The sequence below is a fragment of the Peromyscus maniculatus genome, chromosome 12 (assembly GCF_049852395.1).
Source record: "Peromyscus maniculatus bairdii isolate BWxNUB_F1_BW_parent chromosome 12, HU_Pman_BW_mat_3.1, whole genome shotgun sequence".
Lineage (NCBI taxonomy): Eukaryota > Metazoa > Chordata > Mammalia > Rodentia > Cricetidae > Peromyscus > Peromyscus maniculatus.
In genome coordinates, this window is record NC_134863.1 from 3,578,059 (window position 1) to 3,682,500 (window position 104,442).

The 104,442-nt window shown below is 45.4% G+C and overlaps 2 protein-coding genes, 1 non-coding gene and 1 pseudogene across 11 annotated transcripts in view; 3 read left to right on the forward strand and 1 right to left on the reverse strand.

The window, feature by feature from the left end:
* Nucleotides 1-283: 283 nt before the first annotated feature.
* Nucleotides 284-69,733, forward strand: Mapk1 (mitogen-activated protein kinase 1). 3 transcript variants are annotated; one of them, XM_006993033.4, is made up of 9 exons: nt 284-599; nt 36,478-36,660; nt 38,068-38,257; nt 44,179-44,295; nt 46,512-46,626; nt 47,063-47,194; nt 57,961-58,070; nt 59,400-59,525; nt 64,132-65,678. In XM_006993033.4, exons 1-8 carry the CDS (start codon nt 490-492, stop codon nt 59,514-59,516), a joined length of 1,074 nt encoding a protein of 357 aa, XP_006993095.1. In that variant the 5' UTR covers nt 284-489; the 3' UTR covers nt 59,517-59,525; nt 64,132-65,678. The 3 variants fall into 3 exon arrangements, with proteins under 3 accessions (XP_006993095.1, XP_006993096.1, XP_076404512.1); XM_006993034.4 differs by having other exon boundaries at nt 287-599; nt 59,400-59,520; XM_076548397.1 differs by lacking the exon at nt 64,132-65,678 and adding an exon at nt 69,555-69,733 and having other exon boundaries at nt 360-599.
* On the reverse strand, nt 21,866-21,967 carry LOC121821860 (U6 spliceosomal RNA). Its single transcript, XR_006062735.1, has one exon. It is a non-coding gene; the product is annotated as a U6 spliceosomal RNA (small nuclear RNA).
* LOC121821647 (high mobility group protein B1 pseudogene) lies at nt 49,249-50,112 on the forward strand (annotated as a pseudogene).
* A 15,847-nt stretch (nt 69,734-85,580) lies between the features above and the next one.
* Nucleotides 85,581-104,442, forward strand: part of Ypel1 (yippee like 1) — a 26,294-nt gene continuing 7,432 nt past the window's right edge. For 2 of the 7 annotated variants that reach the window (XR_013043628.1, XM_076548399.1), the window contains exons 1-2: nt 85,581-85,755; nt 103,331-103,528. Coding sequence is in view for 4 of the 7 variants with exons in the window: in XM_076548399.1 (XP_076404514.1) it covers nt 85,717-85,755; nt 103,331-103,528 (237 nt within the window). In the remaining 3 variants the exon portion in view is untranslated. Of the gene's footprint in view, nt 85,756-91,747; nt 91,927-98,820; nt 101,947-102,875; nt 103,529-104,442 lie in introns of those variants that run through there. The other 5 variants (XR_013043629.1, XM_076548400.1, XM_076548402.1 and 2 more) reach the window with 4 other exon arrangements.

Below are 104,442 nucleotides of genomic sequence, written 5' to 3' on the forward strand. Positions count from 1 at the left end.
AGTCCTGGTCCCACGCGAGTTCGTTCGTTCTGCTCAAGGGTCGGATACCCTGCGGGGTCGTTACGCCTAGGTTTCAAGCCGGCGGCCTTCAAGAGCCACCTAGCGCCGGTCCCTGCAAACGCAGCAGACGGCCCTCCCCCGCAGCCGCAGTGCTCCGGCCTGAGCTCGCTGCTTCCGCCGGCTCGCGAGACCCCGCCCCAGAGCCGCGAGGAGCCAATCAGCGCGCACGCCCTTGACTCCGCCCCAGCGCCCCTCGACGCCAGCCCCTCCCTCCCTCCTCCCGCTCGCTGCCCGCCCGTCAGGCAAGAAGGCAGGCAGTGGTTCGACTGGCGGTCACTTCTCTCTGTGTCGTCCTCATCCCTCGTCCCCGGTCGCCGGCGGCGGCGGCTGCACCGGTAGCGGCGCGGCCCCTGCGGGAGGCGCTGCACGAGCCGAGCGTCGGCCGCGAAGCGTCAAGCCCAGCGCGGCGGCGGCGGCTAGGCAGCCAACATGGCGGCGGCGGCGGCGGGCCCGGAGATGGTCCGCGGGCAGGTGTTCGACGTGGGGCCGCGCTACACCAACCTCTCGTACATCGGAGAGGGCGCCTACGGCATGGTCTGGTGAGTGTCTGCGCTGGCTTGCAAGCCCGGCCTCACCCGGTCACCCCACGCCTCTGCCCGTGGCTGCTCTGGACGCGCCCGCGGCCCTTCCCGCGCCTCGGCCTCGCGTTCTGCGGCGACCTGGACCCCTGACTTCTCTTTGGCCCACACTCATGGAGCCCGTCGAGGCTCAGGTGTTGCCGGGGTGCCTCCTGGGCTGACCCTCGTTTGCCGTTGGAAGGGCAGCCCGCACTGAGACCGGGACCGGAGGACTGGGTCTCAAGCTCGTACTTTCGAGTCTTCTCCCTCGGGACGGGAACGGAAGTGCACCGTGTCCCCTAATTTATAGCATTATAGCCGCCTTCTTTTGACATTAGATTGTAAAACCAGGAATTCCATCACATACTTGTCCGTGGTGGTGGAGGAGGCGGCCGTGGTTTTGCAAGCCAGAATCCTCAGCTTGTGTGCCGAACACCACGATAATTTTCTTCCCTTCCTTCAGTATACGTGAACAGCTTTCACAAAATACCTTCAGTGGAGCTAATGATGCGTTCTACTCAGCTTTCTAAAAAGCATTAATGGCACCAGCCTTGGTTGTGCGGATATTTAAGTCTTGAAGTTTCAAAATGGATTTAAATATCGAATAGGTTGCGTTTCAGGAAGGATAGCCAGCATCACTCTTAGAGTTACTAAGCTGTATTGGGAATTGGGCCTAATTTGACTTTAAATTTCTCCTTCGTTACCATCAAGAGCGCTTTCCTAACACTGTAAATGTATCCAGACGTTTTAGCCCAATTTACTGCGGCCATTTCTCCTTCACATTTTAGTGTTCAGTATATATACAGCCCTAATAGTTCTTGTATGGTCACTTGCAGGATTTCTCACCTGATTGCGGAACGATAGGTGCATTGTTTTTATTAGAACAAGCTAGTTGTGTTTTGTACGTTGAAAACTTGGAGGGTTGGGGATTTAGCTCAGTTCGGTTCTCAGCTCCGGGGGGAAAAAGAAAACGTGGGGAAGTAAATTTTCTTATCCCTAAATTTGTGTCTTTTGTGCCAAATAAAGTAAACAAATTTATTGAAGATCTCTGAGACACTCTGCATAGTATAATTTTACCTGGCTAGCCATCTTGAGGGAAAAAAGATCCTCTTTCAGATAAGGTATTGAAAGAAAGTCCGTTTCCAAGGGCGCAAAACTAGAATCAGGCTTTGATTATAGACAGGTCCTGTTTCAAATGCTGCAGCTTTTCAGTCATTACACACGCCTTTCCTTGATGTTATTAATAATCTCGGTACTTTGGCATATTTTCCTGGTGAGCAAGTCTGTTTCAGAAATGCATTCAAATTCGAATGGTCATAATTTTAGAAATGCCAGGAAAGATGTATTTTTCACCAAGTGTCTTCACTAGATAGAATAATTAACGTTCTTTTTAAAAAGACTCATGAATAGTTACATTTTTCCATGAACAAAATATTTCATAATGTACAACTGTGAAGATAAAGGTGAACTGGTCTTGGGAGTCAAAAGAGAAATTAAATTAGGTCACAATTAAAGACCTTATAAAGGAATGGAGAACAAATACTTCCCACATCACATCTGTCTTGCATCTGTATTACTGCTCTTGCACCTGCTGGTAAACATGCCAGTAACTCTTATTATAGATACTCAGAGATGGCCTGTCATAGTCTCATTTACTTTAAAAATGAGCTGATTTTAAATAGGGACAAGAAATGTCTGTCAGTTGGACGGCTCCTCCCACCTCTGTCTGATAAGATGGATCATTTAGATCCTCGTGCTGTTGTGCTGTGGAGTTGCTTGACCTTAAGTTTCCAGCTGCTGTGCAAAGCTCTCTTTAAAATTCAAATTTTAGGGGCTGCAGGGATGACTCAGCAGTTGAGAGAGCACTTGCTGCTCTGGGTTTGATTCCCAGCACCCACTTGGCAGCTTACAACTGTAACTCCAGTTTCAGAGGATCAGATGTTCTCTTAGACATAGATTTGAGCAAAACACCTATATGCATGAAATAAATTTAAAAATACAAATTTTAGCCGGGCGGTGGTGGCGCACGCCTTTAATCCCAGCACTCGGGAGGCAGAGGCAGGCGGATCTTTGTGAGTTCGAGGCCAGCCTGGGCTACCAAGTGAGTTCCAGGAAAGGCGCAAAGCTACACAGAGAAACCCTGTCTTGAAAAACCAAAAAAAAAAAAAAAAAATACAAATTTTAATTTTAAGAAAAATTCAGATGTAATTGGAATTTGAATCCTGGGTCCATCCTTTTATCTCCAGGTTGATAACATAACTTAGTATTTATAGACTATTCTTAATTATAGAGGGTATCTTGGCTTAAATGTCTGCTTGAATAGTTGTCTTCTTTAAAAAGCTGGAGAGATGGCTTAGTGGTTAAGAGAACCTTCAGATCCTAGCATCTGCACACATGTGCATAGAAAACTCAATGGGTGCCGGGCAGTGGTGGTGTATGCCTTTAATCCCAGCACTTGGGAGGCAGAGCCAGGTGGCTCTCTGAGTTTGAGGCCAGCCTGGTCTACAGAGCAAGATCCAGGACAGACACCAAAACAACACAGAGAAACCCTGTCACATACATACATACATACATAGTAAAAAATAATTTTTAAAGTCATTAAAAATAAGGGATTTTCAGCTATTTTTTAGCAGGATTTTCCCTAAAGCGGTTCATTGGAAATTGTGACTATTTTGTTTAGGTTGCCCTTCCTAATTATCGTGTAGAAGACAGATAAAGTGTGGTGGGTGCTCAGCACTTGAGAGTTCCTGCTAGAATTCAGTTCCTAACCACCAGTAACTCCAGCTCCAAGTAATTTGATGCCTCTGACCTCTTGTTGGGTACCTGTGTGCATGCACATATATGCGTGCATATGAATATACATAATTAAAAATGATTTCAAAAGAATATAAGACTGGATTTTGAGTTGGGCGTTTAAGAGTGGGTGTGATTTTGATTGTCAGATAATAGGGACAAGTAACAGCCTGAGCTGTTGAATCTAATCTTAGAAAAGTACTTAGGTGGAAACTGTAGAGGACTCCATAATGGCAAAAGTAAGTGATTTTATTTGTTGAATGGGAAAGAAAGCACTGATGTCTTTGAGAGTCAGTCATGATCAAATTTAAATTTTGGTGGTGATACAGAAATCAGGCCATTGTGGTCATCTCAAGGTGTAGCATTCAGTGTCAGTGGAGGTGAGGAATCTTAAGCAGACAGAATTAGTCAGAGGAGCTCTTGTGGAAGTGATAAGAGACTTAACAAAGGGAAGGGCAGAAGCAAAGCAGTGGGAGTTGAAAGATAAGAATCGAAGAAAGATGGACATGAGTTTGAAGATTGCTGAGCTAATGTGAGACAAGGCTTAGTATTGGGGCCCTAATCCAAGAGGGCGTACGGTAAGCACAGTGGCTTTACCAAGGAGAATAGTGATTTCTGTGTCGGCTTATTGAGTTTGTAGACCACTAATGGCAATACAGAAAGCATCTTGAAGTTTGTAACAAGGGAGCAGGAACTAATGATGCAGGTTTGCATACAGAGGCTGGAAGAGTATTTGTTCTTCTTACAGAGGGCTTGGGTTCAATTCCCAGAACCCACATGGTAGCCCTTAACTCCAGTTCTAAGGGATCTGACCTCTTCTGGCTACACAGATACCAGGCATGCACATGATGCGCAAACATAGAGGCAGACAAAACACAGAAAACATAAATCTTTAAAAAAGAGAACTTTGTATACAGTGAGTAATAGTTAAAATCATGAATGGAGGAGCACAGATTACTATTTGAGGCATCGGTTTCTTAACATTGTCAGCACGCATGTTCAACATCTTTTAGTATAATATCCAGTAGATTTTCAGAGGGGTTCATGGTCCCCAGTATGAGTAAGAACCACTGAGGTAGAGCAGGAGGGATAAAAGTGTCACTGCAGAGCAGAGAAACCTGAGAATTGGTGAACTTGTAGAGAAGAATGGCAGAGACGAGAAGGAAGAATTGGAAGCTGTGTACTTGGTTGTCTACCAAAATGACTAAGTTCAATTAAGATTTTATTTATTTATTATGTACACAGAGGAGGGTGCCAGATCTCATTAAAGATGGTTGTTAGCTACCATGTGGGTACTGGGAATTGAACTCAAGAACTCTGGAAGAGCAGTCAGTGTTCTTAACCTCTGAGCCATCTCTCCAGCCCGGCTAAGTTCAATTTAAAAAAAATATATATATATTTCAATTTATATGGGGGTGTGTGTGGGGGGGTGGGTGTGTGTGTGTGTGTGTGTGTCTCCTTGGAGGCCGAAAGAGGGAGTGAAGAGGCTCTGTGAGCCACTTGATGTGGGTACTGGAAACTGAACTGGGGTTCTTGGTAGGGAGCCAGCACCCCTAAGCCCTGAGCTACCTCTCCAGCCCTGGGTAAGTTTTAATTTTGGAATACTGTTTCTGTATGTGACAGAGGGCTTGGGGGATTCTTAATTTAAGGTCAGGCTATTGAAAGTGATGAGAAAACACCTGAGAACTGAGACAGGGAGATAATCTGCCTCGAGGTGTCAATCAAAGGCCAGCCACAGAGAGGACAGGAACTGTGGTGAAAGGGACCAGGAAACCAAAGACATGCTGTCACAGGAACCCGAGGACATGGTGGTCATTAAAGGGTTGCTACAGGGAGTGAGAAAAGAATGCAGCTGAAGACAAGTTACCATATTTTCCACTGTAAAATAAAAAGGTGGTTCCTGTCAAAATGCTATTGTGTTCCTTTTCCTGATAGTACAGTAGTTTGTTCTTTTAAGATTTGGTGATTAAAGTATTCACTTACATGTCACTTATTCTGCACTTTGTTTTGGTGTGTGTGTGTGTTTTAAGAAGTATGTATCAAATCTAACCCTCAAGCAATTGCAAAAGTGATTAGGTTTTCTTTTCTGTGAGATGATTTGGGAGTATTAGGTGACTTGCTCTAGGACATAGCTAGGAGTATGTCTCTGACTTGATGGAGGCTGGGAGTGTATCTCAGTGGTAAAAGGCCTGGTACATGGGACACAACCCATTCTGTCTCGTTCAGAAGATTACAGAGTTAGGGTAGGGCACTGGGAGTCAGTGGTGGCGCTGGCTTAGCATTCCCTGGGGTTCGTCTCCAGTGTCGAAAACAAAGAGGGAGCGAGGGAGGATGAAGTTGGGGAAATAAATGGCTTCAGTAACAGAAATATTATTTACTTTTTCTTGCATCTCATTTTAGCCTTCCTTAAAACTGTTCGTATATATAAAACCATGTGCTCAGGAAGAGCTTATCAAACACAGGATTCACTTGGTTCCTGCATGGTGGTAATTTTGTCTGAATAGGATGTACTGGGCAGTAACACAGACTGCCAGTGCTGTACAGGAGGGATGCATGGAGTGCTGGTAATGGAAGGCCTTTCAGATGTTGGACTTAGTGTTAATGTATGAGTAGTTTACCTTTAAAAATGCTTTCTAGGCAGAGAAATAATACATGCAAAGGCACAGCAGGATGAAAATAGCCTATGTGGTCGGGAAAACCACAGAGTGCCACAGCTAGAGTAAAGGACACCTCGGGGAGAAAGGTGTGGTTATGTGAAAGCTGGGAGTTTGAACTTGGGGTTGTAGAAGACTGGAACTCATCAAAGGATGATGGCCTTTTCTGCCGTTCCTCATGAAGTTTGTGTCTTCTGCCTGTTCTGTTGACTCCTGCTCTTATCTCTGGTTTGTGTGTGTTCTGAGAAAGGTCTAGTGGCTCCAGCCGTAACTGGCTCAGTCTGTGACTGGGGGTGATCTTGGACTCGTGGTCTCTGGCACAGTGCTAGGTTTGTAGAGTGTGCCGCCACACCCAGCTTGGGATTCAGAAACTCAGATTTAGTTGCTAAACTAATAAGTCTTAGAGCATATTTAGAGCCTAGAAAACGTCACACAAACATCAGAAATACAGTGTTTCGGGGCTGGAGAGATGGCTCAGAGGTTAAGAGCACCGGCTGTTCTTCCAGAGGTCATGAGTTCAATTCCCAGCAACCACATGGTGGCTCACAGCCATCTGTAATGAGATCTGGCTCCCTCTTCTGGCCTGAAGGGATACATGCAGAACACTGTATACATAATAAATAAATAAATCTTAAAAAAAAAAATTAGTGTTTCTCAACAGTCCAGGTTATGAACTTTTGGATATAGTCCCTAAGGTATTCCTGGTAGTTGTTAACTGTTATGTGAATTTACTTGGATTGTTTTCAGTTCTTAGGTATTATATAGGTTCTAATGAAAAGCATCCAAGTTTCCCCAGCAACTGTATCGACTTATTAATTAAAAAACAAACAAACAAACAAAAAAAGTTGAAGCTGGGCATGGTAGCCCACACCTTTAATTCAGCACTGGGAAGCAGAGGCAAGCAACTCTTGAGTTCAAAGCCAACCTTGTCTACATAGTGAGACTTTGTCTCAATAAAAAAAAATTGAGAAAAGAAAAATAGGGGGAGGGGGAGGGGACAGTTGAAGGGTAGGAAGAGGTCTCAGTGGGTAAAGTTTTTTGCAAGCCTGATGACCTCAATTTGGATCTTTGGAACCCATGTAAAAGCCAAACATGGTGACATAAGTTTGTAATTAGAGCACCCTGAACATGAGATGGGCAGTGGAGACAAAAGATGACCTCAGAAGCTCATGGACCAGCTAACCTAGAGCATGCAGCACAGTGGCAGATAAAAGACCCTGCTTCAAAGAGGACCGGCCCTTGGGGTCCGCTCACCTCCACCCGTGTGTCCTCTCGCACAAATACACAAAATAAGTCTTTGAAAGCATGTTCTCGAGTGTGTTTGCTGAGTCCTCTTCTTGACTCCCCTCTCACTTTGGGGTCCCACTGAGAGATGCCTAAAAACATGTCCAGTAGCAATGCTTCTGTCTCACTGGGGAAGACGGACTGCCTGAGCTTTGAAATGGCCCGCTCTGCAAGGAGAGAGGTGCCAGGAGGATTGTGCCTCCAGGCTTTATGAACTGTGAGCAGAACCACTAAAAGAGGAAGCTATGAACAACAAAGTTAGAGGGTCCTGTTCATTGACGGGGGAGAGAAAGGATGTGTTCTGTCTGGTGTTTTCAAACTGCCGCCTTTCCAAGGGCCTTCAGAGCCTTACCTCATGGAAAATCTCAGATTCAACATTTTCCTCCTTGTTGAGCAACACCACTTTCTGTAGCTGGAGGGCTTCTCTCCAGGTCCCACCAAGCCCCACAGTCCCACAGCCCACGTATAAAATAATCATTCAGATGCTAATATTACTTACAAACTGTATGGCTGTGATAGGCTTCTTGTTATCTGGTTCTTCTATCTAAATTAACCCATTTCTATTAATCTATAAGTTACCACGTGGCTCATGGCTTACCCAGTACCTTACATCTTGCTTGTCATGGCGGTGGCTGGCAGGTCTCTCCCTCTGCCTTCCTGTTCCCTCAATTCTCCTCTCTGTTAGTCCCGCCTATACTTCCTGCCCGGCTACTGGCCAATCAGTGTTTTATTAATTAACCAATCAGAGCAACACATTTGCCATACAGATCATCCCACAGCGACTTTCCTTCTCTCTTCTCCCTTTCCTTCTCCTCCCCCACTTTTTTGTTTTCCTTTCATTCATCTGTTAACTTCCACATGTGATTATTAAGACCAGCAGCATAAGGCAAGGATTCAGTTACTTGAAAAGCATTAGAGAGTCCACAGGATGACCTAGGCACTCTGCATATGTGTTACAGTTGTGCAACTTGGTCCTCCTACAGCGGGAACAGGGACTGTCTCCAACTCTTACAGGCCTTTGGGACCTTACTCCTCATACCTAGTCACCTTGCCCAGCCTTACACATGGGAGGTACTCGGTCTTACTGCAACTTGATATGCCATATTTTGTGGATACTCATGGGAGGCCTGCCCTTTTCTAAACAGAAATGGAGACGTGGATTGTGGGGTGGGAACAAAGGAAATATGGAAGCGGTGGACTAGGAAGAAAGGAGGGAGGGGAAACTGTGGCCAGGGTGTAAAATAAATAAGTTTATGGGGGCAGGGAGGTCAGTGGAATGGATTATTCTCCAAGGTCCCTGTGGTGGTTTGAGAGAAAGTGTTCTCCACAGGCTTGTGTATTCGAACACTTGGTTTCCAGTTGGTGGCATTGTTTGGGAAGGTTTAGAAGGTGTGGCCTTGTTGGGAGAAGTATGTCTCTGGAGGTGGGCCTTCAGGACTTAGAGCATGGTGCCATTCCCAAGGTGCCCTCTGTCTCCTGCTTGTGGTCACGATGTGAACTCTGAGCTTGCTGTTCTGGCCGTCGTGCCTGCCGCCTGCCGCCGTGCCGTCTCTGCCGTCGGGAACTCTTCCTTGAGCTGTCTTGGTCACAGTGTTTTATCACAACGACAGAGAAGTCTCAGGGCAGGCTCTGAGTCAGGAACCTACAGTAGGAACTGAAAAGTGGTGTGTCACAGAATCTGCCACAGCCATAGACGAGTTGTAAACCTGTCTTAATTCGCCTAGTTTCACATTCACTTGCTTCTCTGCCTCCCGGGTGCTGGGATTAAAGGCGTGCACCACCGCCTAGCACCACCACCACCACCACCACCACCACCGCCGCCTAGCACATTTTTGAACATTTTGGCATTCCCACCTTTGACTGTTTTTAATTGCAGCTATAGAAATGAACAATGCATTATTTTACAGTGCTGGTTTAAGTTTGCTAGTAAATAATAGTGCATGTACATGTGTGTGTTACATTACAGCCAGGGCCTTGTACCTGTTAGGCAAGTTTTCTTCTACTGAGCAGCATTGCCATCTAGTTACTGTTTTTCTCGTTTGTTTACAGAGAGCAGGAGACATGTTCCTTCTCTTATTCTCCTATTTATGTAAAGTTAGAATGGATTGATTTCTTAAAAGATTGATAGAATTTGCTTATAAAACAGGTTGGACTTGGGTGGTTTTTGTTTTTCCAGGTAGTTTGATTTTTGTATGAAACTACTTATATTCAAAATTATTTCTGGATGGTTATATGAATGTTTTCACTTTATTTCTTTTTTAAGTTTTTTTAAAATTTACTTATTTTTATGTGTTGGTATGAGGGTGTTGGATTCTTGAATTACAAACAGTTGGGAGCTGCTATGTGGGTGCTGGGAATTAATCCTGGGTGCTATGTGTGTCCATCCGTCCATCCGTCCGTCCACGCACACGCATGCCCAGTAAGTACCCTTTGAGGTCAGAAGGCATCAGATTTCAAACTGGAGTTGTGAGGCACCATATGGGTGCTGGGAACCAAACCTGAGCCCTGTAAGAGCTTCAAGTGCTTTTAACCACTGAGTCTCTCTGTAGCCCCTTTCTGATTCTTTTTACTACATTGTTTTTCCAGAAATTTATTTATGCCTGTATTTATTGAAGTTATTTTAATTTGAACTTTTACTCAAATGTATCCATTGTTTAAAGAATAAATTAAATACATGTTTTATGAAATGGGTGCTTTAGGGGTTGAAGAGATTGCTCAGCCTGAGACTGTCTTCTGGCCTCCGTGTGCATAGACACACTTGACCAGTCCCCTTCTGAAGTTGGTATAGTCTTGTCTCTTATTGGGGATTATAGCTTGAGAGACTTAGAAGCCTGATGACCTGAGTGTGACCCCTAACCATGTAAAGGTGAAGAAGAGGTCTGACCGCCCAGAGTTCTCATGTGACCTCCACATGTGTCACGGCACAGGTGCAGTGAGTGCAGAGGCCGTAGAGCTCTGGTTAGAGGCAGTTGTGAGTCACCTGATGAGGGCTGCTGGGAACCAAAATTGTCCTCTGCCAGAGAGAGCAGCCAGTTGTCTTAATCACTGCGGCGTCTCTTCAGCTCCTACAATACCTGCTGTTTCAAAGATTGCAGCTCGAGGGGCTGGAGAGGAGGCTCACTGGCTGCTCTTTAGAGGACTCAGTTCAATTCCCAGCACCCTTTTAACAGTCTGGAACTCTGGCCCCAGGGGATCTGCTGATACACCCTTTTTTGACCTCAGCAGGCACGCTGTATCACAGATGTGATGCATAGATATACATCAGCAAACACTCACACACATAAAATAAAAATAAGTAAAATCTCAAAAAAAAAAAAATGATTGCAGTGTGGTATATTTTTCACCCACTGAACATACCCATTATAACTTCCAAATCAAGTTTGAACCCCAGCACCAAAGAAGTCCTTCTTAATTTCCTTTCAGTCATTACTCTCTTAAGAGAACCTCTATACTGGCATCTAACAGCAGATTTATTTGGTTTTGTACTTCATACAAATAGAATCAGGTAACATGTCCTCTTTTATGTTTTATGTCTTTTTTTTTTTTTCCTGATTAACATCATGGTGCTCCTGTTTGAGGATTCATCTTCACTACAGTGTTAATAGTATATGGCAAACTCATTTTTTCATTCTGAGAATAGGCCTTTGGTCTGTTGCCAGTTTTTAGCTCCATTTATTTTCTTATTAATGTATTGAGACAAGGTTTTATGTAACCTAGCTTGGTCTCAGACTCTGTGTAGCCAAGAACGAGTTTGCTCTTTGGATCATCCTGCCTCTACCTTCTAAATGTTATGATAAAAGACAGTTGTCATCATTCCAGATTGTGCAGTGCTGAGGATTAATTTAGGGTTTCTTGAATGCTAGGCAAGCACCACACTAAGTTACATTCCCAATCCTTATTCTCTGTTTCACTTTTTGTTTGTTTGTTTGGGTTTTTGTTGTTGTTGTTGTTGTTGTTGTTCCAAACAGGGTCTCACTACGTAGCTCTGGCTGTCCTGGAATTCACTGTGTAGACCAGACTAGCCCCAAACTCAGAGGTCTGCCTGCCTCTGCTTTCCATGGCCTGAGATTAAAGGCACGGGCCACCACACTCCGCCTATTCTCACCGGTCATTTAAATGTGTTTAGTGAATGTGTACACATTTCTCATCTACGCGAGAGTGTGAGTATGTGTGTGACCGTAAGAACAGAGCCGCTGTGTGACTAGCAGTGCATAGGTTTCAGAGGTTCCAGAGAGGGTGATTCTACTAGACCCCCACCAGAGGACTGCAGTTCTATCAGCCACACTTGGTTTTGCCACTTCTTGCTGTGAAGTTGTTTGTTTGTGGTGTGTGTGTGTGTGTGTGTGTGTGTGTGTGTGTGTGTGTGTGTGTGTGTTGCACACATGTTGGACTCCAGTCCAGAGGTCAACCTTGGGTGAAATTCCTCAGGAGCTGCCCACCTTCATTTCTTTGAGGCAGGGTTATACTGTCACTGATATCTGGGGCTCACTGATTGGCTAGGCTAGCTGGCCAGTGAGCACCTCAGATGCTCCTGCTTCTGCCACTGTGCCTTGCTTTTCCATGGCTTCTGCAGATCAAACTAAGGTCCTTCTGCTTGTGCAGCAGTCGCTCGACCGAGTTCCCACCCTCCACCACATCACTGTGTGCGTAGTGCAAGTATTGTCTCCATTCTGATTCCCTTTGCTTTGTTCTCCTTTCTTTTGCTTAAGGGGTATCGTGCTTTAAATAATGAATTTTCATATTTATAATTGTACCTTTGTTTAGAAAATATTTTGTGTTAGGCCAGTAAGATACTCGGCAGTTAAGGCACTTGCCACTGAGCCTACTGGCCTGAGTTCAATCCCTCAGACCCACATAGTGGAAGAAAAGACTTTGTTCTTGCAAATTGACCCCTGACCTCCATGTGTGCCCCTCCCCCAAATAAATAAAATGTTTTCTTGTTTTGAGGTTGTTTGTTTTTATTTTGCTTTTTTTTTTTTTTTTTTTTTTTTTTTGAGACAGGGTCTTACTGTATAGTCCTGGCTGGCCTGAAACTCAGAGTGCTGAGATTAAAGGTGTGTGTCAACACGTCACCCAATAAATGTAACTTAAACAGTTGTACTATAGTACAACACAGTTCTACATGCAGCCATCAGTTGCGAAAAACACAAAATGACTTGTGATCCTGTGGTAGTATGAATGTAATTGGCCCCTATAATCTCATAGGGAGTGGCACTATTAGAAGATGTAGCCTTGTTGGAGTAGGTGTGGTCTTGTTGGAGGAAGTGTGTCACTGTGGGGGTGGGCTTTGAGGTCTCTTTTGCTCCAGCTTTGCTCAGTGTGACACTTAAGTTGACTTCCTGTTGCCTGCAAGATGTAGGACTCAGCTACTTCAGCACCGTGTCTGCCTGCATGCAGTTGTGCTGCCCGCCATGAGGATAATGGACTGAACTCCTGAGACTGGAGGCCACCACCTCAACTAAATGTTTTCCTTTTTAAGAGTTGCTGTGGTCATGGTGTCTCTTCACCACAGTAGAAACCTTAACTAACACAGATCCTAACAGAATCTTTATGAAATACTTTCTAGAAGGTTAAGCTGTATGTTTACAGTATTGAAACATCAGAACACTTCAGTATTAAGAAAATTTTTTTTCCGTTTTCTGTTGTAGATAAAATTTTTAATCCTTCTATTGTAGATAAAATTTTTAATCCTATTGTAAATAAAATTTTTAATCCTTCTATTAGAACTTAAATCTTTTGAACCCTGACTTCCAGTGTCTTCCTGAACTTCAGCTTCTGTTCCTGGATCTTAAGAAAATCAGTCTGTGCACAAATGACTGCAATCACCCTTCTTACCTCAGACTTCTCTTTCTCAAAGTTAAACCACACAGCACAGCATTTCTCCAGTAACTTCATCTGTGTCACCATCTACATCTGTGAAGTATTCCTCAGCTAAACTAGACGACAACTCTCTGATTGTGTTTTTTGTCTGTGTAACCAGCAGACTGTACAGATTGTATCCTGCAGCCCGCAACTCATAAGAACTCTTGAGTTTGAGTCTGTAGTGGTCCCATAGCCACACAAAGTAGCTGACCTCCCTTGTGGACTGAGCCTGCTTGCTAGAAGAGACAGCGGTTAAGTTATCCCTGTGAGCAGAGCATGGTTAAGCAATAGGGCAAGTGGAGGAGAGCAAATTAGATTGAGTTACTTTTCCTTACTCTTAATAGAATCCTTTTTGTTATAGTTACAGATTTCAGTTCTCAGGTGGAATTGATCATTTTTGTCTATTAAGCATATCAGTCACAGCTATTTAAAAGTTCACCTGTAATGAACCCTCTGTAGATGTTTCTACTGTCCTTCTTGCCTTGTTTCTTTGTGTGATTGATAATTAGGTGAATGCTAGATAACTGTGTATGAAATTTATGGAGGCCCTGGATGACATTCTCTTCCTCCAGAGGTTTACTTGAGCCTCTGACAGGCAGATAGAGTGAGAAATACCTTCCCTTAGTCCAGTCGGAGATTGAACTGATTTAAAGCTTGGTTGCAGTTTTCATACAGCTTTGTCTACTTGCAATTTTTACCATTGCTCCTAAGGGTACAGCCTTCTATACATCTGCAAGTCAGAGGTATTTATTAAGGTTCTTAGGCTCAGATGTACTACGGTGACTGTTTCTGTCACCTTAGCACTAGGACCAGAAGAAATAATCTCTTTTTTAAAAATTAGCTCTGTGTGTAGGGGTCAGAGGACAATCCTTGGGAGTGAATTCTTTCTTTCCAATAGAGTTGAGTGAGCAAACTGGGGTTGTTAGCTTGTGCAGCAAGTATTTTCACCTGCTGAGCCCTTTCACCTGCCCAGAAAAGAAAGTTGATTACATTGAGAAACACCTAGGAAATGAGTAAAGCACACTTCAGGAGCTCTAGAAAAAAGTCTGTGTCTGAGTGTTTCCGCCTCTGCGCTAATAGATTTCTTGAAAACCCAAGTTTATCTGGCTTCTTTGATTGCTGTGGCCTTTACTTCTAGAGTGACCCCAGATGCCCTAGTTGCCCTGAAGAATACCAGTTTTCCAGGTGAGCATTCAATAGGGAAAATAAAAAGAGTGTGTCTTTTGTGTTCCGTAGCGAGTGCTAAACTTGATACTGCTTATATGCACAAAACAAGACCTGAGTGTGTACTTGGAGATAATAAAAGATATCATATGAAAGTATAGTGATATGAAATGTCTTATGATTTTGTACTTTTTGTATCTTCTTCATTGCTCTTACCTCAACCCTCTTCATGAGTAGGGAAGACGATTATCTCTGTTACACAGTTGTAGAGGATGAAATGCAAACAGGGAATGTGCGTGCATGCAGGCTTCACAGTCAGCATTTGTGATGATTATCTTCTTTGTTTTTGTTTGCTTGCTTGTCTGTAATGGTTAATCCTTATTGTCATCACCTTGATTGAATTGAGAAACACCTAGGAAATGAGTAAAACACACCCCTAGGTGTTTTTGTGAGGTTTTGAATGCCTGCCATTTCAAGGAGAGTTAGGGAAGAGGTAGATCCACACCTGCATGTGTACAGCACCATCCAAGGGTTGGTGACTTGGATGGAGTAGGGGATCTACAAGGGGGCTGCAACCCCTGCTGTCACGGTCACTTGTTTGCTCCCTCCCCCACCTGCCGATGAATGCTGTTCTACCCCCCCTCAGTCTCAGGGACCTGGAGCAGAACTTCTGATCTGGACTGGAATTCAAACTGAGCTAATGTAAGTCTCTCCTTCGTGTTTCTCTTGGGTATTTGTCATAGTGATTAAAAAACTTAACGGCCTTTGAGCTGTAATTAAGACTAAAGTAAAGGAACTTTCATTTGAGTAGTTCATCAGTGAGAGATGAAACATTTATAAGAGCTGTTTGTACCAAATGAAGAAATCTCTTTCATTTTGTGTTGGCTACCTTGACAGTATTAGAGGAAGGGTAACTGGGCAGCAGGAACCAGGCCTCTGTCCTATACTGAGCCTCCATGGTTTGATGGACATCTGTACACTACAAGATTACTGGTGGGAAGAACAGATGAGCTCTTTCCCCCTTAGGTACAGAAAAGAAAGTTCTGTGGGGGAAGATACACTACTGCTGTGGACACAGAACACTCACCTCACAGGAAGTAACAGTTTATTCTTGGGTTAAATATGAATGTCCTTGACCCAGGAACACAGATGCAGGTTACTGTTCCAATGTGGAAACATTTCATGGTTTTTATAGTTACAGAACAAAAGGAAATCATAACTCAGTGCACTTTAAATTTTAGGTGTGTACATGTGTGGGTGCATGCATACAGTGGTATGTGTAGAGAGGTCAGAAGACAGTTTGTGGGAGTTGGTTCTTTCCTTTTACCATGTGGGCTCTGGGGTGCAGACTCAGGTCATTGGGTTAGGGAGCAAATGTATTTACTAGCACAGCCACCTCCCGGGCCCACATCACGGTGTTTTCCACATACACGAGTGTGAACATCAGCTAGACGGGTTTCAGCAAAGTGGGAAAATCTCTGTCTTGGGTTTTAGATGCTCTCTAGTGAATTCTTAGCTGTGGAATTTGTGTGTGCCTGTGTATGTGCCTGTGGAGGCCAGAAGTCAACATTGTGTGTCCTTCTCTATGGCTCTCCATCTTAGTTTTGAGACAGGGTCTCTCACTAAACCTGTAGCTAACTAATCCAGCTAGACTGGCTAGCCAGTAAGCCTCAGGGATCCTGTGTCTCTGTTGCTTGGATAGCAGGTGTTCACTGCTACCCCTGCCCTTTTTACATGGAGTGGGTCCTCAGGCTTGCATAGCAAACACTTTACCAACATGTTTGAGCCATGCCCAAACAACCCTAGGATCACAAAGTTCTAAACAGCCTGGTAATGTTTAAACATGGGTGTGGGTCTTTTGCCTGGGGCTTCAGTTTACACTAAAATCTGGTCAAACTGAGTGTATGTAAGAGAAATTCAGTTGAGTGTTGGTCACAATTGCATGAGGGATTGGGGTGAAGAAGCTGTGATATGCTTGCAAGTCAGCTGGAGATGAACCACGTATCTTCTTTGTAAGTTCTTTACCTGTTTGTTCTTGTTTCATCTCCAACAGCTAGTGCATGCATGATATACAATACTCAAGGAAGTATGACAGTGTTAGTGATCGTGCCTTGAGGTGTCCTGATTCTTCTGTTCACTTTGCAACCTTCTTCAAGCAGGAAATATGTCTTATGTATTGTTTTTATGACACCACTTTTGGAATCACAGTTCTGGTCTTCAACACTGGGTAACTTAGAGACTGTTTGAGACAGTCTTTCTTACACAGTAGCCCAAGATGACCTGGATCTCTCCTGAATGATGGGATTGCAAGCATTTACTGCTGTAACCTTAGCCTCTTTTCTCCTGGGTGAGATATATTTATACCTTTTAAGTATGGAAATGATTGCATCAGCTAAATTACTATGTCTTGAGATTAGGGCTAGACATGAAAGCAAATGACTGGTGTGTAGTCTAATTAATGTTTATGAACATAGGTAACTTCATGAAGGCTTTTAAAAAACTGTTGTAAAAGACATTGAAATTTCACTAGTTTGGCTGGGCAGTGGTAGCACATACCTTTAGTCCCAGCACTTGGGAGGCAGAGACACGCAATCTCTGAATTTGAAGCCAGCCTGAGTTCCAGGAGAGCCATGGCTACACAGAGGTACCCTGTCTTGGGAGTGGGCGGGAACCATCATCTTTTTCCTACTCTTTTGAAATAAGGTCTGACTTTGTAGCCCAAGCTGACCTTGAACTCACATCTGGCAGGGCTGGAGAGATGGCTCAGCTCTTAAATAGCACTGACTACTCTTCCAAAGGACCTGGATTCAGTTCCTAGCACCTACATGGTGGTTCACAACCATCTGTAATTCCAATTTTAGGGGATCTGGTGCCCCCTTCTTGTAGTGGGTAGCTGTTACAGCTTTGACCTGGAAGTACTAACCCCATTGAGGCTTCGGTAACTGTCACACCTACAAGGCGAGGCTGAGACAGGAACCCTTAAGACCCAAGATCCGGATGTGCTGCCTTTCTTGGTTCCTGGAAGTTGGAAGTAGACAGAGCAGAGTTTTCCAGAGAACACTGCTGGACTGCACTACACCTTTCCCAGACCCTGTAACCTATCCCTTTACTTGTAAGTTACCTCCACAAAATAAACCTCCCTTTTAACTACGTGGAGTTGCCTTAATACTACAACCGATACCTTCTGGCATATGGTGCACAGATACACATAAAATAATACATCTTTAAAAAAAAACTGATGTCTTGGCATCTTAACTATTAAGTATATTGTTTGGTAATTTGAGTATATTTATAAAATCAATCTCCAGAATGTCCTTCCTTTTGCAAAGCTGAAACCATATCCCCATTAAAACACTACTCTCCATTCCTCCCTTTCTTTAGTCCCTGGCAATTGTCATTCTGCTTTATATGAATTTGGCTTTTTATGACTGACTGACTTCATTTTTCTTTGTCTTAATCTCCTCATTTATTTATCCATGCTGTAGCCTGTGTCAGAATTCCCTTTTAAATGCAACTGGAGATAATCATTAAGCAAATTAAGCCATTCCCAAATGAGGGTTTGTTTTTTTTTTTAATCATTTGTGGTTCTTAATTTTCTGCAGACCATCCAGTCATGCATTGTATATTGACATGAAAGTAGAAGCAAAGCAGAAATGTCTGGAGAAGGAAACGTGACCAGTGGGAAGGGGAAGGAAGGAGGAGGCAGAGGGTAGGGTGTGGAGTTTACTTAACATCATAAAACATACCCTTGTATGAAAGTGACCTTTCAGTACACATTACCTGTATAGTAAAATAGTTTCCTAATTTTTTCATTTGACTTTTATGTTAATGGGTGTTTTACCTGCATATATGTCTGTGTACCACATATGTGCAGTACCTTTGGAGGTGATACAGTGTCAGATCCCCTGAGACTGGAGTTACAGATAGTTATGAGGCACCATGTGAGTGCTGGGAGTCCAGCTGGGGTCCTCTGGAAGAACATTCAGTGAGTGCTCTTAAACACTGAACCATCCTTCCAGCCTGTTGATCTAGTCTTGAACTTTCCCAGATCATCCTACCTTTTGTCATCTCTCCGGGATGATCTGTACTGTTCCACCTGAACTTGCTTCTTGCTGTAACCACAAGTCTCCACCAACACCACCCATTCTCAGTTGAACCATGCACACTCCCTATATGTACAGTCTGTCTCCATTTTGATCTTTTTGAGTGGGTATTTTTTCTTAACTCCTTTTTCCTCTATCTAAGGCAAATATCTCTCTTTTTTCTTTTTTTCCTGGAACATTTCATGATAAAAGCAATTTCCTTTATAAAAAGTTGCCTCCACATCTTTCCGTGAGATACCTCTGTTCTCTTCAAAGTCTGTGAGTGACCCTTTATGGTAGTTTTGGTTGGTTGGAGGGGTAGGTGAGGGTTATGTTGAGACAGGGCATCATATATAGCTCAGGCTAGCTTAGGTTGCAGTCTACTTTGTAGCTGAGGATGACCTTGAACTACTTCCACTGCCAAGAGTGTTGGGATTATAGGAATGGGCCACCATTGTATGACAAAACTTTTCCCGAGGAGATGAAAGATACACATTACTCACCTCAAAAATCGAACTGGGTGAACCACTGAGTTCTATTGGGGCTACTTACAGGAATATGGGTGAGGGGTTACTTACAGGAGCAGAGATAACTCAAAGACAGCTGCACCACCAAAGTCCATTCCAATACAGATGACAGTTCACAAACCTAGGAACCTGGAGCACACTGTACAGCCTGCAGGCAGCTCAATCAGGTTGGAGACCAGGTGCCTCAGCTGGTGTAAATGTCTTCCAGGTAGCTGGCAAGTTTCTGTGTCTTCCAGGCAGCTGATCTTGTCTCAGAGATTTCTTTGGAGCTCTGTTCACTAGCCTCACAAGGACTCTTATTTTTTATTTTTCCCCAGAGCTGAGGACCGAAGGGCCTTGAGCTTACAAGGCAAGCGCTCTACCACTGAGCTAAATCCCCAACCCGGACCCTCACCTTTATATCTTACTCTGGTGAGGAGGGGCCTGGAGAATCTGGTCAGTTTCAGTGACTTCTTAAAGTTCCCTTGAGCTGTTTACCTTCCTGTCCAAGGAGCTTCCCTGCAGGATGCAGTGTTACAATCTCAAGGAAACTGCTATGCAACAGCCATTAACCTGGCAATTGTTGTGCTTTCTTTTTTTGTTTTTTAAGGCATGGTCTCACTATTATAGCCTTGTCTGGCCTTGCAGTTCACCATGTAGGCCAGACTGGCCTTGAACTCAGTAGAGAACCACCTGTCTACCTCCTAGAGGGACAGGATTAAATGCCTGGGCCACCATACCCAGCTTCATTCTTAGTTCTTGGGTGCCACTGTGTCGCACACAGCGCTGTCCTGTTGCGCACAGTGCTGATAGCACTGCAGTCTAAGGCAGTTCTTGCTTCAGCTCGTCTCCTTTAGGTCCCTGTGTGTTGTTTTCCCTGCTCACTTCTGGCTGAAGTAACTGACCTCAGTATGGTTAGGCTGGTGGTGTTAAGTTTCTTTGTTTACTTGTTTTTACTTTATTTTACTTAGTCCATTTAGTTTTTAATTTACTAATTGTTGGTGTTGATTTTCTTTATTTACTCACCATGTGGGGTGGAAAGTGAAGGTAGAGCTTGGGATCCTCTTCTCTCCTTCTACCATGTGGGTCCCTGGGATTGAACTCAGGTCTTCAGGGTTGGTTTGCCAGCGAGCACCTTTGTCCGCTGAGCCGTATTAACTAGCCCCTTGGTTGGTTGGTTGGTATTTTATTTTTGTTGTTGTTTTTAACCCTGTGTACTGCTTACACTATATGATTGTGTGCTACTAACTTTCATATATCTATGAGTTACCTATGACGTGTACCCACAACCTACAGTTAAATTTTATTTAAAATAAACTGACTGCCCCTCATTTGTTTGACTTTCTGTTGCTCCACTAGTTTTTGTTGTTTTAGTTTTTCTGAGACAGGGTTTCTCTGCAAATCCCTGGCTGTCCTAGAACTCGCTCTGTAGACCAGACCGGCCTCCAACTCAGAGATCCTCCTGCCTCTGCCTCCCAGTGCTAGGATTAAAGGCATCAGATGTTATACCCGACTGCTTGGATACTTTTAAATGATGCAGTTTTAAACGTTTCTTAGTACAACAGCTCTCCCTGAGTCTACTCTGAAATGGAATGTCCAGGTCAAATAAAAAGTAGTGTTTATAGTGTGTGACTAGATTGCCCTACATACAGAAACGGGGTTTGCATTTATGATGCTTAAGCCTTTTAGCAATATCTTTGTGCTTCCTTATTCCCCCTTGATATGTTTTCTTTTACTTTTAAATAAATGTCTGAGGTCAGAGCTGGGTTGGTAGAGTGTTTACCCTGAATGTACAAAGCACCAGGTTCAATCTTTTCACATTGTATAAACTGGACACCATGCTACACACCTGAAATTCCTACACTCAGGATGTCAAGGCAGGAGGATTAGAAGTTCAAGTCATCCTTGGCTATGTAGAAGCTGAGGCGAGCCTAGGAGATTGTATGTGTGTATATGAGCCCCCCCCCTTTTTTTTTAAGAGTTTGATAGGATCAGGTAGTTAGGATTGCCTTATTGGGGGTTATTTATTTGTAAAGCTAAATCTTTTACTAAGTTTTATGTTTTTATCTAGTATTTGAACTATATTCAAATAATTAGACCATTATCTATTAGAAACAGGGTATTAAGCCAGGCAGTGGTGGCGCATGCCTTTAATCCCAGCACTCGAGAGGCAGAGCCTGGCGGATCTCTGTGAGTTCGAGGCCAGCCTGGTCTACAGAGTGAGTTCCAGGAAAAGGTGCAAAGAGAAACCCTGTCTCAAAAAACCAAGGGAAAAAAAAAAGAAGAAAGAAATAGGGTATTGAGAGGAAGAAGAAGAAAGAAATAGGGTATTAACCTCTATTTAGTTATTATGAGAAGATACAAAGTAGAAACAAGCTTCATTAAGTCTTCCTCATTCATTTGCCAGCTGCGGGATACGCCACACGTGAATTCACTGTAATGTATTCAGCTTCTGTCCAGTACATGGGCATTTAGGTGGTGTATTAGTTAGGGTTCTCTAGAGAAAGAGAACTGGTTGAATGAAAATCAATCTCTCTCTCTCTCTATCTATCTATCTATCTATCTATCTATCTATCTATCTATCTCACTCACTCACTCACTCGCTCACTCTCACGCACACGGGATTTATTAGAATGGCTTACAGGTTGTGACCCAGCTGTCCCAACATGGCTGGCTCCCAGTGGAAAGTCCCAGAATCCAGTAGGTGTACCCATCCTCCCGGGGCTGGAGGCCCTAATGCAGTGAAAGGATGGACTGCCAGTGAAAAGGAGAACAAGCTTCCTTCTTCCGTGTCCTTATGTATGCTGCCAGCAGAAGGTGTGACCCAGATCAAAGGTGGGAATTCATCCCTCCCAGGTGTGTCCAGCCACATGGATGTTAGTTCCAGATGTGGTCAGGTTGACAAGAATAGCTGTCACAGATTGGCTTGTATGTCATCTTTGTGCAGGTACCATGCTGATCTTCCCTGTATTGTTCCAGTTTTAGTGTGTGGGCAGGGTTTTCTTATTTTGTAGCTTAGCAGTATCTAGGTCAGGACTAAAACTCAGATCTTTTGATAGGAATGCTGTGCTTTCTTCTGACAAATTAGTTCTTTTTTAAATTACGACATTGGAAAATGTAATAAATAGCAAGATTTTGGGGGCTTAGTGTTAAGAGCACTGGCTGTTCTCGAGGAGGGGACCCAGCATCAGTTCCCATCACCCATATGGTGACTCAAAATTGTCTGTGATTCTTATTCTAGGAAATCCAGTTTCTACTTCAGGCCTCTGTGAGTTCCTTCATGCTTGTTGTGCACATTAGCTCATGAAGATACACACTGCACATACAAGTAATAAGTAATTAAATAAATCTTTCTGTTTGGTTCTTGACAAGTGTGGGGGTGTTTTTGTTTGAGACACAGTTTTAGTGTGCAGTCCTAGCTTTCCTGGAACTCACTATATAGACTGGGCTGACCTCAGACTCACAGAGATACACCTGCCTCTGTCTCCCAAGTGTAGGAGAGGTGTGCATCACCATGCCTGGTGCATAAATCTTTAAAAAAAAAAAAAAAAAAAAAAAGTAAAAGATTTTTAAAGCCAAAAGACCTTGGAAAATGCACCTGTAGTCATCAACATTTGTGTGTGTGCTCTGGGCTCTAGAGCACCTTTCTCTAGAGGCTACACAGGGCGTCAGATTTTACAGTGCCTGTCAGGTATTGGAGCACACATACTAATCTTTTGAGTAGACCCAAAGCACTTATTACTGTTGGTTTCAGAGCCAAAATGGCTTTAGGCTAGCTTTTATTCTTTCATTTCTTCATTTGATGGTTGGAGTTCGCTTTAAAGAGAAAAGAAAAGGACAAAAACGCAGTTGCTGTGGCTTAGTGCACCATGAGAGAGAGAGCCAAGTGAAGTAAGGATAGTTGTAAAGCAGTCATTATCATCTACCTGCTTATTTTTGGAACAGTAATTTGGATCAGTCTAACTTGTTTAGCATCTGAAGACAAGTTAATTTTTATCTGTGAGATGAAGTACTGTAGTTTTGTGTTCAGATAATTAAAGTTCACCAAAATGGGAGGCTTAGAGAACAGCTTAATGGCTTCCTCTAAAAATAATCCATTCACAGTTGATAGGTAGCATTTTGGTTGCTTAGCGTTGTGTACAGTATGTGGTACTTTTACATAACCACTTTATTTAGACAAATATTATTGAGTCTTTGCCATGAGATATGACTGCATGACAGATAGCTAGAGAGGATAGAGAAAAAAAGCTAAACATAATCAGGAATTCTATACCAAAACACAGGGAGATTGTGGAGGCAGGGCATTCGATCTAAAGATAATGTCATTAATCAAAACCTGTTCGGAATATTTCCCTTGGAGTTGCCTTCATTATCAGACACAAACTGTGAAGGAAACCAGCCCCTTAATTTTATATCACAGCTCAATGTGTGTAGGGGTGCATGTTCTTGTTGGTTGGTTTTTGGTTTGTTTGTTTGTTTGTTTGTTTTGTTTTGGTTTTTGATTTTTTGAGACAAGGTTTCTCTGTGTAGCTTTGGTACCTGTACTTGATCTTGCTCTTGTGTGGCCATGGCTGTCCTGGAACTCACTCTGTAGACCAGGCTGGTCTTGAACTCAGAGATCTGCCTGCCTCTGCCTCCCAAGTGCTAGGATTAAAGGTGCGTACCACCACCACTCAAAAAAAGATTTGTTTTTTATGTGTGTCTGAATTAGTTAATGCCACAGGTATATGGCTGCACATGGAAGTCAAAAGTTGGGTATTTGGTCCCCTGGATGTTTAATAAAGGTGTTTATGAGCCACCTAGTATGGATGCTCAGGTGCTCTAAAAGAGCAGCAAACATTCTCAGCTGTAGAACCATCTCTCCAGCCCCCTACTTTTTTTTTTTTTTCTTTTTTGAAACAGGATTTCTTCCTGAAACCTGGGACTCGACTGTTGGATTAGAATGACTAGCCTGCCATTCCCAGGAGTCTGCCTGTCTCCACCTTCCCAGGACTGAGATAATTAGCACACACCACCGTACCTGGTTTTTCGTGTGTGCGCTGAGGATCTGAACTCAGGTTCCCATGCCTGTGTAGCATGTACTTTACCAGCTTGTCTTAATTAGGGTTTCTGTTACTGTGAAGAACACCATGATTTCGGCAGCTCTTAGAAGGGAAACATTTAATTGAGGTCATAGCTTATAGTTTCAAAGGTTCAGTCCACTATCATCATTTTGGTGTGCAGGTAGACATGGTGCTGGCCACATCTTGATCAGAAGGCAACAGGAAATGGACTGTGACAGTGGGCGGTATCTTGAGCATAGGAAACCTCAGAGCCTGCCCCACGGTAACACACTGTCTCCATATCTAACTCCCAACAAAGCCACACCTAATAATGCCACTCCCTATGAGTTTATGAGGGCCAGTTACAAACTGCCACACTACCACACCTACTGGGCTCCTTTTCTCCATTTTCCTCAGTCTTTTAAACATCCTCTCTGCAGTATAATTTTTATGCAATAAATTGCATCTTTTGGGACAGGGTGGGAAGAGAGAAGTATAGCTTAGGGTATGGCTTGTGCTTAAGAATATATGAGGTCCTGAATTTAAGTCTCAGCACCAAGAAAGGGGGGAGGGGGATAAAATGATTTTTTTAACTTAAGGCAGGATCTATGGAGCTCTGGCTATCCTGTAACTCACTGTAAACCAGACTGGCCTCAAGCTCACAGTGATCATCCTGTCTCTGCCTTCCAAGTGCAAGGATTACAGGGGTGTGCCACCACACCCAGCTGAAACGCTTCTTTATATAGTTAAATCTTAGAACCTGTGTAACATATGCTTGTGGAACCACCACCACAGTGAAGTCCCCGAACATTCATATCACCACAGAAGATCTCTTCCTCCTTTACAGTGTATACCTCAAGCAACCAGAGACCAGTTTTCGTCAGAGGTTACCAACAGCTTTCCTAGAAGCTCATATAGATTATTCCATTTCATATGGAAAAGAAAATAAGTACTGTCTGGTTTTCCTCAGATTCATTGTGTTACCTCACGTCTCAATCTGTTCCATGGATGGATATACCTCATATTATTATTTTCACTCTTCTCCACTTCCCTTTTTCTTTCCTGTTTGTTTATTTACTTAAGTGGCAGTGGTGGCGCACGCCTTTAATCCCAGTACTCCGGAGTTCAGAACAGCCAGAACTACACAGAGAAATCCTGTCTCAGAGAGAGAGACAGAGAGAGAGAGAGAGAGAGAGAGAGAGAGAGAGAGAGAGAGAGAGAGAGAGAGAGAGAGAGAGAGAGACTGAGAGACTGAGAGACTGAGAGACTGAGAGACTGACTCTGTGTAGCCCTGGCTTTCTTGGAACTCACTGTGTAGACCAGCTGACCCCAAACTCAATCCTCCTGCCTCCATCCCTCCCAACTCCCACCCACAACTTGTTTGATTGGTTGGGTTGGAAGGTTTTGGTTTTTGAGGCTATATAGCTCAGGCTTTCCATGAACCTGTGATCCCCTCAAGTGCTGGTATTACAGGTGTGTGCCTTTGCACCATTGAGTGATTGTTTTAGTTTTTTTAAAATAATGTTTCATGTAACATTCTGATCATGGTTTCCCTTCCCTCATCTCTTCCCAGATCTTCCCCACCTCTCCATCCATCCAACTCTGACTTCTTCTCTCTTAGAAAACAAACAGGCTGTATGCATGTAGTTTTGTTTTGTTTGTAATGGGCACCATGGCTGTTTGGAGGCTAGAGGTGTCAGATCCCCTGGAGGTCGAGACACAACCCGAAGTAGGTGCTGGGAACCGAACTGAACTCAGATCTTCTGCAAGAGCAATGAAACTTCCAAACCATGTCTCCAGCTCCCACATCCTTTACCTTTGATGGACATTTGAGTTGTTCCCGGTTTGGGGCTTTACATATAAAACTCCCCTGTAAACATTTTTACACACATCTTGTGGAAATAGATTAATTTCAACTTGCTGAAGCTGCTAGTTTGGTTTGTTAAGTGCATTTTGGTTTTTCAGAAACTGCCAGCTATTTTCCATAGTGGTTGCAGCATTTGTAACTCCACTTGTAGTGTGTAAGAAGGCCGCCACTGTGTGTCCTTGTCACCACTTCCTGCAGCCAGTCTTATTTCTGCCACTCTAGGGAATGTGTGGTTTTAATGCACATTTGCCTTTTCACTCTTCATCGTATTTTCCTGTTTGTTACAAAATATTCTATTGTCTATTTTAATAATCGGGTTATTGTCTTACTTTGAAGTTACATTTGGGGGGCGGGGGTATGGAGCCAGAAAAGGGTGTGGATCCCCTGGAGCTGGAGTTGCATGCCGGTGGTTGTGAAGCAACCCAACAACATAGGTGCTGGGAATCGTGTGTGCTTTCAGCTTGCAAGCCCTCTCCCCAGCCCAAGTTCTTTATTCTGTTTGTTCTGTTTGTTTTTACTTTTTGAGACAGGGTCTCTGTGTAGCTCTGGCTGTCATGGAACTCACTGTGTTGACCAGGCTGGCTTGCCTCTGCACAGTGATTAAGAGCACTTGTTCTTGCAGAGAACCTGGGTTTGATTCCCAGCACCTACTTGGTGGTCCACAACTGTCAGCTTCAATCCCAGGGAATCCAACACCTTCTTCCGACCTTTACAGGCACCAGGCACACATGTGGGTGCATGTACGTATATGCAAGCAAACACTCATTCACATAAAATATAAATCTAATTTTTAAATACATAAATGTGACACTTTTATTCTCCACTTAAAATGGAAGCATGTTTAACATAAATACTTAATTTTTGACATAATTGCCAGGTTTCTTTAGCATAGCTATGAGCCATGCTCTGTGCTCAGTGTACTGTTTGTCTGTTTTTACAATTGTGTTTTTTTGTTTTTGTTTTTGTTTTCAGAGCTGAGGACTGAACCCAGGGCCTTGCGCTTGCTAGGCAAACGCTCTACCACTGAGCTAAATCCCCAACCCCTCAGGTCTCTGTTTGAAGGCCTCTCTCACTTTGCCAAAAAGATAGAACCTTCTGTGAATTCCCAATTTAAACCAAGTTATCTAGTCATTTTATTTAAATATTTATTTATTTATTTATTATGTATACAGCTTGTATGACTGCAAGCCAGAAGAGGGCACCAGATCTCATTACAGATGGTTGTGATCCACCATGTGGTTGCTGGGAATTGAACTCAGGACCTCTGGAAGAGCAGTCAATGCTCTTAACCTCTGAGCCATCTCTCCAGCCCTCTAGTCATTTTAATAGCACTAATTATTTATATTTTTCTCCATATTCATGGTAATTTGTTCATAATATAATCATATATTAATATCTATGTCTTTATTTCTCCCCTGTGTAGTTACGAGGTCATAAAGCTGTGTTTTCACCAATCTATCCATAGTGCTTAACACAGTTGGAGATGATCAATAATTTCAGGGCAGGCAGGGTGTTTCTTCTTACCCATTATTCAGGAAGCTGCTGCAGGAGCATTATCGCAGGTTCAAGTCCAGCCTGAGTATGGACTGAGTGAGACAAAAAGTATTTGAGGAAGTTTTGCTGTGTAATTCCTTCAAAATTGATATTCCTGTCTCTACCTCCACTGAGCCTATAAATTGCCCTTGTAACAAGAGTTCTTTTTTTAGTCTTTTTTGTTCCATGGGTCCTTTAGGCCGGTGGTTCTCAACCTTCCTAATGCTGTGATCCTTTAGTACAGTTCTTCAACAGACCCTCAACCATAAAGTTATTTTCGTTGCTACTTTGTAACCGTAATTTTGCTACTGTTATCATAATGTAAATGTTTTTGGAGGTAGAAGTTTGCCAAAGAGGTCACGGCCCAAAGGTTGAGAACCATTGCATTAGGTTGTTAATAAAACTTGTGAGCCCTCAAATCAGTACTTTTGAATAAATATAAAATTATAAAAGAAATTGGAAACATTGGAGTATTATTTTTGTGATGTTAGGATTAAACAGAATACCATTTTACTATTAAGAAAAATTAATTTTATCTGGACATTGTGGTGCACATTGTACTTGGAAGGTGGAGGCAGGAGCTGCAAGTTTGAGGCCAGCCTGGGCTACACAGTGAGTTTTAGACAAGCCTGAACTGTACAGAGAGCCTGGCTCAAAGGAAGAAAAGACCCCTTCACCATATGTACTTCTTCATCGTGAAGAGCAAGTGGCAAGTCTTAGCAGCTGCTCTGACTTTGGAGTGGGGACGCGTGGCAGTCCTTTGAGAACTGTAGCGTGGTCTTCTTGTGGGCGCTCCTAGTTCTGCTTTAACCTCCTGTTGGCGGTCGGCGTGGTGCCTGTGTTTCTGACCGAGCTGCCCCTCCCTGCTCGTCATTCAAGTGTCACCCTTTGCTCTACCCCAGGACATGGGAACTCAAGCCACGTTGTCCTGTGCAGCCCTGTACTCAGCCCTCTGAGTACCCATCATTGAAATACCACCTTCTACACACAGCATAGAGCAGTGACTAGCATTTAAGAAGCACTTGGCAAATTGTAGCTGTTACTAAGTAAGAATTGTTCATAAAAGTTACTTTCGGGGGCTGGAGAGATGGCTCAGAGGTTAAGAGCACTTCCAGAGGTCTTGAGTTCAATTCCCAGCAACCACATGGGGCCTCACAACTATCTGCATTGAGATATGGCGCCCTCTTCTGGCCTGCAAACACATATGCAGACAGAACATTGTATACATAATAAATAAATAAATAAATAAATAAATAAATAAATAAATAAATAAATCTTTTTTTTTTAAAAAAAAAGTTACTTTCAGGCCAGGTGGTGGTAGTGCACGCCTTTAATACCAGCACCAGGAAGCAGAGGCAGGTAGATCTCTGAATTCAAGGCCAGCCTGGTCTACATAGTTCCAGGACAGCTGGGGCTACATAGAAAAACCCTGTCTCTAAAAACAAAACAAAAAATTTTAGTTAATTTTATATTTGTTTAGCTTTTTTGAGGAGACATCTGTTCACCCCAGATAGGGCATTAAACCAAAGAAACAATTTTACCCAACTTTAGCTTAATGAATCAATGAGTTTAGGTGGTTACTTTCAAGTGTGTGTGACTCAAAAACAGCTACATCATTGAAAAACCCTCCTCAGCATGAGACCATGTGGGAAAGCTGTATCCCTGGAGTTCTCTGCACAACTATATGGAAAATCTCTTTCAGCAATTGTTTACTACTTTCATAGCTTTTGGAGAGGGGCTGTTTCCCTTTCCCTCCATCAGAGAGTTAGGGGCCCAGCCTGCCCCAAGAAATAGAATTTTGGAAGACACTTGGAAATAAATATGCTAGAGATTAGGATAAGGAAGACATCATACACACATTTACTTCTAATAAGCTTAAACTAGCACCATACATTTAGGCAATATAATATATGTTACAAAAAGGAACACCATACAGAGCTCCACTGGCGCTTGTGTGTTTCTGATACTCCTCTCTCTGCCCAACGATTCTGACAGATTGGCCTCTACAAACCACCAATTCTGTTTTCAGCTCACGGGAACTTCCAAGATCCATTTAGGTTGTTTTTTTTGTTTTTTGTTTTTTTCCTTACAGCTTCAAAATTGTACAGGCAGCAAACTAGATCAGTCCTAGGTTTCAGACATCTTGTTGATACATATGTGCAGCCCGTTCAGTGTTAGAAAACTTGTTAGACCAATGAGGTGACCAGTGGGTAAAGCAGAAAGGTGGAGGAGAACACTACTTTACAGGTTGTCCTCCATCCTCCACATGGGCTTAGTGTTTGTTTAGTGTTTTGATCTTTGTTTTCAACTACCAAACTTCGGGTTAGTTTATTTTACTATTTATTTATTTGGGGGACAGGGTCTCTCTACATAGTCGTGGCTGTCCTGGAACTAGCTCTGTAGACAAGACTGGCCTTGAACTCAGAGAGATCCTCTGCCTCTGCCTCTGGAGTGCTGGGATTAAGGGCATGCTCCACCACCACTTGGCAAGAGCTTATATTTTATCCAAAAGTTAGAGGCAGAGAGCCTGGGCCTTGCATTGGCTTTTGAAACATCGAAGCCCACCTTCCAGTGACACACCTTCTGATCCTTCCTAAATAATTCCAACTGGTGACACACCTTCTGATCCTTCCTAAATAGTTCCAGCTGGGAACCAAGCATTCAGATATGTGAGCCTTTGGGGACCATTCTCATTCAAACCACCACATTCCACTCCCTGGCCCCCAGAGGCTCATGGCCATATAATGCAGAGTATTTAGTCCAACTTCGAAAGTCCCCATAGTCTTTCACAGTCTCAACACTGTTTCAAAGTCCAACGTCTTTTCTGAGTCTCAAGACAATCTTTTAACTATAATACCCTGTAAAAGCAAAAGGCAAATTGCATACTTCCAACACAGTGGCATAGAATTGCCTTTTCAGAGGGATGAAAGAGAGATTATTGAGGAAATACTGAACCAAAGCAAGACCTGAAACCCAGCAAGTCAAACTCCAAATACTGTATCTCTATGTCTGATATCAAAAAAGCTTAAATAGATCTCTGGCTTTGTAAACTGCAGCACACCTCTCTTTGGGACTGGTTCCATTCTCTGTCAGCAGCTTTTCTCAGACATTCCATGGCACTGTCACCTCCAACGAAATTCAGCTTAACTTGGACAGCGTCATGAAGTGGCCGCTGCAGGCCTCCATGCAGGGACACCTCTGGCTTTAACAACATTCCTCAATAGCTGTGGAAGATTCTGTCCTTGACTCTAATGTAGAACCACTGCCTTCTTCTTGTAAGGGATGAAACTGGCCTTCTCCTTTAATTATATCTGCATAAGCTTTGCTTTATAGTTGCTCTTTAGGCTGAGGAGATCGTCAGGTCCCACCCTGAGGGTCCCACACTCTTTGTTCCATTTTTAGTTTTTCTTGTTTTTGTTTGGGATTGTACACTCATGGGGGAAAAAAATCTTACACAAGAATAGAGAAATGGAGCCTGTATTCTGTCATTGGAAGGTACATGTTTCCTTGGGACCACTTGGTAGAGTCTAGTATCTGCTCAGTTTCTCCTGTATAAAGTAACTTCATTCATTTTGTCCTCAAGCTTTGGGACAGTTCCAAGACTACATCTGAAATAACCTTGGGCCATCTCAGTGATGATGGTGCACCCCTTTAATCTCGACATTCAGGCAGCGAAGGCTGGTGGATCTCTGAGTTCAAGGCCAGCCTGATCTACAAAGCAAGTTCCAGGACAGCCAAGACTCCACAAAGAAACCTTGTCTCAAATAACTTGAAAAAGAGCTGAGCTGTGGTGGTGCACGCCTTTGATCCCAGCACTCGGGAGGCAGAGCCAGGTGGATCTCTGAGTTTGAGGCCAGCCTGGTCTACAGAACGAGATCCAGGACAGGCACCAAAACTACACGGAGAAACCCTGTGGGGCATGGGGGACCACTTGAGAAAAGAAATAACATTGGGCCTTGGAAAGGGCTTGACCTCATCTCGTTATTTTGGGCATCTTGGATGGGTGGATGGTGACATAAGCCAAGTTGTGAAGATGGTGTGTCCAGGTACTCTAGTGCCTTTGTCTCTTTGCATGTGTTTCTCCTGACACTGATTTCCTCGTTCCCGTCCCCCAGTTTTGCCATGGGGTACTTTCTCTTCCACCTACTAGTCTCCAACCTTCATTTGCCTACTTTCTTTATAATACCTTTCCAGTTGTCTACCTGCATTTTCTAGTATTCTTCCCCTGCCCTGTTACCATTTCTTAAAAGGTCCCTGGTTTTTTTGCATTCACATCTGCCTTCTTTTCATTTTCATACAGGACCAAGGGCACCTCACTTCATCTCACTGTAGACTGAGTTAACTGTTCTCCAGTTCTGTAGCCTTCTCCACCTCAGTTTGAAGTTCCTTCTCTGACTTCTGAAATACCACTGTCTTCCCTCCTAGTCTGTCTGTTTGAGTAAACACACTGACTTTCAAGTTGGACAAGAGGTTCTTGGTCTGTTACTGTTGATTTGTTTCTTACCACCCTTAACTGGTTTATCATCTTTACTGACAGTGATATCTGCTGCGGCTTCTATTGCTCTTCCTTACACTGCCGAGAACCATTGTCTCCATCCAACACCCCCCCCACAGGCACCTTTAGATCTCTTAAGTCAGGTAGGCCAGGGATATAACTTGGTGTAGAATACTTGCCTACAGTACCCAGGGTTCCATCCCCCTCACCACATCCATTCAATTCATTCATTCATTCATAAATATACACATATATTATACATACATAAATCATTCTTGGCTCCTATCCTAAAGGGATATGCCTTGCTCCCAGAGCTACCTCTGATATTTGCAAGGTCTGGAGTGTAACTATAGAGTCCCACATGCTATAAAAATCAAGTGAAGAAATACTAAATGGAATATATGTTCTTTCTTCCTACAATGATGAGTATTATATCAATGACCTTGAAGGTCAGACTCAACTAGAAAATTCTTAGGCTTTTTAGAGTTCTGTGCCAGCTGTTTCAGGAGGCCACACCCATACCATAGCCCTCTTCTTTCCTCAACCACAGTGTTCCCCTCACTTTGAGCTTCAGAACAAGAGTGATCTGCTAGGCATGGGTTTGCATAGTTTCTGAGACAGAACTTGCGAGCTGTTGGTGAGCATGGTTCTTTGGGAAGGGACAGTGCTGGGTGAAGTCAGTGGTCCCATAATCATACTGGTACTTCTCCCTTTCCATGTGTTACATTTCTACTTGACTTTAACCCTGCTTTTTTGTAAACAGTCTACTCCTGTAGAATATGGTTTCTGTAGGGCCTGCTTGCTTGCCTGCCTGCCTTTTAGACAGGGTCGAATTATGGCTGGCCTTGCACTATTTATCTAGACCCATTTGGCCTCTGACAGAGATCTGCCTGTTACTGCCTCTTCCTCCTGGATGCTGGAATTGAAGATGTACACCACCATTCCTAGAGCTTAGACCCAATTTTTCATCCTTCTTCTGATATCCTTATTTGGAATTAATCTACCCGGATTCTCTTTTCACTTAGGAAGCAAATTTCTGTGAAGGTAATGTTGTGTATTGCTGTCTCCATTCCTCACTAAATTCAGAGTTTTTTCCATCACAGTTACCATAAAGTCTCTCAAATGGGAAGTACATTTCAAGTAGTTTGAGTTCTCCAGAAGCTGTGACCAGCACTCTTGTTGCTGTGGTAACCCCATCAAAACAGGAAATGAAGTTGGTTTGCCATCACTATTCATAATTGACTCACGTTGATTCCCTTTGCTTCTCTAAGTGTTCACGAAGCATCTGTTAAATAATATCCAGAATTTTATGGCTTTGAGTTCATATTTGCAGATCAGTTTCTTTTGGAGTCTATTCCGACTCAGCCCTGGAATAAACCAGACATCCAAAGTCCTGCACCCCTCATTTAAATTCTTTGATTCATTCTTGATAATTTGTGCATATATGCAATGTATCTGGGTGCTGTCTAGCCCGTAATCTCCCCTCCCACTTCCCCTGAGGCCTCCAACATTTCTCCCTCCCATGTTCCTATCTTATTTTTCTTGTAACCTTTGGGTCCAGTTAGTGTGTCTACATGGGATGTGGGACCATCTACCAGAAGGTGGGCAACCCATCAGTCAGCAGCTGTACCCCAAAGAAAAATTACTTCTTCTCCCCCAGCAGCCATCACTTGCCAGTTATTCCTCCACTCTTATTGGATGTCATGAAGCCTTCTCTCATTCATACTGATGTGCTGATTGGCTTGATCATATGCAGCATTTCACAACATTCCTCCTCATCCTCCATCTCTTACATTCTTTCCCCCATCTTCCATGAAATTTCCTGAACCTCGGGAGCGGGTGGGACATGATACAGATCCCAGTTTAGGGCTGAGCATTCAATAGTCACTTGTTCCCAGCACTTTGACTGCATTGACTGCTGCCCACTGCAGAAAGAAGTTTCTCTGACCAACCTTGAGAAAGCATGGAAACTTATGGGTATACATATATTTAGGAGGCAATTTGACAGCATATCCAGTTAGCAAAACAACATTAGTAGATTCACCTCTGGGACCCATGGCTTCCCTGGCCATGAACTTTTGACTAGATTTTTGGTACCAGACACAGCTCTCCTGTAGAGCTGGCCTCAAATTCAATCCAGAAGTTGTGCTGTGACCTGAACTTCAGCCTTCTGGAAGAACAGAATAAACTCTTAACCACTGACCCATGCCTCTTAGCCCCCCTCCCAGATAGGGTCTTTCACAATGTAACCCAGGCTGGCCTGGAACTTACTATATAGACCAGGTTGGCCTTGAACTCAGAGATCTGCTTCCCTCTGCCTCCTTAGTGCTAGGATTAGAGGTGTGTGACATCAAGACAGATACCCTAGCTCCCCTTTCCATTTAAAATTTTATTTTGTGTTGCCCGTATGTATATATCCATGCAGACAGTAGCAAGCCACACCATATGAGCAGGATCATGGCTTCCTTTCAGGCGAAGGTGGAAGAGGATGGTATCACACCTTCAAAAAAGAAGTCATCTTGGTTATGTCACCACCAAGTCAGGAGACGTCACAGTAGAAGGCTGCATTGCTTAGCTCCTTCTGACAGCCCCATTAGATAAACCCATTGGGGTGGCCACACCTTTAATCCCAGCAGGAGGCAGAGGAGGCGGTTTTCTGAGTTCGAGGCCAGCCTGATCTACAAAGTGAGATCCAGGACAGGCTCCAAAGTTACGCAGAGAAACCCTGTGGGGGGGGGGGGGGGCGGGGACCTAACTAAATAAATAAATTGTCCTGCCTTATAAATAAATAAGTGAACAAACAAAATAAAAGCCAGTCCTGGTAGATTATAATTCTGTAAAGCAAGCCAGGTTTGACTATTATGTTCAATGAAAAATTAAGAATTTATAATGTTGAGTTTCTGACCAGGATTTTTACTTAATTTTTGCAATGTTTTACAATGCTGAAAGATCAAATTTCAAGGCTTTAAGATGCTACCAGGCAGTTTTCTGGCCCTGAGCTGACAATTCCAAACCCCAAACCTTTGTAACTGTTTTAACTATGTTTTTTCTCTTGTTATGATTACCAAAGAGAGGTTTCTTTCTTTTTTTATTTGTTTATTTTCGAGACAGAGTTTCTCTGTGTAGCCCTGGCTGTCCTGGAACTCACAGAGATCCACCTAAAGGCGTGTACCACCACTAATTGCCCAAGAGTGTTTGTTTCTTTAGTAGATCCCAGTGTAGATACACTTGCCTAAACTGTACATTCTTTTGCCTGCCTCCCTGAAAACCACTGTTTTGGGCCCTAATGTACAAACTAAGGAAAGTAACAGTTAAATAGTCATTCTGTTTAAGAAGTGTATTTCATTTCACAGTATTTGGGGACAGTGCTGCATGTTGATGGCGTTGTGAGGTGATAGCAACCAAGGTTGCTACTCCTAAAGCATCGTCTTCAGATAGACGCAGTCAAGGGTATCAGTAAAAGGAGATCAATACCGTTTTAGAAGTGTGAACTTTCTAATAATAAACTTTTACTGTGTCATGTTTCTAGCACTTTATGAGGAAACAAAATATTTTACTATTTGCCAAAATTTTCATTGCTTTAGTCAGTGACCAGATATTATTTATTAATATAAAATGCCTTTGTAGAAAATATTTAGTTAAATCGCTGCGCTCCCCCCCAAAAAAGAGATACAAAAAAAAATTTTAAACCACCCTGAAATAGAAAGTAAAATATGTATTGCTTCTGTTGAGAATTAGTAGTTGAGTCTTAAGGGTAGCTTGGGAAGGACTGGAGTCCTATCATGGCTGTAAAAGTATTTTTTAGAAGATAACTTTGTAGATTTTGTTATAGAATTACTCCAATATTATGGTTCAGTTTCTTGAAAACAATAACAAAAAATAGTCCTGTGTTTTGCATGTGAGAAAGTTGATAACTGGGCTGGAGAGATCACTTGGTGGTTAAGAGTACTTGGTGCCTTTGCAGAGAGCACCCAGGTTCCATTCCCAACACTCAACGTGCAGCTCACAGCTGTTCATATAACTCCGGTTCCAAAAGATCTAATGCCCTCTTCTAGCCTCCAAGGGCACCGTACACATGTGCACAGTCATACAGGGAGACAAGCATCCATACACAGAAAATAAAAATAAACAAAAGCAAATCTTTTTTTAAAGAGGTTGAGATTGATAAAGGAGATAAGCATCCATATGCACAAAATAAAAATAAGCAAAGCTTTTAAAAAAAAAAAAAAAAAAGCAAGAGGTTGAGGTTGATAAAGACAATTAAGCTTTCCAAATCTGGTTTTTAGTGATAAAGCTATTGGTTGGTTTGTGCTGAGTCAGAGAATTCAATACAACTATCAATAGTTGTTTTGGGGGGTGATTTTGTGTGTGTTGGGGGATTTGATTTTGTTTCCTGTAAACCTATCTCAGGTTTGTGGAAATGAGCATTCATCTTGTGAGCAGGGCCCTGCAGCTCTTAAGTGTCAGATCAGCATCTGCTGTATTCTTTTCTGCCAGAAATTTCTGTGAGCTGTTTTTAATACTGTCTTTTCTCATGTAGCACACCTTTGGTTTTTTTTTTTTTAATTTTATTTTTAGCTCTGCTTATGATAATCTCAACAAAGTTCGAGTTGCTATCAAGAAAATCAGTCCTTTTGAGCACCAGACCTACTGCCAGAGAACCCTAAGAGAAATAAAAATCTTACTGCGCTTCAGACATGAGAATATCATCGGGATCAATGACATCATCCGGGCACCAACCATTGAGCAGATGAAAGATGTGTATCCTTTTCTACGTTAGGGGCTGCCTCGCTGCTCCGTGGTCACTCTGTGGAGTAAATAACTGAAAGTGAAGGAAGTGTGCACAAAGCCTTTTCTAATCATTCCTCCCATACACATAAAGCATGCTAAGGAGATTGTAATTTGCACTTTAATGTTTAAAGCATTTTATTTTTTCTCCATTTTATCAGTTTTTGGTAACTAATTCTAATATGTTTTTGGTAAGTTCAGTGTTTCCTCTGTATAACAGTTTCCTTCTAGTTTTGGAGAGTCTTGGTTATTGTCATTTCCAGCCCCACTATGATAGAGGGAAACAAGCAAGCATTCATTCACATGAGGAAGTGGGTACACCTGGCTGATTAGCACCTTCCAGACAGTCCTAGTGTGTTCCTCTTTCAGCCTCAGGTTCCTGTCTTTAAAATGGAAAAACTGGGCCTCATGATATCTTAAGGCCCGAGCAGCTCTGATAACACATCATTGTAGCCAGCATTAGAGAGCAAGGCTGAGCTGCTCTAGAAGACCCCTTGTAGTCTGCACCCCTCGGGAGTGGCCGGCTCCAGGTCTCCAGGCAGACCTACTTTTAAATGGCTCTGTTAGTAGGTGCTGTGGTATGTTAAGTGAATGCCTCCTGCTGCCACCACCTGTTGGTCTTGTTTTACCTTTTGTCATAAAGCCTCTTGCAGATGACAAGTTTTATTTAGATTTGGTTTTTTGGTTTTTCTGTGTAGCCCTCTTCTGTCCTGGAACTCGCTCTGTAGAACAAGCTGACCTCGAACTCAGAAATTCTCCTGCCTCTGCCTCCCAAGTGCTGGGTGGCACCACTGCCCATCACAATATAATTTTCATAAGAAATAATGTGGTTTAGCTGAAGTTTTAGGTGCTTAAATAGTAGCTATTCGGGAAAGAAAGACAAGCAGAACTCAGCGTCAACCCCTCTTCACACTGCTTCCCTTGGTCTTGTGTGCGTATCAGCAGTAGTCGGGAACAGGGAAGAACACTGAGAGCACTCAGACTGCAGATTGGTGGTGGGAAGCAGAGAAAACAACGTGTCATTACACGTTGTTCTGGGCAGAAAGGTGAATGCTGATGTTGGTGACCTCCGTGCTCTTAGGCTTTGGAGGCAGCTGGCTGGTAGTGGACAATTTTGGAGAACAGGGAAGTTGAGACTTCAAGGTTGGCCAATATTCTGTTTTAAGTCTCAGTCTAGACCCACAAGAAGCCACATAGGGCAGAGATGATATATGTTCTCTTCCGTGAGAGTGTACCCATGTTTTCTTTGGTTTCTCCTTTCCATTGATGGCCTTGCTGTATCAGAAGCTGCATGGGGAAAGGATTAAGAGAAGTTGAATTTGTTTGGTGCTTTGCTAAGTGTGACCAACTGTTGGATGTTTACCTTAACCTGTCAAACAGATATATAGTACAGGACCTCATGGAGACAGATCTTTACAAGCTCTTGAAGACACAACACCTCAGCAATGACCATATCTGCTATTTTCTTTATCAGATCCTGAGAGGATTAAAATACATACATTCAGCTAACGTTCTGCATCGTGACCTCAAGCCTTCTAACCTCCTGCTGAACACCACTTGTGATCTCAAGGTCAGCTAAGGCACTTTTATTTTATAGCAAAAATACAAGTACACAACATGAGTCTTGTTCCTTCTTTAACCCACTCTTCCTTTCCAGAGATAGTAGCCACAGTAGCAAGTTAGTAGCTCTTTTGGGGGGGGGGGGGAGACGTGTTTCGAGACAGGGTTTCTCTATGTGGTTTTGGTGCCTGTCCTGGATCTTACTCTGTAGATCAGGCTGACCTCGAACTCACAGAGATTTGCCCGGCTCAGCCTCCCGAGTGCTGGGATTAAAGGCGTGCACCACCACTCTCCGTCCAAATCAGTAGCTCTTATGTGCATGTGTGTATGTTTTATGTGCATGCTTACATATTCTTTGTATATAGTGTCATGTGCGTTGTTTTTAGTCCTTTGTATCAAGAAAGCAAAACAAGGCTCATGGTGATACAGAGCTTCTCACATAGATAGACATAATCTTAAGTGTTCAATAATGTCAGGTATGGTGGCACATGCCTCAGATCCCAGCACTGGGAGCAGAGGCAAGCAGATCTTTGGGAGTTAAGGCCAACCTGAAGTATGTAGTATGTTTAATATATATATTAAACACTGACAAAGTTTTTTTTTCCAACTTTGTACCTTAGTAAAATGAAAATACATGTTCACACAAAAACTTGTACATAGGTATTCATGGTAGTATAATTCATTGTCACTGAAAAATGTAAACAATCCAAATGTCCAGCTAATTGTGGATAAAATGTGATAGAGCTATACAGTGAGTTTATAGTGGAGAGCATTAGGGGAGACAGTTCTAATTTGTTAGTTTTTTTTTTTCTGTTGTTAATTAAGGTTGCATAACCCTGTGACTGTAATATTAAAAACTATAGCATTATATACTTTATGTGAATTATATCCCAGTAAAGAAACTTTAAAAGTATGTGGAGATGTGTAAGAATAATAATTTCTTGAGTTTTCAGTTAAATGAACATTCCTGTGTGAAGCTTTGTTAGGTATGCCACGCCAAGAAGTATGTGTGCCCCTGAAAGTGGAAAGCTGAGAGATGGAAACCCAGCAGACAATGTGTTACTGATAGCATATGCTGTATCTGGCTACCGAAAATAGTATTCAAATGCAAAAGAGGAAGATAATGTCCGTGTCAGCCCTCCAAGGATGAACAGGCTTTCCTAAGTGAGGGGCTCTGTTGGACACAGGTGTCATAGGCAGGAAGACCAGAGGAATGAAGGTCAGAAGCAAGGGAGGAGTTAAGAAAAGTACTACATCCTTTTCTTTTTTGGGGCAGCATTGGGTATTGGGCAGTTGCTTATAAGCAAGAGAGATTGGCTGGAAATGAAATATGGACAACCTTTATCTAAGCTTTGTTTTTTGTTGTTATTTTGAGACATGGTCTGACTATATAGCTCAGACTTAGTAATAGGTTTGTACCACCACACCCAGCAAGGTATAGTTGGGGCTTATCCCAAACTCCATTTTCCTACTTCACTCTTCAGCTTTTTATTATTGGCATACTCCAGCGTATCGAGCTTCACTCATATTTTTAAGGTATGTGTCTGGAGTATGTCATTCATATGGAGAACATTTCATTCCAAAGATGAGTGTGGTTTTTCACTGAGATTCTTACTTGCCACAGCAAGCCTGTGCGTGCAGAACAGGCTACGGTGGCAGGTAGTGTATGCATACGACACAGGAGCTAACACTGGTGGGGGAGCCACCTCCTCGAGCTCTAGCGCACATCAAGAAGTGCCACCACATTGTGGGGCTTCATGATGACCCTTTATTTCCCAGGCCCACAGACACACTTACGGGGTTTAGACCCTGTTGACAGCTTCTCTTGGCTTATTTTCAGTGGAGCAGAAAATGGGAGGTGTGGTCAGTACTAGTGTGTGCTCGTTGTTTGCCGAAGAGAACTCACCGAGTTATCAGTAAGCACTCCCACAGCCCGTTTGATTGCATTTACACCTGTGAAGAAGGATACAGAATGGAACAGGTTTTAAAGAACATTTGCATAGTCCAAGAGGTGGTCAGATGGGAATGCCGAAGTTTAATGGGGCCCTTTAGGCTTGGACTGCACTAGCTGTCTGGCTTCTTCTGAGTATTACTAGGGCTTTATCTGTAGCTGTGATAGATTTGTTTGGGTAGTGTTGTTGTTGTCTTATTGGCTTTGTTAATTAGGTTAGCCTTCAGCAGTATAATATTAAGGAAATTTTGTGGCCAGGCATGGTATCGAACACCTTTAATCCCAGCACTAAAGAGGCAGAGGCAGGCAGATCTCTGTGAGTTTGGGGCTACACAGAGAAACCCTGTCTCAAAAGAACAGAGGGAGAGAGAGAAGAGAGAAGTTTTCTGGCTGCACTGAGTTGTGTGCTTTGCTTGAAGGTGAATTATAAGACGAAGAGTAAGCTCTTCAAAAGAGAAACACTGAGTCACATGTTGAAAAGTTGAAGTCACTCAGAAATGGAATGGATTGGTCCATAGGTCCATAGTTACCATAGGAAGTGGTGACTGAGAGTGCTTCCTTCAGATGTGGGAAATATCATTTATTCATGTTTTTCCTAGTCTTACTGCCACAGCTCCTGTGCTGGAAATCCTTCATGCTGTTCACTCGAAAGGAATTGGTTGAAAAGACTTTGGTTTTGTTGTTGTTGATTTTGTTTGTTTGTTTGAGATTGGGTCTCACTGTGTTGCTCTGGCTGTCCTGGAACTCACTATGTAAACCAGGCTGATCTTGAATTCAGAGCTTTCTAAGTGCTAGGAATAAAGGCATGTTTTACTAAAGCTTCAAGATCAGTCAAACAGAATTTAGAACTTAATTGTATTCTTCCTCAAAAGTGGTAGCTGGAGGCTGGTGAAATGGCTGAGGTGGGTAGAAGCACTGCCCAAGCCTGACAACCTGAGTTTGATCCCTGTATTGAACAGTGGAAGGAGACAACCAACTCCTAAAAGTCACCTTCTGACCTCTCTGCACACACCATGGCACAGACACACCTGCATTCAAACACATAATAATAAAAAGAACTAAGATACGTAGTCTTACAGCTGGGCTAGAAATGTAAGTAACTGGTAGAGGGCTTTGATAGCGTGTGTGGGGACCAGTGACCACTAGGGTTGTAACCTCCATGGCAAGCAAGCTGTCATTTCAAGGAGGCTCAGGCTCATGGTGGAGTTTTTGTATGCCAAGTGGAGAGGCTGGAGTGGGCAATTCCCTGTGGAGAACCACAGGAGTTCCTCACTCTCTCCATATGGGAAGTGTCCAGCCTGTCAGAGGGTTCTTGGGGGAAGGAGTGAGGAAGTATTAGATAAAAAATATAGACCTAGACGAAGAGAAAGACAAAGATACAGGATAGCTTGGGGGTGGGGGAGCCTGGGTCAATACCCAGCCACCCAGACTTTATTCATGATGGGCCTTTTAAACATCAGCAAGAGGAAGGACAAAAGCCATCCCTCTTCCAAGGTCAAGGTATAAAGTACCAACAAGTGTAGACCCTTCAAAACACCTGGTACCCACACCTTTGGCCAACTATCCCATTATGCAGCCCTGAGGGGCTAAGTAAGCCCAGACTTTCTGCCCTTGAGTAAGGCCTTACGGGGGAGCCTCTGTGGGCTCCCACAGGGGACGTATCCTGCAGGAGAGTTAGGAAAGAAGAGGATGCCCTGTCTGGTTCTTTTGATAACACGGTGACATTCTGTAAAATACATGTGCAGCTTCTTGGATGCTGTGTTGAAGCAAACAAGAGGCTCATTGAGGACAAAGGCTGCTGCCTCTGCTGCCAGCCCACAGAGAGTGAGCCAGAGGAAGGTGCTGGGCATTGGGCAGGGTCTTGGCCTATGTGGAGTATGTTTTAGACTTGTTCTTCCTTTGTTGTCCTACTTTTACGGCCAAAGTTCAAGTCCTTGGTTTTTTTGTGTGTTTGTCTGTTTTTCTCTCTCTTCTCTCATTAAACTTGTTTTATTGGGTCTCAAAATTCTGTCACAGAATTTTGGTCAAATTGTTGCCATTAAAAAGTACGGATTTGGGGCTGGAGAGATGGCTCCACAGTTAGGAGCATGATCTGCTCTTCCAGAGGACCCAGGTTCAATTCCTAGCATCCACATGGCAGCTCACAACTATCTGAAACTCCAGCCCCAAGGGATTTAACATCCTCACAACTCCAGTCCCAAGGGAGCAAACACTGTCACACAGACATACATACAAAACACCAGTGAACATAAAATGAAAATAAATAAATCACAAAAAATTAAAAAAAAGTACCAATTTTGATTGCCAGGTGGTTGTGGCACACGCCTTTAATCTCAGCACTCAGGAGGCGGAGCCAGGCGCATCTCTGTGAGTTTGAGGCCAGCCTGGTCTACAGAGTGAGATCCAGTATAGACACCAAAACTACACAGAGAAACCCTGTCTTAAAAAAAAAAAAAAAAAAAAAAAAGTGCCGATTTTGGCCTTTGGGATTAAAGGCTGTGGTGCACGCCTTTAATCCCAGCACTCGGGAAGCAGAGCCAGCCAGATCTCTGGTCTACAGAGCGAGATCCAGGACAGGCACCAAAGCTACACAGAGAAACCCTGTCTCGAAAAAACCATAAAGGAAAAAGAAAGAAAGAGCACTGGTTTTGAAAATTATTAACTTAAAAATGCCACACACAAAAAATGATCCACAAAACATTCACCTTTTCTTGTGGGGGTTTTACAGTGCATTATCATTAACCAGTCTTTTACTGTTGAACTTAAATGTCAGCCCTTGTTTTTTAGCTGACTTAATACAGTGAAGCCTCCATATTGATCTGTCTTCCAAATGGCCTTCTACTGTACTGGGTCCCATCTGTTAACCTGTCCCTTTCTTGCATTGGTTTCCTGGAGACCAGAAAATTAAAAGTTTTTTATTTATATTGGCCTAAGTAGAATATGTCTACATCTTATTTGTGCTGGAGTCAGTAAGGCAGCCAACTCAAGTAGCATCAGTGTTAAGACAGCTGGATCAGTGAGAGTCCTGGGAGGTGCTCCTGAGAGTCAGGGTGTGAGAAACTGGGTGCTGTACAGAGCAGTGGTGGATGGCAGGATGGCTCAGTGATAAAGCCAGATGACCTGAGTTTAATACCTAGGAGCCACACGATAAGAGAGAATCAACTTCCTAGGAAAGCCATCCTCTGACCCCCCCCCCACACACACACACACAGAATACATCAATGAACATCAGAACCAATGGTTTATCTTAAGTACATAAAAGTTTTAAAACTGTCAGAATTGGCTGTGTGAAAAGTAGGGAAGTGAGAAGAATTTTTAGAAATAAAACAAACAAAAAAATATTTTTAGACTAACTGGAAAACTGGCCAGAAATCGGAGTTTGAGAAACAGGACAGGGCAGACAGCTTAAGGAGCAGATCATCAGTGATTCTGTGAGCTACAATGGCATGGAGAGGAAAGGAGCTCTGGATGGGTTTGGTGATTTTTACCCCTAACACTTGTGTATTTAAGGTTTAATTTTATTTCTGTGTTTGTGTTTATATGTCTGTCCATCATAGTATGTGGCTGCCCAAGGAGGCCAGAGTCTCAGATCCCTTGGAGTGTATAGGCAATTGTGAGTCACTCATTGTGAATGCTGGTGACCACTCAGGTCATTTGCGAGAGCAGTCTGTGCTTTTCACTACTGAAAAGCACCCCTCTCCACCACCACCACCCCTTGATGGTTTTTCTGTGTACTTACAATAGCTGGTGGTGATGAAATCCAAACATGGTTGCCAGATTGTGCCTGTTTCCTCCCCTCCAGCATGTGGTCTCTCATCATCTCAAAATAATGAGTTTGCAGTGTCCAGAAAGATGTCTAACACAGTATTGGTAGCATACTCTTGTTATTCTTGTTACTGCTATTGCCTTTTTTATTTTCATAGTGTTTTGATATTAGCGCCTTGGTATCTCTAAAATGGTACCCCACTTTTTCCCCTTAGATCTGTGACTTTGGCCTTGCCCGTGTTGCAGATCCGGATCATGATCACACAGGGTTCTTGACAGAGTACGTAGCCACACGTTGGTACAGAGCTCCAGAAATCATGTTGAATTCCAAGGTAAGAAAAAGAAACAATAGCTATAACTTTGATCTCCATCCTTCAGTCTGGTGTATCTGGCCAGAGCCAGAGTGCTGCTTGATCCTTCTCAGAATTGAACTTTGGGCCTTAGGGTCTACTGTCTTTAGTCATGGTGACCGTGAAGGTCTGTGTCCTCCCTTGTCTGTAGTACTAAGGCACTGCTTGTGGCAGCTTCCACACCTGCTTTTATGTTGTTACAGTTTCTAGTAATTCGTGTTTCTGTGAATATGTTCCAGAGCTGTTCTACAAACTTTAAATTACCTAATAATGAAGAATTTCTCTTCAGCAAAATTACTAGGTGTGGAAAGAATAGGAACCACTTGAAAATATGGGGTAGATACATTTCAGAATGAAATCCATCCTTCTCTTCACTGATTTGCTGTGAAGAGTAGTAGATCCAGGTCATCCAAACTCTGCTATCAAGATCTGGGTCTTGGGAGCCAGGCAGTGATGGTGCATACCTTTAATCCCAACACTCAGGAGGCAGAGGCAAGGGGGATATCGTTGATTTCAAGGTCAATCTGGTCTCCAAAGCAACTTGCAGGACAGCCAGGGCTATACAGAGAAACCCTGTCTCAAAAAGTAAAACAAAACAAAAACCCAACAATCTGGACTGTGGTAATAAGTGGTGGTGCATACCTTTGATCCTGGCATTCGGGAGGCAGGGGCAGGCAGATCTCTGTGATTCTGCATAGCAAATTCTAGGACAGCACAGGCTACAAGAGAAACCTTCTCTCAAAAGAACAGGAAAGGAGGGAGGGTTGGGGGCGGAGGGGCAAGCAGTCAGGCATAATCCCAGCACTCAGGACAAAGGTATGAGGATTGCCACAAATTTAAGGCCAGCCTGGGCTATTAAGACCTTGTCACAAATAACAAACACACATGACTGGGAAAAAATGAAGTATGTATGCATTCTTTGTGAGAATTATAAGCCAGCAGGCAAAGGTGAGGGCTGTCCAGGACATTGAGCTTCTGTTTGGGTTCCTTTTGTTTCTGGTAGGCCTTTTGGTTTTGTTGTTGTGTGTCTGTATGGGTTTGTGCACATGTGTGGTGCCCAAAGATGCCAGAAGAAGACATTGGCTCCCCAGGAGATGGAATTATAGGCAGTGGTATAAAGTGCCCAATGGGGCTATGAACCACAGTCACGGCATCTTAGCACAGCATATGACCCACTCGGACCCATGCTATTTGTGAGGAGTGTGGCGCTTTCTAAGGACTTGACTTCTGTGCCATGCGTTTAATGTGGATGCACAGAAACAGTGCTAACTTCTGATGTGTCAGAGGCAAAGCTGTCTGTGCTGACGACGGGCACTGCCGTGTGCAGTTTCTGGGTCATTTCTAGAGCACTGGAGTTGATAGCTGGACTATGAAATCTCCTTTCATCAATCTCTCAAATGTTCTCTCACTCTACATTGGCAGTACCATAACTGTCTTTCCTTTGGTGCTTTAGTGCGCTCTATTATTTATTCCCAAGTCAGCTCTTCAATTATAGTGGCTGACTCCTTTTTTTCCTCTTGTTATGTTTCTCTTTTCATTTATTACTATATCTAACATTTTCCTTGTAATTCAGTTTGTTTTCCTTATATGGAAGCATCTTGTACTATTGGTAAAATGAAATAAAATAATTACAGAACTTTTAACAAACTTCTTTTAAAAACTTTTATACCTGAGTAATAGAGAAGATAAGAACATTGGCGCCAACATCGCTGGGGGGGGCGGGGGGGGGTGTTCAGTGTCCATGTAAGTTTATTTGCAAGTTCACAAAAACGGGTTAAATGACATGAACGGCGAGTGCTACTGCTCCCTCCCTACTCTGAATCTTTGGGGAAGGGGGAGACTTTTGTTTGTTTGTTTGTTTGTTTGTTTGTTTGTTTGTTTGTTTGTGCTTTTAGAGACAAGGTCTCTCTATGTAGCCCTGGCTGTCCTGGAACTCCATTTGTAGACCGGACTGGCCTAGAACTGCCTGCCTCTGCCTCATTAGTGCTGGGGACTAAAGGTGTGCGCCAGGACCTCCAGCAGCATCTCTTAAGAAAGCCTAATTACTGTTTTTCATTCTGTGTCCATGTGTTTCAAAATGGGAGTCTCAAAGGAGAAGCTCAGACTCTCATCTACCACATGGCTGTCATAGAAGATCTCATCGTGTTGTTGTGGACACCACATTCTAATACTCTGTCTTTTCTCCCGTCCTGTTGCAGGGTTATACCAAGTCCATTGATATTTGGTCTGTGGGTTGCATCCTGGCAGAGATGCTCTCCAACAGGCCTATCTTCCCAGGGAAGCATTACCTGGACCAGCTGAATCACATCCTGGGTAAGTTCTTGAGCATGGTTATATCAGACTCACTCTAGACATGGGGTTTTTGTTGTTTTTGGTTGTTGTTGTTTGTTTTGTTTAAATTTTCTCTAAATTAAAAATTTTAAAGTTTTTTTGTTTGTTTGTTTGTTTGTTTGTTTTTTGAGACAAGGTTTCTCTGTGTAGTTTTGGTGCCTGTCCTGGAGCTTACTCTGTAGACCAAGCTGGCCTCGAACTCACAGAGATCCGCCTGGCTCTGCCTCCTGAGTGCTGGGATTAAAGGTGTGTGCGCTACCACTGCCCGGCTGACTATCTTTGTATAAAGCTTGTAGTGCAGGGTGATCACCGGGCAGTGGTAAGAGACCATTGAGTGCAGAGCCCCTTCTGTGCTTAGCTGACGTCTGTAGTGATTTGTCCTGTCTGGACCACTAACGGCTAATGTTCTGTCCAATAGGTATTCTTGGATCTCCATCACAGGAAGATCTGAATTGTATAATAAATTTAAAAGCCAGAAACTACTTGCTTTCTCTTCCGCACAAAAATAAGGTGCCGTGGAACAGGCTGTTCCCAAATGCTGACTCCAAAGGTAAATCTTACTTTATTGATAATTTTTTCCTTAAGCTTAGCTTTAGGTTGCTTATTATGTTGACTAAGTTATTAGGTTCCAGCCTGAAAACCCAGCAAATTGTAACTATCGGGTAATTCTTCATTTAAAATGTGCTAGGCTGGAAAGATGGTTCACTGAGTAAGACTGTGGGCTGCTCTTGTAAGAACCTGATAAATCGTTTCCATGTCAGTCTCTTCCCAGGTGGTGTTGACATTGTTAGGACTAACTGCTGAAGTGTGTGCTCGTTCTCTCTCTCTCTCTCTCTCTCTCTCTCTCTCTCTCTCTCTCTCTCTCTCTCTCTCTCTCTCCCTCCCTCCCTCCCTCCCTCCCTCTCCCTCACTCTCACTCTCACTCTCTCACTCACTCACTCACTCACTCTCACGCACACGCATGCACACAATCAATTGGTATAACTGAACAGTGTAGAAAAGAGGATCTGAACAGGCCAAGGAGCAGCTCACAGCTTACCAACACTGCTCATCTTTGTATCTTTATGGCTGAAAATGTACTTACACTTTTTACCTTAAATTTATGCTTTCAAAGTGTAAACCCTTATAAATTCTCGTAATAGGTTTTAAATTGCAGGAGTATTTTTAAAAGGTGAAATTTGCTTCCTAACATTGTTTTCTTAAACATCATTGCTAATAGAATTGTGTCTGATAGTCGTATAAGACAAGAGAACAGCCTCAGATGTCATTTCTCAGGCACCATCCACCTTTTTAGACAGTGACTCTAGCTGGCCATCAAGCCCCAGAATCTGTTTATCCTCCCAGCCTTTAGTGCATTCTCGGGGAGGAAATCAGGTCCTCACGATGTCCAGGCAAACACTCTACCTACTGTGCTATTTCCTCAGCCCAGGAACATGTATGGACCCAACCAAAGGTTCAAATAGTTGTTTATAATTTGCTTTGGTTATAGGAGAAAGTCTTTTCATCTCTGATACAGTGCAGTAGGTTATCATAGATAATGAATAATGAGAGTCTCGAAATAACTTTGGGTGGCATGTTTATGACAGGGTCTTTTTGTATAGCCCAGTAATCCTCTTCCCTCGACTCAGTTTCTGGGTTACATTCATAGGCCTTCCAGCCTAGTTCTCAAATAGCTTTTAGCATTTTGCTGTAGGTATAACAAAATCATACATGTGGAATCATATTGTGATTTAATTTGTTCAATTTTAAAAACTAGAACTTAACCCATATGACACATTACCTTTTTTTTTTTTTAACATTTTTTTATTATTTTTTACATGTGGAGGTCAGATAACATGCAAGAATTGGTACTCTCCTTCCATGTGGGTTCCAGGATCAAACTTAGGTGGTCAGGCTTGGCTAGATGAGCCGTTACCTGCTAAACCTTCTTGCTAGACTCAACACATTACATTTAGATTGCCTTGTATATTTCGTCTAGTGAGCATGTTAACTTGTTTTCAGAGCTGCTCCCTTAGAGAAGTTCATCATAAGAAAATTTTGTGATTTAAGATATAAGTCATCCTGTTCACAGGACCATCAACCTTTGTTCCCTTACTTTTTCTCTAAGTGCTTGGTTTCTATCAGATTACTTGAATCTTTTGGCTTGTTTTCCTTAACTTAAAGTCATACAAGTAATTTCATTTGTAGATCTTTCCATTTCTAATTTATAAATACATTTGGGGTTATAAATTATAAATGTACTGCCTCCTGTCAACATTGTATACTTCTATTTGATGATTTCTGTGTCAAACATTATATGGAAATGTTTCCAAGTATTTTCTGTATTAACTGTGAATGAATAGAACAAAATAAATTGCCTGTGATGGGAAAAAAATAAATAAATAAATTTAAAAAAAAAAAAACATTAAAAGAAGAAATCTGAGAGCCAAAGATTTGCCTTCTGTTAAAGAATTACTTTCACCTAGACCTGAAACTTGGCACTCTCAGAATCTGAATTTTATTATCTGTAAAATGTGTGTCCAAATATGTATATCAGCTCAAATTACTAGGGATTTGGATTTGTGAGGGGAGCCCAAGAATAAAAAATTGACAGCCATTGTGGTACATTGAGCTCCATAGAGATAGTCCCGGGGCAAGGGAGAGCCTAACTGACATCGGGTGACTATGTGCCTTGTGGAGGAAAATCAACTAAACATGGGCAAAGGAGATCCTTAGAAGCCAAGAGGCAAAATGTTATCATATGCATTCTTTGTGCAAACTTGTTGGGGGAAACACAAGAAGAAGCACCCGGATGCTTCTGTCAACTTCTCCGAGTTCTCAAAGAAGTGCTCAGAAAGGTGGAATACCATGTCTGCTAAATAAAAGGGGAAATTTGAAGACATGGCAAAGGCTGACAAGGCTCATTATAAAAGAGAAATGAAAATTTACACCACCCCCTCAAAGGGGAGACCAAATAGAAGTTCAAGTACCCCAATGCACCCAAGAGGCTTCCTTTGGCCTTCTTGTTCTGTTCTGATTATCGCCCCAAAATCAAAGGAGAACGCCCTGGCTTGTCCATTGGTGATGTTGCAAAGAAGCTGGGAGAGATGTGGAACAACACTGCTGCGGACGACAAGCAGCCCTGTAAAGAGAAGGCTGCCACGCTGAAGGAAAAGTACGAAAAGGGTATCGCTGCCTACAGAGCTAAAGGAAAACTGGATGCGGCGAAGAAGGGGTTGGTCAAGGCTGCAAAGAGCAAGAAAAAAAAAGGGAAAGATGAGGAGGAGGATGAAGAGGATGAGGAAGAGAAGGAAGAAGAGGAAGATGAAGATGAAGACGATAGTGATGATGAATAAGTTGGTTCTAGCAGTTTTTTTTCTTGTCTATAAAGCATGTAACCCACATGTACACAACTCACTCTTTTTAAAGAAAAATATTGAAATGTAAAAAAAAAAAAAAAAAGTCATACAAGAATCGATGCCATTAAAACCGAGGAAATTAGCTAGGTGATGGTGGCTCACACCTTTTAATCTCAGCACTCAGGAGGCAGAGGCAGGCAGATCTGTGTGAGGTCAACACCAGCCAGGGCTACACAGAGAAACCCTGTCTCCAAAAATAAAACAACAATTAAAAAAAAACAGGGAATGAAACAACTGTGGTGTAGTATGCAGCTATAATACCAGAACTTGGAAGGCTGAAGCAGGAGGATCAAGTTTAAGACCAATTTGAGCTACATAACAAGTGTGAGGAGGCCCTGGGAAGATGCAGGAGGTTACTCTAGAAGTTCAGCTGTTGGGTGACTCTGAGCATGGAGGGTGGAGAGATGGCTGGAGGCTGCAGCTGAAGCACAGGCTTGTGCAGCCCAGACACGAACCTGAACTACGTAGTGTCGCTAGGCCTGTGTTCTCAGTTATAATAGGAAGGTAATAGTATTTATATCATAGGGTTATATGAAAATTCATAACTCTGGATTCTAAAATCCCAAGACTGAAACTCTTTCATTTATGTATTTTGAAGATCTTGACATATCAGCAGCTTTATAAACGTGTGCATAGTGTTCTCTTGTGGGGATTACCTGTAAGCATCTTATCCAGCCTCATAATGGACATTGAAGCTCACATGAGTTACATTTATTGTTTTTAACTGTTGAACAAGCCACTCCAAAACTTGGGGCTTGGAATAACAACCGGGTATTTGTTCATTTGCTGGTTCAGCTAGGCAGGGAGGTCCCTGGCTCCCCTCCAGTGGAGTGGTCCAGGGCAGCCTCGCCCACCATACCTTGCTGTTGGTGCTCTTTCTTGTACTTGTTTCTCCTCACTGTGGTACTAGACGAGGCTTCTGGTGGCAAGAACATTGCAGAAGAAGACATCAGAAGCTGCAAGATCTTTTTAGAGATGAGGTCTAACCATGGTCTGTCATGCTTAGTGGGTCAAATCAAAGTATACTGTCAGCTAGTGCAGGAGATAGGAAGTGCAACCCTCCCTTTGATAGAAGCAACTGCAAAGAGCTGTGTTACGTTTCATCCCTGAGAAGTTCTGTACCTCCTGGCTGCACAGCCCTGGACGTAAAATCAACAATAAGAACCTCACTGTAGGAAGCTAATAGCCCTGATTTGTTCGAAAATGACATAAGACAATGAAAGAATGATATCAGAGAACTCGAGATTTCAGTTTTCAAGTTGAAATAGTAGAGGTTTCAAGGATAAATAATGATAACTTGTAGCACCGATTGTGATTGGTCTTAATAATAATAGCCCAGAGTCAGATATCAGGGTGAAAGCTGAAAGATCAGAGAAGCAGAGCAGCAGCCACCAGAAACTTCTTACCTCTAGGAATCCTTAAATGAAAGGGGCAAGCTCCTGTCTCCACCCCGCTTTACCACTTCCTCTCTCTGCCTAGCCATATCACTTCCTGTTTCCTCCTCCCAAGTACTGGGATCAAAGGCGTGAGATCCCAAGTGCTGAGATTAAAGGTGTGTGTCACCACTGCCTGGCCTCTGGTGGCTAGCTCCACACTGATCTCCAGGCAAGCTTTATTTGTTAGGGCACAAACAAAGTATCACCACATTAACCTAGTAGAAAAAGGAACTATTGAGTATGAGGGAAAGTACTCATCTTTACAATATATGAACACTGAACAGTCAGTAATTACTCTCCTTTCCCTACCCTTTAAAAAAAAAAAAAAGCTTATCAAAATAGCAGGCATCGAGAGTTTAACTTATTTGGTCAAGGCTGTGGGACATAGAGCAAAACATACATGGGTTGAGTTTCTATGGAAGGAAGTTGGGCAGTTTTGTCTTGGATCTTGTGTTCTAACAATTCTAGGTACTCACCTTTTGGGTCTGCCAACATTGAGGCTGGGTGTAGTATTTAATTCGTTTAAGAATTAAATTGAATGTTGGGGTGGGGGCACTCCTTTAATCCTAGCACTCAGGAGGCAAAGGCAGGCAGATCTCTCACCATCCAGGGCTACACAGAGAACCCTGGGGTGGGGTGAGGGTGGGTAAACTGAGCATTTTTTTACGTGGTTGTTGAAAGTTTTAATGCTGAATCTTTTGAGCCAGTAATGCTGCAGGTTTCTTCTTCAAAGGAATCTTAGTTTAGAATCTTCTCCAAGGTGACTTCAGTGAGGGGGAAGAAATGAGTATTGCAGCAGATGATACTAGGGAGTTGAATCTTTACTTGGAATACATTGGTTTAAATTATTGCTCATACGTGAAAATGAATTCCTAAAGAATCCGTGATCAAATGCAGTTTTAAATGGTGCTGTGAAGCTGGAGAGGTGGCTCAGCAGTTAGAGCACTGAGTATCCAGGGTCAGTTCCCAGCACCCACGTTGCAGCTCACAACCATCCACAACTCCAGTGCCAGGGTATCCAATGCCTCTTCTGACCTCTGAGTACACCAGGCACACATGTGGTGCATATACATGTATACAGGCAAAATATTCATACACATAAAATAACAAATCTTTTTTTTTTTTTTTTTTTGGTTTTTCGAGACAGGGTTTCTCTGTGTAGCTTTGCGCCTTTCCTGGAGCTCACTTGGTAGCCCAGGCTGGCCTCGAACTCACAGCGATCCGCCTGGCTCTGCCTCCTGAGTGCTGGGATTAAAGGCGTGCGCCACCACCGCCCGGCTTAAAATAACAAATCTTAAAAGAATTTTTTAATTCATACTGTTGAGAACAATTTTAGGATATTCCTGTTTTTCTGAATTCTATATTTACTCTCTTCCTAAGCTTTAAACACAAACCAAGAAGGACTGGATGTAGATGACTCCGTGGTTAAGAGCACTGGTCGCTCTTCCCTAGAACCCAGGTTTGATTCCCAGCACCCACATAGAATTGTTACTCCAGTTCAGGGGATCTGACACCTTCTGGCTTCCATGGGCTCCAAGCATGCACTTGGTACTCAGATACGCTTGCAGGCAAAACATCCATACACATAAATGGGTCAATTTTTTTTTTAAAAGATAAGAAAGCAAATATGAAAAAAGTAAATTTGGTCACATAAAGTTTAAAAGAATTTAAAGCCAGCAGTATGGCTTTTCTGTCAAGCCTGACAACCTGAGTTTGATCCTCTGGACCTACATAGTAGAAGGAAAGAAATAACTCATGGACATTGTCGTCCTGACCTCCACATATACCTTGGCATCCTTGCATATGAGCTTGCACACACACTCAGACAAAAATTTTAGGTAATGTTCAAGGTTTAAAACATAACATTAAACTGATCAGATGTGGAGAATATGTCTAAACTGAATAGCATTTAAAGCATTCCAATATTAACTGTAATATGGAAGGGAGCACACCATAATGGTTACTTTTAGAAAGAACCCTATCTCACAAACAGTAAACAAAAATCCAGTGTAGTTCACATCAAATATTTGGGAGTCTTTTGGACTCCGATATTGCATATGTGAGTCATGATTAGAATCCTAAACTAACATGGTGTTAGTGCCACAGAGTTGTATTTATTCTGGAACTTGATCACCTCAGTCTAAAGACTGCTTTGAATGTTGCTTAACCCATGGGCTTTGAAAAATACTTTAAGAAATGGAGAATGGTCCATATGTACAACAAATAAGTGCCTAGTAGTTTACAGACTGGAAAATCTGGGTTGGTTTTCCAGTTAGGAGAGTATTGATGACTATATAAGGGTAATTGAGGGGCTGGAGAGATGGCTCAGCAGGTTAGAGCACTTAGTGCTCCTGCAGAGAACCTGGGTTCAGTTCCCAGCGTCCTCATGGTGGCTCACAACCACCTGTTACACTAGTCCCACAAAATCTCACACCCTCCTCTGACCTCAGCAGGTGCTAAGCCCACTCTTGGTACACAAGCATAAATGCAGGCAAACACACACATAATAAAATTCATAATGGTTTTTTTCTTTAAAAAATAAGCTGGGCAATGGTGGCGCATGCCTTTAATCCCAGCACTTGGAAGGCAGAGGCAGGTGGATCTCTGTGAGTTCGAGGCCAGCCTGGTCTACAGAGCAAGATCCAGGACAGGCACCAAAACTACACAGAGAAACCCTGTCTTAAAAAATTAAAATAATAATAATAATAATAATAATAATAATAATAATAATAATAATTGAGGTCTGGTGAGATCTCTCACTAACGTACTTGATTAAAGTAAAGGACCTTAGTTCAGATTCCTACAGCCATGTAAAACCAGGCACAGTAGCCCAGGAAAACTGTAATCCCCACTTTCCTGTGATGAAATTTGGAGATAACAGGAGACTCTCCAGAAACTGGTTGGTCAGTTAACCTGGTACATACGGAGAAAGGGAGAGCTGACTTTGACCCCAGGGTTGTATACCTATGGAGACATTACCTGTAGATGTGTATACCTGTACTGCACCAAGACTGGGAGGGGCACGATTGAAACAAGGTGGGAGTGAGAAGTTTGGAATGGAAAGTGGCGGCAAAAATGACTGGACCACTGGGGGGCGTGACTTGGGATACAAGCTCAGTGGACAGGGTTGACCGAGTAGGGAGAGGTCCAGGGATATCACTTCTGGGACAGTCAGCAGGAAGGGCATCTACAGTTCAATCCGCAAGGTGAGTAGGCTTTTAGACCAGCAGGACTCTGTGGTTTGATGAGGTAGAAAATCTGGATTTTTTGTGCTATAGCTAACTATTCTGAATAGTGTGTTCCTTAGACCCCAGAGCCTCCCTCACCCCAGGACTCTGAGGGTATCCATGAAGTTAGAACTACAGTCAATACAGAACTATCAGAGTATTATTGCAGGATCCTTTGCATCACCATATACTTCCATGGTACTGAGGCACTGATAACTATGACTACCATCACTAAGACGGCACTAGTGCCATCCCTGGGCTCCTCTATTACCATAACTTCACACTGAAAATGTTGTCAGGTGCAAGGAAGGATACCTTTGACAAAATAGCAAAAGTTCTCACTAAATTAAATCCTAAACTCAATACAAGCTTTGTGCTATTCTGTGTGGCAAAATAAGATAGCTATATAAAGCATTTCTGCTACATTTGGAATGCATCAACTTTCTTGAAGAAGAGTACTCATGTACTTACTGGAGCTATGATCTAAATCAGCTGCTTTTAAAAATAGATCCGAGATCACAATAGAAAAATGTACAGAGACAACCAGCCAAACTAGTGGAACTGCATGAACTGTGGACCAATAGCTGAGGGGCCCCCAGGCAGTGGGATCGGGACCTGTCCCTGGTGCATAAGCTGACTTTTTGGAGCCTAGTGCCTATGGGGGGATGTTTTGCACAGCCTTAGTGCAGGGAGGATGGACCTGGACCTGCCTCAACTGAATGTACCAGGCTCTGCTGACTCCCCATAGGAGACCTTGCCTTGGAGGAGGTGGGGTTGTGGGGGAAGGCTGGGGAGTGGGAGGAGGGAGTTGAGGGGAATCTGGTTGGTATGTAAAATGAATAGAAAATCTCTTAATAATAAAAAGGGGGGAATAGATCTCTGGTGGTGGTTTTGAGGCACTCTTGCTATCTTTGAACTTGACACTTGTGCATCAGCTCTCAAAGTAGCATATCTTCAGTAAGTTGTAATGGTTATTAAAGGGGATCTAAGGTCAGATGGTGTGAAGAACACTGTTACTGTGACAGTTTTTAGAATTAGATTGTTTTCTCTGGCCCTGTTCAGAAACTCAAGTTGAAGTTTCAGTATTGATCCAAGATGAGGATTTAACTAAAGGGCTAAGATAGACCTGCAGAGCTAGCTAGTTGGCCTTCCCAGGATGTGTCTAGGACAAGGATAGGAGAGGCAAAAGAATGGGAATCGGCTGGCTCTGTATGTATAAAGTACTAGAAAATGTGGAATTGTGAGAAGGTATTGGGGATTCTAGTCAGATATGATCTCAGCTTCCAAGGGGCATCCAGTCTTTTGTGGGAAATAAACTGTGGAAGAAAGCAGACACACGGGCAGCCATGATGGACACCGTCTGAGTAGTGACCACAGGTCTCTGGTGTGGGGAGAGGTGCTCTCTGAGTGTGGTGTCAGCACTTGCCAGCCCCTTCCCACTTCTCTTGTCCTTTGATAGCTGTGAATAATGCAGAAATCATGCTTATGGTAAAGGGGTCTGAGATTTAGTTATTTTTAAAATAGGGAAGGTATCATCTTTTGAAAACTATACTTGGTGGTTTAAGGACCTAAACTTTAACTGGAAGAAACTAATGGATGTGTCTTAGAAATGCTTTAGAAAATTATCTGTTTACCTTAAAAGAGCTTCCTTTCAGAAAGCCAACAAGTTTGAACTGACTGGAAGTATCCCACAGGCTTACAAATAATACTGTTAGAATTTGGGTATAATCTCTCAGACTTTCTAGACAATTAGTATCTTAACTAGACAGACGACCTTGTTATAGCAGAAGTTTTTGGCTTTGCCCAATTTTTCACTCACAGTCCTCCTGAGTCTGAGTTTGTAGGCGAGTGCCATCACATCCAACCACATTATTTTCAGTTGCTTCAAGGAAAACCTTAGGGAAGAATTGTGGGCTCTTAGAAGTGAGGAGCAGGAAGTAAGGTGGGTCTTTCCCTGATACAGACAACGGGGATCAACACATATCTCATACATCTTGGGGTTGCCTGAGTTCCTGACCATGCATGCTGTTCTGGGAGGGTGGGGGGACCTGTATGTGCCAATTTGCAGACAGGTGAGGGTGGTGTTGCTCCCTGTAAGTAACTGAGAAATTAACAATAGAGGCTTTAGCCGGGTGGTGGTGGCGCACGTCTTTAATCCCAGCACTTGGGAGGCAGAGGCAGGAGGATCTCTGTGAGTTCAGGGCCAGCCTGGGCTACAGAGTGAGTTCCAGGAAAGGCACCAAAACTACACAGAGAAAACCTGTCTGGGGGGGGGGGGGGGGGGGACGACTAGAGGCTTTATTAACTTTGCACATAGTTGGGGTTTTGCCATGTTTTAGTGTCGCATTCTCTAAAAAGCCGTGTGTGTGTGTGTGTTTGTGTACATATATGTACACATATGCACATATTTTTGTGTGCATTTGTATGGAGGTTGGCATCAGGTGTCTCTGGTTGCTTTCTACCTTATTTGGGTTTATGGGTGTAGTATATGAATGTCTGCACACATGGCTGTGTGGGTGCCTTTCCTTATTTATATGCTTGTGGAAGCCAAAGGTTTTTGTTGCATCTTTCTGAATCGCTTTTCACTTCTCTGGACCTGTAGCTCACCCAGTTCAGCTAGAATGACTGACCAGCAAGCCTCTGGGGTCTTTTTAACTCTGTCTCCTTGCACTAGTAATCCCACTGTTGAGCCTAGCTTTTTCATGTGGATGCTGGAGATCCAAACTCATGTGCTGGGTTGTAGAGCAAGTACTTTACTGAGCCATACCCCCAGCTCTATACTTTTGAGTAATATAGGGAATGTCAGAGTTGAGTAAGCCATCCTGGGTTTGAACCCTAGTCTTCACTTTTCTCCTTCGGCTAGCCATTCTCTTCGGAGCATTGGCATCTGTGATTGCCATGTGCTCAGCACTTATGTTCACATGATTGCAAGAGATTTACAGTAAGGCTGGAGAGATGCCTAAGTAGTTAAGGACATCAGCTGCTCTTCATAGAGGACCCAGGTTCAACTTCCTGTACCCACATGGCAGCTCACAACCATCTGTAACTCCAGCCCCAGGGGGATCCAGCTTCCTATTCTGACCTCTGTGTACGTGGCACTCACATGGTGCACAGCATGCATGTAAGACACTCACACATACAGTTTTTAAAGAGATTTAACAGTGATGTCCACTTAAGAGTCAGCTCAATAGAAGATGGAAAACATTTGCTAATGAGTTCTGCTTCTCACCACTGCAAAATCCTTTCTCTTTGTAGCTCTGGACTTACTGGATAAAATGTTGACATTTAACCCTCACAAGAGGATTGAAGTTGAACAGGCTCTGGCCCACCCTTACCTGGAGCAGTATTATGACCCAAGTGATGAGGTAAGAGCCTGTGCTCCTGGCTGCTGCATCAGAGATGTTCAGTAGTCAGCAGAAGCTCTTGCCATGCCCTTGTCAAGATTTCCCTAAAGAACATAATGGCGTACCCACCTCCTCTCCATGAGAACGAGCACCGTCAATCACAGCAGGTAGAGCAGTGCACGTACAAAGAAGGACAGCTACACCACTGATGAGCATGGAAGGAGGGAGGTGGGACCAAGGCTAAGGTTGTTACTTTTCTGTTGCTGTGATAAAACACCATGCCCAAGGCAGCTTATAAACGAAAGTGTTTCATTTGGGGCTTGTAGTTCCAGAGGTTTTGAGCCTGTGGCCATGATGGCAGCAGGCAGACATGGCACTGGAGCAGGAGGTGAGAGCTCACATCTTGAGACACACCACAGTGCAGAGGGAGGCACCCCAGAATGGTGTTAGTCTTCTGAAACCTCAACGCCCTTTCCTATGACACACCTCCTCCAACAAGGCCACACCTCGTGATCCTTCCCAAGCCAGTCTACCAACTGGGGACCAAGTATTCAAACATGAGCCTGTCCTACCACAACTAGAAATCGGAATGGCCCATGGCAGAAAGAGATAGTGAACTATGTACTGGTTCTGGGGGTGAGGGTGAAGAGATGGGCAACATTATGTTGGGACACCAGTGGCTCACACTGTGACCTCATGACTTAACCACTGTGCCCTCCCTAGAGACAGGACAAAGCGCTTGTGGTAAGAGTTGATGCATCCAGAGGTGGATGTGGTGGCTCCTGAAAGCAGGCTTGCATGTGCTCCATGCCATGTTTTCTCCAGAGCAGGCCCAGTGCCTTGCTTCTCTGGATCCTCTTGCAGGCTCCATTTTAAGCTTTATTCCCTCAAGGATTAAAAAAAAAGATGCAGAGTGAATTAAAATTTTAGGTTTCTCTACTTGGGGACTTCTGTGCATAGAAAATGAAGCCTGTTCATAAAGTAGGAAGAAGCAAGTAGAATGTTCCAATTACGATTGGGGCGGGGGGGGGGGGGGGGACATTCCTGAAAGAATGTGGAAATCAAGAAGTCTTAGGGTTTTATTGCTATGAAGAAACGCCATGACCACAACAACTCTTACAAAGGAAAACATGAAATTGGCGTGGCTTACCATCTCAGAGGTTTAGTCCATTATCTTCATGGTGGGACATGGCACACAGACATGGTACTAGAGGAGATGAGAGTTCTACATCTTCAGCAAGGAGTGACCCGTGTCCCACACTCGAGCATCTGAGTCACGTTGTAAATCAGTAGATCACTGCCTTGGCTGTGACAGTTGGTGACTAGTAAATACTCTGTTTTGTTTTAAAGCCCATTGCTGAAGCACCATTCAAGTTTGACATGGAATTGGATGACTTACCTAAGGAGAAGCTCAAAGAACTCATTTTTGAAGAGACTGCTAGATTCCAGCCAGGATACAGATCTTAAATTGGTCAGGTATCTAGAACTTTAACTATACAGTTAACCCCCTAGCAAGGGAGAGATGGTACAAGTTAAAAACATCTTTAGGAGGAGAAAGGAATTCAGTGTCCCCCTTCGATTGATAGAGCTTTTGTTCTGATTGCTTCATGGTGTGAAATGAAATTAGACTTTATCTTTCACAGATTATGAGGACATGAAATAGAGTGGCAGCTCTTAGACACTGTGACAGTGATGTGTTGTGGGGGTGGGGGTATATGTGAGAAAATAACTTGTGGGAAAGAACAGCTTTGAGGCATTTACTCCCAAAAACCTTATTTTACTTTATATGGCATTTTAAATGTTCAGAAATTCTTTTGTGTAACTTTTGTGGCCTTGGGACTGTGTGGTTGGTTGGTTGGTTGGTTGGTTGGTTGGTTGGTTGGTTGGTTGGTTGGTTAGTTGGCTGGCTGGCTGGCTGGTTGGTTGGTTGGTTGGTTGGTTGGGGTGTTATGGATTGAATCCAAGGCCTCGTGTATGCTAAGCAAGTGCTATATCACTGAGCTACACTCCTAAGACTTGAGAAGAGGAAATTAATGGGAGAGGGAACTGGGGTAAGAAGATAATGGGTGAATATGCTCAAAATACATTATACATGTATGAAAATGTCAGTGAAACCCATTATTATGTATAATTAATATATACTAATAAAAACATTTAAAAAATAAAGATTTGAAAAGATAGAAATTTATTCACTAAACACTATAACTGAAACACAGATACGGAAGCCATTCAGGACAAACCCTGATAGGAGATTTACACCTAGGAATTAAGCAAGCCAGGAAGTGAGTGTGTGAGGGGAGGATCGTGGAGACTGTACAGAAGACAGCCAGGAAAAGGAGGCGAGAAAAGGAGTTCAAGACAGCCCCAAAAGGAAATAGATTGCATGGTGTGGCTTCATATTTTGAAGTATTCCGTTGGGGCTGGGGTGGGGATGCGGACATAGGGATTGTCATGCTGGCGAGGAAGCAGGGGTGCTGGACCCCCTGCATTCCTAAGACGAGGGAACATTAGAGCTCAAGGTTTGTGAAAGTTCACTTCTCTTCAGGATCATGTTCCTCCAGCCCACTCCATCCCACCACCGTCCCAGTACCAGCTTTCATTAGGGATTACTGCCCCTCCGTCTGTGCTCCAGGGGTGAATGGGACTTGGCAACTCTGTTCATCTTGCAGTTCTTGTCCTTCCTGTGCCGACCGATGTTGTGTAGGTTCATGGCACATCAGCACCTGACCCTCTTGAATAAAGCACAGCCACAGATGAAGTAATCCACAGTGTTAGAGTTCTCCATGTCTCTCCCCTGATGAGACAGCGCCAAAAGAAATAGTCCAAGTGCTTGTGTAGAGAATCTCCTGACAGACCTGCTCCACACATGGAGGAGGGTGGGCAAGAGAGGCTGAGAAAGGCTTTCTCAAGAAGGCACAGTCTAGACTGACCCTCAGAAGATTTATATATGCCTCAGCTGAGCTTCATGAACTTAGGTACAAGAACCTAGAGGAGAACATGGTGAAAGAAGAGAAAATAGAATCGTGTTAGAATATAAACAAACAGTGAGGGTAAAGCATTCTTGACAGGGCTAAGTGGTTCTAGGGAAAAGATTTTTACAGACGGAGCATGGAAGGGGCTGGCAATAGCCTTTGGCAAGCAGTCATGTCCGTGGACGCTGCACACAGACAGCCAAGATGGTACTGAGGTGCTGTTGACAGGAAGCTAGTAACATTATTACAGCAGTTTAGTGCAGAGACCCAGTTATTCCGTGTGTGCTTAAAGCTTGGTATTTTCCCAGTGCTCTTTTAATGACAATGTTCAGCTATTCTGAAGAATTAAAAAAACTTGAAGTAGATACTCATATCCCACCCCCAGATGCCATTAACATTTGACTGCACTCACTTTCTCCTACCAGTCCACCTCTTCCCCGTCTACCTACTAACCCATCTCATTTATTTCATGCTTTCAAGGAGAAATTGCCATCTAGACTAACTTACCATTTATTCCTTTAAAATAAAAATGAGAAGCTAGAGGAACGGCTCAGCATTTAAGGGCACAGGCTACTCCTCAGAGGACCTGGGTTTGATTCCCAGCGCCCACATGGTGGTCACAGCCACCAGTAACTCCAGCTCCAGGGGTTTCCCCTCCCTCTCCCAGGGTTCATGGAAACTGCACACACATACAGAACACCCATACACATAAAATAAACAATCTTTTCTTTAAATAAAGTGAAAAGGAATCCGGAAGGCAGCACTGAGGTGTCTGCTGACTGACAGGTCCTCTCAGGCTCCTTTTGCATGTGGTCACACTCCTCAGTCTGTAGATCTGAGAACTTGTTGTTCCTGAGCTCAACCTGTGGAGCTCAGACAAGCTCCAAGCTTAGGGTAGGGAGTGCTAAGAGATCCAGGGACATTAGAGGGAAGTCACACCCTCAAAAAACACCTGCTACCTGGGGCCAGCTTTCAGGTGTCCTGAAAGGTCAGGGTGTTTGATTGCATTTTGCTTGTGGACACTTCCAATGATAATCTAAAGGGATGTGGTCAGCACCTCATCTTCATCCAGACCCATCTCCTGAGTCCCTCCTATGAATGTAGAAGTAGACCTTTCTTCCTCATCTGCCTGTTGATGAGTTTCCTCAGGCAGATGGATTACTAAGAGCATTAGCTTCAGCTCCCTTTGGTTTCCTGGAAGATAGAAATATTTTAGGGCCTCATTAACCTGTCAGCCTATGACCTTGTACTAGTTGGCTTATGGCACTCATCCTTCCCACCCTGACTTTTTTTGGTGGGGGACAGGGTTTCTGTATAGTTCTGGCTGTCCTGGAAGTCACTCTGTAGACCAGACTGGCATCAAACTCAGATCCACCTGCTCCAGCCTCCACCCTGATTCTTTTTTTTTTTTTTTTTTTTTTTTTTTTTGGTTTTTTCGAGACAGGGTTTCTCTGCGTAGTTTTGCGCCTTTCCTGGAGCTCACTTGGTAGCCCAGGCTGGCCTCGAACTCACAGAGATCCGCCTGGCTCTGCCTCCCGAGTGCTGGGATTAAAGGCGTGCGCCACCACCGCCCGGCTTCCACCCTGATTCTTGAGTGGTAGGTGAAAGCCGTATCCCTGAAGGTGCTTTGTGGCCTATTAGAGCAGCACCACTAGATCTTTGTGCTGGCAGCATATCAAATCAGTTAAGTTTCCAAAGTTTCCTAGCAAGCACACTTGGTCACTGTATCAACCCAAGGAGACTTCCTTATCAGAGCCAGACATACCACGAGATTTATGTGGCCGCGCTTCCACAGAGACCATACAAAATGAAGGAGCACTAAAGAGGCGGGCCTGTTGTGTGCAGTGAATGCTGTGGCAGCCCGAGTGTGCTCCACGTGTGCCCCCAGTAGTGTGAACGTCAGTGAGCCCTCCAGGGACTCCTAACACTCAGGGCTTTGGTGGCTCAGACTTGCTGGACTGCAGTCTGGTGAGAGTAGATTTGGTGTGGAGTGCAATCTCTCCCAAGGAGAAACACACCTCAGAAGAGCGAAGAGAGATGTGACTTGTGACCTTCTGTAGTGATACTGCAGGTGGCCGGCCATGTGTAGGCTGCTGGAGAGCATGTTTTGCTGGACACAGACAATGGAGTCTGACCAGAAGATAGATGGCAGGCCCCTTGACCTGGTGGTTCATTACACCATCCAGCACTGGGAACCAGCAACAGCTTCTTACCTTTCAGAGTCCCAGTCTGCTGCCCTCACTACCCATCGGGCTTTAGTTTGTTCTCATGAAGAGAAAACTCGGGCATTAACAACACATTCCCATTGCCAGTGCAGGTGACTGTCCTGCCTGGTCATCCTAAGATAGGAAGGTCTTTTCAGTAGAGATGCAGTAGTTTGAAAAGACCCTTTAAACTCTAGTTTTGGCTTTTGGAGTGGTGGGTACTACATTATTAGTGAAGGGTGTTTGGGGAAGCCAACAAGGCTGTGGATGTAAATGTGGACATGTGTCTTCTGAGGGTTTCTATTGCTGTGAAGGGACACCATGATTGACAGCTCTGATAAAAGAAAACATGAACTGGGGCTGCCTTACAGTTCAGAAGTTCAGTCCATTACCATCATGGTGGGAAGCACGGCAGTGTGCAGGCGGACACGGTGCTGGAGAGGGCGCGAGAGTTCTCCGTCCAGAGTGAATACTGGGCCTGGCTTGAGCTTCCGAAACCCCAGAGCCCGCCCTCAGTCACACACTTCCTCCTCCAAGGCCACACCTCCAGTCACGCCACTTCCATGTGGAGGGGCCTTTTCATTCAACCACACCGTACCAACTCAGCTCTTAAAAGTTGTCTGAGAAAGATGGCTGTGAAGTGCGGGCCGAGCCCCGGCCCTGAGGACCTGCATGTTGTGTGTGTGTATGTGTGCGTGTGCGTGTGCGTGCGTGTGTGTGTGTGTGTGTGTGTGTGTGTGTGTGTGTGTGTGTGTGTGTGCGCGCGTGTGTATGTGCGCGTGCGTGCGTGCACGCAGTGACCTTTACGGGTCTTGACTCCCGTTACATCTGACCTGCCGTTGATGCTGTTGCTGCCTCTGTGGTGACGTACTCGATCCTGACTCCCCAGTTTTGTCTTTTTTACAGGACAAGGGCTCAGAGGACTGGACGTGCTCGGATGTCGGTGTTCCTCCCAGTTCTTGACCCCTGGTCCTGTCTCCAGCCCGTCTCAGCTTACCCACTCTGACCCTTTGAGCCGCTCGGAGGGGCACCTTCTGGTAGTAGTGGCTTTTATACTTTCTCAGAACCCTTCACGCAGAGATGTCTTCTGGCACCAGGCTGCAGCGGTGTGCGCCTTCGGTGCGCGGCTGCGTACTGTTGCTTAGTCACTAACCACTTTCTGGTTTGAAAGATGCAGTGGTTCCTCCCTCTCCTGAATCCCTTCTACTTGTCATCCTGCTGAACCATGCAGCCTCACCAGAGCGAGCGTCTGGCTCCAGTTGCTGGCATCTCGCTTCACAGTAAGGAATGCTGTTACGTAAGGCACTTGAAGTCAGTGACAGCCCAGAGTTTGCACTTCTTCTGTTGACTTGGAACGGTCTACCCAGAGCAGGAGCTTGTGGACATCCCTGGGTGGTGTTGCAAGCTGCAGGGGCAGGTGCTTTGTCATGGGAGTCCTTTGGGGCCATTTTTCTGTGTATCATGTTAGTCCCATATTTAAGGTGTGTGCTGTTTGCCCAGCTTCTAAAAAATTTGATCATTATTCTAGAAAGGAAGCATTGGACCAGCAATGTTACTTTGCAGGTTTCCTATAGTTACTTCTATTGTAATGGAGGTGTAGCACTTGCCAAAATGTTACATGCTGTCCTTAGCCAGAGATTTAAAGGAACAGCTGTGCTTGTCATTTGCTGCAAGATGTACAAGCACTAAGCTGTAGAAGTTTCTGATGAAGTAGAGCAAGCTGACCTAGATGTTCAGGGCGGAGCTCCGTATATACTTGGAGCTGTTTCACACAGAAAGCTGTATTGTAACCACATTCACTGCCTGGGATTTAGCTAAGAGGAACACTGCGTCTCTAAATAAGAAAGTGTATAGTTCTTCTCCTACAGCATGTCAGCATCTCAAGCTCGCTTTTCAGCGGTATAATGACTTGTAATAAAGCCTTCATGAGCTCTCATCATGAAGCTCTGTTCTGTTGCCAAGTATTGAGGTGTTTCTGGTACTGCTGAGTTAATGTCATAAAAGGCTAGCAGTAACCGTGTTCAAGCTCTCCTATCTCCTGATCTCTGTACCCTGTTCCCGCGCTGTGTGCTGTGGAGTTGATGGTGTTATCCCAGTGCAGTGCCTCCTGAGCCCCTCACTGCTCTCTGAGGAGAAGTTTGCCTTGTTCAATACTTACTACTGTGCCCTTGCATGACTGTTAAGGCTTTCTGTGCAGAGATCACTGTCTAAGTTTCATCCTTTGATTGACCAAAACCTCTTGTGACTTCTGAGTTTTTATTCCACAAAGAGACTGCTACCCAGAAGATAATTTAGGAAAGATAATTCTAGTGTTAGCTTTTCATTTCTCAGCTGTCTTTTTTTTTCCTTGTTTTTTTGACAGCAATGGAGAATGGGTTCTATAAAGACTGCCTGCTAGTATGAACAGCAATGCATTTGTAACTCATGGAAATAAATGTACATCTTTATCTTTACACCGATGATACGATTCAGTGTTGATTTCCTCTGGATCGATGTGTCTTAAGTGGACAGTCAATTTATAATTTGTGCTTCAAACAAAAAATGTTCATGGGCCTCACTCCATTCCTCCCTACGCACCCCCTGCACTGGCCCACACATCTGTTTACATAAGATGGCTCAGAAAGGTCCTTTTCAGCCAGGCACCGTGGTGCACACCTTTAATCCAGCACTCAGAAGGCAGAGGCAGGAGGGTCTCTGAATTGGAGGCCAGCCTGGGCTACAGAGTAAGGTTCAGCACAGCCTGGTCTACAGAGCGAGGTTCAAGACAGCTGGGAGTATATAGGCCCCGCCTCAAAAACCAAAAAAGAGAAAGAAAAGTCCTCCCTTTGCCCCTCTGAACAGCAGATGATTCTGACAGCGTCCAAACATACCAGGTTGAAATCTCTGGTTCCCTCTGAAAGGGGCCTTCTTCTGCCTGTGTGTCCTAGAGCTGTGGGAAGGGCTGTCAGCACCCCATGGTATCTGCTACCAGGTTCAAAGTGACACCCACACCTCACCTGGCTAAAGGATGGCTGCCTCATCCTCAGAAGCTAGACCTTGATTCTTGCCCTGAGGACCTGCTTTTCACTTCCACACATGAAGCCCTACCCTGCGTGAAAGGTGGAGAACACACTCTTACTGAGACACGAGTAATAAGTTTTGTTTTTTGCTTTTTTTTTCCCTAAGCATTGACAATTTTCCTACTTGTTTCTTTATATTTCTAAGGGAGGTATTCATATTATATCATGAGTTTAATTTGCAGTCTTCTAAATAAGGAAACCATAGCCTCATCTTGTGGGGACTGAGCTCTCTGAGCTCGCCCTTCCCGGAACTGAGAGTTGAGATTGGTGTGGAACCAGTCCCTGCATCCGTCAGTCACTGCCACAACTAGTGCGGCATAGAGTCGTCATATAGCCAGTGTAACTACGACGACTGGAGGCTGTCGTGTATGGTCACACTCATTACTTTGGTTCTTCTCACGGATACACTGGTGACATTGAGCACCTCCATTATGTATAAACACAGATAAGCTGTCAGTTGGTGTTTTCTTCCATGTCGTAAAATAGAGCAGAACACAGGTGAGAAAATTCTGCTCCTTTCAGTCAGTGTGAAGAAGACACCTGCCCAACAGTCCAAGAGAGATGAGTGAGAATTCTGCCCAGTAAAGAATGGTGTGTGGTGCGTGTGTGCTCCCTACCTCTGAGTAGGGCAGTGCACTGGGGTGGAGGTGACCGTTAGCTCTGAGAAGCTGTGCGCTAACAACAGCTGTCTCCGAGGAGTCACAGAGGTCGACCACCCACACTGCATGCCACAGTGTTCAGTCCACTTAGGATAACACTTACATTAATATTAATGGTTACTTTTGAATTTTTGGTGACTTATGTAGTATGGTGACAGTATGTTAATACACACATTCATATATGCATATGCTTTGGGTCCTTCATAATTCTTTTATATTTGTAAATCAGTGTTTTGGAGTAATCCCAAGTTTAAGGGAAATATTTTTGTAAATGTAGTGGTTTTGAAAATCTGATCAATTCTTTTGCTTACACATTTTTAAAGCATTTGTGCTTTAAAATTGTTGGGCTAGTATTTGAAATATGGTACCCTATAGCCCAGATAAGAAACATGGGAGAGTGAAGTCAATAATGTGACTTCTCATACTATGTCAGCCTGACATGGTTGATGAGCAGCAGAGGGTCCAGTCTCGGGGTTGTCCCTTTTGTGCCATTTATCCCTGCAGAACACTCCAGAAAGTTCTTGCATTGCTTTGTATCTGCTTTGTGCTATTGGTACCTTTTTGGTATTGTATCCCAAACTGCATAGATTTTTTAGGATAATGGCAAGTTTAAAAAATAAATGTTGAAGGAAGATTTTATTAAGAATCTAAATGTTTTTTTTTTTCATTATATTGTTAAACTTGAACATTTATCTGTGGTTTATGTGATTTGGTTAATGTGTACAAAAATTGTAAGAGAAGTTTATATTTCATCTTAATTCTTTTGATGTTGTAACCGTGCTTTTTAAGAAAGATTATTTGAATGTTTATGGCACCTGACTTGTAAAAAGAATTACAAAAAAATGTCCTTAGAGTCATTCGGTTGTGTTACTGTCTTACCAGGTCCCTGCCGTTCAGTCCAGTTCTGCATAGTGTGCCTGCTGACTCCGATCACTGCTGTTAGTAGTAGGGCCACAAGTTGATATCAGCTCTGGGTGACTGTGGGTATTCTGTTCAGACTCTGGTTATGGGGAAGGAGAAGACACCCCCCCCATCCTCCCCATCCCCTGGCCTTCAGTGGCCCCAAGACAGGCCGACGTCAGATACGGTCTCTGTTAACACCAGGATCCATGACTGTTCACAACTCTTGAGCATTTGTTTCTCAGTATTGGAGCAGTGCGGTGGCTTACTTACAAGGAAGAGATATGGGCAAATGTTTTGTTTGTTTGTTTTATGCAGGGGCAGGGGTGGCTTTAGGTCACTATAAAGCCAAGTTGGCCACCTTCCCCTCTGTTCCTAGCTGCAGCTGGCTCTCCCCATGCTCAGTCTCTACAGGAGACTGTCCGCTGTGAAAGGGAATCGGTATCATGTGTGAGGAAGGAATAAAAATATATTTCAAGTAATTATCACCGTACCACACAGCAAGTACTGAATGAATACCAAGTCTTCCTAAATGTTTTTAATGGCATTTCATGTTGTTACAAGGTGTCAGTAAGTCCCTGCTCACTAAAGACCCTGCTTCTGTCCATCTGAGAGGAAATGTGCTCAGGAGATGGAGTTGGTGTCCCCGAACTGAATGGTTCAAGTGGGTGTCTGAACCCCTCGGCATCTCACATTCAGCTCTGCTCCAGGAGAAAGCAATGGAAATGACTGTCTTCCTTGTTCAGTGCTGAAGTCTGGTGGTTATAATTGTCCTACTTTCCCACCCCTTAGCAGCAGTGAGAACTAAGTGTCCCTGGCCTGGGGGTGGGGGTCACAGCAGGTGGAGGCAGATGTAGAAGTCCTCCTCGGTCCAGTACTGAGGTGAGCAGGATAGGGCCTGAGTGTTCGCAGGAGCAGCGGTGTGATGGGTCTTCTGGAGGACAGGCTTCTGTGCATCTCTGAGTCTTAGAGGAAAGAAACAGCAGGGAAGAGAAGGTGGTCCGCGTGAAACAAGGGCATAAGGTGGATGGCAGCGTCTTTGACTCTGCCGTTGAGAATGGCCAGAGACTGGCAGTAATTCTTCAGGCGCGGAGGAGGAAACGGCAGGCTCACGCCTCATAATCCATCTTTTCCTGGTGAAGTCAAGATCGCTGCTGAAGGTGAGGAAGGCCCTCCGTGAGAAGTGGAAATTAAAGGATCGTCCTCTAGGAAACATTACCCTCCAACCTTCAGCGACGTTCACTAGGTTGGACACAGCAGAGTGCCAGGAGGACAGAGTGGAGCGGTGACCGAGAAAACCAGCCAGGGAGCCAGGGGCAGAGGGCTGTGATGCAGATGACGTGCAGTGTGGACACTCATACCGAGGAGATGTGTTGGGAGGGAGGAGGCAGATTCCCCTTGTGTCTGGAGTCTTTAAATAGAGTATCTGCACAGGAGAGCAGAAACGTCAGTAGAGCTGTGTGAAGAGTCTGGAGCCCGTTGCTTTGGGTGGGTGTGCTTCCCTTGCAGATAGTGATCACAGCGAGGAGGGGCAAGGGAAGAGACTGTCCATTGCAGCAAATCATCCCAGGCTCTGGAGGCACAGCCTGGCCTTTCAAGAGGGTGTTCCAGGCCAGCTGAAGCTAGAGAGACCTTGTCTTAAAAAAAACCCAGTAACTGAAACTTGTCTGTGTGTCTTTTCCCCTGATTTACTAATTTCAAATGAATCCAGCAAACACTGAATTCCTGCTGTGGATCTGCAGAGCCAGCAACTGGGTGCATCAAGAACCATCGATATCTTCAGGAAATCACCAGAGTTGCATATCTGCAGAGAAGGGAGAGAACATTTGACCATATAAAATGTAAGACCTGTCTCCAAAAGGAAGAAAAACCACAAACTTGCCTGTTGTAGATTGGGGAGTCTTCCTCTGTGGGGATTCATGAAGTATGCACTTGAAAGCGAAGATCGTGCGGAGGGTGTGGAAAGCGGTCCCTCTTACAATGGCTTTCTTGCACTCTAAGAACATCAGCAGGGCCCACTGGGTGCCCTTCACAGATTCCTTGTGGTTGTGGGAATCACCATAGAACTGTGGGCACATAAAAACTGGGGGGGGGGGGGTCTTTGAAATTCGGGGCATGTTTAGTCACTGGTGTCCAGAGAAATTCCTTTGTTTCCATCTTTCGCTTCATTCTCAATTTCCTGATTTCCTCTTCACGAAGTGGAGAGTTTGAGAGAATGGAGAGGAGGACTGACTTTGGGTTTTGATGTTTACAGTGCTACGGGTGAACTCCAGACCCTGCTTCATGAACAACAGTGGGCACTCGATCACTGGGCATGCAGTCAGCCCAAGGGGTGAGCGGGATGAGACGGCCACTGCATGGAGAACCCGTATGCACAGGGAAAGAGGCGCTTAAGAAGTACAGAACGGAAGGCAGTGGGTTTGTAGATGAAGTGCCTGCGTATTTAAGTCAGGAATGAGCAGCGCCTTCTCCCACCTTGTTAGACCGTGTGCTGGCCACTGCTGAGTTGAGACTAAAACTCGGTCTGGGCCTTTGAGGCAGTGGCAGGATAAGGCACTTGAGACCCACTTGCATTCACACAGACACATGAAGTCATTTCTTTAACTTTTTAAATCCCTACATGTCAGAGCAGCTGCCTCGTCAGAACTAGTTCAGTTGTGAAGGAAATGCAGTACCAGCACAGTGAAGGGAGGAGGCCGTGCTGTTAGTGGTGGCCCTATCCCACCTCAGGGAGAGGGTCAAGGATGCCTGTGGGGTAAGAGGTTTGCACCGGGAACAGGCTGGGGCCGACTGGGCCTACCTGTCAGAGCGAACCACACAGAGAGCACTTTAGTTTGTTTTTTAAAAGCAGGCGGTGTCATGAAGAAGCGGTGTTCTTCTGCTCTGCCCCCTTTGTGTGTCTGGTCAGCGCTGGGGTTTGCAGACAGCCGTCAGCCAGTGCACAGGCCGCAGTTCTGCCCAGACAGGAACTTGGACGACAGGGCTGGCAGCAGCCAGAGATTGACTCTGGAAGCCGTGTAGAACTGGCACACGCACCCTTTCTGGAGGCCTCTTGGGGATGCATGGCTGCTGTTGATGTTTTCACTTGGGAGTGGGCTGTGGTCATAGGATGATGTCCACTAGAGATCAGAAAACAGCCAGGCACACATCTAGGCTACTGCTGGTTGTTGGCATGCCTTAGTTACTCCCCCTGGAACTCAAGGCCCGGGGCCTGTACAGACCTGAGTGGTTTTAAACAAGTCGGTCTCACCATGCCTACCCCAAAGACCTGCTAACACATCCTCTTCCCCCTCCTCTCCTGTATCCTGCCTCTGAGTTTACTTTTTCCTTGGTTGTGCAGGAGGTCATATTAGGTCTCTGGTCCTTGGTGTCAGGAGTGAGCACCAGCCTACCCAGGACATCCCCAGCTCCATCCCACCTTCAGCAGCAACCACACAGCAAGAACCAAGTCATGCCCTAAGAAGTCTGAGGTCACCTGAGCCCACTCACCACAGGGCTGAGCTGGACCCTTTGCCGGCCCCAGTGATGAATTCCCACCAGGTCTGACTCAAGCACCGAACTACACAGCTCCGAAAGGCAGGTCTTATCCCAGAATGGAGATTGAGCTCCCCAACCTGCACCCGGGAGCTCTGCTTCTGGGATAGTCTGATCATGATTGCCCACTACATGACGTACATGATGTCTCCAGTACACCAGTAACTTGCCTGGTACGCTAGGGGATGTGTATGAGGCAGCGTCCTCAAGCATCCCAGCAGATGCCTGAGGTTTGTATTTGCTGAGCACATGCTCCACCACCAAGCTACAACCCAGCCCAGCCAAAGGCTTACTGCTTTGTGTGACCCTGGCAACAAGAAAAAGGGAATTATTAAACCTAGGAAGAAATGTAAGGACACGTCCAAGAGCACGGAGGCTGAGGTGGGGGGGAACACGGGTTCTAGGCCAGCCTGGACTATATGGGGAGACACTGTCTCAAATTTTTCGTTTTACCACCTTCCTTCCATTGGCACAGTGTGTTTACACAGACCTTGGGTCAAGCGTGGTGGTTTAAGCATGTAGTCCCAGCTGGCCTGGGTTTTTTGTTTTTGTTTTTGCTTGTTTGTTTGTTTTGTTTTCAGTTTTGTTTGCTTCAGTTGGGTTGGGGGGGGGTTGGTTTGTTTTGTTTGCTTTTTTTTTTTCTGATTTCACAGACAACAGTGCAAAGAGCTAAGCAAGCTGGAGACAGCATAAGAGGAATCAAAAATGCAAACACCTGCCTTATTTCCAGCTTAACAGCCCAAGAAGAGCATTGTGTGCTTACGTGAGCAAAGCCTGCCCTCGCCTGTCACCACTCACCATTAGGGAGAGAACGACCGAGAAGATGGTGTCTTAGTAAAGAATCCTATTTTGTTGGTGGTTCTGCTTTAGCAAATGGGAATGGTAAAAAACAAATATTGTAATATGTGCCTTGGCACTGTTGATAGTACTAGAGATAAATGCGGTGCATCTGGCCGGCCAGCATACCTGGGCCCGGTGAGAAGTGAGCTTCACCGGTTCCACCACTGGGTAGTCCTTGACAGTAATGAAGGAGAAGACAGGCAGTATGTTTAAAGGTGTTGATACTAGCTAGTGTTTTAGCATGGCAAAAGAAGGTATGTTGTGTAAGTTTCCATCAGGCTGGCAACCTCAGCAAGTAATCAACAGTGTGGCAGTTGGTGAGAACCTTTTTTTTTAGCATAGCATTTCATGTAGCAAGAAACAGCACAGGCACCTACTGCCTTGTCTGTCTCCCTTGGGGGGCGGGGGAGGATAGTTTTTGGGTTTTTGAGACAAGGTTTCTCTGTGTATATTCCTGACTGTCCTAGAACTCTAGACCAGGCTGGCATCAAATTCACAGAGATCCTCCTGCCTCTGCCTCCTGGATGCTGGGACTAAAGGCCACCACCACCCGCCTCCTTTCCTCTTTATAAAGCCCATCACCCCTGCTCCCCTCTATTGGCTTTGTATAATCCTAATCACCTTCCAGAGGCCCAGCCCCACCTAAATACTGGACTAAGCATCTACTCTCCTAATGCCTCACAATGTGAACTGAGCCTCAGCGTGTAAAGTTATGGAGGGCCATGCAGACCATCTCCAAACCAGAGCAAGTATTAGCAGCTGTGTCTTGTCTACTCCAAAATCACATTGCCTGTTCTCCCACCCCACCTACCAGGAAATTACCACCAAAATGTGTGTGCACGTCACAATGCCCGTTACCTTCCTTGGGTTCAGGTACCAAAAACAGTTCTAAATAAAAGCCTGACAAATACTGGGCCCACAGACCAGCACCTGCACCCTCACCACGCCCGGTCACCAGTGCAGGCTGTGGGAGGATAGCTGTTATTTAGGGGGATAGAGTTCAGTCTCGAAGGATGGAAACTGTTGTTAACTGAGCTGGTAACAGCTCGGCAGTAGCACACTTGCCTAGCAGGTGCGTTCCAGCACTGAAAAGGAAGGGGAGTTTTGGGAGGGGTATGTACATAATACACTCAACCCTCCTCTGCACCAGAAATGGGTCATTGCAGTCTGGGCTACATAGCCAGACCCTGCCTGTTTCTAAAACAACCGAGATGTTTGTGGTGGAGCTGAAGACGGAGCTCAGGAGGCAAAATGTTACGTCCAGTATTCATTGAAGGCCTGGGTTCAGTCCTCAGCCAAGAATAAACCAAAGACGGTGTCATTCATCTCTAAGGTTGTCCTTGACACCACGTTTAAGGGATAGATGAGAAAAAAGTCAAAATAGTCTTTTTACATTCTGATTGCCTATTTTTGTATAGGCGGTTTGTCTACGTGTGTGTCTGTGAACTACATGTATGCAGTGTCCACTGAGGCCAGATGGTGTCCCCTGGGACTGGAGTTACAGATGGTTGAGAGCTGCATGTGGGTGCTGGGATTCAAACCCCTCCCCCAGAACAGCCATTGCTCTTATCTGCCCATCTCTGCAGCACTCCCCCACACCGTGTATATTACAGTTATCTTAGGCTCCTCACTTAGCATGTAGTCTGCATTTTTAACAGGATCATCTGGAGACTGAAGTGAGAAGTCCTGTACGTTGGCTGCATAACCACTCTAAAGACATTCCCATCGTTGATTAACTTTCTAATTAAAATGCAGGGTTTATTTTCTCCCTCGCAGTGGGAGGCAGGTCCTTAGCTTCGTGCACTCCTTCGTTTGCAGGAAAAATGGGGAAATCAGGTGGCAGCTGGCAGCTCCAAGGACAGCACAGTGCCATGGCAACTGCTTCCATCAGTAGCTTGCTTTCAGCTCTGCTCAGATTTCCCTCTTCTCGGTCCTAAAGCTGGAAACGTTTTAATTTGGAAAGAATGTAACATAATGTTGGTTGCTATGTCGGCGGCATCTGCACACTTCCTTAATGGGCTTGAAAGGTCATACAGAGAACTGTTAGAGAATCTGCTAAGTTTAGAAATGAGGGAGCTATGCAGACTTTCATCCCTGCTCCTCATGTGGCTGAGGAGCCCACTGGCACCCAGGGATCCGTTCAGTCTTCATGGAAGCTACAGCTGTGTGGATTGCTTCCTCCTGGCTGATTCAAGGCTTTGGAACAGAACGGGGGGGGGGGGGGGGGCGGGCAGGCTGGCAGACCCTTTAGGGGGATGGCTTTAGGTCTCTTTCCCAGGAGCCAGTGCATTTTCTAGAGCTGCCATAACAGCACCGTGCACTGGCAGCTTAAGAAAGAATCGTCACCGGTCTGGGAGCCGATGTACCGTGTCGATGCCTGTTTTTGCCCTGTGGCTTCACATCTGGGAGGTGTCGGAGCAGAGTATCTTGGGCCCTAAGAGGCTTTAGAAGTAGATGGTTCTGCGCATCAGAACCCTTCGGAACAGAGACCGATGCGATAGATAGTGTCCTGGAAACTCACCAACAGAAGAGTGGCTGATGGCAGGATTCTCTTCCTACCCAGTCCCCCAAGGCCCTTGTACCCAAGGGTCACTTTGGCTGAGGAGTGCCCAATCTAGAAGTGGGATGGGTGGAATGGGCTGGTCTTGGGTATGTTCTGAGCTCAGAAGCAAGACCTCCTGTCAGACTGGAGTTAGGGTGCTGAAGAACGACGTAAGGATGACTCCATGACTTGTGGCTTGAGAGGATTTAGATATCCATGAGCAGTAGCGCTCTGGAGAGGAAGGTCAGAAGTGGAGTGTGGAGGCAGGGGAGAAGGGTCATGGTAAAGGTGGCACCTAATGGGGTGAGTGTAACCATGGGGGTGCGCGTGGTGGAAGAAGAGAGCCACTCCCCCGAGTTGTCGTCTCACCCACCCCACCCCCACCTAATAGATACAATGGAAAAGAAAACAAATATCTTAGGCCCACCCTAATGACGTCATCGTAACCTAATTACCTCTGGGGGTGCTGCTTTTGTTTTGGGGGGTTTGGTTTTTTGTTTTTTTTTGTTTGTTTGTTTTTTTTCCAGACAGGGTCTCTGTGTGTAGCCCTGGCTATCATAGAACTCACTCTGTAGACCAGACTGGTCTTGAATGCAGAGATCCGCCTGCCTCTGCCTCCCGAGTGCTGGGATTAAAGGTGTGGGCCACCACACCAGGCTCCTAATTACCTTTTTAAAAGTTTCAGAAAAACAAAAAAACGGGGCTGAAGAGATGATGATAGTTAGGAGCACTGGCTGCTCTTGCAGAAGACTGGGGTTCAATTCCTAGCACTCACATGGTGGCTACAGATGTCTGTAACTCCAGTTCTGGGAATCTGAGAGCCTGTGCTGGCCTCTGCGGGTACCAGGCACACATGAGGTACACAGACATGCAGGCAGGCAAAAACACCCATATATAGAAAAATTTGAAAACTGCTGTCACATTTGGGGTAACAGTTCAGTCCACGACATCTTCCAGCCAGGACCCTCTGTGTTTGAAGGCCCAGCCCCAGCACAGCTGTCAGCCCTTTCTAGGAGTGGGAACATAGATGTGTCGAGATTTGTGCACAAAGTGTGCACACGTGTGAATGTATGTGATGACCAGAGATCATCTGCTGTCCTCAGTCACTAGCCACTGTTTTCTTCCTCCCTTATTATTGTTTGAGAATTCCACACATGTATATAATGTGTTTGACAAAGTCTGCCCCCATTCCTCTCCTATAACTAATTCCTCTCATTCCCACTTTTCCTTCCCATTTTCATATGTACTGTTTTTTAATCCCAGAGTCCACTTAGTGCTATCTCTGTTAAGACAGGGTCTCTGTAACCCTGATTGTCTTGGAGCTTGGTGTGTAGCCCAGACTGGCTTCAGAATCACTGAGAGCTCCCTGCCTCTGCCTCCCGAGTGCTGGGATTAAAAGCATGTACCACCACATCTAGTAAGTGCCATCTCTAAGTGCATGTATTTCCATAGGTTCTCACCCTGTGGGTCGTGACCCCTTTTGGGGATCAAATGGCCCTTTCACAGGGTCACCTAACACCATCAGAAAACACAGATGTTTACATTATGATTCATAACAGCAGCAAAATTGCAGTTACAAAGTAGCAGTGAAGATAATTTTATGGTTGGGGGTCACCACAACATTGAAGAGTGGCAGCATTAGGAAGGCTGAGAATCACACTGGCTTAGGCCATTATGTTGTCCATCCCTGAAAAAAACTGACTCGGGGACCACCTCTTCCCTGTGAGCTCCTCTGTGCAACTGCCCTCTTGTGTTGGGAGATGCTTCTGTAGTTGTCTACGGCCTCTCTGAACCTCATCCCACCCTCCTGCGATGGGCCTGAGCCCTGGGAGGAGGGTGTGTGATACGGTGTCCCGTCAGAACTGAGAACTCTAGTCTCTTACTCTGCACCTTGACCAGGTTTGAGACTTGGTGTTCATCTACTGCAGAAAGAACCTCTGGGATGCAGACTGAGAGATGCACTGAGCCACAGGTATAAGGATAAATCAGTACCTCTGACCCCTCACCACAGGTTCTAATTATGGTGCCAGGTAAGTTTGCATCTCTTGGAGCAGTCCTTAAATGCTTCAGAAGTAGCTGGTTCCTCCCATGCATACACCATTGCAGCAGTGAGCATAGCTCAACAAGCCAGTTGGTAAAGCTTGTGGAGTTCACAGTTGGTTAAGACTGGTCTTTATGCCAAGCGTGGTGGCGCACGCCTTTAATCCCAGCACTCGGGAGGCAGAGGCAGGAGGATCTCTGTGGGTTCAAGGCCAGCCTGGTCTACCGAGTTGGAGGACATTTACTTCACTCTTTACTTCTGCGGTGTGCACAGCACCCCCCAGCGCTGTGTGGGCCAGCCAGGTGGGTGAGTATTAGCGTAATGACTCCGTCAAGTTCCGGAGGATAACCAGTAGCCCTGGCAATAGCTCCAGAAGAGGGGCCCACTCCTGGCAGTAGGCTTTTTGCTTGATAGCCTGTGTCTAGGAGGACACTGTCCGCACACGTTAGGGTAGCTCCATTTGAACTTTTTATATGTGTATATGTATGTATTTAGGAAACGTCTATGACAGTAGGTTTCCACGTGACTTTTTTAAAGATCTTTAGTGTTAGTGATCCCTCCCACCTGTCAACCTCCCACTGAACCTGAACTGCACCAATTATGCCAGACTGGCCACAAGCCCCAGGTATCCTTTTGTCTGTCTGTCTGTCTGTCTGTCTGTCTCCCTCCCTCCCTCCCTCCCTCCCTCCCTTCCTCCCTCTCTCCCCAGAGGCCAGAAAATGTCAGGTGTCTACCTCATCACTCTCCGCCATTCTTTTTTTGAGGCAGGGTCTCTCTGGTTGGCCCCTGAGAGCCTCCTGTCTTGGCATTGGGATTGCAAGCACTCACCACCATGCCAGGCACTAGGGATCCAAACTCGGGCCCTTCATGTTGGTGCGGCAAGCTCGTCACCCACAGCCATCTCCTTCGCTGCCGCCGCCGTTGTTTGATCTTTGTAGTGCTGGAACTGAACTCGGAGCTGGGCACGTGCTCAGCAAGAGCTCTACCACTGACAGTGCTCCCACTGAATGCTGTCTCTTTCCAGGAAGCCCTGCTCTGGGCTCCTTGAGAGGAAACATCTGGAGGACTAACAGTCCTGAGCATTGACTCTGGCTGGCATCTTGGGTTTTAACTGTGTCCTCGAATACCCTGCAGCACACCTCATCAGCACTGAGCAACAGCCAGGAACAAACCAAGTCCCGGCCGTCCCAGGAAAGGGTGAGGGAATGGGGAGACTGGGTGAAGAAAGGGGAGAGGGTGAAGGCACTGTCTCCAGTGTGGTGACAGAGCGGAGGGGCACAGGTGGGCAGAACCCTTAAGGAAAGGAAAGATTGGAGTCCGTGCGGGAGAGTATGCGTGTTCCAGAGCACAGGTGGAAGCCATGCAGGGAGGGCATGCCGCAGAAGGCACTGGCCTCAGCCTCGCCTCTAGTGAGGAGCTCGGAGCCCCTGAATGTTGGCTCCGCAGGAGAGCTCTTTGCTGAGTGACTTGATGTCCAGCTGAACACCACTGAGCTCTAGCTCCCGTCCCTGGACTCACGTTTTGACCATGGCCTGTTACGTGAATTTCCTCTTAGGATATCATGTAGGTGTTCAAGGTGTTTCAGATTTTGGAGCATTTCCAGAGTGTAGGTTTTTAGATGCTTTAGAACCTGCATTGTAGCGATTTTTAAATTATTACTTAATAGTGTTAGGTACATAGTTGTGCAACCAGCCCTCTACTTTCAATTTGTGTGTTCCCCCAAACAGTACTGTAGATACTAAGTGTATGGGTAATGTGGGTCATGGTTAAAAACATTTCAGGCCAATGAAGTTTTCAGAAGAAGTACACATTACTAATTATTTGGAATACCAAATCAAAGCCACGGTGAGGTATCCCCGCACCCCCATTAGGTGCCAGTTACCAACTGAATGGGAATTCCTGGAAATAGCGGTGTGTGCAAAAGCTGCTGAACCATTAGAACCTCAGGGCTGTGGAGAGCCCCAGGGTCTGCTTACAGTTCATCTCCAGAAAGCCAACCTTCGGAATGGCAAACCCTATTTTCCACCAATCAGAGGGCTGCCTGTGGATGCTGTCATGACATCCGGGGCTCTCCCTGCGGATCTCCCTGCTTGGCCACTTTTCAAAGGGCTTTGATTTGTGACTCTGTCTTGTTACATAGCTTATGGAGCTACTTCAAGGTGGGGACATGCTGTCTGGGGTGACCTGAACCTGTCCCCTGGTCATAGCTGGCTCCAGAATAATTCCTTCTCCCTTTGAGATCAGATCTGTGGTTTTGCACCCACAAACAAAACAACAAAGTCAGACAGGGGCTGGGGTGCAGTTCAGCTGGTTGGGTGTTTACCCAGCATGCATGAAACCCTGGTTCAGTCCTCATCATGACCTAAGTGACATGTGGTGGCACATGCCTGTAATCCTAGCACTTGATAGGTTCAGGCAAGAAGATCAGAAAAGCAAGGTCATCTCCAGATATGAGAGTAAGTTGAAGATAAGCCCAGGATCTATGAGACCCACTTTCAAAAAACTGTCATCAAAGATGGAGAAACTGGAACCCTTGTTGACTGCTGATGAGAATATGGAATGGTGCAGCCACTTTAGAATGGATGGTCAGTTTCATTTCAAGGATATAGCTCAAAGAATTAAAAGCAAGGTCTATTCATGAGGGTTCTCTAGAGGAAGAACTGATAGACAAATATACATATATACGTGTGTGTGTGTACACACACACACACACACACACGGGGTTTACTAGTAGAATGGCTCACAGGCTGTGGTCCAGCTAGTCCAACAATGGCTTTTTACGAATGGAAGGTCTCAAATATGATTACCACTGATGTTCTCTTAATTGATGCTACATTACATGATAAATCAAGGAAAGAAGACACAAATATCCGTACAAACACATACTTAACAAAATATGACAGAAATACTCATGTAAGTTTTAATTTGTCTCTGCAAATGGTCACGTGGCCTTAGCTAGTATTTCTAACTACCTTCCTCCACTACCCATTCTGCACTTCCTCCATCCTCAGCAGGTCTTGACTTTTCCTGGAGGAAACCACACCTTCCTTCCTGAAGGGTCTGTGCCCTTTGTCATCCTTCCTGGATCAGGCTGTTGTCGTTTCCCGTTGACTTTAATCACAGGACTTGGTGGCACCAAGAGACCCTAAAGGATCTCCTGCACTGCAGACATCATCTGTCCTCCTCCACTGGGAGAAGCAATCCAATTTCCCCTTGGTAATCTGGATCAGTCACCCCTCTTAATATTGGTGTGTCTTTCCTAGTCTGTTGGCTTAAGGGCATCAGAAGCCCACAGTGGCCAGGGGGAAGTCAGCTTCCCACCCAGTGGAATGTTTGCTGTGTCTCCTGACAGCAGAGCTTCTCCATCTAGAACCTAAACTTCCAGGCCAGCAGAACTTAAGGTTGCAGGAACGGGAAGCAAAAAATGTTTCTAGTTCCTAAGGGTGATAGTGAGTGGAACCATTTCCTCTTCCACCCCTTGATTCCTGGACCTGTGGATCTTGGCTAGGGGAGAAACTGTACCATATATTGGATGCTGATTCAGAGCTGTGCTGGACAGTTTTATGTCAACTTGACACAAGCTAAAGTCATCTGAGAGAAGGGAACCTCAAGAAAATGCCTCCACAAGATTCAGCTGTAACCTAACTTTCTCAATTAGTGATTGAAGGAGGAGGGCCTAGCCCTGTTGTGGATGATGCCATCCCTGGTGGTCCCGGATTCTATAGGAAAGCAGGCTGAGCAAGCCCTGAGGAGCCAGCCAGTAAGCAGCACCCTCCATGGCCTCTGCATCAGCTCCTGCCTCCAGGATCCTGCCCTGTTTGATGATGAATGGTGATATAAAAGTGTATAAACCAAATAATCTCTCCTCACTGTAGCCGTAAGTTTCTCCCACTACGGGGCTGTGTCTTCAAAAGGCCGCTCCGCCCTGCTGTCGGGCCAGCTGCTTCAGGATGGTGGGGGACGTGGTAAAAACCAGTGGATTCCGTGACCACGGGCCACAGTTGCATGTCTCTGGCTGTGAAGTGAGTTCCTTTGTCAGAATCAATACTGTGTGGAATACCATGATGTGGGTAAGTCCACGGATGGTGGTTTTGGCAGAAGCACACATTAAGAAAGACAAATCCAGCCGGGCGGTGGTGGCTCACGCCTTTAATCCCAGCACTTAGGAGGCAGAGGCAGGTGGATCTCTGTGAGTTCGAGGCCAACCTGAGCTACCAAGTGAGTTCCAGGAAAGGCGCAAAGCAACACAGAGAAACCCTGTCTCGAAAAACCAAAAACAAAAACAAAAGAGAGAAAGAAAGAAAGAAAGGAAAGAAGAAAGAAAGAAAGAAAGAAAGAAGGAAGGAAGGAAGGAAGGAAGGAAGGAAGGAAGGAAGGAAGGAAGAAAGAAAGAAAGAAAGAAAGAAAGAAAGAAAGAAAGAAAGAAAGAAAGAAAGAAAGAAAGAAAGAAAGAAAGAAAGAAAGAAAGAAAGAAAGAAAGAAAAAGAAAGAAAAGACAAATCCATAACCAGAGTATTTGTCCAGTAAGGACAAAGTGTTGTCCTTTCCACAGAGAAGTGGCCAGTGTAGTCAGCCTGCCACCAGGTCACTGACTGCTCACCCCAAGGAATGTGACACACCCGGGGCTCAGTGTTGGTCTCTGCTGTTGGCAGATGTGGCACTCAGCAGCAGCTGTGGCCAGGGCGGCCTTGCTGAGTGGACGTCCATGTTGTTGAGTCCATGCATAACCCCATCTCTGCCACCAGGGCCACTTTGTTCACGGGCCCAGTGGTCAGTGACAGTCCATAGATTCGGTCATCCTATCTACCTGATTACTGAACTCCGCCTTAGCTGAAGTCACCTTTTGGTAAGCATTTACATGGGACACAGTATCTTCACATCTTCATTTGGAGAGATCTATCCAAATACTTCTCAGATATCTTCTCACCAATTTTCTAATCCTGCTCTTTCCAAGTCCCTGACCATCCAGCCAATCCATTAGCTACAGCCATGAATCAGTGAACAATCACACACCTAGCCATTTCTCCTTCCAAATAAAATATATGTCACGTGTACCGCCCACTGTGAAGATTTCCCTTTGCTGGTATCTTTCAGGGTTGTCCCAGAAAGGGGTTGTAATGCTGCAGCTGTCCACTTCTGGGTGGTGCCTGCACAAGAGGATTAGGACCACAGGCCTGGGTACCAGGTGTTTGGAAGGGTCTACACTTGGCTGTATCTAGCAAGGGGGAGGTCTTTTGCTTCTCTCCTTGGCATTGTTATAAATGAATAAAGTTCTGGGCCAGTAGATAAGGATCCAGGCCCTCCCGAGGCTATCGTGTGTTTCTGTCTTTCTCTCTCCCCTCTACACTTCTATCTAAATCTCTTATCCCTCACTCCTCAAGAGTACCCAGGTAAAGGTGGGGGCTGGTCCCCAACACCTGCATAGCATGCAGAACCATCAGTAAACCAGGCCCTAGTCTTCTCTTCCTCAGTCAACTACTCATAGGGCACACCCCATGAGGCTACAGGTGCATGCTTGGCAGCAGATGGCATTGTCACAGGAGTAGAAAGCAGAGGCATTTGGGCAACTTCTTCATGTAGCTCCCTTGTCCCTGCAGGACCTGCTGGGGCTGGATCTGGTATATACCACTTGTACTTGATAATGGATTGCTGCAGTGCATGGCCTGCTTTACAGCTTCTGTTGACTAGTACACTGTGCGCCACCACTGCCCGGCTCACAGAGATTCCTGAAGCATCAAATGACACATTCTCTGTCAGTGTAGATTCTAGCTGCTTAAATTTTTTAGATTTGTGTGTTTGTCCTAGAGTGCTTCTAGAGGCCAGGAGCTAAAAAGGGCAAGTGGACTTGGGAGAGGCCTTAAGGAAGGGAGGGTAGTAGTGTGGTATGAATGGGTGTGGGGCTAGAGGAAGGTTAACCAATGTTAAGGAAATATGAAAATGCCATATGTAAACCTACTATTTTGTAAGCTAATTTAAAAAGTTTTTTAAAAAGGGCAGGGGTGGCGCATGCCTTTAATTCCAGCACTCAGGAGGCAGAAGCAGGTGGATCTCTGTGAGTTCGAGGCCAGCCTGGTCTACAGATCCAGAACAGGCACCAAAACTACACAGAGAAACCCTGTCTCGGAAAAAAAAAAAAAAAAAAAAAGTTGAACAGAGGCGCCCTGAATGGATGGTCCACAGCCAATTCTAAAGCCAGCCGTGGTGATACAGGCTTGGTAACACCTTTGATCCCAGCCCTCAGGAGGCAGAGGCAAGTGGATCTCTGAGTTTCAGACCAGCCTGGTCTACAAAGTGAGTCCCAGGACAGTCAGGTCTATGCAGTGAATCCCTGTCTCAAAAACAAAACAAAAACCAACCAACTAACAAAAACGCCCATTCTAAGGAGGCCATCAGCCCTGGGGGAAGCCTGCTGCCCTGCTGAATGGACGTGTAGTCAAACTTACTTTCTACATGTTCATGTTCACACCATGAGTGGATCAGTGCAGCTCTCAGCCTTGGTCAGAGAAGCTTCTGTTTACAGTGGCCAGTGGTTAACAGTCATAACTGGTTAATGTGTTGAAGCGAGACTGTTGAATGCTCAGCCCGAGACAGGACACCTGTATCAGCACTTCTGAGGCTCGGGAACACTGTGAAGACGGCAAAAAGGATGTACCAGCTGCAGGATGGGAAGGAGTCTGTGAGACGGTTTTCTGAACATGATATGTTGCTGTACTCGGGAACTCATAGCACAAGATGGAACCCAGCCATATTCTGTCCCGGTGGGGGAGGGATTCAAGTCCCCACCCTCACTGAGGACCTACTGATAGTTAATAGTTGGCTGGGGACTCCAATCTGTTTCTGTTTTAAAAGATTGATTGTATATTTTTAAATGTATGTGTCTGTGTCTGCATCTTGGCGCCTGTGTGTTTTATGTGCATGTGTGTGTAGATGACCACGGAGGCCAGAAGACTGTATTAGAGCTCCTAGACCTGAGCTGTGATGTGTGCACTGGGAAATGAACTCATTGGGGGCTCTCAACCCTGTGCTCATTGCTCTAACCTTTTAAAATCTTTTTGTTTTTTCCCCTATGGGCACAGAGTCTCACTCTGTAGCCCTGGCTGGAACTCAAAGAGAATCGCAGAGACCTCCTGTCTCTGCTAGGATTAAAGGTGTGCCCACCATGTCTGAAGAGTCCGACTTTAGTGCTGTAGCCACTGGGAAGTTGCCCTTGTTCCAGCAAATAACCACTCCCATGCTCATGCGAGCGGCTTTAAACACAATAGGGCCCTGTCTCTGTCTGTCTGTCTCTCTCTCTGTCTGTCTCTCTCTCTGTCTGTCTCTCTCTCTCTCTCTCTCTCTCTCTCTCTCTCTCTCTCTCTCTCTCTCTCACACACACACACACACACACACACACACACACACACACACACACACACACAAAACATGAAAATAAAAAGGTTTCCAGGAACCCTGTTGAGTGGTTCAAAACCACCTGTAATTCCAGCTCCTGAAGATTTGACGCCCTCTTCTGGCCTCCACAGGCATGCACGTATGTGGGATACATTAATACATTAATACATATGCATACATGTAAATAAAAATAAACCTTAAGAAATTAGAAGATTAAATACTTTAAAAATAAAAGAGCCATGCACATGCCTTAATCCCAACACTCAGGAGGCAGAGGCAGGTGGATTTCTGTGAGTTTGAGGCCAGCCTGGTCTTCAGGGCAAGTTCTAGGATAGCCAGGGCTACACAGAGAAACCCTGTCTCAAGAGAGAGAGAGAGGCCAGCCAGATGGTTCAGTGGATAAAGGACCTTATTGTCAAGCTTGATGACCTGAGAGACTCCAGGACCCACATGGTAGGAGAGAAGCAGAGCTGTCCTCTGTCCTCCACAGCATGCCAGTGTGCACAAGTGCACACTTATGCACACAATTAAGTTTTAAAACTAAAGTTCAAGATCACCCTTGGGCTGCATAGATGAGGCCAGCTTGAGTTACAGCTTGAATATCTTAAAAACCAAAAACCGTGAGATTCCATCTTCTAGCTAGGAAGAATATAGACGAGAGAGTAATCAATCACTTGAGAGGGTCGCTAAGTAAATGGCAGCTCATGGGTAACTGGCAATAAAAGCCGCAATCTAATCAATTAGGGGCATTCTCAATACAATAAATCCTAACACTCTAGAGGGCGCTAGCATGTATTAAAATGTGTACACCCACTCTCAGCAGTGTGCTTTTATTTTAAAAATCGATCTAAAGAGACCAAGAAAAAAATAACAGGCATATGGAGGAGGCGCAAATACGGACATGGAAAGTGGACATGGGCTGCCTGTGTTGTAGGCAGGAATTGTGATCTGGAGGTTCCACAGTTCAAGTCCACGGAGATCTGGAGGCTCTCACGTGGAGACTCGGAGAGTTGAGGAAGGGTGGTCGGGATGGAGAAAGCGCAGAAGCTTGCACTCCAGGGACTCAGCTGCAGAGGTCCTCCTGCGTGCAGCCTGCGGCGACGGCGCGAACCTGTGGCCTTCCCAGGACCTGGACTCCAGGCTCAGGCGGTTCCCCGCCAGGCCCCGCCCCTGGAGACCGCGGCGACCTCAGCCGAGGCGTGCGGCTCAGGCCGAGTCCCCGGGGCGCGGCGGAACGCGCGTGGGCGCCTGGGGCAGGGCGGGGGGCGGGGACGCGGAGGGGGCGGAGACGCGGCGGCGGGGCGGGGCGGGAGGGCGGGGCGCGGGCCCCGATTGGCCAGCGCGGCGTTCCGTGGCCGTTTATGGCGGCGGGGCCGGGCCACCGCTCCAAAACAAAGGGCAGGCGGCCCGCGGGGCGGCGGCGGGAGGATGCCTCGCGCCGGGCCGGGGCGCCAACGGCCAGACCGCGTCCCGGGCCACGCCGGGACCGCCTGAAGGCCGAGCCCGCGCCGCCCGAGCCTGGGCCGGATGGGCGCTGCGGACCGGGCCGCGGACCGCCGAGCGGCCGTGAGTACGGGCGGGCCCCAGGCGGGTGCTCTGCGGCGACCCGGACCGGCGGCTCCGGGAGGGCGGCGGGCAAGCACCTGTTGGGCGCCGGCGGGCGGGCGGGCGGGGCGGGGGCGCGGAGGACGAGTCGACTTTGTTCTGTCTTCCCGGCGTGTTGGTGTCTAGTTCATGACGTTTCGAAAGACAACACAAAACCTCAATGTTTTGATTTTTTTTTTTACTCCCCGCCCCCATTCTCCCTATTGTTTTCTCCCTACCTTAAAAAAAAATGGGAAAGGAAATGAATACAGAAGATACTTCCAATAAAGGAGTGTTAAATAAAGGGTGGCATTTTCAAGTTGCCTGTACAATAACTGAAAGGAATTGTCCTCATTGTTTACCACTTGTGGCTCTAGGCTCTGTGAATGCAAATTGCCAACAGTCGCAACTAAATAAGATACCCTCGCCTCAATACCTGCATAAATGCTCATCTTCGACGTCCAAATCGTGTGCCGAGCTCCAGGATGGAATTCTGTTTTCGATAAATAGACGTTTAGAATACCGTTTTCCATCCCAAAGCTCTTTCTGATTGAGTTGCCCTCTTCTGAGTATCCAAAATGTATTTATCTTAATCTGATGTGTCTTGGCCAAGAACTGTACACACCTGCCCCCTGCTCTGCTAAACTATTCAGGTCCTAAGGCCAGGCTTACCTCCTCTAAGGAACCTTTCCAGGACCTTCTGAGCAACCCACCCTCACCCATCACCTCTGCTGTCTTCTAGTAGATGTGTTAACAGATGTTTGCTGAGTACCTGCCTCCCAGGAGCTGTTCTATGACCACAGGCTGGTCCTGTGGGTGTGGGTGCATGTGCACAGTGGGATATAAATAAATACATAGCATGTGTAAATTTATGAATGTGTAGCCTGCATGTAGGCATGCTCACCTTGTGTGTACCTGGTGCCTACAGAAGCCAGAAGAGGATGTCAGATCCCCTAGAGCTGAAGTTACAGATGGTTGTGAGCCACCATGTGGATGCTGGGACTCCTACCAGGGTGGTACACAAGAGCAACAAGCTCTAAAGTACCGAGCGTTTCTCCAGCCATTGTTTATGGACTCTTAAAAGACAGGGCTGGCATGTTTGTGGATTGCTGCTACCAGGATCTCTAGGGCTTTGTGTTCCTGGCCTGTGCCCTATGTGGTTACCATGATTTCTTAGGGATTAGAGCAAATTCCTGCCTTACTACAGACATGGGTAGTCCAAAGGGCTGGCCCAGATGAAACACACACACACACACACACACACACACACACACACACACACACACCACTAAACCATGTTAGTGACCAATCTTTATCACTCTACCCACAGCTCCAACTTTGTAAATAACTTATTTTAGAATACTTTTATAACTACATAAATGTCACAGAAGAGCTCTGGGTGTGGCTCAGTGGTAGAACACGTGCTGAGCATGTGTGAGGCCCTGGTTCCATTGCTGCTAAACACACAAAAGTTTCCAGCTGTCAGGCAGCGGTGGTGCACGCCTTTAACCCCAGCACTCGGGAGGCAGAGGCAGGTGGATCTCTGTGAGTTCGAGGCCAGCCTGGTCTACAAAGTGAGTTCCAGGACAGCCAGGGCTACTCAGAGAAACCCTGTCTCGTTCCCGGCTCAGCTCTGGCAGCCCCACCCAACCCGCTCACCGCCGTCACTGTGGCACATTTGGTCAAATAGCTGAGGAGGGTCTGTTCTTTACATCTCGGGTTACCTTTGCATTTTAAGAACCAACGTTGGTGAACGTGTGTCAGCATCAGTGTTGCTCTGACGTCTGTCTTCAAGCACCCATGCAGGAGGAAGCAATGGGTAGCCTGCAGGGCTGATAAATGCACTAGAAATTTAAAATATTAAAGAAGCAGCTTGTTCTCAGTACATGAAACCCAGTCTTACACATACTAGGCAAGTGGGATGGAATTTAGCAAAGGACTTAGGTACAGGTGAGAGAAAATCCTGAGTGGGTGGAGAGCTAAGGATTCTGGGGAAGGCGGTGTGAAATAGAATCAGATATAAGATCAATTTTGTCCCCAGGAGATAACCTCCTGTTATAAGTCAATGCCTGGGTCCTGCACACCATCAGCAGGCATGCGTGGAGTGGAAAACCCTTGAATATTTGAGTATGTTATATATAGCATGTAAGTAAATAAAGCTGTTTAGCCAGGCCAGGCATAGTGGCTCAGCCTTCCATCCCAGCCCTCAGGAGGCAGAGGCACGGATCTCTGTGAGTTCTAGGCCAGCCTGATCTACTTAAGTGAGTTCCTGGCCAAATAAGGCTACATAGCAAGACTCTGTCTTTAAAAAAAAAAAAAAAACTAGTTTAGCTAGGCATGGTAGCAGGAGGATGAGGAATTCAAGTTCGTCCTTGGCTACATACGGAGTTTTAGGCCAACCTGAGCTACATGAAACAGTCTAAACACAACAAAACAAAGGGCAGAGAAATGGCCCAGTGGTTAGGAGTGCATACTGCTCTTGCAGAGGACCCGAGTTTGATTCCTAGCACCCACATGAGGCAGCTCACAACCAACTATAACTCCAGCCCCGGAAGTCTGACACCCCTGATTTGCACGCGTGCGCGCACGCACACACACACACACACAAAATTAAAAGGAAAACTGTCGACTTCCCAGCTGTGTTTCCTCTAGCTGTCTTCACAGCCATCGTGCCATTCAGGGAAACCAGGCAGCTTTCTGCTGCCTTGTCTCTCAAGCCAGAACTGTGCAGAGCCTTGCTATTGGCAGCAGGAGGCAGAAATGATGTGCTGTGGCATCTTAGACAAGAAGAGCTGATTGCACACACATCATCAGTAGTCACTGTTGTGCTTAGGCAGAAGGAGGTGGAAGGTGAGGGACTGAGGGAGAGGTGTCTAGAACTTTGGTGTGGAGGGAGTAAGAGGTGGCAGTCCACGGCAGGCACAGGGTGTTTTGTCTTGGGGCTCCTGTGCCTGAAGTGTGGGAGAAAGCTTCTCAGCCCGTGATTCTAGTGGGGAAACAAAGGATATGAGGAAAGAAGTAGGGACCACCAGAGGCCAGCTATAGTGACACTGTGACTATTTGAATCCTTCCAGATCTTTCCAAGCCTGTGAATGTAGGTCCTGTGCGTCTGAATAGTCCATTTGTATGCTTAGCATCAAAATATGCAGGTGAGGGCCAGCAAGATGACTGAGCAGCAAAGACTCCTGCTGCCAGCCCTGACAACCTGAGTTTGGTCCCTGAGACCCACACAGTGGATGGAGAACCACCTCAGAGTTGTCCTCTGACCACACCTGTGGTACACACACACACACACACACACACACACACACACACACACACAAGAAAATCAGGCCTTCCCTCACTGCAGCCTCCAGCCCCATCCTGGCAGTGTCTCTCAGACATGAGGGCATTTGCAGACTCTCAAACTTGAGGTGTTTTCTAATTTTTTGTTAGTACAAGAGAACATTGTGACTGCTTTTATCCAATTGCTTTGCAAATGTAAACTCCTTTGATGGACCATTCCAGTGCAGGAAGATACACCGAGGAATGTTCTAGATGAAATGTCTCCCCGCATTGCCCGCCACCCCCCAAAGGCCTCACTGTGTTAGCCATTCAAATTCTTGGGCTCAGTTGGTCTTCCTAGCTCAGTCTTCCCAGTAGCAAATAAAGTTACACAACGGCCCCAGCCCATCTGCTGGTCAGTGGCGGCATGGAGCCTGTTAAAGCAATGCTGTGGTGAAGGCTGTGTGCAGTCAAAGGCGTGGGGCGGGTGGTGGTGTACACCATTACTCCTGGCCTTTGGAAAGTGGAGGCAGGTAGAGCTCTGTGGGTTCTAGGCCAGCCTTGTCTACATAGCAAGTACCAGGCCAGCCACAGCTCAACGGTGAGATCCTGACAGAGAGGGAGTGGGGAGTTAAGTGGCCGGCTGGAGGGGTACCCTGGCTCCACACTTCATACCACTGGGCATCAAGAGCTGCCAGGCTTCAGTTTGTTCCTCAGGGTCTCTGTCTTCCACAGTGTGGTAAATGCGCCATATGGACATGAGCCTGATCCACAGACTCTTAAAATAATTGTATGTGCTTATTTTAGGTGAGAAACTTCTGGAACCCAGCATACTGGTTTGCTAAGGAGAAGGGGAAAAGGAGGAAAAAACAAAACAAAACAACAGAACCCAGTGTCTTTTGTGGAGGTGGATGCCCAGGACTCAGGACTCAGAGTCCTTCCTGGGCTGGTCATGACTCACCTGGGAGACTGGCTAGCGTTTGCTCCCTAATTGCTTGTTAGATCTTGCAATGTTTTCCCCACTGTGTAGCGTCTGATTTAAAGCCGAGTAAGTTGACACACAGACACCATGTCAGGGATGGCTGCTGTCAGGCCATGGCTGGTCCAAGATTAGAGCCGCTGAGATGACCTGAAGTTTGTATGAGGCAGCTGCCCCTGAAGGGGTAAAAGGCAATCCACTGAACAGACCGAGCCCAGGGGAGCTGTTCTGGGGACTGAGACACATAGGCAGACCGTTAGACCAGGATTGATGGGAGCGGTGTGGAAAGCAGAGAAAGATGGGCACCTGCAGAAGCAGAACTGTTCCTTTAACCGGAACTACTGAAGGGCTGCCGTCTCGCTGTGCAAGTGGAGACTGCGCACAGGTGGTGTGGGAGTCTTGGGGTTTTACAGGATGGAAAAGGGGAACTTTGGGGGTGGAAGAGTCCTTCTGAGGTCAGTCCCCTGCAGTCTGGAAGTGGTAGACACCAGTGGGTTTGGTGTGGGGTCTCCTGACCAGAAGTGTCCACAGGTGTCATCAGTCCAGGCTGCTTCCCTGTGGGGGTCTCAGTCCACTTGAGGCTTGTGCGTCACTAAGCTTTCACAGCCGCTTCAGGTAAAGACACCTTGGGATCAGGGCCACATGGTGAAGGCTTCTGCCATAGTCTGTTTTCGGTTGCTGTGATGAACACTATGACCAAAAGCGATACACCACAGAGAGGGTGTATTTCATCTTACACTTAGGTCATACTCCATCATTGAAGGAAGTCGAGGCAGGAACTATTGGAGAATGCTGCTTACCAGCTTGCTCACTCTCTAGCTAGCTTTTTCTCTAGCTAGCTTTTATTTATTTATTTCTGTTTTATGTGTATCGGTGTTTTGCCTACGTATTTGTTTATGCACCTGTGTGTAGGTTCTGTGGAGCCCAGAAGAGGGTGTCAGATTCCCTGGAGCTGAAGTTACAGACAGTTGTGAGCTGCCATGAGACCAGGTCCTCTGCAAGAGCAGCAGTGATCTTAACTACTGAGGCATCTCCAGGTCTCAACTAGCTCTCCTATACAGCCCAGACCCACCTGCCTAGGGACAGTGCTGCCCACAGTGGGCTGGGCCCTCACACTTCCATCATCAGTCAAGACAGTCTCTCACAGACATGGCCGTGGGCCTGTCTAATCTGGGCAGCAGTTCGGCTGCAGGTCCCGGATGTTTGAACTAAGTTGACAGTGAGAACGAGCCATGGGTCTCCGGAGAAGGTGACAGGCAGTGTGGAGTGGGAACAGCAGAGCTCTTGCTGGGGTTCCAGAGCTTCACCTTGCTCATGGCGGCCTGTGGGGCCGTGTGCACAGCACTCACTAGATCCAAGTCCTCCCTCCTCGGGTGCTGGTGGGATTCAGCCGCTCAAGGATCTGCAGCCTCTTAAAGTTGTGAGTGCATGCTTGTTTGCTTGGAAAATACTTTTTTGACTTTTTATTTATATGTGTGTATGCCTGTCTTTATGTACACTATTATGTGCAGTGCCCACACACACCAGAAGAGGGCATCAGATGCCCTGGAACTGGACTTACAGGCAGTTGTGAGCTGCCTGATGTGGTGCTGGGAACTGAACCCAGTCCTCTGCAGGAGCAGCAAATGTCCTTAATCATTGTACCTTCTCTGCAGCCCTGCACTCGAAACGTTTAATTCATAACATGGGCCCAAACTAAACAGTAAGCTAAGGACACCTTGAATCTAATAGGTGAGACTACTCCCTGGACTCTGCAGAGGCTGACTCAAGCATGGCGCTGGTGAAAGCCTGGCTGGTGCACTGGTGTTTGGAGGACTGTGGCCCTCAACCTGGGGAAGTGTGAATCAGGAAGAGAGGGATCCATGCTATGCCCCGTCACCATCAACCCTGCAGAAGCTGAGTTTTCCTAGGTGAATCTCTTGGGCCACCTTGTCCGTCTGTCTGTCAGTGTGTATGTGCACATGAATGTAGGAGCCCACAGAAGCCGGAGGACTCAGTTCCCCTTGCAGCTGTAGATTCAGGTACTTTTGAGCCACCACACGTAGATGCTGGGAAATGAACCCAGGTCCTCTGAAAAAGTAGTATACACTCTTTAACTGCTGCCCCATCTCTCCAGCCCTGCCATCTTTTATTACCTGTATTAGAGTTGAAGTTTTCTCCAGTTCTGCCCAGACCCACGGACCCCACAGCAGCTTATAAAATAATCACTCAGAAGCTTATATTAACTATAACTGCATGGCCATGACTCAAGCCTTTTGCTAGCTAGCTCTCATATCTTAAATTAGCCCATAACTGTTAATCTATGTATCGCCACATCTTCTGTGGCTTTACCTGTGTCCCATTACAGGCTGCTCCCTGGGCGGCTTGCTGGCGTCACCTGACTCAGCTCTTCCACTTCCCAGAATTCTCCTTGTGTGTTTATCCCGCCTATACTTCTGCCTGGCTACGGACCAATCAGCTTTTTATTTGTCAACCAATCCGAGTAACACATTCACAGGTACAGAACGTCCCACAGCACAGTATAGTGTGTCTTCTTAAATAACTTTTAGTTTTAATTTTCTTTCAGTTATTCACACAATACAGATGTACTGTTAGCAAGGCTCTAGCCTTGGTGTCTCCACTCTTCTTTGTCCTTATTGGACGTGTATCTCTTGTCAACAGTGTCTGTGGATTTTGTTTTCTGATATAATCTGAAACCTTGGACTTTTAGTGCATTTAGGATTCATGTAAACATTGAATAATTTTGTTTTTAATCTTCCTTTGTGATCTCTATTTCTTTTTTTGTTTGTTTGTTTTCTCTCCTTCTTTGAGTGCTTTTAAACAATGTTTTATCATTCCTCTATTTATCTTAGTGGATTCTTATAGAAGTTTTCTCAGGTACCACCAGAATTACCCTTACTTCCTCAGATTCAAAACCTGGTTTATAGTGACATTTTGACTACTACTGGGCCTCGTATATGATGGCTCCTCTAAGTCTAGTGTGCACAAGGACATCTAGCAATGTTTTCACAACAATGAAATTCTCCTCCGACCTCACATTTCTCAGAAAATACATCTGTAACTAAACAATACTGTCTTTGTGGAAACACTCAAGGACTTTGGACGTTTTTCACTTCAGTTTGACTTATTGCTGCCGTTTGTTGCAGCTGGATCTTTTTAGGACTCTACCCATTCTGACTGTCCACATAAGCCATTTTCTTTCCTACTTGTAGTTTTGAGTGTGAAGTTTCGACTGTCTGTGGAGTTGCTTTCCTTTAGTAATATTTAATACAGTGAAAGCTTTAAGTTGTCTGACTGCCACACTTTGCCAATTCTTTTGTTTTTGTTAGAGGCTGGTAAGGAGGACAAAGTTTTGCTGGGTAGCCCAGGCTGGCCCAGAACTCAGAATCCTCCTGCTTCAGCCCTTGAAATGCTGCAACTACAGATGTGAGCCTCTACCTGATTCTTTATAAAAGTGAGCTGGTTCTGTTCTGGGTGATGCTGGGGTTTGAGCCCATCTGAACCCAAGCTGAGAGACTACTGCATAGAAAGCTTAGGATAACAGCTGATGTAAAACCTTTGTTGTCCTTTTGTTTTTTGTTTTTTGTGGTTTGTCTTTTGTTTTTTGGGGTTTTTGTTTTTGTTTTTTGTTTTTGTTTTTGAGACAGTGTTTCTCTGCATAGCCCTGGATGTCCTGGAACTCACTCTGTAGACCAGGCTATCCTTGAACTCAAAGATCTGCCTGCACCTACCTCTGCTTCATGAGCCCTGGGATTAAAGGTGTGCATCACCCATGCCCAGCTGTCTCCAAAGTCTTATTGATACCTTGAGTTCTTGTCTGGGTTTCACTGTTTAGTGTGGAAACAGTTCTGATCAGATAATCCTGCCCGCCCCCCATTTCTAGGCACGTTTATGGCCTTTTTCTGCTTCCTTTGGTGTTCTTCAGTTTTCTTGGTCTACGTCTAGTCATGATTTTATTTTTGTTTTTCCTGCTTGGTATTTAGCCCAGACACTTCTTAAGTCTAGTGTCTCTTCAATTTTGGAAACTCCATCATTAATGTCTCTGACTCATCTTCAGTTTGGATTCTCTCTTCCTCTCTCCCTTCATCTTAGTCCTGTTAATCCCCTTGTATGGTGTTTATTTCTAGTTCCATTTATATTAATTCCTAAATCTGCAAGGTCATTCTCCCTCACTTGTCAATGATGTGTCTGTAAATGGGCAGGAAGTCCTTACCGGTCCGCGTCCATGGAGTCTCTGCTTGTCTCCACCTGGCCCTGGTACTAAGGCTTTGTTTTCCTGAGAGCCTTGGGAGACTAGACAGGTGTTGTACCACACCAAGCCATACCCCAGCACACCTGGTTACCTTGGTTTGTTTCGGTGTTTGTTTGTTTTTACTGTACTCTTTTCTAATTTTTAAAATTACATTTATTATTTGGTTGCTTGGGAATTGGGGTGTGCCACAGTGTACAAGTGGAGGTCAGAGGCTGCTTTCGAGAATTGGTTCCCTCCTACCACCACGAGGATCCCAGTGATCTATCTCAGGTCACCATGCCTGGTGGCAAAAACCTTTTCCCACTGAGCCTTCTGGGAAATTGTTATATTGTTCTTCCTGTGGGGATTTCTCAGGACTGAAATACCTTATACAAACTAGATACATGCTTTCACCTGCCTCTGCCAGATGCCTTAGGGCCTTGGTGTAGCAAAAAAAAAAAACAAAAACCATCTATTGGGAGACCTGACTGGTGGAATTGGGGGCTGTGAATTGACAAGAGAGCTGTGCTGTGGTGATGACTGCCTCTGTGGCGAGGATGTCTGCAGTCGGCCTTCAGCTTGCAGAGAGACTCCCATGGTGCTGGGCTCTGTGAAGTGCTTTCAGGGCGAGAACAACCGCCACCCTCAGGCAAGACTTCTGGGTTCAGCTGTGCACAGTGGTGTCCAGCTGTTCATCGTTATTTTACCATCATGTTGTTGCTTTAAGGAAATGGCCCAAGTTGGATGTAGTGGTACACCAGAAATCCCAGATACTTGCATGGCTGAGACAAGAGAACGGACAGACGGTGTGTTGAAAGCCAACTTGGACTAAATAGAAAGACCATTGTCTCTTATTTAAAAAAAAAAAAAGAAAGAAAGAAAAGAAAAAGCCGGGCAGTGGTAGCGCACGCCTTTAATCCCAGCACTTGGGAGGTAGAGCCAGGCGGATCTCTGTGAGTTCGAGGCCAGCCTGGTCTACAGAGTGAGTTCCAGGACAGGCACCAAAACTACACAGAGAAACCCTGTCTTGAAAAGAAAAACAAAAAACAAAAACAAAACTGGAGAGATGTCTCGGCCATTCAAGGCTGGACTCCACAACCCTCCCTCCCCACAAAAAAAAAAAAAAAAAAAAAAAAAAAAAAAACCAAAGAAACCTTTTAAAAACTATTTTATTTGGTTAGCATTTTTAGTACTTCTCCAAGAGAGGAGGGTTGGTCCAAATAGGTGGGAAGTTGTCTTTTTTTTCTTTCTTTTTTTGTTTTTTTTTTTTTCAAGACAGGGTTTTTCTGTGTAGTCCTGGCTACTCTGGAACTCACTCTGTAGCCCAGGTTGGCCTCGAACTCACAGAGCTCTGCCTGCCTCTGCCTCCCGAGCGCTGGGATTGAAGGCGTGCACCACCATACCTGGCTTTACATTCATTGTTTTGAAACAGAGTCTGCCACTGAACTGTGCCATCATGCCTGGGCGTGTGCATGGGTGCTGGGGATCTGACCTCAAGCCCTCGTGCCTCAGAGCAAAGGGCAAAGGCCTTTCCTGACTGAGCCATCTGCCTAACAGATGTTTTCTTTTGGAGAACTTGAAACTCATTACTGAATGTACACACATCTACACATATGTTCATATGACACACACACACTCATTCATCTGCTATGTAGGTCGGTTTTCTGGAGTTCACAGCTTGTATGCATGGATGAGATGCAGCGTTCAGCATCATACTGAGCAGATGTCCATAATGTACCTGACAGAAACAGGAGACCATGAGAGGACCTGCTCAGGCCTCCAGCTGCTCCAGAACCACTGGGTTTAATTTTAAAGCAACAGTAACATTTGGATGTTGGTTTTCATCTAACAGTCCCGCCAGGTTCACCTGATCACCTGCTGACAGTGCTCTTTGGAAGGTTGTGGGCTCTGCCTGGAGGAGGTGAGTGACTAGGGTAGGCCTTCGAAGGTGATGTCCTCTTCTGTTTTTGGCTTGCTCTCCCTGCTTCTTGGTCCACAGACTCCACCCCCAGAGGCAGGAGTTGTTCTGCCATCACGCCCTTCCCTGTCACAGAGAACTGAAATCCCTCAGAAACTGTGAGTTGAGAGGAAGTACTTCCTTTAAGTTGTTCCTTCCATGGTAACACAGTAGCAACTCTGTGGTTGTCTGTAGTTACAGGCCGTGGTCTTTGCTCTGGCTAACCAGGCAGGGCAAGCCACAGCTTGTCCCCAAGCATCTCTGCCAGGAGGCAATGCACAGTTGTTTGTAGTCTGTTTCAGCTCCCACACTCCGTCATGGACCAGGTACATGGGCAAAGCATCAGCAACTGTGTGGCACGATCCTAACTGTCTTAATAAACCCGAAGCCAGGTATCAGGGTAAATGCTGAAAGATCAGAGACAAAGGAACGAGCCACAGCCACCTCTCACCTCACCAGCTCCTCAGCCGAAAAAGCTGAGCTCCTGTCTCTTCCCGCCTCATATTCCTTTCTCCGCTCAGTCATGTCACTTCCTGTCTCAACCTGCCTAGTACTGGGACTAAAGGTGTGTGTGCCTCCCAAATACCACTGACTGGCCTCTATGGCTAACTAGTGGCTGGCTTTGCCCTCTGATCTTCAGGTGAGCTTTATTTGTTAGAGCACAAACAAAATATCACCACAAACAACTAATAGAAAAAAAGGTGGAAGAAGAAATCAACAGCTTTAAGGCCAAGTTGAAAAAAATGAAGACACGGGGTAAGAATAACTGTTAACCAAAGCCCACTGAGGACAGTAAGGTTTCCTATGAACCCAGCCACTTCCCCAGGCTGCAGTGGGCACCCAGTCTCTGCCAGGTTGTCCAGCTGCCTTGAATGTTATAACAACTCACTTGTAGGAATACAACGTAATGGAGATGAATAACAACACATCATGGAAGGGAAGACTTGGAGAGCAGTGTCCCAGAAGAGGACCTGCGTCTTACACAGAGAATCCCCTGTGGGAGTGGCCAGCGGGAAGCAAATGGAAGCCCCAGTCACATGCTGTCTTACACCTGCCCCATGGGAAGAGACTCAATGTTGCCATATCTGCAGACAGGATGAGAAGTATAGGAGCAGCCTGCTGTCAGGTGACCCACAGTTGTGTACCAGAGACAGCCACCATGGTGGCACTGTGCTCTGACCAGCCTGAGGCTGCTGCATACCCACAAGCTATCCTGAGCACTCAAGCCGGTCACCCCAAGAAACACAGCGGGCACGTTGTCACGGCCCTGGGTCCAGAGCACAACTGGGAGGGCACAGTGGGCACAGTGGGAGGGCCATACACAGTGGTGACATGGCTGTCATGACATAAATACCAAGACCAATTGGGTGGTGACTAGATGGGGGGCTGTGGAAGGGACGGACGGCAGCCTGGGAGAATTAGATGTCCTTCTGCCCCCAGACCCACTGCACCTGTCTGCTTAAATGATTAACCCTTGCAGTACTGGAGGCTGGAAGCAAAGGTGAAGGAGTCTGCAGGGGTGGTTTCTGCTGAGGCCTCATGTCAGCTCCCACACCTGTCTCCCCGGGGCTTCGATTGCCTCCCAGCGTGTGTTCACATGCTTAGATGGATGTCTGCTGTTAGGCCACCCTAGTAACTTTGTTTAGCTCTGTACTCACTGAGCTGTCTTGACAGTTCCTTTTCATCTTTTAAAAGACCCATTTGGAAGCGGGGCATAGTTAGCGCACACCTGAAATCCCAGCTCGTGCTCGGGACCAAGGCAAAAGGCCTAACAGGTTTGAGGCCAACATGAGCTATATAGAAAGACTCAAAGTTTAAAAAAAAAAAAAAAAAAAAAAACAGGGAGTGAGAGGTCTTGGATGCGGGTTCAAGGGGACACAGCGTGAAGAGCATTAGCTGGATTGTTGGAAGTAAGGAGTTCACTAGAAAGGTCATTAGTATGCTATAGATAGAAAACAGAATGGTGGGGACTCAAGGGCATGGGGAGGAGGGCTCTGAGAAGGAAGAGAAGTAGGTCTCTTCTTGGAGCTCTCTGAAGATGGAACCTGCAGCCAGGTGCTCTGAGTCCCAGACAGGGCACAAGGAAGAATGGGGAGCTGCATGGGTGGCTGCATGCATGGCTGCATGCATGGCTGCCAGTGCCTGTGATGTAAACTCACTGCCTCTAAGTCTGGTGACTAAGATTTAGTGGGTGAGTGGTGCCTTTTGGTATTTGTGAGAGGAGGGGCTGTAGGTGTTGGGGCTGCATCCTCACCTTACACTCTTGAATGTGCAGGGCATGTAACACATGCTGTAATCCCAACACCAGAGATAGATCGACTGGCAGATCCCTGTAACCATCCAGCTTAGTCTGACTGCAATCTCCAGGCCATTGAGGGACCCTATTCCAAATAAGGAGGGCTGGTGAGATTGCTCAGCAGTTGAGAGCTCTTGCTGTGCAATCTGCAGATCTAAGTCAGTCTCTTGTGATATATCGTGTACCCTAATAAACTTGCCTGGGGATCGGAGGACAGAGCCAGCCACTAGATTAGACATAGAGGCCAGACAGTGGTGGCATACACCTTTGATCCTACCACTTGGGAGGCAGAGATCCGTCTGGATCTCTATGAGTTCAAGACCACACTGTAAACAGAGCCAGGCATGGTGGCACATGCCTGTAATCCTAATACTAGGAAGCACACATGCCTTTAATCGCAGGAAATGACATGACTGGGCGGAGAAAGGTATATAAGGTGTGAGGAAACAGGAACTAAAGAAATTCAGCTGAGACCCTTTTGGGTGAGGACTCAGGATTTCTGTCAGAGGACTCATGGAGTTGGTGAGGTAATAGGTGGTGGCTGTGGTTTGCTCTGTTTCTCTGATCTTTCAGCCTTTACCCCAATATCTGGCTCTGGGTTTTTTATTATAAGACCATCTTAATATTGAAACAACATCTGGCACCCAACAGTGAACCAGTCTCAGCATTACATTATACGGTTACAGAAAAACAGCCAAAGGCTTTTAGTCAACCTTAATCTATCCAGTAACCTTACAGGAACTGCCAAATGCTCAAGGCTGTGTGCAAGCTGACTGGACTCCTGTGCAAATGTTAGATTTGAGGAGATTTAAAGAAGCCATAGTCTCATATGGTATGCATTCCCCATTTGTGAAGCAGATGTTAAACTCATTTTTCCTCAAGACTGGAAAGATTTGGTTACAGCTGTTCTAGAAGCTGGTCCACAGTTACAATGGAGGACCTGGTGGAAAGATAAGGCTAAGACCAGGGAACGACAAAGTAGGGCTGGAGGCATTGAAATATCCCAAGATCAAATTCTTAGAGAAGGCAATTATGCTAATGTAGAAAGGCAGTCTCTATATGATGACCACACCCTGGCTTAATGCCGAATGGCAGCTTTGAATGCTTGGGACAGAATTGAAGAAGTAGGAAAGAAAATTGAGTCATTTACTAAAGTTATGCAGGACACAAAAGAAACCTTCATGGATTTCTTACAAAGGCTGTCTTCAGCAGTAAATAGAATGATACCAAATTCAGAAGCTAGACAGATAATAATAGAATCTCTGGCTTTTGAAAATGCTAATGCACAATGCAAAAGTAAGATCAGCACCCTTGGAGGAATGGATTGAGATACAATGAATATTGAATCTCATGACCATGATGATGCTTGGATAGGAGAGGTGATTCCCAGAAGTTTGAAGAAAAATAGTAGTGTCAGGTGTTTTGATTGTGGTAAATAATGTCACCAAAAAAGGGATTGTAAACAGGGCGTTCCTAGAAACAGTGTTTTTTCAAGGAACAATGGCAACAGAATGCCCCTCCCTTCTGGATTATGCAGAAGGTGTGGTAAAGACAAACTTGAGACTAATGAATGTAGATCATCAACAAGGGACAGACAAGGTAATCCTTTGCCTTTGCCATTGAGAAATTCCGAGGGGCCTCATGCAGGCCCCAATGACAAATTCCATTCAGTCCTTTCCTGCCATCATGGAAGAAACCCCTTCCCAGAGCAAGTAAAGAACCTAATGCCTGTTGTAAACAAACATCCTGCTCTGGGTTTTTAAGACCATCCAAGACTCAAACCTCAGACTCTGGGACACAGAAAGCCAGACATGTCACACGCTGTTGAACTGCGGCGCTGCTGCGGCGAGGTGATGTGGGGGTGTCAGCTCGTGTAGAATATGCAGAGTGGCTCCACGTGAGCACGATGGAAGGAGAGAAGCAGCTCCTAGACGCTGCCCCCTGACATCATGTGTGTCATGATCTGTGCATGCCTACACTCATACACATACAACACACACAAAACAACACTGAAATAGAAATGGGAGGGGGTGTGCCTGAGCTGGATCCCTAATACCAATATCGGCAGATCACAGCCATCTGTAACTTCAGTTCCAAAGGACCAAACGCCCTCTTCTGGCAGCGCCAACATACATGCACGTAAAATACAAACAAACCTCCTGAGACAAAACAAAAACAGTTGGATGACTCCTGAAGAATGACACCCAAGGTTGACCTCTGCGCTCCACATACACACACAAACACACATGTGCACATCACACACACACCAAAACTACAGAAGGCGGGGGTGAGGGTGGGGGGTTACAGGCCAGCTCAGTGGAGCTCACTGGCCTAGCATGTGCATGCAAGGCCCCAACTCCCGTCCCTGGTGCCATGGAGAAGCAAGACAACCTGTGACTAGTGTGAGGGAGTTATTTTTCTGAACTGGCAAGTAACATGTGGAGGGTTAGTCAGTGTCAGTCTGTCACTTGCAATTGTTGCACTGCTGTGTCAGGACAGTGTAGGGTCTGGGGTGTGTCACCCATGAGCCTTGTTGGCTGATGCTTCATGAGTCCCAGAATCAAACAATGTCTTTGATCAAATGTTTTTTTCTCCATTTTCTTAATTATTTGCATGTGAAATAAGCCTCTTGTGTCTGCTGGGCACCTGCTAGTTGCTATCAAAATGGGTAAGTTCATGAAACCCAGGAAAGGGCGCTGGTCCTGGATGGAAGCTGCTTGGGACACAAAGTCGTTATAGTAACTAAAGGACATTGGTGGCACCTCAGCACCCCACAGCAGGGTCCAGTGGGTACCCCTCAAGGTGACAGACTGAGGGGACGAGGGGACGAGGCCGCGTCAGAGGAGCAGTGCAAACCAGGCAAGAACAGACGGCTCGGGAATCTTCAATTTTAGGTCTATTTTTGTTTCAATCAAAGTCAAAGATAAGAGAAAAAGGAGCTCCCTCGGCACTTGTGACTAAGCATGCGTGGATGACTGGCTGGACAGCGAGAGTGGCTGGGCCTGCTCTAGGCCCCTGTGCTGTGTGCGTCCAGGTCTGCTCAGCAGACTGGACCTTAGTTCCTCCCGGCCCACTGCCGAGTCTGCCTCCGCACTGTGCCTCGGCAGGTGTGTCTGCCAGGTCTGCAGGAGGCGCAAACAGATGAAACACAACAAATCCTCAGTCACACCGAGTGGAACCCGCTTGTGACCATGAAGAAGGAGCCCTGGAGACAGAGGTGTGGCAGGCACACTGACTCCTTTGGTCACTTGGCACACACCTCAAGGACCCCACACCTCCAGCTCCCACCTGTGGTGACTGGCACAGCCTGTAACCCAGACCTGGCTGTGACAGCCTCGTACCTAGACAGATCTACACTCACGGTTATAAGGCTGATCTGGTCCCTAAAGACTTTTTGTTTGTTTGTTTGATTTTCAAAACAGGGTCTCACTAAGTAGCCTTGGCTAGCCCGGACCTCGATCTGTAGACCAGGCTGGCATCAAACTCTCAGAGATCTCCACCTGCCTCCGCCTCCCGAGTGCTGGGACTACAGGTGTGCACCACCACACTGGGCCAGACCTTTCTTTCTGCCTCTGAATTGTGTAATTCAGTCCTGAGCCATTCTGAAACCTGTACATTTACAGAGTTTTAAAACAGTATGGAAATACAATGTGTACTCCGTGAGCTAATGTTAGCAAATAAGATGACAGAGCCGCCAGGAAGATGGCCTGCTGCGCAAGCCTGAGTGCACACAGGGTCAGAACAAGAGGCGCTGGGGAGGTGGCTGGGCTGTGAGAGGCTTGCTGCACAGGCGTGAGGGAATCAGGTAAGAAACTGCATGTGGCAGCAGGCGCCTGTCCTAGAGAAGCAGAGAAAGGATCCCCAGGGCGGCCGGGCCAGTCAACCCAAGTCCCCAAGGTGGGTTGGAAATGAAAGCACCTGCCACACAGTCAGGACAACCTGAGTTGTGGAAGGAGAGGTCTGACCTCGGTACACACATGCACGCACTTACGCACACAGATAGTGATACTTTTTTCAAAAAAAGTTGGAGATGGAGAATGGTTGAGGACGACATCAAATATTGATCCTCAGCACATGTACCTACATACACAAACATATGCACATGCATACACTGCACATACACCAAGATTGGAATAAAAAAATGTTTAATTGGCAATGACCATATTATCAAGTAAAATCAGATTACTTGGCATGTTGCAGCCAACAACCCAGCTTGTGCAAAGGTACAAACATGCTTGCCTTTCTGAAATAGTGTGCTTACAACATTAGATGTACATGTAAAGACTTGGCTCTCAACCGGGTGGTGGTGGCGCACACCTTTAATCCCAGCACTCAGGAGGCAGAGCCAGGCGGATCTCTGTGAGTTCGAGGCCAGCCTGGTCTACAGAGTGAGTTTCAGGACAGGCTCCAAAGCTACACAGAGAAACCTTGCCTCGAAAAAAACAAAACAAAAAAGACTTTGCTCTCAGAGGAGACAGGCAGGAGGATTAAGACCAGCCTGGGACCAGAGTGAGACCCTGCCTGAGAACAATGACCTTGGGCGGAGGCTACAGCTCAGCGGCCAGCCTGTGCTTTCCCCGCACAAGGCCCTAGCTCTGAACCCAGCACTATAAAATAGGGTGGAAAGAAAGGGACAGAGCCTTAGCTTTGGGCCTGCTCCCTGTTCAAACCATCCCAGCCCTAACACACCACCTCACGCGTCCACTGCTGTTAAACAAACCAGAGCCTGTCTGATTTGTTTGCAGGTCACACTGATTTTCTCTTGCCCCAGTGTGTGGACACTACCACACGCCCTCCACACCAGCGACGGCTCTTGCGTGTATTTTCCAGTGTTTCTTCTGTCAGAGAGTCCGACAGAGCCATAGTTCCTCCAGTGCTGGCCCGGAGCTGAGGGACGAGCGCCCAGCAGACATGGTGAAAATGACCAAGTCCAAGACTTTCCAAGCTTACCTGCCACACTGTCACAGGACGTACAGCTGTATCCACTGCAGAGCCCATCTGGCCAACCACGATGAGCTCATCTCCAAGGCAAGTGACCCCAATTCAAAACCATGAAACAAGGCTGGCCCACGCCTTTAATCCCAGCACTGGGGAGGCAGGGGCAGGAGGATCTCTGTGAGTTCGAGGCCAGCCTGGGCTACAGAGTGAGCCCTCAAAAAGAAAGAAAAGCCATGAGGTAATGACAGGTAGAACTGGTTGGGGACAGCAGGGCTTTGGTGACTTGTGACAACTGCTGTTTGCCAAGATCTGTCACTTGAGCCAGTAGTGAGAGTCAGGTGCCATGGACGGCCATTTTTCTGCAGCATGCCAGGCATGTCCATCATGGGAAGGGTCACAAAAGTAATTTGAGAAATGGTTTTGATGTTAGCTGTTTTAAAATTGCATGAAGAACAGAAGTGTGCTAGAAAATGAGTGATTTGAAAGTTATCCATCATATCAGATAAGCATTTCAAGTTGGAAGATGCCACAAATACAATTCTTAAAGGTACAGAGGTATGACAAAATTCCAAGAGGTATAACACCTTCATCTGAGCTGGTGATGGTGAGGGTGACTTTTAACTTTGTGTCCCATAACAAGATACCTGAGGAAATCAGCTCAATAAAGAAAAAACTCGTCTGTGGTTTCAGAGATTTCCGTGCATGGCCAGGTGTCCTCCCGCCATGGTAGGAGCATGTGCAGAGGAGGTAGAGAGAAAAGGGGAAGAGACCAGGGTCCCGGGGGCTTCCAGGCTTGCCTAGAGAGACCTGACGTCCTCCCACTGGTCTCTACCTCCTGATGGTTCCCTCACTGTCAGTAACAGCACGTTCAGGATCCAAACAAAGGTGGCAGCCATGGCAGACTCCTGAGTGGTCTTTCTGCTTAGGCCTTGGTGAGACTGAGGAGCACACGCCATGTTCCAGCATGTTGGAAACTAGAGCCAGCCCCATGAGAGTTCTCCAGG

Coding starts and splice junctions, on each gene's coding strand:
- Mapk1 (XM_006993033.4), top strand. CDS start 490: ATGGCGGCGGCGGCGGCGGGCCCGGAGATGGTCCGCGGGCAGGTGTTC. Junction 600..36,477: donor GGCGCCTACGGCATGGTCTG/GTGAGTGTCTGC, acceptor TTTTATTTTTAG/CTCTGCTTATGATAATCTCA. Junction 38,258..44,178: donor ACACCACTTGTGATCTCAAG/GTCAGCTAAGGC, acceptor TTTTCCCCTTAG/ATCTGTGACTTTGGCCTTGC.